Here is a 144,179-nt window from a genome sequence, read left to right as displayed (position 1 = left end):
GGGCGCAGTGGCTCAGTGGTAGTGGGCTTCCTCTGGTCACTGGGATCCTTACTTTTTCGATTTCCTCCCTGATAAATTTGTGGTGGACAATATTGTATTCGTTGGTTTTGTCAAGGTACTCCCGCTTCTTCCACAGTTCATTCCACCAATTCTTCTATTATCATTGACTTGCTTCTATTATTGGGCGCAGTGAGTGAGTGGTAAAGCATTTCATTTGGGGGCAAGTAAGTTTATGATGGACAGGATCGTATCCGTGGGTTTTCTGAGGGTAATCCCGCTTCTTCCCACTTATCATTGCACCAATTCCACTATTAACAGTTACTTACATTAAACATTGGGCGCGGTGGCTCACTAGTAGAGCACTTCCTCTGGTGGGCTAATTAACTTTGTGGTGGACAAGATCGTATCCGTGGGTTTACTCAGGGTTCTTCCGGTTCTTCCCATTTAAATTCCACCAATTACTCTATTATCATTGCCTTGGTTTAATAATTGGATGCGGTGGCTCTGTGGTAAAGCGCCTCCTCTGGTGAGCCAAGTAAATTTGTGGTTTACAAGAATGTATCCGTGGATTTTATCAGGGTACTCCCGCGTCCTTCCACATTTGATTCCACCAATTCTTCTATTATCATTGACTTGGTTCAATCTTTGGGCGCAGTGGGTGAGTGCTGAAGCGCTTCCTTCATTGGGCCAATAAGTTTATGATGGACAAGATCGTACCCGTGGGTTTTCTAAGGTACTCCCAGTTCTTCCCACTTTTCATTCCACCAATTTTCTCTTAACATTGATTTGCATTAATCATTGGCTGCGGTGGCTCACTGGCAGAGCGCTTCCTCTACTGGGCTAATTAAGTTTGTGATGGACAGAATCGTATCCGTGGGTTTACTCAGGGTACTCCCGATTCTTCCCATTTTCATTCCACCAATTACTCTATTATCATTGACTTCGTTTAATCATTAGGAGCGGTGGCTCAGTGGAGAGTGCTTCCCCTGTTGGGCCAAATAAATTTGTGGTTTACAAGAGTGTATCCGTGGGTTTTATCAGGGTTCTTCCGCGTCCTTCCACATTTCATTGCACCAATTCTTCTATTATCATTGACTTGCTTCAATCATTAGGCGAAGTGGGTGAGTGGTAAAGCCCTTCCTCTGGTGAGCCAATAAGTTTATGATGGACAAGATCGTATCCGTGGGTTTTCTGAGGGTACTCCCGCTTCTTCCCAATTTTCATTTCACCAATTTTTCTCTTATCATTGATTTAGATAAATCATTGGCTGCGGTGGCTCACTGGTAGAGCGCTTCCTCTGGTGGGCCATTTAAGTTTGTAGTGGATAAGATCGTATCCATGTTTTTTTCAAGGTGCTCCCGCTTCCTTCCACATTTCATTCCACTAATTCCTTTATTATCATTGACTTGCTTCAATCTTTGGGTGCGGTGGCTCAGTGCTAGAGCTCTTCCTCTGGTGGACTAATTAAGTTTGTGGTGGACAAGATCGTATCCCTCTTTTTACTTAGGGTGCTTCCGTTTCTTTCCACTTTTCTTTCCACCAATTCTCTTTTATCATTGACTAGTTTTAATCATTGGGCGCGGTGGCTCAGTGGTAGAGCGCTTCCTCTGGTGGGCCAAGTAAGTGTATTTTACAAGATTGTATCCGTGGGTTTTGTGAGGGACTCTCGCTTCCTCCCTCATTTCATTCCACCAATTCTTCTATTCATTGACCCTCTTCAATCATTGGAAGCTGTGGGTGTGGTAAAGCACTTCCTCTGGGGGACAAAGTAAGTTTGTAATTGACTAGATCGTATCCGTGGGTTTTTTTTAAGGTAGTTCCGATTTCCCCCCTTTTCATTCCACCAATTTCTCTATTATCAATGACCTACCTTACACATTAGCCACGGTGGCTCACTGGTAGAGCGCTACACCTGTTGGGAAAATTAAGTTTGTAGTGGATAAGATCGTATCCGTGGTTTTTTACAGAGGACTCCCGCTTCTTCCCACAATTCATTCCACCAATTCCTATATTACCATTTTCTTGCTTCAATCATTGGCCGCAGGAGCTCAGTGGTAGAGCGCTTCCTCTGGTGCGTGGGGTCCTTACTTTTTCGATCCCTTGCATGTTAGATTTGTGTTGGACAATATCGTATCCGTGGGATATGTCAGAGTACTCCAGCTTCCTCCCACATTTCATTCCACCAATTTTTTTATTATCATTGACTGGCTTCAATCATTGGGCGCAGTGGGTAAGAGGTAAAGCGTGTCCTCTGGTGGGCCAAATAAGTTTGTGGTGGACAAGATCGTATCCGTGGATTTTCTGTGGGTACTCCCGTTTCTTCCCACATTCCATTCTAAAAATTCCTCTCTTATAATTGTCTTGGTTTAATCATTGGACGCGGTGGCTCAGTGGTACAGTGCTTTCTCTAGTGGGCCAAGTGCGTTTGTGTTGGAGAAGATCGTATCCGTAGGTTTTTTCATGGTACTCCCGCTTCCTCACACTTTTCATTACACCAATTTTTCTGTTATCTTTCACTTAATGTAATCATTGGGCGCGGTGTCTCAGTGGTAGAGCGCTTCGTCTCCTGCGAGGGGTCCTTATTGTTTCGATTCGCAGCCAAGTAAATAGTGTGGTGGACAGGATCGTATCCGTGGGTTTTCTCAGGGTACTTGCGCTTTCTCTCACATTTCATTCTACCAATCCCTCTATTATCACTGACTTACTCTAATCACTGGGCATGGTGGCTCAGTGGTAGAGCGCTTTCTCTTGTGCGTGGAGTCCTTATTGTTTCGGTTCCTGGCCAAGTACGTTTCTGGTGGACAAGATCGTATTAGTGGCTTTTCTCCGGGTACTCCCGCTTCTTTCCAATTTTCATTCCACTAATTCCTCTATTATCATTAACTTGATTTAATCATTGGGCGCGGTCGCTCAGTAGTAGAGCGCTTTCTGTGGTGGGTCAAGTAAATTTGTTGTGGACAAGACCGTATCCGTGGGTTTTCTCAGGGTACTCCCGCTTTTTCCTACTTCTTATTGCATCAATGTCTGTATTATCGTTGACGCTTTAATCATTGCGCTTGGTAGCTCAGCGGTAGAAGCCTTTCTTGGGAGCATGAGGTCCTTATTGTTCCGATTCCCGGCCTAGTAAGTTTCTGGTGGGCAATGCCGTTTCTGTGGGTTTTCTCAGGGTACTCCCGCTTCCTCCCACATTTCATTCATCCAATTCTTCTATCATCCTTACTTGCTTTAATCATTGGAGAGATCTTGGTTACTTGAGCATTTCGGTGATGTCAGAAATCAGATTCAGTCCTTAGCATTTGGGTTGTGATGTTAACCTTTGCTGTGGTTCAATCTCAGTATTTTATTACGCCAGATATACCCATCCATACAGCTATAAATCTATCTTGCGCAAGCAGGTGTTGCGATGGAGCGAATTCTTAACCTCATTTCTGTTGCTTTGAGACCAGGAACTGATTTCGGATATTACGCTGTCCTCAGACGACTAGGATCTTTCCAATGTTACCATCCGCGTCCAACAACCCTGTTACTTTATAAAAATGTAAAAGGAGAATTTGGCTAGTGTTAGTAGATTCAATTACTCCTATCGTAAACTATCTGAAATAGTATATCTCAAGTAATTAAAACTTCTGTGCTCACTACATATAAATCAACAAAGAATTATCTTACTTGGAATCGTACTTTTATTCTGAATACTTCTTAGCAGTTTCTCTCTGAATCTTACTTATTCATATACTTAATTATTCCTTCTATTCTTGTCTTCACGACATACAGTCTGAATCTTCATTATATCTTGTTTATCTTGGTCTTCTCTAGTCTCTCTTGACAATCACAGATTACTAACCTTACGCTACACAGCATGTGTACTCTACCATAACATTTCTTACCAACAAACCCCATGTTTAAAAGGGGAATAGAAAGTACCAGCGTCTAAAACTTCGGGACCCAGTTTCTTGAGGTTCAAGTCTAGGAATCTATTTCTGACATTATAATTGTGCTCAACGGATCAAAACCTTTCAAATGCCGCCAGCAGTCCAACAACTTCATGTTTAATAGGTGAATAGAAGGGACCAGAGCCCATAACGTCAGGACCCCATTCCTTGAGCGTCGTGGCCTGGGCGTGATTTCTGGCATTACTACTGAACTCAGGGGCAGTGATAATGTCAGAAATCATTAATCTAACTATGTGGCCGAGTGGGTGTCCTCCCCGCTGGTCAAGACGCTAGCACGTGACCCTTCGGTACCCCAGAGTTTTTCAATAAAGCATTTTTAGTAATTATACTAATTTTTCTTTTTAAAAGGTGCAATCAATACGTTTGTTTATTTAATACGTAGTCACTGTTGAACAAAGTTCTCATTTTTATATCTGGCAATAAGATCCCCTCTCTTCTGTCTCTAGACCCAGTCATATTGCACTTAATAAATGCGAAATTACGATTTTTATCAACAAAGAGAAGTTGGTAAATATTATTATTATTATTAATAATAATAATAATAATAATAATAATAATAATAATAATAATAATAATAATTATTATTATTATGCATCTAAATAATAAAGATATCTGGATATGTTGTTTTATAGTGTATAATGCAAAAGGTCTTCAAACAGCAATCTGGCAAAAAGTATTTGTGTAAAAGACACAAACGTCTACAAACAACTAAACAATTGACCTTGTTTCTGTTTGCCTTTAAACACAATGTTACGATTTACAAGACACACACAAAAGTAGAGAGCAATGTGAATTTTCGCCTAAGGGCAGCTGCGTTGCTAAACTAAACTAGCACTCTGTCAATATATTGCATAGCTATCAATAAGTCACACTCACAGGTTCTTTCCAAAAGTTTTGTATAACAGGTTAATCAAACTAGGGCTACGTTGTTGTAGGTCAGGGATGAGGATCTGAAAGACCGATGTGTTGGAGCTCAGAGCCGTAGCTAGAAATTTCGTTGCCCGGGGCGAAATAGAACTCGGCGTCCCTCGACACTCACTTAGCAAGCTTTGACTTTTCCTTTCTGTGCTTTTATTTTTAACATATAAGAGAAACACCTTTTTGTTATCACGCTACGCTGAATTTTTTTTACCAAGCCGCTTGAACAGACCTTGCAACAGCCAAAAGCGATCGTTATGTATTCTTTAACAAATAAGAGCCGCTCTGAAGAGGCTTATTTTAGACCTGCTGCTAAACTTGACAAAACTACCTTGTATACAAATCCATTTGGAGAATAATTATGAAAACAACATGCAGTCGATTCTCCTACGTCAGGGGGACCATGTTACACATGGAACTGGTGGGAGCGAGTGGTAGCGCTAGAAAGGTCCGGATCCCCTGAGTACAGTAGTAATGCCAGAAATCAGGCACAGGCCACAAAGCTCAAGGAATGGGGTCCTGATGTTATGGGTTCGGGTCCCTTCTACTCACCTATTAAACATGAAGTTGTTGGACGACGTTGGCGGCATTTGAAAGGTTTTGATCCATTGAGCACAACTGCAATGTCAGAAATCGATTCCTAGCCTTGAGCCTCAAGAATCTGGCGCCCGAAGTATTAGACTCGGGTCCTTTGTATTCCCCTTTTAAACATGGGATTGTTGGATGCAGATGATAACATGGAAAGATCCTAGTCGTATGAGGACAGCCTAATGTCCGAAATCAGTTCCTGGCCTCAAAGTAACAGAAATGAGTTTCCGAATTGGCTCCATCTGAATATCAATAGAGGTTGCGATAGATAGAACATTTATAACTGTATGGATGGTTTATCTTCAGTAATAAAATACTAAGATTGAACCACAGCAAAGGTTTACATCACAACCCAAATGCTTGGAACCGAATCTGATTGCTGACATCACCGCAATGCCCAAGGGGCCAAAACCTCTCCAAAGATTAAAGCAAGGCAATGATAATAGAGGAATTGGTTGAATAAAATGTGGGAGGAAGCGAGAGTACCATGAGAAAACCCAAGGATACGACCTTATCCACCACAAACTTACTAGGTCGGGAATCGAAACAATAAGGACACCACGCACCAGTGGATGCGCTCTGCCACCGAACCACCGCGCCCTATGATTACAGCAAGTCAACGATAATAGAAGAATTGGTGGAATGAAAAGTGGGAAAAGCGGGAGTACCCTGACAAAACCCACGGATACGGTTTTGTCCACCACAAGCATACTTGGTCCACCAGAGGAAAATCTTTACCACTGAATCACCGCGCCCAATGATTAAGCCAAGTCAACGATAATAGAGGAATTGGTGGAATGAAAACTGGGAACAAGCGGGAGTACGCAGAGAAAACCCACAGATACGATTCTGTCCACCACACAACTTACTAACCCGGGGATCGAAACAGTAAGGATCCCACGCACCAGATGAAGCGTTCTACCACTGAGCCACCGTGCCCAACGATTGAAGCAAGTCAATGATAATAGAGGAATTGGTGGAATGAAAAATGGGAAGAAGCGGGAGTACCATGAGAAAAGGTACGGATACGATATTGTCCACCACAAACTTACTTGGCCCACCAAAGGAAGCGCTCTATCACTGAGAAACTGCGCCCAATGATTGAAAAAATTAAATAATATTAGAATTGGAGAAATGAAATGGGGGCGGAATCGAAAGTACCCTGACAAAACCCACGGATACGATCTTCTCCACTACAAACTTACTCGGCCCACCAGAGGAAACGCGGTACCACTGAGCCACTGTGTCCAATGATTGAAGCAAGTCAATGATAATAGAAGAATTGGTGAAGTGAAATGTGAGAGGAAGCGGGAGTACCCTGACAAAACCCATTGATACGATCTTCTCCACTACAAACTTACTCGGCCCACCAGAGGAAGCGCTCTACTACTGAGTCACTGGGCCCAATCATTGAAGAAACACAATAATATAAGAAGAATTTTAGTAATGAAATGTGGGGGGAATCGAAAGTACCCTGAAAAAACCCACGGATACGATCTTGTCCACTACAAACTTACTAAGCCCATCAGAGGAAAAGTTTTACTACTGAGCCACCGCGTCCAATGATTAATGTAAGTCAATGATAATAGTGCAACTGGTGGAATGAAAACTGGGGAAAAGCGGGAGTACACTGACAAAACACACGGATACGATCTTGCTCACCACAAACTTACTTGGCTCACTAGAAGAAACGCTTTACTACCGAGCCTCCGCGCTCAATGATTAATGTAAGTAAATGATAATAGTGGAATCGGTGGAATGAGAAGTGGGAAGAAGCGGGAGTACACTGAGAAAACACAGGGATACGATCTTGCCACCACAAACTTACATCGCCCACCAGAAGAAGCGCTCTACCACTGAGCCACTGCTCCCAATGATTGAAGCAAGTCAATAATAATAGAAGAATTGGTAGAATGAAATGTGGGAGGAAGCGGGAGTATCCTGACAAACCCCGCGAATACGATCTTGTCCACCACAAACTTACTTTGCCCACCAGAGGACGTGCTCTACCGCTGAGCCACTGCGCAAAATGATTCAAGCAAGCCAATGATAATAGAAGGACTGGTGGAGTCAAATGTGGGAGGAAGCGGGAGTACCCTGACAAAACCCACGGATACGATCTTGTCCACCCCAAACTTAATTGGCCCACTAGAAGAATCGCCGTACCACTGAGCCACTGCGCCCAATGATTGAACGAAATCCATGATAGCAGAAGAACTGGTGGAATGAAAAGTGGGACAAGCGGGACTACCTTGAGAAAACCCAAGGATACGATCTTGTCCACCACAACCTTACTTGGTCCACCAGAAAAAGATTTTTACCACTGAGCCACCGCGCCCAATGATTAAACCAAGTCAATGATAATAGAGGAATTGGTAGAATGAAGAGAGGGAAGAAGCGGGAACACCCTGAGAAAACCCACGGATACAATCTTGTCCACCACAAACTTACTTGGACGGGGATGGAAACAATAAGGACCCCACGCACCACAAAAAAATCGTTTTTTACTGAGCCACCCCTCCCAATGATTAAAGCAAGTCAATGATAATAGAGGAATTGGTGGAATGAAAAGTGTTAAGAAGCGGAAGTACCCTGAGAAAATCCAAGGGTACGATCTTGTCCACCACAAATTTACTTGGCCGGAGATGGAAACAATAAGGGCTCCACGCACCAGAGGAAGCGCTCTGCCACTGAACCTCCGCGCCCAATGATTACAGCAAGTCAACGATAACAGAGGAATTGATGAAATGAAAATGGCAAGAAGCGAGATTACCCTGAGAGAACCTACGGATATGATCTTTTCCACCACAAACTTACTTGGCCCACTAGAAGAAACGCTTTACTACTGAGCCTCCGCGCACAATGATTAATGTAAGTAAACGATAATAGTGGAATTGGTGGAATGAGAAGTGGGAACAAGCAAAAGTACCCTCAAAAACCCCCGGATACGATGATTATAGAAGAATTGGTGGAATGAAATGTGCGAGAAAGCGGGAGTACCCTGAAAAAAATCAGGGATACTTTCTTATCCACCACAAATTTATCAGGCAGGGGATCGAAACAATAAGGACCCCACGCACCAGAGGAAAAGTTCTACCACTGAGCCACTGCGCCCAATGATTGAATCAAATCCATAATAGCAGAAGAATTGGTGGAATGAAAAGTGGGACAAGCGGGACTACCCTGAGAAAACCCAAGGATACGATCTTGTCCACCACAAGCATACTTGGTTCACCAGAAAAAGATCTTTAAAACTGAGCCACCGCGCCCAATGATTAAACCAAGCCAATGATAATAGAGGAATTGGTGGAATGAAAAGTGGGAACAAGCGGGAATACCCTCAGGAAACCCACAGATACGATCCTGTCCACCACACAACCTACTTGGCTGGGAAACGAAACAATAAGGACCCCACGCAGAAGAGGAAACGCTCGAACACTGAGCCACCGTGCCCAATGATTAAACCAAGTCAATGATAATACAGGAATTGGTGGAATGAAAAGTGGGAACAAGCGGGAGTACCCTGAAAATCCCACAGATACAATCCTGTGCACCACACAACTTACTTGGCTGGGGAACGAAACAATAAGGACCCCACGCAGAAGAAGCGCTCGACCACTGAGCCACCGTGCCCAATGATTAAAGCATATCAATGATCAGAGAGGAATTGGTGGAATGAAAAGTGTTAAGAAACGGGAGTACCCTGAGAAAACCCACGGGTACAATCTTGTCCACCACAAACTTACTTGGCCGGAGATGGAAACAATAAGTGCTCCACGCACCAGAGGAAGCGCTCTGCACTGAACTGCCGCGCCCAATGATTACAGCAAGTCAACGATAATAGAGGAATTGATGAAATGAAAATGGCAAGAAGCGGGAATGCCCTGAGAGACCCTCGGATACTATCTTGTCCACCGCAAACTTATTTGGCCGGGGATGAAAACAACAAGGACCCCACGCACCAGAGTTAGCGGTCTACCATTGAGCCACCGCGCCCCACAACAAGAACAAGATAATTGGAAGTTACTAGGAAACATTTTAAGAAGCAATATCTTTCAATGGTAAAGACCAGTGCAGGTTGACCGCCTTTTAATAAATCCATGAGGAGAAAAGACTGATACATTCCTCTCCTATATTTTCTTTTTAAAACCATATACGTTTTCCGGATATTACCCTCTATTAGTCATCCGGAAATAATCAGTTATCCGAAAGTTTTATTATCCAGATATCCGTTATCTTAATTTAGAAATTATCCGGATAAATCCATTATCCGGATATTATCCGACATCCGGATATTATCCGACATCCGTTATCTGGATATCATGCATTATCCGGATCTTATCCGTTATCTGTTATCCGGATATTATCCGTTATCCGTCATGCGGATAATATCTGTTATCCGTCATGCGGACAGTATACGTTATCCGGATATTATCCGTCAATTGTTTTCCGGATATTATCCGTCAGCCGTTATCCGGATATTATCCGTTATCCGTCATCCGTTTTGTTATCCGTAAACTGGATATTGCAAATCCTGATAAGTTTCTATCCGATATCAGAATGAAAAATATTCAGATATGGCCATCCCTAATCAGCATCGTCAGGAGCATACACGAACTAAATGTCTTCAAAGTACACTAGAGCAGGGGCGGATCCAGGGTGTGATCATGGCGATTGTCCCCCAGAAAGGGAATCTTTCTTATTTTATATATAAATAAAACCCATTCCAGAGTTTGGAGCTCTTAAAAGGACCTCTAATTAGGAGTATTATCAACCACCGAGCCCCCAGAAGTCCATCGTAGATCCGCCTCTGGAGAAGAAAATAGGAAACACTAATTATGAACATTCAGTTTGCACATCTCAACAAATAAACATAATTTTCATTCACTTCCATCTGCAGCAAAAAGAGAACATATGAACAATGGTATTTCGCAGGTCAAAATGTAGTTCCGGAGGTAAAATATCCCCCCATTCGGATCTCCGGGAGGGGGATAGCTTGGGAAGGACTATTGGACGAGAAAGTAATAATGGGGGGAAGACAGACAGAGAAAGAAATACAAGGAAGGGCAAAAGGTTTAGGATAGGGACATGGAAGGTACGTACTATGTTACAGGGAGGAAAATTAGAAAATGTTAAAGAAGAAATGAAACAAAATAATTTAGATTTAGTAGACGTTTGTGAAGTTAGATGGGAAGGTAATGGGGTATTGAATAGAGAAGGATATAGAATGTTTTACTCAGGTAATGAAAAGGGCGGTCATAGTGGCGTAAGAATAATTCTTGGTAAGCGCTTAAAGGAGAAGGTAGTGAAAGTAGAATTTATTGATGATAGAGTTATGATGTTAAGACTTAAAGGGAAAACGAAGGATCTACTGGTGATACAGACATATGCATCGACGACTTCGGATGCAAATGAAGAAGTAGAGGAAAATTATGAGAAAATAGAATAAATTATAGATAGGGAAAAGAGGGGTGCATGCGTAATTCTAATGGGAGATTTCAATACAGTTGTGGGAGAAAAACAGGAAGGTAGTATCATAAGCAAATATGGTTTAGGCGAAAGAAATGAAAAGGGAGACGGACAGGTGAATTTCTGTAGACAGAACTCACTAGTAATTGGGAACACTTGGTTCAATCAGCACAAAAGAAGAAGATATACATGGAAATCACCAATAGACGGCGGAAGATATCAGGTAGACTATGTTATGATTCAGGACAGGTATCGGAATAACTTAAAGAACGCGAAGACCCTTCCCGGGGCTATTTTCTCTGATCATAATCTTGTGCTGGCCGAAGTAGATATTCAACTGAAAAATGTAGGCAGAAGAAAAGTAGGTAACAAAGTGTTGAATACTGAAAAGTTGAAAAACGAGGAAATAAGAAATCTTTTCGTTGAAAAATTCGAAGAAAAATGTTCAAACGAGGAAAGAATAGATGCAGGTAGTAACGCACGGTGGGAACATATTAAACGTTGCTTACAGCAAGCTGAAGAAGAATCAGTAGGTTACCGTGAACACAAAACTGCTAAAAAAAACATGGGCTACAGAGCACATGTTGCAGAAAATGAGGGAGAGGAAGATGTGGAAACAGGTTGATACAGAAGAGGGCAGAAAGATGTACAGAAAGTTAAATAATGAATTACGAAGAGAAACAGACAGAGCGAGGAAAGAGTTTTACAACAAAATGCGAGGACATAGAAGAATTAGAAAGAGTTGGGAAATATGAGGAAATGTACAAGGAGGTGAAATCTATGGAATTTCGGAGGAAACAAGGGGGTATTACGATGGCAGTAGAAAATAAGAATGGGAAGGTAGTCAGCGAGAGAAATGAGGTCATAGAAAGGTGGAAAGAATACGTTGAAGACTTATATGAGAGTAGGGATAGACCGTGTAGCCTAAATGTTGAAGTAGAAAATGAAGTAGGCGAGGATGATAAAGGATTTACTATTCTTCGGGATGAGTTTGAAAAGGCTATATCCGAGATTAGGAATGGAAAGGCAACCGGAATATATAATATACCAATCGAATTCATTAAAAATATAGGAGACAAGGGAAAGAAAGAATTGTTGCGACTATGCAATGAAATATACAGGAGAATGGCCAAAAGACTTTCTGAAAACGATCATGATACCGATGGCTAAGAAATCGAACCCAAAGAGATGTGAGGATTATAGAACTATTAGTCTCATATCTCATGCAGCTAAAATTCAGCTCCGAATACTGAATAGAAGGTTATATGGAAGAACAAATAAAGATATTGAGGAGGAGCAGTTCGGATTCAGAAGAGGCAAGGGCACAAGAGATGCAATTGGATTATTAAGGGCGATCGGTGAAAGATTTGTAGAAAAAGGGAAAGAGGTGTATGTTGTATTTATTGATCTAGAAAAGGCTTTTGACCGCGTGAATTGGGAATTGTTGTTGGGAGTTCTAACAAAGATACGGTTGAAATGAAAAGATAGAAGACTCATAAGAAACTTATACATGAGCCATCAAGTAAGTGTTAGGATAGGAGAAGAACTGACGGAAGAGATTGCAATTGGAAGGGGAGTTCGACAAGGATGCTGCCTCTCGCCAACACTATTTAATGTCTATCTAGAAGAGATAGTGAAAAAGAGCCTGCATGATAATGATGGCATTTCGGTAGGAGGTAGAGTGATTAGATGCATAAGATTTGCAGACGATATGGAGCTTCTTGCAGAATCTGAAAAGAAAATCAATAAAATGTTAGAAAAAATGAGAAAGGGCTTTGAAGAATATGGGATGAAAATAAATTTTAGAAAGACAAAAGCCATGGTGATTGGAACGAAGGGGTCTGTGTCAAATATAAAAGTAGGAGGGGAGAAAATAGAACAAGTGAATAGTTTTCGATACTTGGGTAGTATTCTTAGTAATGACATGAAGTGGGAACGTGAAATAAAAGCGAGGATAGGAACGGCGAAAGAAGCCTTTAGGAGGAAGAAAAGTCTGTTTTGTGGAACCTTGAATAAAGAGTTGAGAAAAAGACTAATAAAATGCTTCGTGTGGAGTGTTGTACTGTATGGGGCGGAAACTTGGACATTACGTAAAGGTTGACAAACTCGACTGGAAGCCTTCGAAATGTGGATGTGGAGAAGAATGGAAAAAATTAGTTGGGTAGAGCGGAAAACGAATGAGAGTGTTAGAAATGGTGGGTGAGAAAAGAACACTTCTAGATATTATTAGGAAGAGGAAGAGAAACTGGTTGGGACATTGCCTAAGAAGAGATTGTATCATGACGGACGTCGTAGAGGGTATGGTGGCGGGAAAGAGAGGGAGGGGGCGAAGGAGATTACAATTAATGGATGATATTAAAACAGAAAGATCATACGCGAAGACGAAAAGGTTAGCGGAGGATGTGGAGCATGGAAGCTTCTCAACTGCGGCAAGTGACCTGCCAATAAAGGCAGAATACCTATGATGATGACGATGATGATGACCATCTACTACTGTATTCTACTGAACTGTAACGACTTTTTATGTTTAAAAATAATTATTCATTTTTCAATAATTGTAAATGTTTATAAGTTCAGTAATTCACCATGAGTAGAGTCAACTAGAAGTGTTTTTGTAACGAAGAAATAACAACATGAACTGTGAAATATCTTCTCACAAACTGTCGAGAGTTGAGAGTCGACAAACTTTACCCTTTCGTTTACCGATTACCTCGAAACCTAGGTAGGCAATATTAACCCAGAATAGAGGACTTATATTAAGAAAATGAAAATCTCAGAAAAATACAGAAGTCTTTTAGTCTGAGAGAAAAAAGGAATGAAATCTCTAATTTCTAGTTCTGATAGTCTTGTAGCTCTTAGCTCGTACCAAAGTACTGATAGAAATATGTCCAATGAATTACGACTATCTTGTAGAACATTCCACTTTAATATCACAGGAATTTCATCTTCCTGCTTGGTTGTGAAAAGTTATAGAGTGTATTGGTATACATTGTAAAGTATGTGTACTGTCGCTGGTTTGTGATAACAATCAGAAACAGAAGTAGAAGTTAAGTTACAGTAATACTATTCTGTTAATTTTTGTATTCAAGGGGAGACGGAAAACCTACTTTTATCTTAACATTTGTTTTTCTTAAAATTTCTATTCGGGTTCACACCCTTCCCCCTCATCATTGAATACGGAAATGGAGAACTTATTTAGAATTTGATTGTTGATTCCAGTATATTTCAAGCATCACTTCTCGGACCTGGGCCTGTGATATGTCGATACATTGCTATCGTCGATGTCTATATTATCATATATCAACATTCGATATCGCGAATATATGGACATGAATGTATCATTCTAAATTTTCGATATCGATATTCGGGGGGTGGCGATGTATAAGGGCCCCTAAGACTTGCGATGGATGAAGAAATTATACTTACTTTTTACAGTGTTGTTTTCTAATCATAATATCTTTATTACCACAAATTGCAATGTAAATACATCCACTTATAAATTTGCAATATTATATGGTATCATTTCTTAGGCGCCGGAAATTTTCTGTTCTCTGAAAAAAGAAACAAAAAATCACGTGCAAAAGCAAGTGCTTGGAACTTTGAACTAGAATTTACCATAAGAAAGTTTTTATTTCTCTCTCTTGGAGATTTCCACCCCTTTTGGCCTTGGGGATCGCTCATTGATAAAACGTGCACACGTGATCGCTATATGCATTCATGCTCTTAGGCAGAGTCAGAGATTTTGAAAAGGAAACGACTTTTTAATAATAATAATAATAATAATAATAATAATAATAATAATAATAATAATAATAATAATAATAATAATAATAATAATATAACAATGGGGTTTACAACTAAAGTCACATTTCTTTATCTTGCATGGGAGGGCCGCAAGTCTGCTACGCCACTGGTGTCCCCTATTCTGTGTTTGTCTCTTTTTCGTTTCATTTAGCTATTTGTTTTTGTGCTGTTAGGCTTTTATATGAAACCTTTATATTATATAACTTTTTTATGAGTTCCTTTTTTTGGGTAGGGGAAAAAGAGGCATGCTTTCTTCTTGTATCTGTTTCTTACCATTCATCTTGGTTGAACTGCTTAAGTAAGTCATTTTGTAACTTTTGATGTCATTCAACTCCGTCACAATAATAAAATTGTCATTCTTAACAATTTGTCTTATTCTCTTATTTGCAGTTGTGACAAAATTGAGGTTTAGTCCAACGCCTTTCGAATTTGCAACCAACCCAACCGCCGAGCTTTTGGGGTTGCCTGCTATTGCAGGAAAAGGAGAATTGCAGGTCGTAATGCACTTTTGGAGTTGTCTATACATATCTATTAGTGTCATTTGAATCTTCTTGCCCCCTTCCCCGAGTGAGGTAGATAAGATTTATTTAGAGGACACTCGTGTTTGACACTGTTAGAGTAAAAATGGAAAATAACGTGACACGAAAACACTTAGTGGACTATTTATCTTTACACTCTTGTAACTTTTAAAATAATATAAAAAAGGCTGAAATTTTGTTACAAACTAAGGATGCTACAGTATCACGAACATCAAAAAGATCCAAATGTTTTAGGCTTCTATAATAGTAATAAATAATAACATGGACGGGACATGCACATCCTCAGTACAATAGTGTTACATACTATGATCATGATATGATTTATTTCAAATAAATAGGTACAAAGTTGTCATCATAGGTATTCTACCATTATTGGCAAGTCACTTGCCGCAACTGAGAAGCTTCCATGCTCCTTAGTCTTCACGTGAGGGATTGAAATTTTGACTTTTTTCCCGAAAGATTTTATTTCGATAACTGCTGGATGAGTATCATATCCAACAACATAAAAGGTTTTCAACGGACGTAAAGATCATAATGCAGTTTACAGCAATTTGATATCTCAAACTGATTTGGAGATATGATACACATTGGTGAAGTTTGCAACACTGGTTAAAATTATGTAATTGCAAGAATTTCTTGTAATTATAAGTACCAAAATCTGTTTCTGTAATGTTATAAAAGCAAAGAGAATCAATATACATTACGAACAATCCCCAAATATGTCATTTTTAGGAGTATCACTATCAGTATTCACGTTTTTCATATCTCCTGAACGATTTGAGATATCAAATTGCTGTAACGGCTCCGAGAAGTTTACGTCTTTTGAGAATCACCTACGTGATTAGACGTTCTGTTTATGTAAGAAATTTTTCGAAAAAAGTCTAATTTTCAATTTCTTGTATGTTCATTCGAAATAAGCCATAGTCATAGTATTCGACACTAAGGTATTTCGGGTTTGCGTTTCACTGTCCGTCTCACTTCTATTCATAGACAATTCCAGGGAGGAAAGGTTATTCACCTCCCTGAGTTTCACAACCACCAGTGCTGCAAAAGTCGGGGAGAAAACAGAATCTTTCACTACCTTCTTTCCTCTCCGTTGAGTTCGTCCTGAATCCGCCTCTGATTTTATTAATACTATTATCAGGTTTCTGAAGCTTAGATGCGTGTCATATTGCAGCGTCCTTAATTTGCAACACTGAATAACAAATTTGTGTTGTAAGTTTTCGTTTAATATTTAGATTTGAGATATGTAATAACATGACATAGTGGCGTTAAAAATATAACTTTATATTATGCTGGCAACACTATTAATTTGTTGGTACTGCAGAGTTTATTAGACAGAGTTCCCTTGTCGATATTTGCATCTTACAAAATTCCAGCAATTTTTATCAATTAGTTTCAAAATTACATGGGCGTATCAAGATAAATGGTCCATCTCAAATTTTTATGCTATACTCAAATTTTTCCATACTCAAATTGCTATAGGGTACCTTTATGGAAAGTTTCACGTTTCTATCTCATTGGGAAGTACCTAATCAATTTGATGAGAGAGTCAGTGGATCGATTTCTTGCTTGGCTAAGGATATTTTTGCCTATAAAAACTTTCCAGTAGAACATTCCTCAAATTTCGGACTTTTTCCATACTCAAGTCATTACAAGGTACCTTTGTGCAGAGTTTCACATCTCTGTCTCATTTAAAAGTACCTAATCAATTTGATGAGTGAGTGAGTGAAACGATTTTTTCCTGGCTAAGGACAGTTTTTTGCCCATAAAAGATTTCCCATAGCACATTCCTCATATTTCTGACTTTTTCCATACTCAAGTTATTGTAGGGTACTTTTATGCAAAGTTTCAACTTTCTATCTCATTGGGAAGTATCTAATCAATTTGTTGAGTGAGTGAGTAAAACGATTTTTTTCCTGGCTAAGGACAGTTTTTGCCCATAAAAGATTTCCCATAGTACATTCCTCAGATTTCGAACTTTTTCCATACTCAAGTTATTGCAGGGTACCTTTATGCAAAGTTACACGTTTCTATCTCATTGGGAAGTACCTAATCAATTTGATGAGTGAGTGAGTGAAACGATTTTTTTTTTGGCTAAGGACAGTTTTTTGCCCATAAAAAAATCCCATAGCACATTCCTCATATTTCTGACTTTTTCCATAGGGTACCTCAAATTGTTATAGGGTACCTTTATGCAAAGTTTCACGTTTCTATCTCATTGGGAAGTACCTAATCAATTTGATGAGTGAGTCAGTGAGCCTGAAAACTGCATACTTTGGGGGTCCAGTACTCGAATATGGTTGAAGGTAGGAATGTGAGATTTGGCATATGAGTACATCTGTGGGATATCTCCTTACATTCTAAAGTTCATGTTTCTACCCTTAATAGAATCGTTTTTACAAAGCCTCGAAATCGGCAATTTTACCCAAAACTTTTGTTCGTGTATAATATGCTTACGGCAGTGCAGGCCAGTTTTCATTTTCTTCGCGGAACTTGGCTGCCATGCACTGACGTGCATGTTGATTTCCCATTGCATATTGAAGGATTGACTTGACTTATCAACTTGGTTGTTCCCAGGTCGGTTACGCCCGGTCCGTTTAGAGCCCGGCTCGTTCGTGTCCGCCAGTTTAGTGTCCGGCCCGTTTGTGCCCGGCTCGAAATTCGGGGCGGGCCGGATCGGGTCGAGCCGGGCACTGAATACAGATACATCCAGGCCGGTCTTTGGGCCTGGGTTTGCAGGGCTCTGGAACTTTTCCTACTTTTATGCACAGCATAGTTTGGAAGTTTAAAACCTGTCCTTGGTCCCATAAATATTATTAACACTAACATATCAATGATACTCTTGTGTATAATTCAAAAAGTTAGCCGTGAATTTTAATCCAGATTGGAAGTAGTTGTAGAAAGGCCTCTTGCTATAATAGATTTGTGGGTGTTCAGATAAAACCAACATAATCTTTCTATTTCACAAGGGGTGAGTAATGCATAGGTCATTTCTACTGTATATCAACTTTACGGACCAAAGCGACTTGTGACTTCATGAAAAACCATTTGTTGGTTCTTCAAGGTCAATAACAACAAAATAGCTAATACTAAGAGTACACGCAACCCATTACTTCGATAGAAGAGACAAATTCAACAGACGTGTTTACGTATAAAAGACTGATGCCCTCCGGCACTTAGTAGAAGGCTTAACTAGGTGGAAGCAACATAGCAACGTTCTATGCGAAAGAACGCTGCTTGTTCTATCTGTTGTGTGTATGAAGCACGAGTTTGCTTGTGTGTCTGTCTGTGTGCGTCCTGGGGATCAGACTAGTTGACATAAAGTTACTAAATTTTGATCACGGATACTTTTGTCCAGGCCCCAGACTGGGACGAAGCGTTTTTTTTTTAAAATTCGAACCAGGGTTCTCAGGGGAGGGGTGCAATTACCGGGACATGTAATGATATTAGAAAATGGCCGATATTTGTGTCAAATCCATAGTTTTCACGGTCGCTGAAATCCATGGTGACACTTCCATTACCAATGACTCAAAATCGGCTACCATTGTATGCGGGCCGGGGTCACCGGGGGGTGGGGGTACCGAAACACGTAAAAATAATCCAAAATAACCCATATTTGTGTCAAATCCCTAGTTTTCACGGTCGCTGAGATGAATGGTGATTCTTTCAAAGGCGTTAGCTTCTAAATAAAGCTGGAGCCGCGGTGGCTCAGTGGTAGAGCGTTCACCTCTGGTGCTTGGGATCCCGGGTTCCATCTCAGCCTCCTCGAAGTGAACTTTGTGATTGACAAACAGCGTGTGTCATAGCTCACCAACTCACTGACAATGACTGATTTAACACGTTTGATAACAGCGCGTGTAATAGCTTATTTATAAACGCAGCTGATATAGCGTGTATACCTGTAGAAAAGTGGGTAGCGTGTGTAACAGTTGTTCTAAAAATTCTGTGTTCGAGTCGCACCCTAGACTGAATTACATTTTCTTTCAAGGAATTAAACACTCTAAATGATGTTCGCGTTCGATGCTGAAAGAGTTTTATCCTATGAAGGAAGAAAAACCAAGACAGGTACAGGGGGCAGGGGGAAAGACGCAGACTGCGTGTTAAAATTTAATTTATTCTAGGGATAGCCAAAATTTGCCGGAATCCGGAAATTTTGTTTTCCGGAATCGGAAAATTTACTTTCCGAAATTCGGAGAAATTCCGAAATTCGGAAAATTTCCGGATTTTGGAAAAATTCCGGAATTCAGAAAAATGTGGAATTCGGAAAAAATTCCGGATTTCGGAAAAATCCCGACATTCGGAAAAATCCAGAATTTAGAAAAAATCGGAATTTTTCCGATTTTACTTTCCGGATTCCGGAAAATAAAAATTCTGGAATTGGCCATCCCTAGCTAGTAGCTGTTAAAAGAAAAACAATAATGAATATATGTACTGTATTAGCTTCTTGTAGTTGGATATGTCTTTATCACTTACGTAGACAAATTGCTACTGCTCTTATTTACTGCTTTATGAGGAAGATCTTATTTTCACACACAAAAAAGTCACCGGTATGTCAAACATTATCACTTTCCCACCTGCAGCTGCTCCAAAGCACTGCAAACTACTTTTTAACCAGACGAAATGCAGTGAAGGAAAATAAATCTCAACAAATATTCTAATAACATTCGCTTATTGTCAACATACCTATGTACAGTAAATACCAATTTATAAATTTTGACTTTACGGAGTATACAATGTAATTGTTCAATAATTAACATAAGCAGGCATTCATTAATTTATATTAATATAATAATTAATAAAACTAATAAGCGGGTGATCGATGACTCAGTGGTAGAGTTTTCATCGATGGTATTCTAACCCAGGACATGTGGGTTTTCGATGGCTAATTTTGTGTTCGAAAATTTTCCCGGTGGTACTCTTGGTTCCCTTTCTTATATTTGTTCCATCAACACTCATTAACGAATTTAGTTTATCAAAACTCTATAGCCATATATTGATTCTGTCCGTCAGTGAAACAAACAGTCTCAAGAACTATCTGATGGATTACCATCAATTTTGGCCATGATGTACAGAGTCAATAGTAAAGAATCGTGTTCCCTGATGAATGTAATATTCAAACCGGTAGCGGTACAAATCAACCATTTCCGGTTTTAACGTTAATCATTATATAGTAAATATGGTAATAGATAGCGAGAAGCGGTTTCCAATAATCGACATATTTAACATTCATGTAGATAGAATGTTACCCAATTTGTGCATCTGCTGAAAATAATGAGCTTAGGTATTTAGAGAGCATTTTTCGCTTTAGAAAATATGTGCTTGGTAAAGAATGTAGAGAATTAGCTGAGTCAGGCACGTAGCTAAAATATGGTAAAAGGAAGGAGGGGTCTGTCACGAAATACTGTGGTTATTTACCAGGAGCTCAATCATTCTAAGCTATTTTATTGGCAACATATATTGGTTCGTTTAGCCAAGATTTCTAATGGGAGGGATGCTATGAAATACTGTGGTTACACACCAGGGGCTCGATCAATCTAAATATTTTACTGACAAAATACCCATATTGATTGGTTAGGACAATAAAATGACGATATGTTAGTATTTTAATAAGAAGCTATGAAGAAATCTCGAGTAAAAGAATATAAAAAAGTATTCAAAAAGATATAGTCTTCCGAGGTCATTGGAACGCTGTCGAGAATTTTGCGCCTGGGAAATTTGCGCCCTACCTCAAGAACAGGGGAAATTGCACCTGCGGTGTACCTCCACCGGGAAGTTTCAGCCCTGCGAAATAAAAAACCTATTCGAGCTTACGCATTTGCTCGGAGGGGCTGACATTACAGCATAAACAATCCTCCCCCCACAACCATGCATTTGTGATTTATTTTCATTGTGACTATATAAGGGGAGAATAAACTTCAATATAAGCCAAAAGAACACAACGGATCAACGCAATCACTGCTTCTTCCAGAGATGATTTTGGGGAAACACTGGCCTCCCCAGAGCTCTCAGAGTGCCCCCTCGGAGGAGACCAAAATAATACGTCTATAATATAATAATAAATAGAATAGTACCAGCAGTGACCCCCCTCCGGAATACTAAGTGTGCCCCCCGGAACATTTTTTTCTGAAAGAACGACTGAGCGCAATTGTGTGTTTGAAGTGTAATTCCAGCAAGTAAACACACTGTACATAGTTTTCTTGATAATATTACTGACCTGATTTTACATTCACTTTACATTTTCTTTTCTATATTTTGTGTCCTGAAAAGCCAAACAACTCCCAAGGATTGCGAACAGAGATACCTGGGTAGACCTAAACAGCCTTTTGTAGATTAAATTATACTCTTTGATTATATTAATAAATAATTATATATCAGTCATTTATACTTTTATTGTAAATTTTGTAGTATAATGAAAAATTGTTTTTGTATGGATTTCCCTTTAGTGAACTAAAATTGTATTTTTTTCATTTGTTCGAAATATTATAACGGATGGAGTAACTCACTGAGACGATGAGAGACAAGCCTAGTTCAAGTGTGAGCGGAAGTTACTTTACACAATACAAAAATAAGTTGAATTGTAGGGCGCTAACATCCCAGTGCAAATATATAGCCGGCGCATTTTCCCCTCTTTTTGGGGTAGGGCGCAAACATTCCAGTGCAAATATATTGCGAGCGCATTTTTCCCTACTTTTGTGGTAGGGCGCAAATTTTCCGGGCGCAAAATTCTCGCATTCAAGGAAAATATAATGTTCGTGAAGTTGACAAGCCACTTATTTCAGACCCCAATTTCGACTTTAAACGTCGCTAGTGCTACGTTAGTGTTCGATAGTGACGCAAATCGTTAGTACTCCACAGATAACGTGTGCTTTTTAAATAATGGATATAAGTCTTCTAACTGCATGCCAACACACCCACTTCTAAGAATCATCTCAAAAATGAGGTTAACCGTTAGACAAGTAAGTATTCATTAGTGCCATTAACATTAACGTTAATGCCTCCATCGTACGGCCCTTTGAGTAATAATAACACCACGCTCTTTGCTAGAGTCTCAGTGCGTCCCTATATTCTCGCGAACATAATGCGCAATGTGGATGTCCCCTGACGTGCCCAAGTTAGTTACTTTTTTTTGCAACTATTGATTATCTGTTATTGTTTATTGTTTATTACTAGTCTGCAGAGTAGACCTTACATTAATATGCAATTGTCCTTGATAATCATTGCGTATTTACAAGCAATTTGTTATTACTGTTAGAAGATATCAAAAAACAACAGATAAAATCTACTACTTAACGGTTCATATTTTTCTTTTACAGTACATAAACGATTAATAATAATAATAATAATAATAATAATAATAATAATAATAATAATAATAATAATAATAATAATAATAATAATAATAAGACTATTCCAGCATGAAAGTTATCAATTGCATCACACTGGCAACAAGCGACGCATATTTTAACTTCATAAAAATTAGTTTCTCACGATTTTCTGGAAAACTACGTATGATAACATCTTCATTATGTCAAGTTGTTTATCTCAGTGTGATATATGTCTTACCTCTGAACAATATCACAGTAAAACAAAAATTAAATATTAGGAGTACATCGTACTTTTGGGCTACATCTCATTAACCATGGGAAGATTGAGTAGCGTATACTTTAGGATGTAAGTTTCAGCTTAACTTGCATCATACATTCTTTGGATTACAAAAAGGAAATTTGTTCGTTTGCATCTGAAAAAAATTCTTAGGATTACAAAAAGAAAAATATTTTTTCCGAATTCCGGAATTTTTCCGAAATCCGGAATTTTTCCGAATTCCGGAATTTTCTCGAAATCTGGAATTTTTCTGAATTCCGAAATTTTTCCGAAATCCGGATTTTTTTGCAAATTCCGGATTTTTCCCGAATTCCGGAATTTTTCTGAATTCCGCAATTTTTCCGAAATCCGGAATTTTTCCGAATTCCGGAATTTTCCGATTTTACTTTCCGGATTCCGGAAAGTAAAAATTCCGGAATTGGCCATCCCTAATTCATTCCCATGTCTTTTGCTCTTTCCTTTTTTCCCATTTTGTTTAGCTTTCTATACTTTTTCGGTCTCTTCATGATGCGTACTATTATTTTCGTTTTCTTTGCATTAATTTCTCTCTCTCTTAGGACTTAACGTGAATGGAATTTCTGCAGATTTATCTCGTGGGTGTTTCTCTAAGTGATGCTCTCAGATAGCAATACTTTTCCCTCCAAATGGAAGAATATGTAAGGCTACTGTACCATACGCGCACAACCCCTATGGGACTATGGTAGTGAGTTGCGCAGTTCGAGCAATACGCACGGATAAACCAGGCTTACATTTATATTTATTAAAATCTCATATTAGAACTTACTCCGCAATACAAACTTTTAACAAATGCGCCTTTTAAAATTCTGTACTTCTTCTTCTAAATATTATTATTATTATTATTATTATTATTATTATTATTATTATTATTATTATTATAGCAATAGCTATATGGAGCAATTATCTCGGCCAACTTGGTCGGGCCGCGGTGGCTCAGTGGTAGAGCGTTCACCTCTGGTGCTTGGGGTCCCGGGTTCGATCCCAGCCCCCGCCAAGTGAACTTTGTGGTGGACAAACACCGTGTGCGTGAGTTTTCTCGGGGTTCTCCAGTTTCCTCCGACTTTCTTCATTTCACCATTTCATTCATTACTCATCACCGTCTCCTTTAGCCTAACCGGCATAACCGCGGGACGTAAAACTCAAAGATTTTATTTCGGCCAACTTGGTTAATACACACCATTCATCAACGGGTACTTGTAGAAACGAGTCTTTTACAACAGTTGTTAGCTCAATCGGTAGAGCGCTGACTCATGGATTCAAGGGTTATGAGTTCGAAACTAGTCCGAGTCAAAAGATTTTTTTTCTGATTTAATCCTTCAGATGGAGACGTTATTCTATTCACTTTTATCTCGTAATTCTGGATAGAGATGTTTGGATGTGAAAAAAGATACTAGAATATAAGAAAAGAAAGATAAATTACGTGATATCTTTTGCAATTTTTAACTATATTTTCACCTATCTAGGACGTTTCTGAAAGTTCAAACTTCTATATTTCCTTTTCGCTCTCTTACGTGTACTTTAACAACGTAATTTCTACACTTATTTCATAAATCACATATACATATATTGCAGATGTATCTCTTTCTCTTCTCTCTACATCATGTCTGGAGATAAATGTTTTGACAACACGTTACAGACACGATTTAGAAAAAAACAATACAATCTACGATGCCAGTGTTTGGTGTTGTGGTGTTTAACTTAACATATGAAACAATAAATAGAAAAGCTGAGAATACGAATCTTTACAGAGGTGACAGTGCACTGATGCTTCAAATCTGTGTATTTACTCCCTATACCTATGTTAATTCTCTAGTCAAAATAAAAGCTCTTCAAAATTAATCACAAATTCTTATACAACTATCCCTTCCTTGGAGTACCGCGCGGTCACATACCCGTCACGGCGATGTAACGGTACTTTTGGTGACGAGGATAAAATACGCATACGTCAGAAGTCCCTAAAAATATGGAAAATTGCAACGAAACTTCGTATTGGGATTATTTGCAAAACAATAAATGAATCGTGTTTTAATTTTTGCGGAAAAACAGTGTTGGGGCCTAGGCCCAATCCGAAAAAAGAAATAATAATACCGTAATAGCGAAGGAAGGAGTGGACCGAAGGAAATGATTTTGTGTAGATATTATATAGACCCTATGTAACATAAGCCCTTTCGTCTTTCTGAAGTAACCCTATCAGTTTTGCTCCAAATTTGGCAGACAAGAGCAAACTGGAAATAAATCGACACGTCTTTTTGTTTATGCGTATAAACATTCTAAGGGTTAAACGTGCCTCTTGAAATACTATAAAATACACTATAATGTTTGTGAATTTTATTCACTTCGGTTTACTTCATTTTGCCTTTCGGGCGTCAATTTTCAAAATTTTGGGTAGGAGCTTTTGCCCCTAAACCGTTTTTTCCACAGAAAGTAAAAAAAATATTTTTTTTTTTTTGCGTATTGTCCATACACAAAGTATCGTTGCAATTCTTCATGTCCTTTACACAAATGTGACATACTGTTACCAGCACTTTTGATTTTTCGTAATCAAAGGTTTTGAGGAGTCGGTGCACCACCTAACCGTTTTTTCATTAAAATACCAAACCCGCATTCCCCCATTTTATGTCTACAGTATCTGTGCACAATTTCATTCACTTCGGTTCATTTCTTTTTGCCTTTCGGTCACCAATTTTCAAAATTTTGGGAGTGGGATTTTGCCCCATAAAACAGTTTTTCCGCAGAACATAAAAACCAGTATTCGTTTATTTTTTGGCGTATTGTCCATACACAAAGCTATGTTGCAACTCTTCATGTCCTTTACACACATGACATAATGTTACTAGCACTTTTGATATTCCTTGATCAAGAGTTTGGAGGGGTTCGTGCCCCACCCAACCCTTTTTTCAGGAAAATACGAAACCCGTATCCTCATTTTATGTCTACAATATCTGTGCACAATTTCATTACTTCGGTTCATTTCTTGACTTTCGATCGTCAACTTTCAAAACTTTGGGTTGGGGCTTTTGCCCCCTAAAACAGTTTTTCCGAGAACATAAGAAACCCGTTTTCTTTTATTTTTTGCGTATTGTCCATACACAGTCATGTTGCAATCTTTATGTCCTGTACACGCATCTGTTATACTGTTACTAGCACTTTTGATATTTCGTGATCCAAGTTTTGGACAGGTCCTTTCCCCATCCAACCGGTTTTTTCAGGAATATACGAAACCCGTATTGCCTCATTTTACGTCGACAATATCTGTGCACAATTTCATTGACTTTGATTCACTTGTATTCGCCTTTCGGGCGTTAACTTTCAAAATTTTTGGTTGGTCCTTTTGCCCCTAAAACTTTTCCGGAGAAAATAAAAAAAAAACGTATTCGTTTATTTTTTGCGTATTGTCCATACATAAAGTTTCGTTGCAATTCTTCATGTCCTTTACACACATCTGACATACTGTTACTAGCACGTTTGATATTTCGTGATCAAATGTTTGGAGGGGTCCGTGCCCCACCCAACCGTTTTCTCCGTTAAAATTCGAAACCCGGATTCCCTCATTTTACGTCTGCAATATCTCTGCACAGTTTCATTCACTTTGGTTCAGTTGTTCTTGCCTTTCGGGTGTCAACTTTGAAAATTTTGGGATTGGCTTTTATATTAAACCTTTACATAATGTATTTTTTTCTTTTTTATGAAATTATTCTTCCGGGATGGAAGGAGAGAAATGGTTTCCTCTGATATCTGTTTCTTGCCATTCATCTTGTTTGAACTGCTTAAGTAAGATCATTTTGTAACTTTTGATGTCATCCAACTCCGTCACAATAATAAAGTTGTCATTTTTAACAATTTGTTTTATTCTCTTATTTGCAGTTTGCCACACTGATATATTTGTTACAAAATTGAGGTTTGGTCCAACGCCTTTCGAATTCGCAACCAACCGAAGCGCTGAGCTTTTTGGGCTGCCTGCTATTGCAGGAAAAGGAGAATTGCAGGTGGTAATGCACTTTTGGAGTCGGGCATACAACAATTAATAAATATTGCATTATAAGCACAAAATAGGAAATACACTAGTATTATAAGCGTATCCCATGTTTCAAGCTCAAGAGTCCTATGAAATTAGTCCGGCTATCCACTGACAGTGAGTATTGACTCAACGAATACGCTGATCTGCACTTTATTTGCAGCACTATTGATCTGCAACACTATTTTCAACTCATAAGCACTTCCGAAATAAACTTCTCTGCGAATTAAAATACATTACACTGAAAACACAGAAGCTCAAATATGAGTAATCGTATTCCTAAATATTTTCAATTGTGTGATAAGCTAACCCTCACTTAATGCACAACAGGAAACTCGTGATAAAATCGAAACTAATAAGAACAAAAAAGAAAAAGGTTGGAATTTTGGGTGTATCAAAAGCGAATTTATCATTGAATCGTTGATCCGGAACTGCATTTCGTGGATGATTCACTACTATGATATTCTACTGAACAAGTAAAAATAAAAGATACTGCATACAACTTCAGAACATAATATGTTACACATCATTAGTGGAAAACAGATATATTTCTGAGAAGATGCCAACTGAAAAACAAACACACATCTTAAAATTTTCATTTCAGATGCTTTTAAAATTTCATTCTTAGCAAATCGAAATTCCCCGATTCTCAGCAGAATATCCTGTCTTCTCAAATTCACTGACATTTTTCGGTCTGTCTCAATCCTGGGCTTCAATTACCGTCAGCTGGGGTGGCTTTGGCATCTGGAGTGACTTACTCCCAAACACAGTATAAATTTTGCACTTGCTGAGTCTAAGTGGTGTGTGAAACAGATATTCTAACAAACCATCTACATTTAAACGAACCAAGATGCTTTTTTCCAGTTCCACACACTATTTAAAAACATCTAAGGAAAACGTAATTTTTCAATAGCTACAAAACTTCAAAGCCACACCTCACACAACAAAAAATATCGGTTCCAATTTTGCATGGTTATTTATTCAGTTGTTCCTTTCACAATCCCAAAAGTACGAAATTGTTGCACAGAAGAGTGAGTATGTACATTGTACTTTTTGAACTGGAGTGACTTTGGCATCCTTGGAACTTTACATAACCTTTTTCTCTAATATTGCTTGTTTGTAGCACTTTCAGCTACCCAGGTCGGGAACAAATTCAAGAGCAAGTAGAGTCTACATTAAAGTTTTTACGAGAAAGATGATTTGGAAACTCAAATGGTGTCAGAACTTCACGAAAAAAGAAACGATTCACTGTTGATCCAGGCAAAAGTGTGACTGCTGCAAGTTCTTCAGGCACAGACGAAGATGAAAATTTAAACTTACCTTCAGATGATCAGTCAAATGATGATACTGCTGAAAATGAAGCCACTACCAGCATGGACATCCATCAGTATGAAGCTCCAACATAATTTAATCTTCTTGAGAAATGAGTTCGAGTGTCATTCAAAAGGGGTAAAAGAAATGCACATGAAATATGATTGATTCATCAGAGAGGTCCTTGATAACAAAGAATTCATTGTTACAGGACTCCATTCCAGCAATACAAAGTGTGTTCAGTGTTGTTGAATCAATTTAGTCTACAGTTGGACTACATGACATACTGGCAGTATTACCTGATCCAGTTCTCCGAGATTGGCACGGGAAAGATATGAATTTCCAATGGACATTGATATAGCAGAAAAGTGACTGTTTTTGTATTCCAGGTTCTATTTTCATAATATTTTAAGGAGAGATTATGAGTACACTCCTGTAGCCACGCGCTAGAATCATTGCTTTGTTTTTTCTTTCTTAGTTCAAGGCCCACATCTCTCTACTTATTTTATGTATGGGAATTTTCTTTCCTATCAATGTATCTTTATTTGTAACATTTCTACATTTTTCTAGAAGCACAATACAGCACTCAATGCAGTACATTGTATTTTAATTGTCATACGTCATATGAAATTAAATTAAAGGTGCCAAAGTCACCCTAAATTCAAACTTTGCAGTAAGCTATCTGACTTACATGGGAGTTTTGATTTTGGCACCCTTATGATCAGGGCTGGATTAACTCATCTGGAGACCCGGGGTTAGAAAAAATACGTGCCTCCTGCTGGCTTCACCTAATACATTCTGAGAAAGTACAATAGGAAAGTTAAGGGAATATGTTTAATATTTTTGGTCACATTTTATTTTATGATGATTGTATTTTTATGATTTCAGATAGCCAATTGAGATTTTGATCAGAGTGGAGGCCCGGAGTTATAGCCCCCCCCCTTTAATCCGGCCCTGCTTATGGTATATTCTGTTCATTTCTGCAAAGAAAAGAGGGGTGCTAAAGTCACCCTAATACTGTTGTAAGATTGGTGTAACACGGAGTCTTTATTATTTTTTATTAATAAATTTTATATAGTAGTATATTTAGGTTTTTTCATTAATTTGCATATCAAAATGGAAATGGTTTTCTTTATTTCATATATTATTTATATTATTAATTAACTTAGAATCGTATCTACTTTTATTTCCTAAGTATTGGTAATATTCAAGTTTATATCAAGAATGTAACGATAGATATTGGATTTCGTATATAGAAAGATAGACTCTATTGAGTTAGATTTTTTTTTTTTTTTTTTTTTTTTTTTTTTTTTTTTTTGCTTGTTTGTTTAAGGCAGACTTGTAGAAGACATCTACGCTCAAAAGGTCACCTATGCTTGGTCAGCCTTGCCAACTATATTATGATTTGAAACTAAAAATTACTGTTTTATTTCTGTTAAGCTCTGAGTTGTAACACTGCCGTAAAGGCGACAGAAAGACGGATATTTGTCTATTATCAAAATTTAACACATAGATATAAAAACAGAAGGACAAAGACGTGTTAAAATCAAGAGAGAGCTACCGATTTCACAAGAATTCTAGCTGGCGCAGCGAATCTATCAAAACAGGCTGTGAATTCGTTCCAGGTTTACCAGATGAAGCAGTTTGTAATATCAAATAATTAAAATATGTAAGAATTATTGTGTTTAAGAGTCAATTATGTCTTGGAAAGCTACGCGTACCCTTATTGTTTGTTTACCTTTGCCGTCCTTCCGTATATCGTATCATAAAACTTTTTCAGCAGCGAGAAAAAAAAATAGTCTGGTATTGGAGGGGTGGAGTTTGGCTTTCTGCTGGGGACAAACGGAGACTGGTAATCCTTACCCTAGGAAATTGATTCAAATAAAGTTAATAGAGGATGACAACTTCATACCACATATATATGGTAGCAAAGATATGTATATATTTGTAAGTAAAGTAGATGTGTGTTTAATTTCATTCTATAATTAATAATTTGTAAAATTGTCACCCGGAAGCAGAAAACTCCTAAGTGTTACGGTTGTCAGCGACATTTTGAATTCTTTCCGCTAGATATGGTTGTCAGCGACATTTTGAATTCTTTCCGCTAGAGGGCACCAGTTACTAGACAAATATAAGAAAAGAAAATGTCAGGTGGTGAAAAACATATTAACCGACCTATTTTTAATGTAAAATTTGAAGGTTATATCAGATGGGAACTATAATATATTTGGTATCTAATGAAAGGCCAAAGTATGCAGATTTTAGTGCTTGGTTCGAAACGAGGTTACAATCTATAAGAAGTGGATTATTTGAGTATAAAGTCAATGTAAATAAAAATAAGCATAGTTCCTCTCAAAGTTCCGTTAGCAGGTAGAATAGAAAAGGTTATCTCTATTGAAAAGCCAGTAGCATTGATGCGAGACACGACTCTTGTGCGGCAGACCCCTTTTACAAAACCGAAAATCTGAAGAACGAGGCAGTTAGCGGTTATATCGAGTCTGTGCCGTTGCTGCTCGTGTGATAATAATTGTTTCAGCATGAACACTATAGATTCACCAGAGTTAGTTGTAATTCAAGATAGGTTATTATATCTATATTCAAGTTGAGGTTAATTAAGTGCGATAAGTTGCATCATTGGTATTCAAAATAAGTTGGATGAACTGTTTCAATGTTCTAGACCTATGGATTTTCAGATCCAAACTGAGAATACAATAAACAAAATAACGCATCAGCGCATGCAGCAACAAACAACTTTAAAAAAAAAAAAGTGCAAATAAAACAAAGTTTCAAGTGGTTAAAAGGTAGTGGCATTAAAGTTATAATCAGGCACCAAGGACTTAAACTACGCCTGGATGCAACAGAAACCATTCTAAGAAGAAAATTATCACCAAGGAAGAAGACACTAGAATCAGGATTAACGCTGTGAAGTAATGGACATACCTACCTGGGAATTAAAGAAGATGAACTGTGCATTGGATATAAATATATGTTACTAACTGTGAACTAGTGAAAAAAAAATCATAAGATAGTTCTTTCGGTTCAACTGTGTGCATATAGTATATAGATATAAATTAAGTGCTTTGGTTTAAGTGATTAAGTGTTGTGTTAAAATAAAAGTTTATTAAACCACATGGAGTTATCACCTTTCCTAACAGAATTTTGGCTGGTATGGTAAGTACCAGAATAATTTGTTTATTTCTTGCAGGCTTGCTGGATTCCATGTTCTTTAATATTAGATGTTCGAAACTAGTAAAGTAATCACACACCTATTCTTTGATAAACCAAGGTGGCAGATAATTCATGCATAAGTCCACATATCAAAGTCCGCAAGGACAGGACTTTACATAAGGAACTCTCACTTACAGGAATGGCGTTATAGAAATTATATATAAGTTATATTTTTTTTTAATCTTGGCTCTACCGACTTTTACCTAAATTTCAGTAATTTCTATTATTTTATTTGGTATATCATTAGATTTTCTTTAAATTTGCATGATACAACATTCCTGTAGGTAAAGGGGTAGTAAGAGAGAGATTTACATATGTGTTCAATACGTAGATTTCTCTTTTCTTCCCCTGCACTCCACATTGACATGGTGTAGTTGTTTCTTTTCCTGAGTAATAAGAAATCCTACTTTTAAGACTCGAATATCCAATTGGGGGCGCGGTGGCTCAGTGGTAGAGTGTTCACCTCCGGTTTTTGGGGTCCCTGGTTCGATCCCAGCTCGTGCCGTGTTAACTTTGTGGTGGACAAACACCATGCTCGTGGATTTTTTCGGGGTTCTCCCACTTTCTTCATTCCACCATTTGACTCATCTCTCATCCTTACCGTCTCCTTTAGCTTAACTGGCATAACCGTGGGACGTAAAACTTAAAGATTTCATTTCATTTTTTCGAATATTCAATGATACAATAACTTTCCATCAGTATTTATGTATCACAATGTAATTGCTTTATCACAACCGACAGTATCTTCTCAATCAATATTTCAAATTTTACTATTGTACATATTTTAGATATTTCAAGAAATAGTTGTTACCAATATTGCATTCACCATTAAGAAAATAAACATGGTCCACGGGTCACATGGTCTCAATGTTGAAAAGGGAAGGTAAACTTCATTCAATAAATAATAACTGTATCGTAAATGTTAATATTACCAAATTCCTTTTCCCTGGCTTTATCAAACATATTTAAAGAATATATTTGAATTGAAAATTTTAATTAATACGTTCAAAGCAATAAATTACCCAGAAGATGTCACTGAATTTCCATTACTTCGCTTCGATTCCTGGGTCTTTTGAGGAGTGTAAAAATAAAATAAAATATAATAATAATAATAATAATAATAATAATAATAATAATAATAAAAACTTTCCTTGTTTATCCCATTGATCACCATAAAGCGCATCTTCTGTTCAACATATATAAAATCTTGTAATTTAGTTTTCCATAGGCTAAAAAAGACAATGACTACTATATTAAGTGAATTATGTCGGAATAATCCTGGAATGATGGCGAAACAGGACGGAACAAAAGTGCCTGAAACATTCCAAGAACAGGGTTAGTTACCACAAAATTTATATGGTCTGAGATCAAACATGCACTCAACAACTGATATTGCTTGGATATTTCTGAACTGAGACTATATAAAGCACATAACTCAACCTTAATGGATTGGAACCACATGAACTTCCTCCCACCAGAAAGTGAACCCCGGTTTAAAATACCAAAAGAATGGATTTAAAAAACAACTTAGCCAAAAGGGAGGGTACGTATGACACAAAATTAAGAGCATTAACAAAAACTGGCGTATTCTTCGAGATTTATTAGAATCTGTATGATCGACAATAATATAATTTACATTCATTTCATACAAAGTTCATTTTTAAAAAATTATGCAATTCAAGAAATGCATTATGCATTACTATACAGGGTGGCCGAAAAGTAGGTATACACCCCTGTATTGATCAAGTATAACATTCTATTTATGGGTTTATTTGCTTCGGCTGTTCCGAGCTTAAGGTGTAAGACAAATAGCATTAAGAACTAAGTTTACCTGATGGATAACAATACTGTGTACCAAGTTTTGGGCCACCCTGTACAATACATACTGTATAGTACATATCTCCTTTGCTCTTGATTTTATGAGAGCATTTCAGTTTTAAGAAAGAAAAAAAAAAAAGTATTCCACTAAATCTTATGTTCACTGTCACACAAATGTAACTGCATAAAGAAATTACATTAACAGTGATATCTTCTTTCGTTTGGAAAGCCTGTAGAATGGATTGATTACACCAGAAACTGGTGATGGTTTCAAAACCCCTTGCGCCGGCATCTTTGAAGCATCAAAAGGTATGGATGGACTTTTACTCACAGACTCACTATAGGCTCTTGGATCTGAAATTTAAAGGATACAAATAATGTTTACTGTAATAGATTCCAAAATAAATAAATAGTATTTCTACATATCATATACAAAGAAAAGAAAACATATGAACAGGCTTAAAACCAAGTTCAAATTTCTTGGTATAAAGTGAATATATTTTTTCCTAGCCTTTAATTTATTAAAACTAATTATGCATGAAAAGATCTCCCATCATACAAATGTACTACGAATCAAATTTTACGAGAAGCAAATCAAACATGTGAAAGATTCATCGGCAGTTTTCCATAATGTAATAAGTATTTCTTAATTTGTTATTTCTGTAAGTTCCTTCAGGAAACTGTAAATGATTCCGAGAAGTGAATATATCAAAGGTGAGTGGTGGTACAAAAAACATAAGTATTAACTAATCTTCAAGAATGTAATTAGACCAATGTAATGCATAATACAGATATTGCTCAATAGCTTGCAGCAATGCAAGTCGTGGGGTGTAGGATTAAAATATGAATTATGTACTCAGAATGTTCTTTGCGCAATACTATCTTTTGAACATATTACAGAACTGATTGTTAAATGACACGCTTTCTTTAGGAGAAATCTAAAATTATTATAAAGGTAACCAAGAAAGTTCTCCCGCTTTTTCAACCACCACCTTCGAACATCGATACGTCACCTAAGACTTACATGGAAGATCAAAAACTGTCCCCATCAGCATCGATGACCTCCTACCAACGTTGTGGAAGGCAATAGATACCATCGCGTAAAACTTGGTGCGCCGTGAAGCGAAGAAAGTATCAAGTGCATTTTGCACAACGATTTAAACTGCCTCCTTTAAGGTGATTGTCCAAGGAATGGAACAAGTGATAATCGGACGGCGAAATGTCCGAGGAGTATGGCGGATACAATAGTGTTTCCCATCCAAGGCGTAGAATGGTGTTCTGAGTCATCCTAGCCACGTGACGCTTAGCGTTGTCCTGTAACAGCAGGACCCCTTTGCGATACAGAAGTACTGGCTCCAGGGTTTTAGTTTTTCTTGAACACGGCACAACTGCTGACATCACACAGCTGCATTGATGCTCTGACCAGCTGGTAGCAGTTCCCGATGCACGATGCCGCGAGCAGTCCACCAAACCCACATGAGGACCTCCTCCTGGTGCAGTGCTGGTTTCGGCTGATTTGGAACCGGTTCATGGGATGCTAACCAATGACGGCGCCCTGAAGCTTCGTACATTATTTACTTCTCATTAGTCAACATCTATCCAGAAATGGCTCCTTCCTCAGTCGAGACAGCAAAGAAACACAGGTCTCTGCTCGTGTTGCCTTATGGCTCGGAGTCAAATCATGTGGGACCCATCGACCCAACTTGTAGTCTTCCCAAATTAATGGAGGTGCTGCCGAATGGTTTCTCCATTCACACAGAATTGTAGCCCCAGTTCCTCATTTGTCTGACCACTGTTCGCCTCAATTGTTGCCTGAAGATCATTTTGTACATGGTCTTCCAGCACGTGGTGTGTCTTCGAGTGTTTCGTCACCGTCCTTAAACTTGTTAAATCACTGTTGCTCTGTCCGCGTAGTCACGACACCCTCATGAAAGGCTTGGCATATATTCTGCCCCGCTGTAGTGGCGTTTGATCCCAGTTTGAACTCGTACAGCACACACGCCCTTATGACGCTCTATGGAGGTCCTATGCTCACTCTATCCTCACGCAAGTTCACAGTGTAACTGAACTGCTACAACCAGATAGTATGTTGGTCATACCAACACCAACAACTGACCTTTGCCTTATCTCCATTTGCATTCAACTCACGGTGTGAGATCCAATTGAACACAGACCTCCACAAAAAGCGACGGAACTTTCTTGGTTAACTTTATAGTTATTTCTTATCCTCGTTTCTGAAACATAACACCGTCAGCAATTCAAGCCATACCTGTTTTGGGCACACGCGCGAGATTATGAAAAAATATTAAATCTTTGAGTTTTACGTCCTATGGTTATGCCGGTCAGGCTAAAGAATTCCTGATGAGAAACGAATGAAATAGTGGAACGAAAAAAGAGGAGGAAACGGGAGATCCCTAAGGAAAACCACGTATACGGTGTTTGTTCACCAGAAAGTTCACTTGGCGTGAGCTGGGGTCGAACCAGAGATCCCGTGCATCATAGGTGAACGCTCTACGACTGAGCCACCGCGGCCCTGTGCACGAGATTATGTTGATATATCAGGTGTCCCACGAGTAGTGACCCATGTGGTGCAATGGTGTTTTTCCTTTTTTCAGCTGGCAACACTACAAGATGGCGGCTCTCCTGACGCTTGAGAAATGTGTCCAATGCTTTCGCCTATGTTCTGAGGTACACAACGTTTGGAAGTTCAGCGATGAATGAAGGAGCTGTACGGTGATCCTGTGCTAGTGGAAGACAAGGGTAAACACAGTGTAATTGACGCCGAGGCCGGATAGGTCCGTCAACAATCCTGCAAAAATGCGACTCGGATACAGGCGGAACTTTCGAGGTTACCGCAGAAGTCGAAATCGATTCGACGGTTGTACCGCACTCTGAATATCCCGAAATCATTGGTTGCAAGGATTCTCAAGGATCTAAAACTGCGTACATATCATCCTCGTCTGCTGCACGCACTCAATAAGGACGATCCCGATCGCCGTATCGAATTTGCTTAGTGGTACCTGTGGACGGTGAAGGAAAATCTCGACTTCGAGAACCACATAACCTGGATGGACGAGGCAAAGTTCCATTTGTCAAGCCCAGTGACAACTGACGGCGCAAATTACCAAGGAATTCAACATCATTCCCGTTCAGTACCGAGATGCGTGCAGAAATGTGCGTCTCCGGATGCAGGTATGCATCGATTTAATGGCCGCCAGGTGGATCTCCAAATGGAGAATAGGGATTAAATACTGCAAAGCATTTGATTTTTACATCATTCCTCTGTACCTACAATTTTGTTTCAAGCCATTCTTGTTTATAATAAAAATGTACTGATCACTCAAAAGGTGGGTCATTACTTCTGGTACATTTTATAATGACACATCTAAAACTGCAAATAAAATAACATTAGCATGGTTTATTTTCATGTTTTGTAAATATCTACAAGTTATCACAAAATCAATGTACCCTGTTGATTTTGGAAAATCGTACTTAACTTCTCGCGATAGTTGGCAAAAGGGCATTTTTTAAGCTACCTTTTTGTATCCAAATGGATACCTAGGCCCGGCACTTGGATACCCAGGCCCAGGAGTTTGGATACCCAGTGAACTTCATAAATATTTAAATTACTGGAAGAGTACTTAACAATAAATTACTTGAATTACTGTAAATTTAAAATTACTTCAATATACTTTGGTTTTGTGACTATATGTATTAGCTTGTATTCTGTGGATAGGTTAAAATTTGAGAGCTTCATTCTTGAAATTTCTCCTTCCTTCGTTTCGCGTAGTCATTTATCTATCTCGAGATACTAGCACTTTCATTCTACTCTAATACAGAGGAAGTTAATAGATAGATTAAAGAGGTAGAAAGGTTGAAGCCAAACTCTCACATGAGTATCGGTCCAAATATATATACCTTTCAAATAGTCTCTGAGAGAAAATAACAGAAGAAAACAACTTTCCTGTTTGGATATTTAATTTTTATGAAATGGAATTTTTACTTATCCTTAGCTTACAATACTGTTTTGCTTTGTTACAATTGCTTTGTTACTGTTTTGCTTTGTGAGCTAATTAAGGCTCACTATTTCTGATAAAATATTGAGAAAAGAACATATACAACACTTTTGGGGAACACTGTGTGTTAGGACAATAGCCACTTACATAAAAAAAAAAAAAAAAGCGATATGTAGATTAACAAGGAGCTGCTGATTCAGAGTGTCGGTGCCGATGGTTTTTAGTGAAAATCTCTCATGCCGAATGATTAATGTAGCTACGTAAAGTCAAAGCCAGGATTGTCGTCTGTCGTCTAAAAGGTAGGCCCGCGTATTAGAACATATTTGAGGCTAAGCTAACCTGTCTATTAAAGAGGAGGTTATTGTAAATAGGAAGGAACTAGAGCGACAGAATTAGGATTGTATGTTTTCTGGCGACAATTGAATATCGAGTTTCCTAGAATACATTTCCGTTTTATTGAGAAGAAGCGATCACGGACGACTTTTCCTTTAAAGTCAGATTGTATTTTATTCTTTACCATAACGTGATATTTTCATACATCCTACCATCACACCGATCTACTACGCACTATATTGTTGATATTCATTTGATGTGACGCATATTAAGTTATAAACTTTCATAAAACAACTTTTGATTTTTTGCTTAGGTTGGCTTATATTGAGTACATTGACTATGCATACATAATTTTGAAGTTGTTATTTTAGAGGCCTGTTGAGACTAGCTTTCAGCTATTCCTGAGCTACGCTTGTGCATTCGTAATATGGTTCTTTTTCCAGAGATTCCCAATTCTCATTATCGCCCAATTCCAGTCTGCTCAAAGATTGTTCAGCAGACCTAACCTGTTTTATCCTGGCCTAACATTTCCTGGCAACCAAACATTTCATGTCTTTTATGCGCAATATCGGTAATTGAGATTTGTTCAGGAAAATTTTATGACATAATAAATAGTGGCACAAACTTGTAAGACAGTGGGATTGTCTATTAAGTATAAAGCGCTACTTTTAATGATTTTTGAACCAATTTGTTGCAGTTAGCTTCAGTGGCGGATTTACGCCGGCGGGGAAGGGGCTGACCTCCTCCAAAATTTTGGGATTTCTATAGAAAACGAATTGTTACTTATTACCTTTGTTACTTATTACCTTCAAGTACCTCTCTTAAAATTTTAGGATTCCTAAACACGAAGTATTCCAAAGAGAAGCCCCTACTAAAATATTTTTCTCAATTTGTCGCTGATTACCTTTGTGCACCTCCCTTTTTTCCTTATTTCCAGATATTAGAACCTCTAATACTCAGATTATAATCACTGGGTATTTTTCCGTTTTTTCTTCAGCGCAAGTTTTCTTAAATATTGCCAGAAATGTTTCTTTTTCTTTGGTAATTTTACGATCAGTGAGATGCTACAAAATGGCGACAGTTAAATTGTTAAAAAGAATCCCTTATGTCACAAAGCATAACAAATTGTAAACCTTTTTCATGCTCTGTAGCGTTACATAATGAACAGTCCTAATAGTATCTAATGCTGAAATCTCTAATACACCGCATGCATTCTATTTTTATAGGAAAAGTTTGGCTACATGCAATGCTCCTGCATTGATGGCGATGTGTTGAATTGGAAATGAAACGGTTAGCAGAAGTCTGACGAATACGTCATTTTATATGTCATTATTTCAAACGTGTACATTATACAAAAATGTGCTTTAAAAACTCTGTACGGTTGAATTTTATTATTATTGTCAAGGGCCCTTTTGTGCCTGGATACCCAGTAGTGATTTCTTAAAAAATGCACTGGTTGGCAATCGCATGGAGGTGAATTCAACCAACAGCATTCTAGCCGGAGACCAATTCGCATACCAGCGTGGGAAGGCTGATCGCAAAGTTCGAGGAGATAGATAGGCACTGCAGTAGATAAGAGGCACGCAGAGTGATGAAAAAGTGCTATAGAAGACTAAGCTAATAATGACCCTAAGTTGCGTCGAGGCCTCTAAAATTAAGAATTAGGCATTATTCTGCTGAGAACGGTCTACGGTATTATAAGACTAACAAGCACTATCACATTCTCATTGTGAAAAAGTGTCACCTATCCTAACAGAGTTCATTGTATTAACTGAATGAGAACAATTCGAACCGCTGCATGCACTATATTGAAAAGGCTTGTTTGAATGGATCACTAATGCATCAAATTTTTTCGAAGGTATCTTATTCATTGATGAGGTATGCTTCACTGTAGTAGGTAAGGTAAACCCAACTGACAGAGTTCACGCGTAAAATAAGGAAATCCGCTCTGTATTTGAGTGTCAGGATTCTTAAGGCACGTCGTAGTCACGCCGAATATCTGGGCACCAGTGCGGGAGACTGGATGTCGTCTGAGATTCTAATATGCAACAAACATGAACACGCAACACGTGGTTGGAGGAATCCTCTTCCCAGATGCAGTGAGACTTTTGAGACATCCTGTATTACACTAAAACTCCATTTACATATATGCTCAAACTTTTCTTAATATGGTAAACGTAAACTCAATTTTCATTACTCCACTGGGGATAACTTACAATATTTTGACTGAATAATGAGAACTTCCCTTTAAGCAACAGAGACAATATTTAAGGAAATTTTTCTCTTCTGTTTCGATGAAATTGAGTTAATACAAATAATGCGACTGTTTTAGATTTTCTTAATGCCAAAGGAGATTACATTTTCTTAAAAAAAGTAAATCATTCGTATCTACATCGTCGAAAAACAGCACGTGCTTTACAGATATTTTAATATATACTTACCTTAAGTCTTACGGACCTTCCTTTAACATATATTAGAAGTTACGGACAAATTCTGGAGCACCCGATTGTTTGAAGGCCCTGATTTTAAGTTAACAGTCTTACTATAGTATATGTTTGCAGTGTTGGATAGTTTACAGTCAGATTGGATAGTTTGCTTGATTGAAAATACAATACTATATTATTCCTCTTCCTTTCGTCATGCCATTGTGGATATTAGCCACTACAAACTTAGTGTTACAACTTACGGACAATCGGCTCCATCAGGCCGATATTCCCCCATTTTATCCGTTCACACGAGGGACGAGTGTACTTATTTACCATAATGAATGCCCTTTAGATCTTGTACGAACTATACTTATCAAAAACATGTAATGTCAATGTCATTTATCTAATTTACATTTAAAGTAAATTATTCTTTTTATCAGAGTATATCAATAATAATTATGAGAAAATAAATGAAGTCACCAGTCACCTTCATTTCAAGAAAACAAATCAGTTAACTGATTACATTACCTGAATATTTTTTCTAGTGTACAACTCGAAACAAACTAAAAATTAATTCAAGGTATTTTCTGCTTGTAAAGTGTTTACTTCACAAGAAATAGAACATTAATCTACTACTACTACTGCCAACCTCGAAAAACCACGTACACGAAAAATAAGCTACACATTTTAACAGAAAAAGAAATAAACTGAAAATAAATGGACTACCTTGAAATGAGTTTCTCGACAAGGCAAAATTTACTTTCTTCACCTGTGGAGCCGAAAGAGATCCTAAATTATTTACTAAGGCCTGAAATAACAAACAAACAAACATAAAAAGTATGAGAGAGAGAGAAAAAAAAATGAAATTCGATAAACATTTTCGACGACATCCAATTAGTGTTAATGTTTCTACTGTGAATACATTTTCAAACGACATATTTAGTAATAATATGCATGCCATCTTCAATCTGATTCACCAACGTCAGATATGACTGAAGAAACTATGACGAACTGAACACCCTTCCCAAGCATATTAATAAAAATATAATATAATTTCTCAACCCCAATTTCATAATGACTTATAGAATCCTGGGAAAGCTACACATATTTATTACTATTTTTAACACCGCAACTGTTCATTGACCATTGGTAAGACAATTACGATTTTCAATGATAATTCAAATAATAAACAAAAATAAGTTTCCAGTATAATTTTAAAAAAAAAATACCTCACCAGAATAATTATATGGCTGCACTAAACGCCAGACCATTGTAAAAAACTCCGGATTTATTTTTAACCCATTCTATTCAGATTAGAATAATAAAAGGGAAACTACGGTCGGCAATGGAAACCAGATCCATATATTTTCTTTCCTAATTAAATTAGCTGCTACGATTAGAATATATTTTTTTCTGTCGCTCGCTCCATTGGCATGTACATGGATGGCAAAAAAACGTAATTCCTTGATATTCTATTGGTATCCTACAAACTAACTAACTAACTAACTCTATGGCCTATGGAACCCGGAGGTTCAGTGCCGCGTTCACAAAAGCTCTCCACTGACTTCTATCCTTAGCTAATTGGATCCAGTTTCTACTTTGTATTCCTATCTCTGCGAGATCCATCTTAATATTATCCTCCCATCTGCGCCTAGGTCTTCCTAATGGTCGTTTTCCTATGGGTCTACCAGTCAAGACTTTGAAAGCGTTTCTACTTTCTTCCATTCTAGCTACATGACCTGCCCACCTAAGCCTCCTAGACTTGACGACCCTAACAATGTTGGGTAAACCGTATAAACTATGTAGTTCCTCGTTATGAAGCTTCCGCCATTCCCCATTCTCGTTCCTCTTGGGTCCGAATATTCTTCTCAGGATCCTGTTCTCAAATACTTTCAGTCTATGTTCTTCCCTCAGAGTAAGCGACCATGTTTCGCAACCATACAGAACAACAGGCATGATTATCGTTTTATATATTTTAAGCTTCAAATTCCTCGACAGAATTCGCGACGACAAGAGATTTTGAACCGAATAGTAACACGAATTCCCTGCTTTTAGTCGACATTTAATTTCTTCGTGGATATGATTTTCGTCTGTTAATATTGATCCTAAATATTTGAAAGTATCCACTTTATCAAAAGTATTATTTAATATTTTAACGCCTCCACAATTTGCCGTATTACGGTCCCGACGCACTTCCATGTATTTAGTTTTCTCTGCATTTACTTCTAAACCCATGTCCCTGCAAGCGTTTAATAATATCTCTGCATTTATTTCTACTGTTCTCCTATCATCCCCTATCAAATTTACATCATCAGCATATGCCATAACCTGGTGAATGCCGTTCAACTCTAGGCCCTGGTTGCTATCTTTGATTTTCCTTATGGCGTATTCCAGCACAAAGTTAAATAATAATGGCGACAACGCATCTCCTTGTTTCAGGCCATTTTCGACGTGAAAGCTCGTGGACAAAAATTTTCCTACCCGGACTTTACTTTGGGATTCACTTAAACATATCTTAATTAATCTAATTAGCTTTCTCGGTATTCCAAGCTCTGTAAGAACGTTGTATAATGTTTCTCTCCTAACCGAGTCGTACGCCTTTCTAAAATCAATAAATAGTTGATGTACCGGGGTATTGTATTCCCACTTCTTTTCCTACAAAAGTACTACTTGTATTGGTATCCTACAAAAGTACTATTAAACATAATTTTACGTATCAGCTTGTCTAAAAAGTATTGAGCTTTTTGCACACGAGATGGCGTTAATGTATCAAATCTCATGGTATATAAGTCGTAGCAGGTTAGTCCTAACGTTATTTGACAGGTGAAAATTGAAGGTAGTAAATGCACAAAAAGTGTTGGGATTGTTATAAACAAAAGGTATTCCGCCGTGAAGATGAACGAATTTTCCGCAAAAGTGTGCTACATTTTACACTTTTATTTCGATAAAGGCGCAAATATTGCGCAGATCCATGAAGAAATTTGTACTGTCAATGGGCAAGATACATAATCAAAAGTAACAGCCAAAAGTTGGTTCTTGTTCTGGAAATTTTGATGTTCAAGATGTTTCTTGAAGTGGGCGCCCAATCACTGAAAACGTTTATGATATTTGGCAAAACTCGAGCAAGACCGGTATGTAAGCAGCCATGACATTATCAATGGCCTCAACATGTACCGGCATCACCAAATAGTGTTAAAACGCTTGGTAAAATGGCTACAATAAGAAATTCCAAATTTAGGTAACAGATAATCTGAATCAAAAAAAAATTTACTCAATCGAATTTCTACTGAAACGCACGAATTCGAGCTATTCCTGAAGGGTTGATAATCTACAACAATGTGTGAGAAAGATCATGGTCGAAGGGTCGAAAGATCATGGACAATGCGCAAGAAGCTTCACAGCCTTTCGCAATTTCCACACTGACGTCCAGGAAGGTTATGCTGTGCATTAGATGATTGCAACGGAATCGAACAACATAAGCTGTTGCCGCCGGGCAGAACGATTGACTCGGATTTGTATTGTCGAGTGCACCTAGTGCACCTAGCAATTCAACAGAAGCGGCTGGAACTGGTCAACAGAAATGTCGTATACTACGCTGACAATGCCATCTTTAACGACCCTTTAAAAATTGAGAAAATTCGACTGAGAAGTTTTAATACATCCATTACATAGCCTTGGCCTTGCACCATCAGGCTATCACTTGTTTGGTCTCTGCAGAACTCCATGAATTGTATTGTTAGTTTCAAAAGAGGCTTGTGAAAACCATGTGCAGCTATTTTTCATCAAAAACCATGGAAGTTCTGTAGTGACGGATTATAGGTTGTCGGAAAAATGGCAGGTGATCAAACAAAACAGTGTATATGTGGTTTCATACTGTTATTTTAAAATATCAATAAATGTATTCTCAATTTTGAATTCCAAAGCCTCAATACTTTTTAAACAACCTGATATCTCCAATATTTATTTTCCTTAAATAATCTAGCTACAAGGATTATCATAATTCGGATGTCTGTGCGCATTTCTATATTTTGTGCACCACCTTTTTTTTAAAAAAAAAATCTAATGACAACAATTAGCCGCTGGAGTTGACGGAAGGAATTCCATATATCAAAGTATCAAAAATAGAATTTAAAAAAACACGCACAGGCTAAAAAAATAACCAGAAAACAAATAATAAGCTAACTAAAAGTAGTAATAAAAAGCAAATACGAAACAAAAGCCTCATAGAACGTTGTCTATTTTACTGCCACAAATAAAAGCAAGAATACTACTACTAAAGACTTGTTAGTCCTGGATGTCTGACTAAGGTTTTAGGCAGTCCTACACGTTCTCGGAAGCTTCTGCAAGTATGTCCCGAATATTCAGCAGGACGACCCAATATTCACAATAGGAATGGCTATTATCACGCACTAAATAGAAATGTATGTGATAAATGTCCGATACAGCAAGTGCATCAGGATCACTTCATCTCGGCGACCAGTACGAGATGACGTTTGCCAGTTGCCCAAAATAGACTTTATGCAATGGATCTTATTTTCGTTGGCCTAGTTCCAATCTCCTTGCCAGTAAGAGAGCACTAGTTAGACAAAATAGCCACAGAAACCGGAAAATGGAAGAGAGTGCTTCAGTGCAACATCTACCAATGCGGCGATCCTGACTACTGTGACACCACGCTCATTTGCTCGAATGTCGACATGCCCCGTACCCGGCAGGCAACAACCAAAAACTCTGTTGCTGTAAATGATGGCATCTCACAAGAATGTATTGCACAAAGGTGTATTTATTTAAGATATTTGCAAACTTCTACTATTGTTATGCGAGTCATATCAGATAAGCATACGATATAAATAAGCTGAAGCGCATGGTCGAGGGTAAGCTTAACTACTGATATACAGCAATGAATACGGAACAAAGACAATGAAAACTCAATTATGGCCTGTCCTCGTACATGACGAAAGCACAGCCAACATAATTCTGATTTTCTGAACAGCCTATATACATTAAAATCGTGGTATTGACATAGCAACGTTACAAACTTTTTCAAGGATTCTTGAGTAGTTGTGTGTTGTTGATCTCCGGCAGTAACCGGAGATTAGCATTGGATGAGCCAACAACCATGGTGAAACAGCACTTATATGTAGCACACAAAGAGAGGGCCAGAAAAATTCGTTGTCCGTGATGGGCCTCTCTTAAGTAGAAGCATTTCGTGTAGGCCGAGAACAAGCTACATAAAGGTCGTAAATTTGACTACGGCAGAGAGAAAAGTTGCAAGGGGGTTAGAAATACAACGCACACGGACTGCAAAATTTTGAAGAGGTCTATCACGACGGTAGGCCAATTATGATTCGTTACTTCAACATGAAGGCTTGTACCGGGGTTAATACGGAAAGCACTAATAGCTAGCCGAATGCTTAGGTAAACACAGAATCAAGTTGCTTCAGCAAAGAAGAATGAGCACAAGATAAGCAATGCAACTATAGTCTAACCTGGACCGGATTATACTGAAGCTCCTCAGTGGCTAAGCGGTTAGCGTACGCGCCTTTGGCGTGGGAGACCCGGGTTCGATTCCCGGCGGGAGCTCATGTGGTTCGGATTCCACGTTAATCAGTAGGTCCACGTCTCATATAGCCTCGCTGCTGAAAGGGACGCTAAACTAAAATCAACTCAACTAAACTCACCGGATTATACTGATATAATCTCAGCAGAATATGAGCACCCCGGGTGCAGTGAAGAGAACACAAAGTAAATTCAGAGTTCGGAGACAAGAATACTTAAGATCATGAATATGTCATACCCACGTTAAGCAGCGATCAAAAGTCAACGTCAGAAATCGGGCTCTACGAACAAATGAAAAACGAACGTTACCTGCCTACACATCTGGATCAAAAAGACAAGTTCCTTGATAGCAGAGGTACATATTTAGCTTTCTCAGCAGAAAACCGAAAGTTTGTCTCCAAAACCCAACTAGCTGATAGAGGTTACCAAGGACAATCCACCGCCAAACTGTAAAGAGTTCGACTACCGGGACGTCACGTAATCTTACCAAATTCAGCGCTTCGAAAATTTAATTACATATCTAGCCCGGGCACGAAGAATGTGAAACTGCTGAAGATTCTCGGCACTTGATGCTGATTAAGAGTGGCGAAAGCGGGTTGACGAGCCAGAATAATTTCACAAATTTCCGAAGATGATCATGTAACTTGTGAACTGTCGCCTCCACATCCTGAAATGGAACTATGAGAATCGTCGATTGTTGTCCTCTTACAGATCTACGGCAGGACATATGGACAAACTTTCAGAAGGATTAAAAAAGCTGAACTCACGAAATCTGGCCAATCAGATGCTTCAAATTGAAGCACGAAAGATGAGATAGAGTAGTAACACGCAGACATCTAGTTATTGCAGGAAAATAACCACTATTACAGAGATATGTATGCACTCTCTATGTCAAGGAAAATGCAAAAGAAGCACTGTACAGAATGAGGTCAACACAATAGGTTCTGACTCCAGTACAAAAATGAGTAGGACTACTACTATTAAGGACAATCATCCCACTCTCTCAAAATATTCAGGTACTTAATGCCACGGAAGTAATTTCGAATGGAGCCTCATAAACAACGGTACGCATGTTAATCAATCAAAAAATGAAAGGCTCTCAGTACACCGATATCTACACCGCCTGCAACGCGATCATTACAGTGTTTAATCACACCAATATACTGTGTAAGATAAAACTAAACTGCCTGTAAGTCGTCAGACCAGTTATTTTGATTGCTGAAGCTGTTAATGATCCATTGAATAAGCGCCATATTTTGAAAGATAACATGTAACCAAAATCTTGTCTCGTGAGCCAATTATCGACCACTTCCATCAGTTCATTCGCCCTTCACCAAATCAGATTTCAGTGAAATCGATGGTGGCTTGCAAACTGACAGCTCTCAGCTTCCTCTGGGAGAAGATACGGTCGTTAAGTTTCATTCCAACAATGTATGGCAGGTGACGATGAGCTAGTGTTACCTTATGACCACCAATACAAACACATGGAGTTTTGAGCTGTGTGCTGAACGAGGTAATGACGGGTTTTGGTTCTATGGTTTTGAATTCTGTTTGGGTGGAAACGTTAGCAGACTGGATTGGAACACATTTCCAGGAAGTAGTTACCTGTAATACAGAGTGAGATGGGAACGTTATCCTTATTACGACGTTTCGCATCACTAGCGGGTATGTTATCAACAGCTTAGTAAAAATAAAAACTTTAATTATTTAGGCACCTGTTAGGACAATGGATCTTCCGAATTGCAGATAACTAGAGACACGATTTTTTGGTGACACGCGAAAACGCAAAATGTATCAGTTTTGTATGAAAATGTTGTGTACCTAAAATAGATATTTTTTTCACTATTTGTTAGGCCATATAACGCTCGCGATTAAACGCGAAATTTGCAACAAGTCTCGATATTCCACGAAATTTACGAAAAGGTGACATTTTTCGACGCTTTTGCGATTTATTCATTATTATTTGGCAATTACTAGCAACGTGATGAAAAATCCCATTTTTGAGAAAATAGACCACTATGAAGTTTTGAAATTTTACATGCAGTTGCAAAATGAATTTCAAACGGTATCTACTGGTGAAGTAAATAGTGTGGAAGGAATGTTGCGAGGTATGTTTGATGAGCATTCAGAAATCGCTAGAAAGTGTCTTCAACTAATGTACATATCAGTTTCGAATGTTGATGTGGCTCTTCTTACAATGACTACTTACCGACAAAAGAACAAATTTAACACTAGAAAATGTTGAAACAATGCTTACGTGCTATTTGCATATGTAAACTGTGAACCTTAAAGTTATTTTTTTCTATTAATGTTCTCTCTGGGTGTTTTTTTTTCTTCCCCTAAATGATACTTTTATTCAATGAGGATGCTCAGTGTTCTTTTTTAAAAACTCAAATATTGTTTAATATAGTCATGCATGAGCTCATGTCATGATGACTGATGAGTGAAATTAAGGTGAAATAAAAGGTACCTAATTGTGATTGCTAAGGAAAATAGTGTTCTTACATTGAATTTTTATTCACCGATTTTACCCCACTTGACACATATTTTTTTAACGAAATTACGAATTTTTATTTACCACAAAGTCGTGTCTCTACAGATAAGGAATTTAAATAAATGTGGGTTGGACTTAAGAAGCATGTTTCGGCGCCATCTTGTTGAAAGGGTTCTTGTGGGCAGAAAGGGTTATTTATTCTGGTTGAGACGATTGTCCACCTCTTAAACTATATTCGTTGATGAATTGAATTTATTGTTAGTTATAGAATTAAATGTTATAATGTTTACGTATATTTCAATTTCGTCACGTCACACACATTCTAGACATATCATGGGAGGAAACATGTCTCAACTTGCTTATCCATGCAATAAGCCTATTGCTGTGATTATCCTGAGTATAATGATAATACATTATCAATATGATCCTAAGTAATGTATTGTTAATATAGTCATAAGAATTGAATCAGAATTAGGGAAATGATGATTACAAATAATTGGTGCGAATCGATTACAAAATCCTTTACTTAATATTATCAATAACTGATTAGCATTGAGTAAAAAATTCGAATTGGCTACCTTTAAAAAAAAATCGATCAATCAATAAAATGGTATAAACACGATCTCACTTGCTATCCATAATTCGTGTTGAAATTTTGATTGGGTACATGTCAGGAACTTATACTTTATATGAATGAAATATAGTTATTACTATTGTTTCCTTGAAGGATGCCCGATTCTAGGTACCATACATAATATATATAAAGATGGTCCCCGTTGTTGGTCAGTGCATATATTTATTTCTTTTATTTTATTTTCATATATCATCATGTTAGATAGATTCTCATCTTCATTAGATTAGATAGCTATGATGTGTAGGCTAAGTTGAATATTTTGTTATTAGGTTAACTTAGGTGTAATATGCTTATAATATATGATCCAATGTATTCATAAAAATATTAACTATAGACTCGATGTTAAAACATGGGTCCATAAAAGAAAAATGTTCAAATAGGAAGGAATAAGCCTTCATTATCGAAATAGATAATTTCATTATTTGAGAGAAAATGTAAATGTTTCTGTTTTGACAAAATAATGATCTGAATATATGTCTGTTTAGATTTAATAAATTCAGGAAAAAAATGGAACAACAAATGATAATAATTCAGATAGCATTCGCTTTGATGTTATGAGTCTAAATACTGAATAAAATGAAAATATATCAACGAATTGAGATGATAATATATATATGAACGAAAAGTACGAAGACCTGACATGTCATCCCATGCTTAACTTGTGAGTGCATACAAATCAGAGATCGTGTTAAATACGATCAGGGTCGAATCCAGGATTGTCTGAAGAGGGGTACACCAATGACTACCAAAATTACCAATCATACTGACTCTTCAAAGTGACACGTGACAATATTCTTTGCCCCTGATAACACTGATGCATAGAACGGAGGAGAGTATTTCAAAGAGGGTCGCAAGTGGAATGCAGGACAAAAATGTCCTTTTCTCCTTCTGCTTTCTGTTTTCTTCTCTACTTGACAAATGTTATATTACTTTGCTTCGTAAATCCTTTTCCTTCAACCTTCAGAAAATCAACTTAACCTTATCACTATGACCTGGGGTCCACGCGGAACCCAGGCACTCTTAATTAACTGCCATTTTGTAAATATCGTAGTTCGGGTGCTCATGCCCAGTGACATCTCATATCAAAATGTTTCTAATACGCTGCAAGCTTTCACAGCATACATGACAACGAATATTTTGCTTTTTCACCTTATGTCATATGTCTGTGACCTAAGGTCCGAGCGGACCCCAGATATATTCAATGTAATATTCGCTTTGTAAATATTGATTTGTGTACGTGCTGCATGTTTGAAAGCTTCTTTATTTATCAACATATAGCAGCACATACTGCTTTTACATAATTCAACAATGCCGCTAGCTTCTCTGTTTCATCAATAGGTCTCACTGCAATCTAGACTCATATAATTTCAACATTTGACACCACTTGTTTGTTGAGTTTGTGGCTGTTCGCCACGCAGAAATCTCTCTCCTACAGTGCTCTTGAAATGATTTCATTGTTGTCTTGACTACACGTAAATGCAAAGATAGAAAAAGAATAGCCTGACTGTGTGTTGTGTTCTTTGGTTGCAAAATGTCACGACAAAAGGCTGTATCAATAGAAGAAGCTAAACGTAGACGATGTAGAATTTGGTAGCTGCGACGAATCCACCGAATATGAAGAGAGTGTAAGGGATGGATCAGAAGATTTGAACTATGAATATGATGAAGAATCTGACAGTGGTAGTGAAACTAGTGACTCGTCTCTCGACCAACCATCTACTAGTCATAAACGGGATAGACATGATAACGTTTTGAATCAAGATCATATATTTGAATCTCGGTCAGGGCGTAAGTGGACTACTAAGGAACCTAAATCAACACAAACTGTAGCCCATAATATTTTTAGACAAAAAAGAGGATTAGTAGGTGATGCGAAGAATGTTTCTAATAAACGTAGTGCTCTGAAACTGCTCATAACACCTGAAATTGTTAATCTCATTGTTTGGGAGGCAAATCGAAGAGCTAAACAAGTAATTACAAACTGGAATAAATCGAATCCTGCAAATGAAAAGAAATGGATGGAAACAGATGAAACAGAAATGTATGCTTTTATTGGAATATTGTTACTTGGTGGAGTTTACAAATTGGCTAATGAAAGTGTTGAAGAAACGTGGTCAATGGACAGTGGAAGGCCAATATTTCGTGGTACAATGTCAATGGAACGGTTCTATCATTTGCTTCGTTTCTGTCGTTTCGACAATGAAGCGACAAGAAAACAGAGACTAGAGGCTGCAGCGATGTTTGGAAAATGCTTCTGGATAACCTATCGAAGTTCAACAAGACTGGGAGTGACCTGACCGTTGATGAACAGTTGGTAACATTTCGCGGACGATGTGGGTTTAAACAATACATATCTACCAAGCCAGGAAAATACGGAATAAAAATATTCTGGTGCTGTGACGCAGAAAAATTATTTCCTTTGTCTGCAGAAGTGTGTCGGGCGACAACCTGGTGCTATAGTTGGAAGAAACAACACTTTGGATCTTGTAAAGCGATTGGTTGATTCTTGGAAAAACAAAGGACGCAACGTCACCATGGATAACTTCTTCACTAGTGCTGAGCTAGCTGAAGATCTACTAGCTGTAAATACAATGTAGTTGGAACAATTCGGCATCATCGAAAAGAAGTACCAAAAGAGCTTTTAAGAGATCCTAAACGTGAAGAGAAGTCTTCAATCTTTTGTTTCAATCGTGAACTGACCCTGGTTAGTTATGTTCCTAAGAAAGGAAAGGCAGTTGTTTTGCTCTCTTCCATGCATCACGACAAAGCGATAAATGAAGAGAAAGACAAGAAACCAGAGATTGTTATTCATTACAATGCCAAAAAATTTGGTGTAGACAACCTTGACCATTTATGTAGGTTTATTCATGTAAACGAAGATTCACCGCTGGCCTATGATATTATGGTTCAACATGCTGGACTGTGCTACGGTAGCAGCATACATAATTTGGATTTTGAAATTTCCAGATTGGGTACTTGGAAAGCGACACACGCGTCGCCTATTTCTGAAAGAACTTGGAAGGGAGTTGGTCAATGACCAGGTTCAACGGACTTCAGAACCCACAAGCCTTGCAGTCTGGAGTTCGTCTATCACTTAAATCTCTGGGAGTGGAAATTCCAAAATCACAACCTGCATCTGCTGAAACTGGGAGACAAGAGAAGTCAAAAAAGATGCGTTACCAACTGTGTCCACGTTCCTTGGATAGGAAGGTGAAAACAAAATGCAAGTGTTGCCTCATTCTTTGCTGTCCGGAACACCACCACACAGTATGTGAAAATTGCGCAGGGAACATTTAAACATGTACAATAAATGATGTCGAACTTAGTAAATACTAATAGTAAGTAGGTTAAATTAACGTATGGCACATTTAGTACATGCTGAAACCTATTGTAATAATGTTAATTAGAAAATACTGATAGTCAGTAGGTAAGGTTAACATGCGGACATTTTGAACATGCAGAATAGTATATGGTAAAATTATATGTAGGTGAATACTAGTAGTTTCCGGCTTAGGCTAGGTTATGGCACATTAATAACATTTTGAAAACAATTTGATAATAACGTTATGTATCAGTTTATTTTGATTTATTACACTTGTATGAGTATTTTGTAATCTCAATAAAAATAAAAATAAATTTTAATAATAAAATACATACTAAGAATTGTGTACTAGATCAACGAACATACTAAAAGCATAACGTATCAAACATATAATAGGGTTAAACTATTACTTTTGCAAAGCTCTGCAATCTTTTAAGCTCCAAACGGAAACATGGCGACAGAAAGTTTCGAAAGTATTGCTATTTTCACTGCCAGATTCTCATTTTAAATAGTGTATATTTACAACGAAGGACGTGCACCTTTGCACCCCCCTAAATCCGGACCTGAATACAATTTATTTTTGCTATCAAACTGAACACCAGGTAAACATGATTATAATACTGATTTATTGTAAAATGATTTTAAATTACAAAATTTTGAATTATTGAAAGTTGGGAAGAAACTGTATAATTTAACATTAAAAGATTCTCTCTGTATCTTGTTATTTAATTGATTTTTTTCTTTTCTTTGTCTTCATTGTATTTATTAAAAACACAGACATGCTTATAAAGGATAAAATTTTCATCTACGGACTGTTGATGTTACGGTTTCTCGCTGTAAATGGAACACAATATATAAAATCAATAGCACAGTGCGTCAATTCGGATATTTATTTTTTACATCTGAAATAATGAATAAGTTAATGATAGGTTAGAATTAAGTAGTACAGTTCCGTTTTCGTTAAGCAATATAACCATGATCTCATGACTGGACTGCCATCACTGCAAGTTCTTGGGATATTTATTGTTCAACTCAAATTGGAAACCGTCAGATAGTGTTGCGCAAATTTCTTTTTCTTTTACTAGGATAAATTTGGCATTAATATAACTATGATAGTACAGAATGGTGACATCCAGACAGTGGATTTTTTTAAAAAATTTAATCCAAAACTATTTATATCTTTACTTATTTAGTTAATAGTATTATAAAATGGCAAACCAATTAAGAATTTGTATTCATGGTGATGAAAGGCAAAAATTTAGTTTATTACAGAATAAAAAGTTAGTGTAGTACAACGCTATTTATTCCGCTCCCTGAACAACTGCATACCCTTTACTCTTGAAGTCAGTGTTCATATTTTCATATTATATGAACCAGGTAGCGCACCGACATGATATTCCCGTGACTTAGGTTTGATTTTCGCACTTTCTCATCGCTCTTGAAATTTAAAAATTGACTGATTCCTATCATTTTTTAATATATAAAAATGAAATCTTTCAGTTTTACGTCCCATGAATATATCCTGTACGATATAGAAAACAGATGATTATTGAAAGTGAACTATTATGAAAAGAACTGATGAAAGAATGCAGGAAAATCCAGAGAAAACCCACAATATTGTCCACCACACTTGATTTGGGATCGAACCAGAGACCCTAATACAAAGGTGAGTGTTCTACCACTTAGCCATTGTGACTTCTGCTTCGTTAATATTGACACTAAGATGTCTAAGCACAAGATACACTTCACGTGGACTGGAAGCATCAACACTTACATCAGGAGTGAAGGTTGCGCAGCTATTCTGAAAGAGGACTGGGCAGCGCAACGGCACTATTGCCGGAGATTATTTTCTTCTTTGAATTTTCATTTATATGTACTGGTCACTCCAATAAACTTCTTCGCTGTGAGGTGGTCACTGAAATCAAACACAATGCCTAATATGTCTATCACTAATCAATAATTATGAAAAAGAGTAAATCCACTGATTCACTCATCAATATATCCCCGAAATTACTGGACATAGAATCTTGGATTTTTTTTAATCTATGTTCTTCTTCCACTCTTCTTCTTCCACGGATGTTTGAGAAATTCGACCCCTAAGGAGAAATTGAGAGGTGGAGGGATCTTGAATAATATTTAGCCGTTCGCCAAAACTACGATACTGTCAAATGAAGTACACTGAACTTGCATGTTTTATTTGCATCCTAGTCTCTAAATTACAAATACATAGAATTTTGTGAAATGTGACTCATATGTTTTTTCCCTCAAGTCTCTTAACATGCTGAGTGCAGAATCATAGAATTGTGTTATTCACTTGCACGCATTTAAGATCAAAGATGAAGAGGAATTGGATGCACGGAGAAGGGACGAAAAATATAGACCGCAGTAATACACCGGGGTATATGCTAGTATGCGTACAAAACACTATACCATTTCTTTTGTTGACGACTACAATGTCTTTTTTATTTAATTTTAAATTTTTCTCTCCTCATAATCTTAATAAGTAGTCGCTCAAACATAAATACTTATAAAAATCATCATATAAACACCAAATATCTCGGTAAGTACTTGACCCATCAAGCTTATATAAACGTGACAATGCTCCTTATCACACACCGACTTGTTCCATAAATTTTCAACTATAATATACTAGCGACATTTTCCAAGTTATTGCACTATTTCCGAACTCAACTTTTTTCTCTTCGGTAGTGGCAACACTGTTTTCTGCCCTTTCTAAACTTGGAGTCAACTTTAACAGTTTTTCCTAGTATTTAATTTAATGTGCACAAATAATTAGTACGTCACTTCGTGTGGGTAAAAGTCGTTTCAATCTGACACATATATAACGTTACTTCTCGAAAAGTTTGCAACACTGAACTGCGAGTGGCACAACTTTTGTCTTTGTTTTCATTGCTGATTCCAATTATAAAATCAAATTTAGGTCATTCCATTTTAAAAAAAAAAAAGCTACATTGGGCTGACAATACTGTTCATTTGATGTTACCCAATACGTGGGAAGATGTTCCTCTTCCTATAGCTGCTTCGTGCAAAGTTTCGATTCTTTCCTTCTTTCGGTTTCTTCGTTATCATGGTTGGGCATTATATATACTTTTTAAGGACCGTACAAAAAGCACTGCATTTCCTCGTCTGTCCCATTTGGGTGATTTTTGGATATGTTGTAGCTGAGGACTCTCCGGACAATTGTTTATATGGGGCCAACTCCCTATGATCAACCCTGTGACCTACAGAGGTTACCAAAGGTCACAGCTTACAAAAAGCATTGCATTTCCTTGTCTGTCCGATTTGGGTGATTTTTGGATATGTTGTAGCTGAGGACATCCCGGTCAATTGTTTTTATGTGGTCAACTCTCTATGGTTAACCCTGTGACCTCCAGGTCACCAAAGGTCACACCGTACAAAAGCATTGCATTTTCTCGTCTGTCCGATTTGGGCGATTTTTGGCCCCATATAACAATTGATCAGGGGGTCCTCAGCTACAACATATCCAAAAATCACCCAAATCGGACAGACGAGGAAATGCAGTGCTTTTAGTGCGGTGTCCATTTATTTATTTGCAAGCACCGGACAAACCGTTACAAGTCACAACTGAACACAGAACTACTGGATAAAGATTTTATTTTCTTCGTTCAGATTTTAAGTTAGATTTCTTCCTACAGTTAGACACAACTGATAGTTCTTTCATTTTGACCATTCAGAATTTTAAAATGTAGTAACTCAACTAAGAGTCATAGAATAGGTCTGGTGAACAACGAATAATACTGTTCACAAAAGTATGAGATGAGTTATTCGTAAAGATGTTACTGGAACTTAAATCCCTATTAGGCAAAATACAAATACAGAAGCTGAAGATCTTCGAACTCATTGTAGAATCAATTCTATCTTTGTCATTTCGAAAAGTATCGAAATCAGAAGAATCAGCACTATCAACGAAACAAGCATTTTAAGAGAACATTAAGATTAGAAATGAAATGTTATAAATAATACCAACCTTAGATTTTGCAGTTGTTGGAGGAGTCAGAGTTCTCAATGATTCGATTACTTTCTTCATCCTGGGGTTTTCATTAATCGGTGGAGACAGCTGCTTCTTTCCTTTACCTAATCGATTTATCTTCTTGCTGCTACTATCTGATGCTGCAATGTTTATCACCACGTCGTGATCCGGATCACCGACACCTCTGCTTTGAGAAGACAATGTTTTATTATTGACACCTATAGTTGGGTCACATTTTACACCTTTCTGTTGTTCCTCTGTACACAACAATGATGTTTCATCGCGGTTATGTTTCGTTTCTTTTTGTTTCACTTGATCCTTTTCTAATTCACTCACTTCCCACAGTCCAATTCTGCTGTCTCTTCTACACCCGTTTTTCATGTGAGACACGTCCAACGTAGTCACTTCAAATGAATTTGACAGTAATGATAATCGAGGTTTCTTGGCAACAAACAAGGATTCGCTTTCCGTAGATTTACGACTGGATACTTCATGGTGTTTTTGTTTATCGTTTGGAATTTCAAACGTACCTTCATTATTTTCTTTAATTAGACTCGAATGCACGTCACTGGTAGTATCATCACTCGAACGCACGTCACTAGTAGTATCATCAGACTGAATTTTTCTTTTTCGCCTTTTCTTTGTCCGTTTTGTTGACACTATATTTTCATCTACACCACCTGATAGCTTTATTTCGGACTCATTATTTTCTTCATTTTGTTGCCTCTGTATTTGTTTTGTTGACTCTATATTTTCACTCCCATCATTTGATGGCTTTATTTCCACCTCTTTTTCTTTATTTTGTCGATTTCGTCGCTTCTTCATTTTAATCTTCTTTTTCTTATTCCTGGGTACAAAATCTTCCAGATCTTCCTCTTCCTGTTTTCGAAGTTTCTTCTCATATCTTTCCAACATAGAAGCAGCGTATTTGCTTTTCGGTAGCTTGAAATCTTTCTCTCGAGGAAGTTCCCAAGGTTTTAAACCCAAAGGGTAAAAGCCTGAAGCCAGCTGACGAAATCTGAAATGATAACACAACACTTACGGATTTGCTAATATGCTGCAAAGGATTTGCAATAAAAATCACAGTAACTAACAAAATGATAATGCTAGATCTAAAGCATCAGGATTATCAAAAATTACATAAGAAATCTTGAGTAAATTGTTTCTTTTTTTTCCCTTACCAAGATTGTTTTTCTTTTTGAAAATAATTTGTATGTATAAAGTCGGTTCAAAAATGTTGCTTAACATACATGAAACTTCATTTTATTTGAATAAACTACAAACGTTACACTTTCATCAATTTTTTTCCAACACGGCTTCGACTTATTACAAGTCTGTAATTATTGTTAACAGTAAATCCAGCGTAACTCTAATGAGTTTTGGAAATGATTTGGAGAAAACAGGATAATTGGTGTTAATCATCAAAGAATCAGATTCTGAGATAAAATATTCTCTGTGAAACATGATATACAGGAAGTCCATAAAGTCCTGCAGGAAAGTAAAACTCTATAACTTGGAAACCGTTACGTTTAAGTGTATAAATTTTTGGGGTTGGAAGAAGGGAAGTTTAAAGTTTTGTTCTGGCCACAATGCTCGATGACGTTTGCGCTGGTAATCACGCGACTTAAGGTTATTCAGAACGTCCAAACAGTTTGTGTCTAAAACGATAGATGGCGCCACCGTCACCAATGTTAACATATACAACTAATAAAATTAAAACAATCAAATATAAAATAAACAGTTCAAAAATTAAGCAAAAACGGATATAATCTGGTTAATGGACGTTACAAAATCTAGGGAATGGTACGTGTCGATTTCACATATTGTTATTAGTTTCATTGTTAGAGGCCACCATTGTTAAGTAAACAATCAACTTTATCTGCCGTACTTTCTACCAGAAACTGACCAAACTTTGCACACCCATTTAAGATTGAAATATCTAGGGAATGGTACGTGTGGATTCCACATATTGTTGTTAGTTTCATTGTTAGAGGTCACCATTGTTAAATAAACAATCAACTTTATCTGCCACAATTTCTACCACAAACTGACCAAACTTGGCACACCTATCGGATTAGCACAGAGATATCTACTGAATGGTACCAGTCGATTTTACATATTGTTGTTAGTTTCATTGTTCGAGGCCACCATTGTTTAAAAAACAATCGTTGGATTTCTCCATTGTTAGATAAACAATCAACTTTATCTGCCATACTTTCTATCACAAACTAACCAAGCTTGGCACACTCATTTACGATTGAGATATCAATGGAATGGTACGTGTCGATTTCACCTATTGTTGTTACTTTCATTGTTAGAGGCCGCCATTGTTAAATGAACAATCAACTTTATCTGCCATACTTCCTACCAGAAACTGGCCAAACCTTGCACACACATTTAAGATTAAAATATCTAGGGAAAGATATGTGTCGTTTTCTCATATTGTTGTTCTTTCATTGTTGAAGATCACCATTGTTAAATAAACATTCGTTGGATTTCTCTATTGTTAAATAAACGATTAACTTTATCTGTCATACTTTCTACCACAAACTAAGCAAACTTTTCACACTCATGAACGATTGAGATATCTATGGAATGGTATGTGTCGATTTCACATATTGTTGTTCTTTCATTGTTGAAGGCCATCATTGTTAAATAAACAATCGTTTGATTTCTAAATTGTTACATAAACAATCAACTTTATCTTACACTCTTTCTACCACAAACTAAGCAAACTTTCCACACTCATTTACGATTGAGATATCTATGGAATGGTATGTGTCGATTTCACATATTGTTGTTCTTTCATTGTTGAAGGCCACCATTGTTAAATAAACAATCTTTGGATTTCTAAATTGTTACATAAACAATCAACTTTATCTTACACTCTTTCTACCACAAGCTAATTAAATTTGGCGCACTCATTTACGATTGAGATATCTATGGAACGGTACGTGTCGATTTCACTTATTTTTGTTAGTTTCATTGTTAGAGGCCACCATTGTTAAATAAAAAATCAACTTTATGTGCCACACTTTTTAACAGAAACTGACCAAACTTTGCACACCCATTTAAGATTGAAATATCTAGGGAATGGTATGTGTCGATTTCACATATTGTTGTTAGTTTCATTGTTGAAGGCCACCATTGTTAAACAATCAAGTTTTTCTGCCACACTTTCTACAACAACCTAACCTAAATTTGCAGATTCATTTAAGATTAAGATATCTATGGAACGATATGGGTCGATTTCACATATTGTTGATAGTTTCATTGTTATAGGCTACCATTGTTAAATAAACAATCAACTTTGCCATACGTTCTACCAGAAACTGACCAAATTTAAGTTTTAAATATCTAGGGAATGCTACGTGTCGATTTCATGTATTGTTGTTAGTTTTGTTGCTGAAGACCACCATTGTTAAATACACAATCGATGGATTTCTAAATTGTTAAATAAACAAACAACTTTACCTGCCATACTTTCTACCACAAACTAACCAAACGTGGCACACTCATTTGCGATTAAGATGTCTATGGAATGGTACGTGTCGATTTCACATATTGTTGTTAGTTTTCTTGTTAGAGGAAACCATTATTATATAAACAATCATCTTTATCAGCCATACTTTTTAGCAGAAACTGGCCAAACTTTGCATACCCATTTAACATTGAAATATCTATTGAATGGTATGTGTCGATTTCACATATTGTTTTTGTTTCATTGTTGAAGATCGCCATTGTTAAATAAACAATCATTGGATTTCTTCTTTGTTAAATAAACAATCAACTTTATCTTACATACTTTCTACCACAAACTAACCAAACTTTGCACACCCATTTAAGATTGAAATATCTAGGAAATAGTACGTATTGATTCCACATATTGTTGTTAATTTCATTGTTGAAGGCTACCATCGTTAAACAAAGAATCAACTTTGCTATATTTTGTACCAGAAACTGACCAAACTTGGCACACCCATCGGATTACCACTGAGTTATCTATGAAATGGTACTTGTCGATTTCAGTTGTTGTTGTTAGTTTCATTGTTAGAGGCCACCATTGTTAAATAAACAATCAACTTTATCTGTCATACTTTCTACCAGAAACTAACGAAACTTTGCTTACCTATTTACGATTGAAATGTCTATGGAATGGTAAATGTCGATTATCAAGGGCTAACAAGCCCTAGCCAAATTGTGTGTAATACGTCATTATGCGTTGGGATCAAACGATAATTATTCGTGATCAAATGAGCTGGCCAAATTCCGATTGAATTTGTTTTCATGGTGGCTGTGGTGGAGGGGCTAACAAGTCATCGGTAAATGTTATTGTTCGGAAAATGGAATAGTGCAAAAAAAAAAAAAAAAAAAAAAAAAAATCATTCTGAACTTTGTTGTGCCTGCTTTGTAACCAGTGTGAATTAGTTGTGTGCCGCCAGATTTCTTTTCATTCTTTTTTTTTTTTTTTTTTTTTTTTGTCTCAGGTGGAGCGGGATGGCCCCCTACAGCGTTCCTAGAATTACACTCTAAAAGCCCACAGTGTTCCTAGAGCTGCACTCTAAAAGCCCCTCCCATATTACTGACCTGTGTTTCACAGCAGACACCTCACATTTGAACTCTGTTGAGATTCTGTGTAAGTTTGTCGGTTGTACGCACAAATTGAGGGTATAAACAGGGACGTACGCAGGGGATGGGTCATGGGGGTCCGGACCCCTCCCCGAAATTTCGAGTTTTATGTAAATTTAGCCTAATTTTAGGGGCAATTTTAGGAATTTTGGTATAAAATACCCTCATATTGAGTTTGGACACTCCCCGAAATAAATTCCTACGTACGCTACTGGGTATAAACATGTATTAGGGAATGAGAAGTTCTCGAAATAAATTTGCAAGCTGAATATTTTTTCGCGACATAAGTGAAGAGTAATTGTATATCCTTGAAGAGTACCCTGGAGAGTAAGAAAACTCTAAGCAAAATAATCATTGAATAAATAGCAATGTAATCACAGTAATGTACATATGGCATGTTGTATTTCTACCAGATTGTCAGAGCACTAATTCTCTCATTTTTTGATGTGAGCGGTCTCGCTATCGAATCTCCAGAAGAACATTTAAAAAAAAAGATGTATTTAGGTCTATTCCATTTTAAACAAACGAAATACGTTGCGTAAAAGAACTTTCCATGTTAAAATATTAGATCGGTAGAGTAGTTTGTGTGAGATTTGATTGTTATTGCATGTATCTATTGCATGCTGATTGGGTAGCTGGGAAGGCAGCCAAGGAAGATTCATTCTGACGGTTGCAAGCCCGTGAAAATACAGAGCAACAGTTACTCCAAGGGAGTAGATAATAGATAAAAAAAAAAAAAAAAAAAAAAAACTACCATGGGGGAGAGAGCCGAAAAGAGTTTATAGTATGAAATTTTGTCCGCAACTAGGAAAGTTCCGCCAGGAACGCAGATCACCTGTATATGGCTCTCATTGTTGAGACACTAAATTTTTTTAATTAATCGTATACGGAATATAAACATTAATAAACTATTTTTATTTATTTACTTATTCCTCGGGGGGTAGTCTATCTCAGAAGATTACGATTAGCATAATTCTATGTTTCAGGGGTGCGCTTCCAATCCACCTCCCAGAGGCGGTTTTTGGGTGGGCGAACCGGACCTTGTCCTTAGGTCCACACATTAATTAAAGTATATGTAACACACATGTACGTATGTGTGTGTGTGTGCGTATGTGTGTATATGTATGTATGCTAAATGTAAAATATTTTTGAACCAATGTTTCCAATCTAAATAGTAGAGCCCCACGGCTCCAACTCGCCAAAAACAAATTCCGCCTGTGTCACCTTCTACACATCAGCGGCTATGCCCATAGTATATTCTATGATAACAATTGACTGAATGTGCTTTTCAAGTTTCTAGCTCATTTTCTTGGAAAGATAATGCGTAAGACTCTCTTAGTGTTGCAACGAGACGAGACAGGACTCTTTGAAGCGAGACACGATACAATACGAAACGTTTCGTAAAACGTCTTGTCTCGTGTCTCGAAAAATACAAACACAGTTTCTGAATTTGCTTAAAAATTTATTAACTCGGAATAAATTATTTGCCTTCGAAATGTATACCATCTTTTATTATTTCAAATGATCCAAATGATTCAACGTTTCAAACCCTACAAAGAACAGGGAATACCTAAAGCACTTTTTAAAAATGATTCTTACAAACAGTTTTCACTTCCATTTTTCAATCGATTCAAGTTTAATTATTTTGTGATAGTGCTCCAGATTCAAATACAATGTAAAGCGTTCATTGAGATCAGTGTTTCAGAAGATTTTATTCCGGGGGCTGGTGGAGATATCTACGTATAAAAATCCTTTAATAGAAGTACAAGTATGCGTAGAAGTGGCAATTTTATCAGTAACTAACTATTGTTTCATGGTCTTTCTCGTTCCAAACCAAGACAGAAACGTGTCAGCCTTTCTCGATACTGAGTTTTGAAAAAGATTCTGATTTGACAATAAAATTTATCTTTTTTATCCTTTTATGATGTTATTCGAAGATAAACCATTTTTTAAATGGGAAAGTTACATAGGCCTCCTTATTTGTTGAAGTGGCGCCAGGGGTTCTGAAAAAAGGATATCAGAATAAATGGGGAAATCTTGCCTTTCGTCTGTACTGACGGTATTGACAAATGTTCCTATCGAAGTAATTACGGGTTCAGTCGAAACTAACCAGTCGTTGCTGGAAGATTGCAGTCGTGTTGTGTGTTGTGCTCTGTTAACCAAACTTGGTTAAAAGTTATAATTTTAACCACTTGGTTTAACAGCTCTTTTGCGGGCCTCAGCCTTTCTGGTGTTGCCACGAGACGAGACAGAACCATTCGATACGAGACGAGACGGACACATCTTTTCTAGACGAGACGACACAGCCAGAAGTCTCGTCTTGTCTCGTTTCGTCTCGTGGCAACACTAGACTCTCTAGATATATCAGTGCAAGGTATGACAACGTTCCTCACGGAGCACATGTTAGCTCTCAGCCGCTTTCTTTCACTGATGTTTGTTTACGTAGTAGATGAATATATAGAGAGTAACAAAAGGATGAGATATGCAGATTCTCCTGAAACCACATTAAAATTGTAGCAGTATTTGGAGCTTGTTATAAATGGATTTACCGGGGAACTAAAATAATTCTGGGAACTGGTCATACAGCATTGATATAAATAAACATGGAAACAAGTAAATACAAAGAACTGAAATCGTGAATTGTTTTCAAAATACAGAAATCTCGAAGGAATATCTGTTTAGGCGGCTTTAATTGTAAAGGAATTCTGAATAAATTTGCATCCCCTGAATCCTTATACATAAAAAATAGAAATCTTTCTTTTAGCGTACGAATGAGATGCTTTAGGAAATTAGGTTAAGATAATTAAAATGATACTGTCCTTTACAAAATTTAAGGGGAATACCATGAGTCAAACTATAAAAGTCAGTGGTAGTTTTTGTCATTTCTTACGACCACTATACGCACCTTATTGTGAAAAATTTATTCGTATTATAAAACCGATATCATTCAATAAATGTCAAATTTAACAGATCTTGAGAGATGAAATGACAAAAATTGTCATTCCTCTGTCGCATAAGATATTCTAGCTTTGGGACCCATGTTATTATATGACTTTCACGATAAGTGACAAGGAGAATATAAATCCCAAGTTCAAAACGTAAGGAAAGAAACCGGCTGTTCGCGCTTCAAATTATGAAAAATGTACCAAAATGGTTGAAATTATGATTTTGTATTTCTTTACGAGAAAGAAGAATAAAAATAAAAATTGAAGCAATTCTAATCATGTATGTATAAGTCCACTATCTTCTTCAAGTTACTAAACTAACTTCAAGTGTTTCAACCATTTTTGACACATAACTCGAAAACTTTTAGAGATATTAGAGGCAAGAATACGTGGCTGATAATGAGCTTTTTAATTATGTCACAATACTTTTGAACTTTACCTTATGAGAAATGGCATATTCCAAAATTAATTCAGTACCACCCTAACCTGAATTTTACCAAATGATTAGCGAAAGTGATACGGTGTGCATCGTCCAGGGATTAATTCCCGGTGTGGCACTCAAACATTTCTGTGTTGACCAAATATCGAGAGAAAAGTTGGGAAACTAAAAGATAGCGGACTTCAATCTAGACAGCCGGCGACGTTGGGTGTGGTTGTGCTTACTACTAACATAAGCCCGCTGCAGGCTCAGATCACAAGGGACTGTTGCGCCAGGATTATATATATATATATATATATATATATATATATTGGTGTTATTATTTTACCTTACATTCTCTCAGTAGCGTAAGTAAGGACGAATGGGCCTCCCCGCAAAAATGTTAAACGGACCCCCTCTTTCCACATTCATGAGTCACGTAAAATTTACAGAGAACAGTTTTGACTTTCTATGTTCTATCTAGTGAGTCACAACTTACTCATATGCAAAAAAATGCACATTATTATTATTATTATTATTATTATTATTATTATATTGTGCTATAGTTTTGGTCTATTCTGCTATACCAAATTCGAGAGTCTACGACATCCGACATTTTTAATGAGGTGTGGTCGTCCCACTTTTTGTTGTTTGGTTCGATGCTGGTTTCACTGTTCTTTTCCCATCTTTGAAATACATAAGCACGGCAGATCGCGAAAACTCGACAAGTCGCGTTGTTTCCGAAATGAAGCTCCCAGCCACTTAGTCACCCTGATATATCGTCGTCCTTCCCCATTCAACGCACAAGCATCACACTGACTAATCGAGTGAGATTCTTGTCGTGTTTGGCGCGCGGTTGTGTTATGCTTTGTAGCTCTTATCTCAGCCCGATGATTTCGTTCAAAAAGTAGCGAGTGGTCATAATGTTTTCGCTGGTCAGTAAAAGTTTTGTTGGCATTTAATTTACTAAATAATCGCTCAGGTGTTACCGTCTTCATAGGTAAAAATGAGATATAGTTGGAACATCACATAATTTTTAACATCTTAACATTATAAAGTTTAACTTCGAAACTGAAATGGGCCTCTTTCTGTTCTGAGCCTCTCAATTTTGCGGGCCCTGCAGGCTCTTTAGTTGCGCGACATCATTCTCTCTACTCAGAAGGATAGGGACAAATAGAAAAGTCAAAATTCATTTTGTCCATTTTTTATGCATCATACACTTCAGAAAAAAAATCATATAATACTGATATGTAAGAAAATATTAGTATTGTTTGTCTGTTTTCTGTATACAAAGAACCATTTAGGTTCTTTTTATTTCATATTCTGGTAATAATCAAAAAAGAAAAGAGTTTCATGTAATAAACGTACGAAAGATAATTTGTCAACGCGATGCGAATATTCTCTGCAACCTAATTCCCGTTTTTCGTACAAAAACTCTATTCCTACCTGCAAAAAGAAAAGATTTATGTTACTCATCAATGGTTGAGGTTTTGCCCTGCGGCTGAACAACACGGCTTGTATAAATAGACTCTGACTGACTGCAGGTGCACGAAAAAAAAAAAAAAAAACTGTTGGATTCCTCTCCCCGCCCACTTCAAGTGTGGATATCCTGGACACATTCAAACTGAGCGGTACGATCTTTCAGTTCTTCCCAGTAGAGGTGCCAGCAGTGATTGCTAAATGAAAAAGTGAGCATCTGGTGGCGAAAAGGCGAAGTGCTCGGACAAGGGGGAGTTCACAGGAACCTTAAGATGGCGGCTATTAAAGAATGGGCACAATGTGTTTTGTGGTTTACGGAATTAAAATCTTGAGTTTCATTGCGGAGAAAGTTCCAAACAACGTATGGGCAAACACCCCCAGCAGAAAGAAGTATCAAGAGGTGGTACGAGAAGTTCAAAGAAACGGGAAGTGCGCCAGATTTACCAAGCAATGGAAGGCCAGGAACGAGTGACGATATGACACACGTTGCAGGACAGCGTAGCCAGGAGTCCAATGAAGTCGCTTAAACTTAGGTCATTGGAAATGGGAATACCGAAATCAACGTTACACAAGACCGTACGCAAGAATTTGAAGGTCCGGCCCTATAACTTAAAATTTGTGCACGAGCTGATACAGGAAGATCGTGACATGAAAATGGAATTCTGTGAGTCAATGCTTACCGGCTTACAAGATGATGGTGATCTTCTGTCTCGATTTCTGTTTTCAGATGAAGCCACATTTCATGTGTCGGGAAAAGTAAACAGGCACAACTGCCGAATTTGGGGGGTGGAAAATTCACGTGAATTCGAGGGCCACAAGCGGGGTAATCCCAAAGTCAATGTGTGGTGTGCTGTTTCAATGGACCACATTATCGGCCCTTTTTTCTTTGAGAAAGAGACGGTAAATGGTAACAATTATCTGAACATGCTACAGACATTCCTTTTGTCAGAACTTACTAGGTTGGGCATTCTTAATGAGGTCCACATGCAACAGGATGGGGCACCGCCGCACTATGCCTTTCAAGTTCGACAGTTTCTTAACGAAGAATTTAAGGAGATGGATTGGCGGAAGAGGATCCACACCTTGGCCTGCAAGATCACCAGATTTGTCGTCTTGTGATTACTGGCAGTGAGGACACGTGAGGACCAAGGTGTATTCGCAGAAGCCAGCTAATCTGCACGATCTCAAGAACAAAATAACTGATGTGATTTTGAACATTCCAGACGAGCACCGCCAACACGCAATTCTTGGTCTCCCAAAAAGACTGCAACAGTGTTTGGACGTGAATGGTGCACAATTGGAGGTTTGGCGATGAACCTTAACTAGCTGAAACAAAACTTTGAACCTTTCTGTAGGTACACCAAAATGTATTTGTTAATACATTACGTAGTTACCAAGCTTTAGAGTTTTACTTTCCTGCATGACTTTATGGACTCCCTGTATATACTGAAGTATTCACCTATTTTGAACTTCTCACAGAATCAACTTCCAATATTTCGGATAAATACTCGGGTATCCATTGACGAGGATATTGTAATGCTTAATTTGTATTATATATTGACAACATGGTTACTGCTTTTGTACCAGTGAATGTTTCAAATTATAAAGCAAATAACGTATTTTCCTTTCTATGTAAATTGTAATCCAAACACTTGCCCCTTTCCCTATGTTGATGACGTATGTAGAGTGCACTTCACATGTATAACCTATTGAAGTTGTTCTTTTTATTTTATAGGCCTATACAGAAACATTATTTCCTCCACTAATTTTGATGTAACTACACGTCTCCTTAAAACCACCAATATGAATTCCGACTGCAGTTCATTGCTTCCAAACCTGTAGTAATCCGTGATTTTGGAGTTAATTATACGAAACATTTAGACGGAAATTTTGGAGTACAAATTTTCTAATGGTATACTGAGATTACGATGTAATATAATTGGGATAATATTGACCTTGTAAAACTGTATACAGGGTGTCCATAAAGTCCGTTGCCACCCCGTGTATCATCGAAACGACTGCGAATATCAGAAAACACAAAAACACGTCCATCATTTTTGAGGGGCGTGAGTTTTGAGCTATAAAAGGTCCACCCCATACAGGGGTACGTGGGGTAAACTTGAAAATTTTAAATAGCAAAGGGGGTCGAGTAATATATCTTTGGTAAGGTTTCGACAAGAGAAATATTTTACCGAAAGTTTCAAGTCCCTATGTTGATCCCATCGAAAATGGCGGGGTTTACATTTCGTGTCCATAAAGTCCGTTGCCACCCCGTGTATCTGAGAAACGACTGCGAATATGAAAAAACGCAAAACGTCCATCACTTGAATTTTGAGCTATAAAAGGTCCACTCCAGACATCCCATATAGGAGTACGTGGGGTCATTTTGGTAATTTTAACCCTTTTCGTCCCTATGTGCACATTTGTGCACACAAATTGATATATTTTTCCTGGTCGTTTCGTTAAATCTGCTCGATTAATTCCTGGTGTACACACGCGTGGACGTCTGAACACCACATAGATTTTTTCCGGTAAGTTCGAGTGCAAGTGGCAACTGCCTTTCAATTGTTTTTAGATGGCAGGTGTTAGTGGAACACAGACTTATGTAAGTTGGAAAAGCAAGTATCATTTTCGCCCAAATATATTATTGCTACAATCACGGTATTTTTTTAATAAGCAATTAAAGTTTCAGAGACTTGTTGGTGATTATTAGCTTCGCTTTATCTGGAGAAAAAAAATAATGAGAACTTATTTTGTAATGTCCACAATTGTGTACACTACTTTTATATTAGATAATTGTTTCTCTATATTCTTTCGTATACTTTTTTTTAGGTTTGTTTTGCTACAAAATTGTACATGTTAGAAACGAAACACGATATAAATGCATTGAAAGAACTAAATATCTATTTTTAACAATAGCATTATTTCATTTTCATTATTAGAAAGTATAGGAGAATTTGTAACTATAATAATTTCCACTATTTGTGCTAATCATTGATGTAACAAATATTGCAAGCATATAGTCAATGGTTTTGTTCTTTTCATTCTTAGGAGAGCTAACCACAGAAGATATTCTAGATTTGCTTTAGGATTTAGATATCGACGATCTAGATAAGTATCCAGATTTTATAGATAATGACTCCAGTAACTCTAGCAGTGAAGATAGCGATGGCGGTGTTGCAACAGACAAAAATGGCAAACAATAAATTGTTGTACTCGTTATCTGTTCTAAAGAACTGAATTACATACACGAGGTTATTTGCCAATCAGAGGCGGGTTCATTAAGTTGTAGTGCGACACGTTCAAATTTGAATTTTAACTACATCAGAATTTTGTCCAATTTTTGTTCAATCCAAATAAACGACGGAGGGCAATTTCAAAATGTGGCCACTTCAGTTATCTACTGTACGACATCTTCTAAATAAACAAACTTGTGATTGGCCAAATAACTTTGCGTAGATAATTCAATTCTTTGGAATAGATAACGAGTACGATTTATTGTTTGCCATTTTCGTCTCTTACATCACCGCCATCGCTTTCTTCACTGTTAGAGTTATTGGAGTCATCATCCATAAAATCTGGATTATTATCTGAATCGTCGATATCTGAACCCTAAAGCAAATTTAAAACATCTTCTGTGATTAGCTCTCCTAAGAATGAAAAGAACGAGAACATTGACTATATGCTTGTTTTTGAAAAGTAGAGATGAAAATTGCTTTTGTTCCACAAAAATAAGAAAATGGATATTCAGAAACACAACAAACAATTTGATATCCTGTTATGTTCTCAAGAAAGGAGAAAAATGTAAAGAAAACATTACTAAATAAAATAGTGCAGTATTCCGTTCATGCTATTTTGAGTATATAAATGTAGCTGTTGTTTTATTGTGTCACAACAACGTAATAATGTGTCAGAAGAAAGGTGTAGTATAGCAAGAAACGGAATAAAATGTATCATAATTGTTCACAATATTTAGATATGCAATTGCTTGTTACTGAAACAATGTGCACAAACTTGGACATAGTATTTTCTTCTAAAACAATAAACAAATTGAAATTCTGAAAAATAAATTGAAAAATATTATTTCAAATGATGCAGCATACAAACAATTGAAAGATGGCTTTAAAAGGTTGGTAGTCTGGGACCGAAGGAGTTTAAATGGCAAAATGGATCGAGTAATATATCGTTGGAAAGGTCTTGGCAAGAGAAATATTTTCCTGATAGTTTCAAGTCCCTATGTTGACCCCATCCAAAATGGTGGGGGGTTCACATTTTGTGTCTATGAAGTCTGTTGCCACCTCGTGTATCTTCGAAACGACTAAGAATATGATAAAGAGCAAAAACATGTCCATCATTATTTTAAGGGGCTTGAATTTTGAGTTATAAAACATCCACCCCAGACACCCCCAGATAGGGGTACGAGAGGCAGTGTTTTTGCATTTTATCATATTCTCAGTTGTTTAGAAGATACACGGGGTGGCAACGGACTTTATGGACACGAAATGTGAACTCCCGTAATTCTGAATGAAGTGAACATAGGAACCTGAAACTTTCGGGAAAATATTTTTCTTGTCAAGTCCTTTCCAACGATATATTACTCGACCCCCTTTGCCATTCAAAATTTTCAAGTTTCCCCCACGTACCCCTATATGGGGGTGTCTGGGGTGGACCTTTCATAGCTCAAAATTCAAATCCCTTAACATGATGGGCGTGTTTTTGCGTTTTCTGATATTCGCAGTCGTTTCGAAGATACACGGGATGGCAACGGACTTTATGGACACCCTGTATATATACAGTTGGATTTTGCATCAAACAGGAAATCTCGGAGAAATAAAGAAATTATATACTACTTAATTTTCGTTTATGGAATTTATAAAGACGGTATCACTTTCCCGTTCCAAGTTCCTGTTTCTTCAGTATTAAGTTTTGGTTTTCTCATTCTAATGAAATAGGCCTCAGAAACGTTCTTTCTATTCTTGACGTTATGCGGTGTAAAACTTCTATATCCTCCACACTATGTTTAGTTTTTTTAAAATGTTTAGACAATCCGTAAAACATTTTCCAATTTTCTCTCGACTCCCTTAAATATTCCTTCAGCCTTGTATTACTATTTTTTTTGGTCATTTCAACGTTAAGTATCTTGGTCCGAGCAGAAAAATTTCGTAAGTGCCGCTTAAAGAGTTTCCATCAGTGAAATAACTTTTATATGATACTGTCCTGAGAACTGGCCTTGAATCAATTCTGAACTGGTCCTTAAATGACGACTCTTGTATGCAAGCATGTTTACATGGCTTGGGCGGTCTTGGTATTCGATGAGCTGTGGATATGACGATTCCTACATTCTTAGCGTCATACCATGGATCTCTGCGTTTAATCGAAGCTCTCCTTCCACAGGGTTACTGTTTGGACCGAGATGGTTCAGTTCAGGAAGGCTCTAATAAGTGGGCAAGCTAAGCAGATACAAACCTTTCAGAAATTAGCAAAAAGTGCTATCAGTCATCTTGGTATACACCAATTGCATCTCAATTACATAATCATCTCTTACAATCTGTTGTGATTCCGGAAGATAAAGCCAGGATCCTTGCTGCCTCATCTCCCGAAGCGGGTGCATGATTGATGGCGATACCTTCTCCGCCTTTAGGCCTTCATTTGTCAAATGAAAGCTTTCGAATTGCTGTTGCCTTACGTTTAGGTTTAGCTGTTTGTGAGCCTCATCGCTGTCCAGCTTGTGGAGATGAGGTTAACCAACGTGGCCTGCACCGCCTTTCATGTATGAAAAGTGCTGGTAGATTCGCCCGACACTCCGTTAATGATGTAATACTACGAGCCCTTAATACAGCTGGAATTCCTTCAATACGGGAACCTTCTGGTTGCTGTCATTCTGATGGGAAGCGACCGGATGGGATGACACTGGTTCCATGGATGAGAGATAAATGCTTATTATGGGACTTCACATGCGCTGATACATACGCTCATTCAAGTCTCCCTGTCAGTAATGAACGCTGGAGCAGTTGCTAATCGAGAGAAGTTGAAAAGCAAAGAAAACACAACAACCTACTCGAAAGTTTTGTTTTCACCCCAATCGCTATTGAAACCAGTGGTGCTTGGGATGCAAGAAGTCTTGAATTCATTAGGGAGGTTGGAAGACGCATTTCTTGTGTTTCCGGCCAAGTTCGCTCCACATCTTAACTAATACAACGCATATCTGTTTCTATCCAACGTGGTAACGTCTCGTCGGTCCTTGGCACTTTACCTCCTGGAAGGGAACTGGATGGGGTGTTTATACTCTGAGAAGAATTGTTTTATATATATTAATCCCTAAACAATAGTTTTTGTTTGACCTTATAATTATATATTTAAACTGTAATTTATATGAATGCAGTGTAATTATGTCATTTCGGTTAATAAGTTTTAGTCATCATATCATTATTTCTATTATTGATGTAGGATAACAAAATGTTAAATATGTATGTTAATTTAGTTATATTTTGATGATTACTTCCATGATTAATCTGGTATGAAAAAGATAGTTAAATATGTAAAATGCAATGTAATAATATTACTTCCATGATTGATGTATGACAAAAAAGATGATGTTAAGTACAAAATAAAATCATTTTACTTTCCTATTGGCTCAAGGATCTTTCCAAGTTTCTATGTGACTTCAGGCTTAATTTTAAACTGTAAATTATTGCTATTTTATGGGTTAGTCGAAACAAGCAGCTTAGGAAAAGTGTGAAGGAAACTCACTACGCAATTTTACATCCTATTCTTTAATTTTTCCATTATCCAAACTCTTCATAATGTTGAACACCTTTAACTTCCACCCTTCCATAATGCGACCATTATAACCGTTAATAAGACCTATCTCAATGACGTGTTCAATTTCTTCATTTGGATTCTCTAAGGTACCAATCTGTATGCTCTAATAAAGAAAAGTTTGCTTTAACCTCCTATGGATATCCCGATTTCTTAGGTGCACAACAATTAATAGGGGTAGGTTTTCTAAATTGGAAAGAAAGAAAGAAAAACTGCGTGAAATTTCTTAGGAAGCTTGTAGTAAGATACAAGAAGTTCAGTGTTGTTTCCTTTCTTTTCCACTTAAAATTTAATTTTACCGTTTATTTGTTCTAGTTGGCCTAAAAGTGTATTTAATTGTTCCTTGCCTTATAAACTACAAGAATGATCTGCAAAACAAAAATATTTAATACAGCCTACTTAAGTTCAGTTTTTCAAGATATCTGTTTCAAATTTGTTTATACTGTACTGACTAATAAAGGGAAAAGAGAACTTTCCATAGCTATCCCCTCCCCCCTCCTTTTTTTCCAATGGCATTTATTTTCAAATTTGCAATAGTTGTTAAACAAAATGAGAAAACTGTTTCGGAATTGCCTAAATATTTACAATAAATAAATAAATAAAATAAAAATAGTGTGTAGTTCATCGAAATTTGTACATTGCGCAACGTCAACAATAAAAAGGAACATTTCTGAATCCTATTTCATGAAGAAAACTAAACTACAACTTAATATTGAAAAATGGAACTTGGACCGCGATTGGGACATCATTATTACAAACTTCATCGACAAAAATTAAATAGTATATAATTGTACGTATTTTCTTTATTTCTCCGAGATTTCTTATTTGAAGCAAAATCTAATTGTATAAATACAACAGTTTTGTAAGGTCAATATAAACAGTTATATTACATCTTAATCTCAGTATACCATTAAAAAGAATACTCCGAAATATCCGTCTAAATGTTTAATATAATATAATTAACTCAAAATCACGGATTACCACGGGTTTGGAAGTTGGCAAGAATGAACTACAGTCAGAATTTATATTGCTGGTTTTAAAAAGGCGTGTAGTTACATCAAGATTAGCGGAGAAAAGTATAATTATTTCATATACTCCTGTCAAATAAAAATAATAGCTTCCTCGTTAATTGGTTAAAAGTAGGTGGGAGTGTACCCTACACATCACATAGGGAGGAACGGATTTGGAGCATATTTTTTTTTTTTTTTTTTTAAAGCGTTATTTGGTTTACTATTTGAATGCCCACTGATACAAAAACAATAAGTCATGTTAAGTTCTCAATATACAACATATATTAGATCTTATTTATCTTAGTCAAAAGGATACCAGAGTATGTATCCGAAATATTGCAAGTTGACTCTGTTTTAAGGGATATATATAGGTGAGTACTTTAGCTACAATGGAACATGTATTCCATACGTTCTATCAGTCAATATGTCATATAGCTTTAAAACCATCCTGAGGATAAGCATTGGAAAACATACTCGAAATATTGTTCATCATTTGAAGAACTTTGGTCGCTACAGGAATACTTTCAGGTTAGTATTGTAACATTGATAAATTTTAACGTTGATTTAAATAGGAATTCAAAAATTACATTTTTACGAACAAATACACAGAATTCCCATTTCAGTAAGATTTTGTTTCCTAAAATTCAATTTATTTTTATTTCCTGATACAATTTGGATATTTGGAGATCTGGTAATTGAGGTTCGAACAATCGGACTCATACTGTAATTTGAAAATGCATTTTTCTTGTTTAAAAGAAACATCACTCAGCAAGTAGTAGTATCACGTGTACATCACGTGAATAAGTTTGGTTTGTATGGCGTGATATTTTCTCAATATTGAAATCGAAAGTGGTAGCAGTTTCCTGCAACTTAGTAGAGAGATTAGAGCTAAGATGGACTATACTCTTAACACATTTAATTGATTGTAGAAAACCATTCTCGCTATCTATTACCGTTTTTACTCAGAAGTGGTTGATTTTTCGACACTTGAAGTTTTAATAAGGAGATTAGAGTGGAGATTGAATATATTCGTGGGACGCTTAACTAATTGCAATAAACCGCATCTTACTATATGTTACCATTTTTACTCTATATAGATCAACATTAAAATCGGTAGTTGTCGATTTCTACCATTTCCATTTTAATAGAAAGATTTAGAGCAAATATAGGTAATACTGTGTCATGGGATGCTTAACTGATGACAGAAAACTGTTTCTCGCTACTTATTACGATTATTATTCTATAACAATCATTGCTGAAAACCGGGAAGTGATTGATGTCTGCTACTTCTGGTTTTAGTAAAGAGATTAGAGTGAATAATGTATATATTCTTGTAACGTTTAATTGATTACAGAAAACAGTTTTTTACTTTTATTACCGTTTGTTTCTATTCTTTGACGTCCACAGTTAAACACGGGAATTGCTTTCACCACTTCCAGTTTTAATAGGGATTAGAATGGAGATTAAATATATTCTAATAAACAGCAGAAAACCGCTTCTTACTATCTGTTATCATTTTTGCTCTATAACGATCAACATTAAGATCGGAAGTGGCTACTTCTGCCACTTCCGACTTTTAATATAGATTTAAGGAAGGATATGATTAATGGTGAGAAATGAAGATGGAGTTAAGAATTGAAAGGCTTAATCGATCGTACAAAACCGACTCTTGATAACTATATACAGTATTAACGTTTTTGTGCTATAGTGATCAACGTAAAATGATTGATTTTTAACACTTGCAGTTTGAAAATCGCCTCCATAAACGAACTCCATATCTAACTTCTAACCCTCTACATCTCGACCAAATTTGGTGATGATTCATCAAGTAGTTCTTGATACATTGTTTCCCATACGGACAGGGTAAATATATAAGGGAATATTGGGAAACCGAACTCCTTAAAAATAGAGTGCAATTTGGTTTCTTTTTCATAATGTTTCATTTCATTAAATATTTGAGTTTTCCCTAAGTTATAATTTCGTCTTCAAGGAATTATTTACATCATGACAAAATAAACAGCAACATTCCCTTAACTAAGTTATTCTGAATCCAACGTACTTAGATCATATAAGCAGGCCTTTACTCCGATTATTTTAAGCTATATGGTTTATCAAAAAGAACGTATCAGAAATAAATAAATAAATAAATAAATAAATAAATAAATAAATAAAAACTACAAGTGACAACGGAATATTTTAAAAGAACCTGATTGACCCAAACTCAACTGTCCATGTGTTCGTCCATCCAGGAGACAAAACATCTCAACAACTACTTGATGGATTACCACTAGTTTTGGTGAGCGATGTTGAAATCAACCAGGAGGTAGAGGGTTAAGATGGACGTGATACTCAAACCGGAATTGGTAAAAAAAAATCAATCATTTTCCGTTTTAACGTTGATCATTATAGCAAAAGCGGTAATAGATAGCAAGCAAGAAGTGATTTGCTGCAATCGAATAAGCGCCAAAAATCTCCATCCTTAACTCTCTACTAAAACCCCAAGTGATATCTGATTAGAGCAAAAATGATAAGAAGTTTTTTTAATGAATCCATTTATCGTTTTAAAGAATAGGCCATCTTCTCTATCAACGCTATATTAAAACCGAAAGTGGCAAGAATCAACCACTTCTTGTTTTAACGTTGATCCGTATAGAGTAATAACGGTAGTAGATAACAAGAAGGGGTTTTCTGTAACCAATTAAGGATCCCATAAACATATTCAATCTCCATTTTAATCTTTATACTAAAACCGGAAGTGATAGAAACCTAATACCACTTCTAGTTTCAATATTAATTCGTGAAATATCTTCTCGCCATACAAAGCTAACTCCTTCACGTGGTATATACGTAACACTGCTATTTCTTTTAAAAAAATTATTATTACCAAAAGCAAGCAACGGCATTATATTTTGAAAGTAATGTCGTTCAAATCTTCTCTGCTTCGGTGATGGAATTGATCACTTTTGCGCAAATATCGCATGGTAAATTCGCAACGGTGCGTTGAATGTTCATTTCCAGCTCATGAATTGTTCTTAGTTTATTGTTATAGACCTGAGGTAACCTAATAAAAAAATAATGCAGGGGGAAGAGATCACAGGATTGGGCGGCCAGTTCACATCACCACTTCTCGACAGAACACGTCTGAGGAACGTTTCGTGCAATAAGTCAAGAGTATGGCAAGCTGTGTGACACATTGCATCGTCTTGTAGAAAAAAAAATGTTTATGTCATGCTTTGCCAGTTAAAGCAAAAAAAAAAAAAAAAAAAAAAAAAAAAAAAAAACACTATCATATCCTTATACCGCTTGCATTTGACAGTAATTATTGCCATTATTCGTCCTTAAAAATATAAAATAAAATAAAATAAAATGACTTTCTGAGGATTGACAGACACTTCGTGAATTGCATGGGTACCTTCATCTGATCAAATCGGTAAACGAGTGTTCAATAGGTCGATTTATTGACCATACATTCTTCGTATTGTATGAACTATCTGTCGAACTGAACACTAATTTTGATGAGAAACTAGAATAATTTCTATACATTGTTGAATTGTGTATCTTGACCATGCTAGCTTGTCACACACTATACTGCTGAAAGCTGTCACAGTTTAATCTCGCCATTCAGTTGGTGTTGCCAGAACACAATTTCAAAATTCTGACGTTCTTTTTGGTAAACCCTTTATAACAATGAAGTACGGAACTTTTCTACTACCTGTTATCTTCATGTTTCTTTAATATTGATTCTTTCACAGACTATTAAAAGTACATTTTATAAGGAATTAAAACTACACGGTGAAGTACTTCATACATTCAATTTAACAAAACTTCATTCCATGAAATATTTTGTCACTTTCGCTGAAAGTATAACATTTGCACATACAAAGTAATAATATAATTCTTTTCATCACAGAGGGCGGGTTACAAAAACATCCGAAGTTAGTCAATGTCCAAACTTATCACATGTTTGTTCTAAGCTTGTTTCAACTGAAGCGAATAATTTAGACACTAAGTTTAAGTACTACTTCTCCAACCTATCCATGATGATTTGCAAAAGCGAACTAGATTACGAATGAAACTTAGTGTAAGAGTATATAATTTGTATCTATGCTACAATTAGAAAAAGAAGTAAAGGAATAATCATGAAATATCGTTAAAACACTGTTTAGTTAAAGAATAAAATCTATGAACGCTAGAATTCAAGAAAAAATACAAGCTCAGTAAAAGTTCAAATTTGAAATATAGGTAATTTAATTCTATGCTCTTTAATCAGGAATAAATTTGTTATAACAAAATAATAATGATATATATTTGAAGTACAAAATATACAAGAAATGAAAAACTTACTTGGTCACTAAATTGTATATAATTTTCCTATTTTTGGGATGTGTTTTGGACTTCTTGCCCACTTTGAAAAGTACATCGGCCAAGCTACTCGGGTCTACAACGATCTGAGGAAGGATTACGTCTACGTGGCCTGCTCGTGGATCTTTTGGTCCATGCTCTAGCATATACTCCAACTCTTTGTCATCGTCATCTCGCTTCTCTTCAGGATCTTCATCATCATTTTCATCACTCTCGATTTCATTTGTTTCATCCAAATTTTCTTCATCTTCTGATTCCTCCTCCCAGCCTTTTACGGGGGCCCCTTTCTAAAAATGAGAATTATATGTTATCATAGATGTTTTTAACGTCAGTATTACACTTCATGATTTGTTGAATTGGAGTTTTAGCGTTTGTTTTCAGCAACGAAGCTATATAAGACGTGGACCAACATAGCTTAAGTATACGGAATATTCAAATGAAAAGACAAAAAAAAAAGTCGTACAAACCGAACTGGTTGAAATAGGAATATACTGCTTTGGGAAAACGTAGTGCGACATCTAGGGAAGAGAATGTAATGTTTAGCACACAGTTGTGCGCATGTGCGGGAATCTCTCACATGACGCAAGAAAGAATCAGGTAGTTGTATGTTCCATCCAATTGACGCGGCAGTGTGTGTGAGGAAATCATGGCGTTTACATTGAAACAATTCAATGATTGAGGAGCAGCAAGATGTTATGAGATTTCTGACTATGGAAGGGGTTAAACTGGCCGATATTCATTGCCGGATGGTCGCCATATTCGGCGAAGACTGTGTCCGCCAAGTCAGTGAGAAAGTGGAGTGCCGGTCTTCATGAAGGCCGGGAGAGTTTAAGTGATGACCAGAGACCAGACCAAGCAAACACGGTAATCACGGCCGAACTCATCGACAAAGTAAACGATCAGGTAAGAAGTGATTGGCGTATCAGAATGCCAATGTTGGCAATGATGAAGGGGTCCGCGTTCGAAAAGTATGGACAACTGTGCAAAACAGGTTGGGTTACTAGAAGGTGTGCGCGCAGCGGTTCCGAAGATGCTAAGGGAACCACCAAAGGAACTTCGTATGGGACTAGCACTACAACATGTTTCGGTATTATAAAGAACCCCCGTTTCTAGATCGTATCGTCGCCGGTGACGAAAGCTGGTGTCGTAACTTAGAGCCAGAGACAAAGCGACATAGCATTAAATGAAAGCATACATCGTCACCTCTCCCGAAAAATTCAAAGCTATGCCCTCAACAGGCAAGGTGATGCTCACCGTCTTTTCGACTCATCTCATCGAATTCCTCGAGCACGTAAAAACCATTAACCGTGACGTGTACTGGAGACACACTGTAGCCTACGCAAGTCTATCAAGAGCAAACGGCTTTGTCCACATGTCTCCCAGGTCACACAAAGCATATTGGACAAGTTGAAGTGGGTGCAGCTTGAGTACTCACCCTACAGCCCGGACATGTCGCCCTGCGACTTCCATCTGTTTGGTCCACTATATATATATATATATATATATATATAAAATCTTAAAGGGAAGTGTTTCAACTCAGACGACGAACTGAAGGACACAGTGGAGAACTGGCTACTGTCATAGCCACAGGAATTCTGGGAACAAGGAATCCTTCGTTTCGTGAAACAGTGGGATTGTTGTGCTCAGGCCTTTGGTGATTAGTTTTGAATACAGACTTCAATTATACCCACAGCTGTCGTTTCGTACCTTTTTGAACACCCCTAGCAGAATCCAAACCACATGAACTCCAACTAGAAATAAATTTTCACGGAAAAATGCTTAGTATGTACACTCATGTCCAAAATTATTGTCGCATGTCTATAAATATGTTTTTGTAGGAATATAATTTGATAACGAATTCGTCCGGTATTTCTTATAATGTTAATATATGTATAATCGGCAAAGACATGTATGTGGCAAATTTCATGTCAAAAGAGCAGTAAATAAGAACAATAAAACGAAAATAAAACTTTCTTCTCCATTTAGCAACATTTTGTTTTATTCATTTTAATTTTCGTATTTATAATTCTTTTCCTATGAAACTTACCACAAATATACATTTCCCGATTATACACATAGTATCAGTATTAAAAGTACTCTGCAAAATCATTATCAACTTATATTCTTAAAAGGAGACAGTTATAGATATGCGACAATCATTTTGGACATGAGTGTACATCTCAGCTCTCCAAATATAAAACATATTCGAAAAAATGAAATTACGACCTACGCCACACTACTGACCTTTTTTTTTTTTTTTTTTTTAAATCAAAATACGAAAGTAAACAAACAAAATGAAATCTTTTAGCTTTCTAACTTTCTTTCAATACATAGCTTTACCAAATATTTTTATTGGTATCAGGAAATTACAGATTTTCGGTCCAATTACAATTCCCAAGAATAGTACAAAAAAAAAAAAAAAAAAGTTGGGAAAATTTAGTAAATTTTTGTGCAAGTCGGTCGAGAAGTAGAAGAAAGAATGCCTAAATGTTTTTGAAATGGACATCAATGATGGTATGACAAAGAACGCACATGACAGGAGATTTATCTTATCCAGTAGATGGCTTTTGCATAAATACGTTTTTGGACAAATTTAAAACATTTGGTATCGCAAGGCGGTATTTCTATTTCATCCTACATTTATCATTCTGAGAAAGAACCATAAAAGCACGCGAAGAGGTCAGTACATGTAATTTCTAATATTTTATTCTGCGAACACTGCTTACATAATTCGATCATTACTAGGGTTAGGATTTTTGGTGGAATGAAAACTCTAAATTAATAATTATACATCACAAACAAAAGTTTACTATTTCTACAAAAAATTCTATACGTCTACATATTTGGTGACGTGAAAAATATGACTTTCATTGAACATCGGTAAATCCAAATGAACATCAGAATATGATGTTCGACTTGTTAACATTTCAAGGCGTAAAATAGAAATTAATTTGACAACATTTATCATCTCAATGCTGGGAAACATCAGACTTTCTCGGTTTCGCAGGTGTATTGTATAATGCGAGAAGGAGCGTCCAATGTTTACAGACACCAAGAAAGCACGTTGTTTTCACGGCAAACTCCGAGTCCGGCACATTAGTTGGGTCTCTAACTTATAAGAGGTTGGGCTTTTTCGCCAAACTACACTCAAGTCTGAGTGTTACTAATCTCTAACTTCGTTGTGTAGTCGACAAGCATTTTGTAATCATGAAGTTCATGCAGTTCCTTAATTATATTTTTTTCAGTAATAAGTTTTTAAGGATTCTTCACAGATTTTGCCTCTGACGGATCTAAGGAATCCTTTACTTTATCAAAATTTACACAATAGAAAACTACGACATATATCCAATCTTGTGACAAGTGATGTGAAGGAATTGGTAGTCCCGTTTGCCTCCTTACAATACCTGAATAAGGTCACTTAAGTATTTTTTTCATTTCAGCAACGAAACGATTAGCTTTACGAGATTTCGATCGCACGAACTCACACAACGGTGCAATGCGTGTGCTATGCATGTAACAAAACGCATTTTATAGCAATTTCAGCGACCTGAATACTGACAACATACGTATATCTATCTTGTTGGTTAGGACCAACCACACTTTTTTTTATACTTAATACCATATGGACATAAAAAAGACGTACAAGTATCATTGAAAGTCTGCATTATAGTAGTTTATCTAAGCGATATATCTTTAAAAACACTGGTTTCTCCGGGAGAAGCCAGAATACTTAGTACGTATGTATTCGTAGAGCCTTTAATCTCATCCAGAATAAAACATAATAGATGATCAACAAAAACTGATCTGACATATTCAATACTTACCTAGTAAACAGGACGCAGGTTTTTTTTTTTTTTTTCTTTTTCTTTTCCCCTTTCTAAGTGTGCTTTCATCTGGGACTGACAACTTAATGTATTTCTCGAGAAACATTTCACAGCACGGTGATTCGCATTATTTATTGGTTTACCAGCTTGCAGAAATGCGGAAGCTATATCTGTAGCAAATTTATATTTTCCACTTTGAATACTCTCAGAAATCAAACATTCTGATATGAAGACTAGTTTTCTACCTGTCGTATCAGGCAGTTTTTCCTTCAAGCATGTTTCATGCTATATATATATGACTAGTAAATTTTGAGGACTGGTAGTTTTCGTCCACATGTATCACAGCATTATATGGTTCACTTCATATAATCTCGGCATCTGTAATAATTTCTTAATTTTTATGCCCTTTAACAATCCATCTTAGTTTAGTGGCCGAAAATTCAGTCATTTTAGAAAGATAAAAATGTACAACAATCGACACAAAGCACTCACTACCCTTAAATAAAGATTTTGTTTGAAATTCAGCAGAGATGTCAGTTACAAACAAGCAAATTTCCCAATCAATAAACGATTATACCATCTCTAAAAATAAATTTAGTTCTACAATAAATGTAAATAATTCTGGTTTCCCTATCCATTCTTTATCTATGTGCATAAAAATTGCCACGGTAGCTTTATATGTATATATGAATGTGCATGTGTGAGAGACAAGAGGAATAAGCTTCAACAGTTCTTTCAGGGGATATAAAAATGAAACTTTGTATATCTATATTCTCTGAATCTTTCTCTCTTTTTATGTTAATACATTCATTATACTGAGTCTAGAACGGTAAATGCGAGAATGTAAGAAATATTAAATAACAGGCGTGTGGATAACTTACAGGTAAAAAAACAAAAAATAAAATTTGAAATGACGGTTTCCGCCAGTTTTTACGCTATGAAGTTCTCTGCTCCCCATCACTACGTTTGCTATGGATATTTTTTTCCAATACTGACTCGAGTTCTTTTTTTTACCAAAGACAATTTGTTATCGTTAGTGGCAGGTTTTTTTCGCAAGTTGCGAAATCGCGAGTTTTCCGACAAAGCCGAGAGTTGGTTTTTCAACGAAACTGCGTCAGACTGAGTAGGGAAATAGGTATTACGAAGTCGCGACAAAATGCGATAACTGACATTTTGGGCGAAACATGCCTCAAAACGCGACATATTGCGAATTTTTTTAACACGTCAATTTCAATTTGTAACAGCCCGATTATCGGGTGTTTACATTCTGTTCAAGTTGGCTCCCGTATCGTAATGTTTACCGGTTGAAGTTGGTTCTCGTATAGTATTACTGTGCCCAGTTTTGTTATGTGTAGGTTTATATTAATTTTAATGTTAATTCGTTTTTCTTTATTGTTAGTACAAGGAATGGCACAGAATAATACATGTACTCAATCTTGATATGAGATATGCACGTAAACACATCCGGAAATTTAATCCAAAATTTCGAACATTTTCCTTTAAACCCAGTTATTACCGATTCACTTCAAACCATGCAACAGTTTCTTTATAGTCTGTACAGCATTCTCAGAACAACTAGCATAAATAAAACTAAATAATACTAGATGTTAGTTTAAAAATTTTACCTCATATACTGCGTGTGATCAGGCTGCTATCTTGTTTACATAATATCAACTGTCATGGCGATTTTTCTGGTTATTACCGCAAGAGGGCATTCGAATCGCTATACGTGAAGCTAACATCTCTAAGATGGCGACGATGTAACAAAATTGGAGGCAATCGTTGCTATAGCAACATCAAAGATTGCAAGAAGTGATTAGGTGAGTTTAAAAATTTTAGTTATGTGATCATTTCCAATAAGTTGAAAATGTCATTCAATGGATAAAAAGACTGTTTACGTGACTAGATTCTTGTATTGTAGCATAACGGATATAAATTCGTTTTAGTTCGTAGTCGACGATGTAATATTAAAACCGCGTTTATCAAGGCCTGGTTACGAGTGTAAGATGACGCAGTGAATCGCCATAATTGATACGTATAAGACGATGGCCTAGGTCGCTCCTTTAAATGTAGAAATTATGTAACCAAAAGTGAAGATCCGGAAGTTAACCTAGTCTAAATTAATAATTGGAATACCTAAACTATTATTTGGACTAAAGAGAAACGGAGGAGTCTGACTGACGAGAAATTTTTTTTTTAACCTTCCTTTTTGGATGAAGGCCATCGAGTGTTACCTCCGCCATCATTAGGAACCTAAAGTGATGGGCCAGGAGGTATAAATGGTTGAAATTAATCTCGTCGATTTGTGGAGCGACATCCTACTATGGTAGTATGTGGATCTAACAATCCGGGGATATTGGTGTCGACCCTTCACAGACAGGTTGGATAGCCTAGCTTAACTTGTGGACTATTCTGTGGGACCTTCGCCGCAACGGGTAACATCCATTTCTTATTTTTCATAAACAATATAACAGTTTGCTAAATGGATTTCTTAAGAATCAGTATGGGTAACTAAACCGAAGGGCGTTACGCGTCTACATACTCATCATCGTCCTCCACTCATATACATATAATTGCATGCCACAAGCATGTATGATTGAAGTATTAAATCTGATGTGTTGATATGTGAACTTGAAAATTTGTATGTTGATATGGTGAAACTTTACTTTGGACGCAACTCTCAATAGTAATGTACTCTGAGATTTTGAATGTTTAGGTTAGGTAGGGTTAATTTAAACACATTGCTAAATTATGTCTCATAGTGTTGTTTTGTTTTGTGAAATATTTGTTGTAGGTTAGGTTAGGAAATTTGATTTTATCCATACTTCTAAATTTAATACGTGCCTTTTATATTGTAGTGTGATATATGTTGTTGTGTTAGGAAACCTTTACTGTGAACGCACTTATGAATATTCCATATCTAAATGATACGGTAAATATTATTCGAAACGAATCTCTATTGTGCATTCAGCGTATCATGGCAGAAGATAGTTTGATGGCTAGGTTAGAATTTTAAGTGCTTCGTGACCCATTTCATTTAATTTAATATTGCTCCGTAATGTATGTCATTTGTATGTGTTATGATGAAATTTCTTTGAGAGTGCCTCTATATCTATATATATCAATGTGTCCTTCTGAAATCATATTTATAATACATTTGTATAGGTTAGGGAAAATTATGTAGTATGTGTAGAGCCGGTAAAAATTGTATTTTGAACGTGTTTTCCCATATTTTGTCGTGTGCCCCTCTGATATTATTTTGTGATATATTTTTGTATACGTGCTTTCCATGTTTTATCGTGTGCTCTTTGATACTATTTCGTGATACATTTCTATATGCTTAATACGTGTAAAGTGGGGAAAATTGTACTTTGAACGTGTTTCTACTATTTAGTTATGTGCCCTTTCGTAGTGTCTCGTAATATATTAGTAATTTGAAATCTTCTTTCGTGTGTATTGTCACACTGTTTTGCACCATATATTTAGCCTTGTAGGTTAGGGAAAAATCAAAAATAACGTGTTCTTTGATATTGATATCGTATCATGATATAAGTGCGAATAATCGGTCTGTGCTGATCCGGTGAAACTTTATTTTGGACATACCTTCGGATTTTAATATCATTATTTCTAAAAATTACCACTTCGTGCAAAGTTTTTTTTTTTTTTTTTTTTTTTTTTTTTTTTTTTTTTTTTTTTTTTTTTTTTGCTTAGGTAGATGTTTACTGTGGACGTGCCATGATTATACTATGAAATCAAATCTTCGTGCCTAATTATAAAACATATATTTGCCTCATCGGAAACCGATGAAGTTAGAAACTTGCTTCGCTCAAGTAGAATATGATTTCTTATGCGTATCCATCCCTCTTTAAGTTTAACTAGTTGTGAACAAATAATAATAAGTTAAAGCGATAATAGTTCTTAAAAAAAGGCCTTCTAATATTTGGACCCTGTCGAGTAGATGTAGAATTTTTTTTTTTTTTTTTTTTTTTTTTTTTTTTTTTTTTTGCTCGCTAGCCATTTGTAAATATATCATTTTTCATTAATAGTAGTGCTTTTCACATTAGATGTATTATGCGAATGATGCATAGGCTAACGTAAAGTAATACATGATGCTACTTATTTACTTTTAAATTAAAATGAAATTGTAGTAGCGATGATACGGCCTATGTTTGCATTTCTTTGATAAATGACAGGGATATGATAAGTAACGAACGCCCAATTAAAATTCTTTTGCGAACATATAAGTAGAGAGGATGGATTGACATTTTTTTTTTTTTTTTTTTTTTTTGAGTCGTAATGAGTTTCTATATGTATTAACGAAATATGTTTGAGAATCTAGATATGTTAAACCACTGTAATAACATAATTTCATACAATGTCGATAAAGTGCCTTTGAGATACCACGATGGAGGCAAATGTTTAATGACATTTTTTTTTTTTTAAAATCTGTTATAATGTAATTGTTAACAAATGGCACGAATAAAATAGTCATGAAAATTTAACTCTATGATTTCGAATACAATCTATACACTTAAACTTATACAGTTCTAGCTGTTCGTTTTTTTTTTTTTTTTTTTTTTTTTTTTTTAAATACTATTTAAGTTGAACAATGGTGATTCTTCTTTCATTCTTGGTTGGCCACAAAACAAGAATTTTGAAATCTTCTGATAATAGGTAATAATTTCATTTTTTTCTTTCTTTTCTTTTCTAAAGCTAACACAACCTAAAAAATTAAGTTTAAGTAACTGTACAAACTATTGGTTTGTTATAAGTGGCTTATCTCAGCCAGGATTCTATTTACTTTAGTGTTAAAACATAATGACTTAAAACCGATTATTTTTTTTAAGTGGCGATCCAATCCAGGATTTGCCTGATATGTATTCATTAATTTTCAATACCCTAAAAACGAATTGTTTTAAATTTTCCAAGCAATATTTTATTTTTGCAACTGGCAACACTGATTACTACTAACTTAAGTTCATAGCTGGTAGTTGTGGAATGTGGAACATTCAGCGTCGTGTTGAAACAACAGAAATCCTCACTTCAATGTTTTTGTGGAATACGTACGCTAAAATAGTTTATAATTTTAAAAATGGTGAATAAAAAGGGGGCGATACAAGATCGCGCAAGTGAATTTGCCAGTGAAAGCTTGTACGTAGTGATATCCAAACATTAATGTGTAAATTTTGTAATTCACACATTGAATGGAAAAAGTCGTTTGGTTCTCGCACAGATACTTGACTCACGAAGCTGTCAGAGGATGATAAGAAGAAAATGATGGTACTGTTTAAAAGATGCGGGAAAAAGTACCTTTTAAAGTTAAAGTTACATACCTTGAGGAAAGAAAAGCAGGAATTGAATGAAATGTACAAAAGCCTTGGAAAATAATTTGATCCCTCATTTGTTGGGTGCCTCTCGAATCCTGATATAAAGTCTTTGTGCAAGCTTTTTGTTCACATACCAGGATTTTCAAAAGAAACTGGTATGCTGATCTTTCTATGCTGATTTCCATGAGAGTTTGAAGGAAGATGTGATGCAGTCAAGACGGCAATGTCAGTGTGATGGATATTTTACTTGCACAGAGAACCAAAGAGGAAAAAATTTAAATTTCAGTTACTTGTGCCTGTCTACAATATGTCTTCCAATAACGAATACTGCTTGTGAAAGTTTTTTTTTTTTTTTTCTTTTTGAAATACACTTTGGTAATCAATGATAGAAGGCATCAAATGAAAGAAGAAAATGTGCAAACGTGCAACATGCTGCACTTCTTGTTAGAATAATAATTTGCAGACGACATATACAAGAAGATGCTGCGCTATTGTCCTTGTATGTATGCTTTTCCTTTTTTGCATATGTACGTGCTTTGGCGATCTAGAAAAGGCTTTTGACCGCGTGAATTAGGAATTCTTGTTGGAAGTTCTAAAGAAGATAGGATTGGAATAGAAAGATCGAAGGCTCATAAGATACTTATATATGAACCAACAAGTAAGTGTTAGGATAGGGGAAGAACTGACAGAAGAGAGTGCAATTGGAAGGGGAGTTCGACAAGGATGCTGCCTCTCGCCAACACTATTTAATGTCTATCTAGAAGAGATAGTGAAAAAGAGTCTACATGATGATGATGGCATTTCGGTAAGAGGTAGAATGATTAGATGTGTAAGATTTGCAGACGATATGGCGCTTGTTGCAGAATCTGAAAAGGAAATTAATAAAATGTTAGAAAACCTGAAGATGGGCTTTGAAGAATATGTGATTAAAATAAATGTTACAAAGACAAAAGCCATGGTGATTGGAACGAAGAGGTCTGTGTCAAATATAAAAGTGGAAGGGGACAAAATAGAACAAATGAATAGTTTTCGATATCTGGGTAGTAGTAAGTGCGAACGTGCAATAAAAGCAAGGATAGGACTGGCGAAAGAAGCCTTTAAGAGGAAGAAAAGTCTGTTTTGTAGGATTCTGGACAAGGAATTAAGAAAAAACTTATAAAAATGCTTCGTGTGGAGTGTTGTACTGTATGGGGCGGAAACGTAGACATTACGTAAAAGTGATGAAAAACGACTGGAAGATTTCGAAATGTGGGTGTGGAGAAGAATGGAAAGAATTAGTTGGGTCGAGTGGAAAACGAATGAGAGTTTGTTAGAAATGGTAAGGGAGAAAAGAACACTTTTAGATATTGTTAAGAAGATGAAGAGAAACTGGTTGGGACATTGCCTAAGAAGAAATTGCATCATAAGGGACGTCCTAGAGGGTATGGTGGCGGGAAAGAGAGGGAGGAGACGAAGGAGACTACAACTAATTGATGATATAAAAAAGAAAGATTATACGTCATGACGAAGAGGTTAGCGGAGGACCGCGGAGCATGGAAGCTTCTCAGCTGCTGCAAGTTACCTGCCAGTAAGGGCAGAATCTATGATTATGATGTGTTTTTTGTGTATAACTAATAAATTGACGGCAATACTGTGCTAGTGTATTTTACGTTTTTGGACTTGTGAACGAAGGAAGAAGTAATTTGTTGTTAGTAACTACATAAAGAATAACTTCATTGTCCTAAGTAGTATTATTGTCTATTATTTATATTGGGCCTATATTAGAGTTTGTATATTAGAGCTTGTAAAATAATTTACTTAGCGACAAAATGAGAAATTTTATATCTCAAATTGCGACAAAATACGAAATTTTTAATTTCACATGTGAAATGTTTAATTTCAAATTGCGAAAAACTCCTGCCCCTAGTTATGGTGATTCATGTGCCATAGTATTATGGACGGAAAGTGTATTTATTTCAACTTTTTTTTTTACTCTTTTTCAAAATTAAGAACTCTGAAAATGAGAACCACGATACTTGAAAGTATTTGTAGTTCTTGAGATTTTTGCGGTGAGTATGAAGCTTTTAATTTTATTTGCAACTGGCCACACCCACACCTCTTTTAAAAGTCATCTTCTCGCAACCGTACGGGATTGGTTTAATACATTGCTTGAAACAAAATCCTCAAAAATTTATAGTTCATTGTGCAATAAAACAAACACACACACACTGGATAGGTTACCTTGAGCAAGACTAAATATGAGAAATACAAAAATAGCCATTATCTTTTAAGATTCACTTTTAATGAATGAAACAAATTAATTTCATTACTTAGATCTAGTTACTGTGTTTAGCTTTTTCATGTAGCTAAACATTTCTCGTCAAGAAAAATTTCGCCTGATAACATACTCAGATATAATATTTGTGGAAAAACACTCTCCAAGACTTTTTTTTTTAATTTTTATTTTTATTTTTATTATTATTTATTTATTTATTTATTTATTTTTTTTTTAAGTTTTAGCTTTAGTTTTAGTTTTCAGGACTTCTTTAAATGAATTTCGTATGTACTAAGTTTAATAATTTCGTTTCAATATATTTTCAACCTAATACCCTGTACATGCAGATTATATACCCTACAAGAATAAATGGGGACGAAATGTCTTTATGCTGCCAGTATTTTCCTTTTCTTTTTCGATCTTCTAACTGCTAATAATATGCAAAACACATACCCCCCCCCACACACACACACCCTCATATATGATACCAACAATTTTATTCATAAAATCGCCTTTTCCAAACAAACAAACAAACCTCACCGAATTGAATTGAACAATAGAATACATTAAAAAAAGTTTCTGTAAACTGCTCTTAAAATCGATACAAAAATATGTTGATTGAGTTAAAGTCGGTTCTTGTTCTCTACAACTACTGATATGAATTCTGAATGAACGATACTCACCTTCCTCCAATTTCTAATCTTCTCTTCATAATCTTGACCAATATCTGACTGTCTAATAAGATAATGGAAGATCTTTTTTACAATAAGAAGACGATACCTGGTTTCCTTTTCAACTCTTAGTTGATTAATATACGGTTGTATAAAAGTCATTACTGTATCTTCCGAGAGTTTTCCACGTCCAACTTTCGCCAATTCCTCCAGATAGATATCAACGAAATGCATTTGTACACCAAGAGGTGGTGGTTCATTTGCAATTATACGGGGCGATATTACAGACTCTTTAAAAACATCCGCCAGTTTTTGCACTGTTTCCTCATCCCAATTGCGTCTGTGCACAAACTCCAAGGATTGCCGCAAAAATCTTCTTATAAGCTGAAACACAAGCAAATGCGCAAAATTAAAGAGTGCATTGACGTACTTGAGTAATTTTAAATTCATCAGAAATATATCCTTTACTATCACAATACTGCGAGCGGTGATTATACTCAATGAGAAAAAGCGGAAAGGCTGTTACTCACCGCAAAAAATATGTAGCAGAATTTGTAGCAGGATTTTTCTATCCAATAGATTTTTTTGCGGTGAGTAATAGCTTTTCCGCTTTTTCTCATACCCTTTACTTTTTATTCTATTGGATAGTGCATTAATCAAAACAATAATAATAATAATAATAATAATAATAATAATAATAATAATAATAATAATAATACGATAAATCTCTTAAAAACTATTTGATCCGACTTTCCACATAGGAACTAACGGATCTTTAAAATTCACTTTTTACCGGTAGGCTACACAACGACTAATCTTTCCTTCTTTTTTTCTAAAATTAAAATTGCAACTGAATTAAGATTTTTTCTGTACATTACAATAACTGTACAAAAAAAAAAAAAAAAAAAAAAAAAAAGACAAATAACTTTAGACTTAGAATTAGGCTTATTATCGAATACGTGGCCTGGTCTTGGTGGAAGCATGATAGCTAACGCACCAACACAGTAATCTGGTGACCTGGGTTCGAAATCCAGCTGACGCACATTTTCAATTATGAAGACAAGCACAGGAAAGTAATAAATTTGTACCTTACATCATTCATTCACGAGTTCTCTAAACTCCCTTTTCAATATGGATTTTCAATTTCTATCGGATGTTTTATTCACATAGATGAAACAGATTGCTATTCACTGATTAGGCTTGCATATGTTTTGTAGTATTACACGTAGAATATTCTACTTGGCCGAGACGAAGTTCAGATCTTGGACTGCTTTGTGCCAGCAGAATCAAGTTTCAATGCTTCACACGTCATAAATAAGCCTACATAGGTATACAAAATTGTTAGTATGCTTTTTCTCTGTGGAAACTAGAAGAGGTGCAATCTGCTATTCGGTTTTTGTGGGCAAAAAGGAGAGAACCTGTTCAAATTCGTAAGGAATTGCAACAAATGTATGACGCAAATGTGATGACAGTATAGCATTTGCGTAAATAGTGTCAGGGATTCAGTGGTAGTAGCGTGAGTATCAAAGATGAAAATGGAATGGGTGTTCTCGCATGACAGAAGAATTCCTTCCTACAACTGAAGAGACTGTACACTGAGTCACTGACAAAGTTAAAAGTACAGTTTAATCTATCACATGGCACAATATGGGACATTGTCCAGGGAGGTTTAGAATACAGAAAATTACAATGTCCACGAATATTTAGGATACAGAAAAGTGCAGCAGGTGGGTTCTGCAACAAGTGACAAGCGATTACAAGACGGATGCATCCCGCTCACATCTCCTCCACTTTAATGAGCATTTGAACGATTTTCAGAGCCAAATCATTACTGGGGGCAAAACCAGTACTACCCGAAGTCAAAAGCACAATCAATGGCATGGAAGCATAAAGGATCTACAACAGTCAAACAGTTCAAGACATCGCCAAACACTGGTAAACTGATAGCAACAGTCTTTCGGGATATCTATGATGTGCTCCTGGTGGATTTTTGTGTCTTTAATCACCCTAATCACACAATGAATGCTGTGGCATATCAGGCAACAATCCGGAAACTGATGAGATTTGTTCTACGCAAAAGGCCTCAATAGTTAGGCGAGATGGTTCACTTGCTCCACCACAATGCGCGCCCACATACTACTCATGAGACAGTGAATATTTTGCAATAATGGGGCTGGGAATCTTTTTCGCACCCACCACACAGTCCGGATCTGGCCCCATCCAATTTTCATCTCTTCTCCAATATGAAAGAACCGATTCACACCACAATATTACGTCAAGCATGCGTTCCAAACATGGCTTCGTATTCAGGTCCTATCTTCTACCCCTACGATTTAGACAAATGGATTATCCGTCTAGACAAGTGCCTCAGCAGAGATGATTACGTCAAAAAATAGTTGAAGGCTGTATTTTCATTCTACACGTAAGCATTTCTCTTTATATCTAGTATCAATAATGTACCCAAGGTGGGAACTTAGTTCCCCTCGTACTTCTGAAGAAAGAAAGAAATAGAACGTTTACAGTTTGAATGTGGGTCACTTTTCCCTCAGTTACATGGTATAATAAAAGGATATTTAGTCCTTGGCTTTTCTGTAAAAACATACTTTCTCCTCGGCATTTTGAAGGCACAGAAAATAATAAAAACCAGATCAGCGTCATACAGAATAAGACGCACTTAATTATTTTTACCCTGTCTGCTAGTGGCAAAACTCTCGCAAAACAACTGCCAAGCCAATTAGTACATTTTCATGACGGCAATTACATGATTAAATTTTAAACATTCATCCACAAATTGCACGACAATTCTGCGTTTCGAAAAATTTTGTCGAGACGCCAGGGTACAACCTCATAATAAGGGACAATGTCTTAAAATACAGGGCATAAACGAACCCTATTCTTAGTTAACTTTCTTTTTCTTTTTTCTTTTTCTTTTTTTTAAACCTCCGTTATTAACCTGCTTTGCCTATACGAGTACGATTTCCGACTAGAATAAAAAGAGATGTCTGTAAGTTCTAAATCTCTGAAAGTAATGACTTAAAATGATAATGTATGTAGTAGACTATTATCGAGTTACTGAAAGGTGGCCTCTGACAGATTGCTCACATGTTGTAAACAAAACGAGAGGGAGAATTGTTCGTCAATCACAGCGGTATTCTTTCACGCTGTTTCTAGGCAACGAAGGTCGTTGACCGCGCTGTTGTCAGTAGTTGAGACGATTTGTTAAACGTCTCAAGTTTGTCACCAGAGCTGCTGTCTCTGTTGCAGAGCCTCTGGTAACAGCGCCTCCAATACTCCACGTGCTCTATCCAACTGTCAGAAGCCACCTTTCCTTGCGCACACAGTAATATGGAATAATAAGGAAGCTTATAGAATGTAAATGTGCTTTATTTTTATGAAGATTTGGCTTCCAATTGCCATAAACTATATGGAGTTGTCGATTCAGAAAACCTCCTATGACAGATTAAAATAGACGAAACAGAAACGAATGAAGCTTGCACTACATCTTGTACAATATGAAGGAAAACCATCATCCTGTACATGGCTTCTTCGTCCACGGGTATAGATGTAATCATGTAATTGTCCTTTGGGTGAATCAAAATTCTCTTTGACAGAAAAAACTCAACAGTTATAGCCAATTTCGCGTTTCCAAAAGTCATGATTTCTTCCCAAAGTGCAAAGAAACCAGATGGAACTTTAACATACACCAAAACAATCAATCCTTCTTTGAAATGGATTGAAAGGAACCAATTATGAAAAATGAACTAAACAACCCAACATTAATGGTAAATGACACACTGCAAAAACTATGAAGACTGATTCTAACTTCGCACTTTAGCTCTAACGAAAAAAGTAAACAGCAAAAAGAAATGCACGTATCCATAATCTGACATGAAAAGGGAAAGAGAAACGCTTCATAATACTGAAACATCATTAAAACACACAATTCTTAATTGTAAGCAATGTCCGTTTGAGAGGGAGTAGGGGAGGAGTCGCTAGCCTCCATCATCCATGATGCACGCTACTATTCTTCGAAGAACGCGAAAAATAATACGGCTTTCAACAAACCGGTTACTCGTGTTTGTCTTCTTTTGTATATTGCTGCTCAATTTTTTTTTTTTTTTTTTTTTTGAGATATTATAGAGATAGAAAGTGGAAATGATTTTTTTTTTAACCGATAAAAACGAATTTAAGAGTAAACTGTATGCCGCCCAATTTGAACGAAATTCGCACCACATAATGTGTACCTGTAAAGATGGTAATATCTGTAGCTGCATACTACTAGTAGTTCGAACACGATGAGTGTAATCGTTTAGATAAATCAGTTACGCACGGATCACAGTCTATGTCTACAACGTCATCGAATGCATATTATGCAATTAATTACAACAAACGTATCCATGTAGTGGTCATTAAGCAAAACTGCTGTTTGCATTCGTTCTGTGTAAATGGCTTATCGATGGTGAAGGATCTCATAGCAGGCGTGTCTCCAAAGTACTAATCCGATGCATCGAGGAAAACCTGAACACAGAAGAATAATTCAGGCCGCTCTAACAGACACGATGATCATCAGCATAATCAGAGCCACCATGGTTCCACATGTGACCGCACGGACAAAACAATAAGCCAATGAACACAAACTTGTTCCTTTCGAAAAATACCGCTGACACATGATCAAAGCTGAGTTAATTTTCGATCGTGATAGCCGAGACTGTACTGATAACGCGAATGGAGGGCGGTAGTTTTCAACGATGAAAACTGTTTCAGTTTCAGAATGTGTGTATATCCGTAGACATCCAGATGAAAAGAAAAATTCAGCGTGTGTTAGAACTCGCAATATAACATCCAAATCTAGCACTCTGATGTGGAGGGCAATAAGCTATATATTTCCGCTCACCTATGGTTTTCGTTCAGAGGAGTGGATCGTACATTCGTGAACCCGATTCTCCGACCTTTTTGTGGGTAATCTAAGGGAACTTACCTTCCAGTAAAATAAAGCACGTCCCTCTACCTCCAGAGCAACTCAGTCTTACTCTTGTCTGCTGTCTCCGAATCTAAGCCCTGTTGAGAATGTGTGGGGCATGGCTGGATGACGCCTGACCACTTGCTGGGCTCCAGCTACGGCCATCGCCCAACTACGCTATGATTGACAGCACATGTGGGTTACCATGCCCCGGACAGACATCCAGCGTCACAATTGGTAACCTGCCCGAGCAGCTTTTTGTGTGGCCGGTTGCAGGTGATATGTGAGTACCAATACTTTTGAACATACAAACAACGCCCTTTTGGAATCATTACCACCTCCTATCAACTTCTTGTGAATTAAATACACTATCCTTAACCCTTTACGGTATCAGTGTGATGTCGAGTCACGCTTGACATGCTGTCTGTGGTTGTTTTCGCCAACGTTGAGTATTAGTCGTTTAATTTTTTGTTACTAAATCTAATGGGCAATCTTTAAACTATGATATTCACCCTGTTCTCATAGATGGCATTTATGTAGTAGTTACAACTTTGAAACCTATCATTATATACGAAACGCTGTGATTTGGCAAAATATGAGGAACACTCAAATGAAACCTGATCAGTGCATCTAACTTTAACTAACATGTAAGATGGCAGCATCGACTGGTAGAAAGACTGACGTGTGCGCACCGTTTGACGTTGCATAGAGCCAGTGTGGTCTCACGCCGAAGAGAAGGCGGTCACGCAAGTTATCGTCCACTACCGAATATGCAGGTGAGTAAGCAGGAACAACGAGGAGTGATTCGATTTTTGCCGGCGGAGGGAGTTGGAGGCCGTGAAATGTATCGACGGATGAATGCTGTGTACGGTGAGTACAGTCTGAGTCGTGCAAGTGTTGTTGAATGGCGTAAAAGATTCCTTGAGGGGCGCGAGTCACTATAAGACGATGCTCGTCCTGGACAGGCTTATCGTGTCATCACACCAGAAATGATTGCAGAAGTGAATGCTTTAGTCTTGGACAACCGCAGAATTACCGTGGACGAGATCCATGGTTACTGGGTATTAGCGTGGGCACCGCCACCATAATGCATCAACACTTGAACTTTCGAAAAATTTGCACGCAGTGGGTTCTCCACCAACTGACCACCGAACAGCGCAATACTCGAATGGCGCTGTCTTTGAGTCATCTGCAACGTTATCATGAGGAGGAATACGGCTTTCTGTCGCGTACTGTCACAGGGGACGAAACTGGTGTCACTATTTTGAACCGGAAAGCAAGCAGTGGAAACATGCGACTTCACCACCTCCAAAGAAATCAAAGGCCGTGCACACCAGTTCTGGTAAGGTCATGATGTCCTTTTTTGACCACAAGGGCCCACTGCTAGTTAAGTTTCTGGAACAAGGTACCACCACCACTGCCCAGCGTTTCAAGCTACTTTACAGAACCTTAGACGTGCCATCAAGTCGAAACGCCCAGGCATGTTGTCTAATGGCGTTATCCTCCTGCATGATAACGCTCGCCAACGCACGGCCAATGCGGTGAAGACGACATTGCAGCAGTTTCGGTGGGAAACGCTGGAACATCCACCGTACAGTCCCGACCTTTCACCGTGTGATTTTCATGTGTTTGAACCTCCAAAACAAGCTATTCGCGGACATCGATTCGCAACGGACGACGAAGTGTGTGACTGGGTCCAGGCTTGGATCCAACAGCAGCCTGCCAGTTTCTTCAAGGATGGAATCGACCGGCTAGTGTCGAAATGGGATAAATGTGCCAACAGTTTTGGCGACAATTTTTGAGTATGTGTAAAATGAAATGAAATGAAATTTTTGAGTTTTACGTCCCACGGTTATGCCGGTTAGGCTAAAGGAGACGGTGATGATGACTAATGAATGAAATGGTGGAATGAAGAAAGTGGGAGGAAAACGGGAGAACCCCGAGAAAACCCACGCACACGGTGTTTGTCCACCACCAAAGTTCACTTGGCGGGAGCAGGGTTTGAACCCGAGACCCCTAGCACCAGAGGTGAACGCTCTACCACTGAGCCACCGCGGCCCTCTTTGAGTATGTGTAGTGTGTATCACTACATGTGTGAGTATGTGTACCGTGTATAACTACATTTTTGATTTAACACAATCGTAACCGTTAATTTAAACTAGTAACCGGGTTTCATTTGAATGCCCTTTATAATTCAACAAACTCAGGAAATATAAAAGGACCGCAAAGGATTAAACATGGCACCAACATATTGTATTTAAGAACACAATTCTAGAAATCGACTAATGAAAGACCACGGAAAAAATCAACATCAATCCAGGAACTTACGTTACGAAATAAGAGAACTACACGTTCATCTACGCTTTCGCTCAGTAATCTTCGCACTACGTTTTCTTTAGTATAGTAAAAAATTAGTTACGATAATAATTTATTTTTTTCTTTAACTCGTTCTTAAATTTCATCAAGTTATCCTCAGTCAAAAACATAATTTTCAAATGATGTGAAACTTTTCGAATCGAAGGTTATGATCAATGGTAATTACTTTATGTATTATGTGTCTCTCTTTCTTTCTTTTTAAACTTTTATATTCCCATCTCATCTCGAATGAAAAATTAAGGATTACAGACCTCATCAGTCTTGTCCTCATTTTAAAACTTTTTTCGCACGTAATGTTCTGTGTGACATACTGTATTGTAGGGGACAGAAATGTGGACATTACGAACAAAGATGAAAACTGACTGAGTTTCCGAAGAGTGGGTATAGATAAGAATGAAGAAAACCAGCTGGGTGAAACGAAATACAATATATTAGCAATGGTTAGAGAGAATACGCAGTGAACCCATTAAAATACCTTAAAATGTCATAAAACTATCTCGCAAACAAACGAAACTACTGAATTTACAAATACATATTTATTTTTCTGCTAAAAAATCACTCAGTAAAGAAAAACACTTATTTAACTAACGTAAATGAAAGAAGAAAAAACTCTTACCATCAAAAATTTGTCTAATCTGAGCTGATCGATTCCAAACCATTCTAATATAAGTGTTCGGAAGAAACATTTGATGAAGAGCAACGCGTTGTCCACATCTTCAATGCTATGAATCAAACTGCTTATTCTCTCAGCACAATCTTCCTGTAAAACACCACGAAAAAGTTACAATTTTGACATTTAAAACTCACTACGATATTACAAAATATATATATATATAAAAAAAAAAAGTTTTAAAACACATATAGAAGCGCAGTTAAATAACATAAGATATCTTACATAGTCTGGATTCAATGTGTCACAACAGGCATATTCAAGTTTTTGTTCTTGTTTACGTTCCGTAACCATATCAGCTGAAAAATGAAACTGTAGCTATAAAAAGGACTGACTATCCATTCCATTCCCAGAAAAGTAAGAAGAATTAAAATAGCAAAAAATGGTCCGAGACAGTAAGAACCAGTTAATATAAATGAAAACTACATGAGAAGAAAGATGGTTTAATAATTACAATTCACAGAAAATACAGACTTTTGACTCCATCCATGACTCTCTTGCTTACATCTAACAGATTCACAATACCAATGCTTCTGAATCATCACATCAATTCTAGATGTGAAAAACAATTGTGTGTTTTACTATTCAATTTCTTTCTTTTTTTAAAAAAAAAATTCAAGATTTCGAATCGTGAAAAGCTCTCATCCTTGGTCTAGTGACTAGTAAGTATGCCTTTGGTGCACGGGGTCCCGCTTTCGATTCCCGATGGGAGACCACTGAGCACACTATAATGGTTCAGACTTCACTTTAAACTATAGGTCCCATCCTATATTATAGCCTCGGTGCCGACCAAGGGCCTAAGTAGCAATCAATCAATCGATTTGATTTTTAGTGTAGCGTCCGTTTCAGCAGCAACGAGGCTATATGAAACTGGACCTACATCCTAACATGGAATCCGAACCACATGAGCTCCCGCCGGGTCTCCCACGCCAAAAGTGTGTACGCTAACCCCTTAGCCACGAGGGAGCTCAATCGAGTTACCAAAAATATACGTATTACTCAAATCATCAGAAGATAACCGGCTTGCACATTCACGCAAATGGAGTTACTAGTCTACATAAATTCTAAGCCTAACCAAGAAATATTAGAACTAGAGATGTAATATTTTCAGGTCGTATTTATTGAACCTTCCTAATTCACACCAAATTACAGTCGACATGTGGAATTGATCTCCAGCCGGTTGCTTCTGTTCTCAAGCGAAATATTTTCCGATGCCTTAACATTCATAAAAACATAATTGACGCGTGTCTGGCGATCTGGCAACGTTGTTGCCTTCATTTACGGCAGTTTGAAAATACAGATATTTTACTATTATTTCTTGGTGAATGTATGTGAATTGTTGGAGTTCCAGCTCAGGTCCCTAACGAACTTAAGATGAGACAACTAGGCCAGTAAATAAGGTGGACTATTCTTTTTCCACAAGTGTGACTATACGAAAACATGAAATCAGAAAAGTGAAGAGATCAATTGCGAATTAGAGTTCGAAATACTACATACACAAGAACTGAACAATAACATTACCCAGGTATTAAATCGATTATCATTGGCTGATGTAAGCTCTATGTTCATATAATCAACTGGTAAGTTTCCCCAATTACGGATAAAAATGTCTTTCACTAATTTTTTAAAGCAAATCCTTACAGAAGTATGGTCCAGCACAGCTGTGGTATGAAGTATTACCACCTTGTCTCAACGCTTAATACCAGGTTTCTTGTATTTTTATTCTAAAAATAATTTATCTTTTTTACAAGAAGTTGACGAAGTTGATGGCCCATTAACTCAGAAACAAAAGACATACACACCATACTTCATACGCGTACTAAATTCGTCAACGTCTACTCCCACGCAAAGTTTGATCCAGACTGGATAAGTTCGGCTTTACTCGTATAATATATATTTAAATTAGTGATTTTTTTAAAGAAAAAAGTCACAATGATAATTACTCCTAAATAGTGTCATAATTGGACACATCTATACAATTTTCTTCATTTCTTTCTTCTCCACATTCGTACAAATTGTTTATTCCTTTTCCGAGGCTCCAGAATTGTAGCCTGAAGTTATTTTTGAGATCTGAACGTTCATTCGTTTCATATTTACTGGGAATAATTACTTGGTTTGCATCTTGAGACATCTACCTGTTGATCCTTTAGAAGTATTTTCTAATGGTAGGCCAAGTAATTCAACATGATATAAACATAAATTATAAAAATGAAAGTAACACAAGGATACCAAACGGTCTTTACCGGGGCGTCTCTTTTATTTTAAAAATAAAATAAGCGTACACGTGGATTTTCTTCTACAATGATATCGTCCAGGTTTTCTAATAATTCGAGAAAAATGGAAAGTTGAAATAAACAGATAGTAGCCATGCAAACTAGATCAAGTATGTATGAACAGCAGAGTAGACCAGTATTATTGACTGATAAAATGTATGGAATACAAGCTTAAACATAACTTAAGTATTCACCTATTTGTATTTCTTAAGCAGAATAAATTTCCGATATTTTGGATAAACACCCTAGTATCCTTTGATTGGGATAAATAAAGCTCAATACGTCTTGTATCTTGAGATTTTCACATCCTTGTGCATCGGTGAACATTTGGAAGCTATAAACCCAGTAATGTATTTTTAGGTACAGTATAATCGAAATACAGATGTATCAAGCCTTATTTAACCTAGTCAAAGGATACTCGTATGTATACAAATTATTGGAAGTTTATTCTGCTTAAGAAAAACAAATAGGAGAGTACTTTAGTTATAAAGATAGAAAAATAAATTTGGCCGACTAAGTTACATCCAATTATGTCAATTAAATTAACAAGACAGTTGGTCTACTTTGGCAGTTGGACATTCACGCTATCACCAGTAATATCATATACCTAATTCAATTTCGTAAAAACTGGTACTTGGTCTAATCTGCCTTGCTACTATCCTAATAGCTCCATATCGCGTCTTGCAAATATCTGCATATAGCGACAACACACGAAGTGTGTGATAGTAGAAGGCAGCTCGGAAGGCGCACGTCTGCTAACATTGTGCAGGAGACAGAACTGTATGTTATTGCTGAGCAAATTATAGCTCTATAATTCGTTCAGCAATTACATCACTGAATAAAGGAATCTATACTTGATCACATTGAATAAGTAAATGATTTTGCCACATATCCTCTCTTCCGCTTCATTTAATTTGGTAATCCTGCAAAAACAAGAAAACAAACTGCAACATGTCTCTTTATTCAGTATTGTAGTCACCGGAGCTTTCTGTCGGGAATATTCCTTTATGCAGCGGAAAATTTTCAGTCATTTGAATAGAATACCGTTTCCTTTGACACCCCTGAAGATAACTGGACCCGTCTCACGCGCACCTATCGTAACCTTCTTCGCTCACCCGCTTCATCGTCTTGTTCCACATTAAATCTTTTCGTAGAACTGTGTGTTCAAAAGTCTACATTATGACTAATACTATTAAATACCTGCACAAGTGGTTTATCTGACATCCACATGCAATAGAACAATCCTTTCCAAATCCGCATGAAGTCATTCTCTGTAAATTCTGAAAAAGAAAACAGAGTAGATATTAAAGTTATTAAAGATTTTGATTACATATGAATATACATTACTTGATTGATTGATTTTTAGTTTAGCGTCCCTTTCAGCAGCGAGGCTATATGAGACGTAGACCTACTGATTAACGTGGAATCCGAACCACATAAGTTCCCGCCGGGAATCGAACCCGGGTCTCCCACGCCAAAGGCGCGTACGCTAACCGCTTAGCCACGGAGGAGCTCAAGAATATACATTACACAGAATCAAGTACGGTTAATACTATTTGAAATATTATTCATAGAACATGGTTTGGAAATGTAGAAATACTTACTATGTCCTTAAAATCAGATAAATATTACTATCTGCCGATATTTCATAATCTTCAAGAAGCTTTGAACTACCCTTGCTAGCAACATATTTCTGCAAACTATGGAAGTAAATTAAATGTTGCAATCACAAAAACAATGACTTTTCATTACTTAACAATACAGCAGGGTGCAAAGTTTAATTATGAAAAAAATTAATTTTTCCTACCTGAAGCATCCACTGAAATGTACTGTTTCAATGCACCTACTCACTCCTTTACGCAATAGGAAACTTAAATTTTTAGGGCTTCTTGATTTCAAGCATATTTCAATAGCACATATCAGTGAGTGTTCTGTTTTTACGGTACATAATAATATGAATTATTTCACATATATTTATTCCTGGATCTTAAATAATTACCTTAATTGGATATACAAGGTAAATTATCGAGGTGTGAGTTGCTTTTGTGCAATGACTTTTGGCGCGGGTTAATAGTGATTTGAATCACTGGATGGAATTGAACTTTATTGTTCTTTTGTGCGATGCGATATTGTGTGGGTTTTGGTGCTTTTGATTTTTGCCACTAGATGTCTCCCTAGTACAATGCTAGTGTATCAAGCGGGCAGTTCGTAGCTGTTTGAGGCTGTGTTAGTGTGGTATGCCCGCTTCGTGATGGTCTAATTGGAGTTTGTTTTCTTCTGTTTTTCCGTTCTTTTAAAAATTTTCTTCTTTTTTGTGCATGGCGACTCAGCAGTTAGTTCTAGAACTTCAAAGGCCGTTCGATGAATTTAATGCGGATCGTGTTAACTCGTCTTTCTTAAATAATTGCGTTTTGAATTTGGACGTCAATTGTTTTCGCTTTGTGACTTTGTGCAGTTTAATTGAGTTTGACAAAAAATGTAATGGATGTGATCGTAGAATGAACCTAAATCTGAAATATGGTGTGAGTGGCAGATTAATAGTCTCTCACGTATGGGTCATTCCATATCAACTCAACACACCGTTTTATACTGACCCTTCCAGATTTTGATGATTTTTACGTCACATGAAGGTATCATAGCAAGATTGAAAAATACCAAATTTCAACCTTCTAAGTTGATTAGTTTTCGAAATTTTACGGTTCGAAATTTTCAATTTTGGTTTAAAAAAAATGCATAAATTAGCTTCTTTAATTTGATGTATCTCGGCTCCTAATTAACGTATCGAACTAAGACTTAAGTCATTGCAGAGCCATTGTTTTAAGCTTATTTAGATATATAAATCAATGAGGGTGTACTAAAAACAGTTTTCGAAACTTCGAATTCGAATTTCTCGAAAAAGGGCAATTTTAAATTAAAAAAAAAACGCAGGTTAGGCCTTCATAGAGATATAATCAAAATATAATTTTGAGATCGTTATGGAATCGAGAGATACAGGCTTCGAAGGAAATTGAAACTACTGAACTGTAGCGCATCTATAAACAGAGACTAACATCTAGCTAAAGTCTTTTGAAGAGATGTATTTCTGGAAGCCTCTGGTAGTTCTTTTGATGTCATCTTCAGGAATACGGTAAACACGACCAGTAGGTATCACGGCTCATTTTACATAGAATGTCTCGTGATTGAACCCAGAACACGTCCACCTTATTTGGAAAAAATGAAATGAAGGTGATGGTCCAGCAGGGTGCAAAAATGTTATCTTCACCTGTCCATTTTCTTGATCAGTAGTGACATGTTCGAGCATCGAGTCATCAATTTCCTTCGTAAACTATAGTCACATATCCATGAATTTCACTTAATGGAAGCGTCCTGGATGTTGAAGAGGAGAAGGGCTTTGTTACTACACACGTTCAACCACGGGGAACAAAGGCATGAAGTTTTCGTGTCCCTGCAATTTCGTAAATACCTTCGAAACACTTTTTAAGAAATTCATCAGTTGCAGCTTATTCTGAGTGAGTAACAAATATGAACTCAATCCCTGAGATACTCTTCTTTGACCAATCATAAAGGTGTAATGGTTCCAAGATTTGATCTGAGAATGAGCGTGAAGGCTTGCTCTTTTTTTTGCCAGTCTCTTCACATGCCTCCTATACCATCGTATGTTCCTTTGCCATAGGCTGTGGCAAAAAAGTGCCACTCAGCCTGTATTCCGAAGTCTTGTTGGTGTGAGTTTAGAAAGTTCTTACTGCTTTTATACTGTGCAGCTGAACCATCCGAAAAGTAGAACATTTTTGCAGGGGCATCACTGTTTGCTTTGAAGGAATTTCATAAGCTTCCTCTGAAATGAGTAGAATGCCACAATATTGTGCTAAAGGTAGTCGGATATTATAACCAAGTTATAGTGGTCAGTTTTGTTATCTTTTCGGTGCTGAATTACGAAGGGGTGGACTGTAGCTTGGTTGGTATTCAAGTTGAATGATTGTGCCTCATCTTGTATAATAACGTCATAATTTTCCGCGAAGTCACAAACAATAAATTCACTTTCAGAAATTTTTCCTTTAACGTGGTTGAAAAATAATCGTTGTTGCTTTTCTATGAAGTCACGGTAAAGATCATTTAATTTTTGACAAAATAGCTCAATAAGTTCTGATGATGGTTTCTGAAGAGTTTCTAATGTACATCTATCAACAGACAACCATTGACGGAAAGTCACAGTTCCTATTAAGTTTCCTCTAGGACGTCCTCCAGCAAAGTTTGAATGACGTCAGTTTCTGAACAAGAGAAACAACTTCCATAGAACAGACCTCAGACACAGGTTCACACGCCATGAGGTGTAGGCAGTCCTTGTAAATTGTATGGAACCATTGGTGAGAGTTAGTAACTTGGCATTTTCTCTCATTAACTTCACGTTTTAGTGTGTGGTACAAATGCACACAGTGTGCGTTTCATTAGCTGCAGCTAACACAACATTTTCTGGGCGAAGCTCTGAAAATTTGGAAAATCCTGTGTTTATATAAGGAAACTGTTTTTTAAACAACTGATATACTTCCCGCAAACTACATAAAAGAAATGTTTACAATTTTAATTTTCTTCCCACTACTGTCTCCTACTGAAGGGTAGTCTTTTATACTTGGCATAATCCTAGAAATGTCATCACTTTGGTAGAATTCCTTGACGTTTTCTGATGGAAGAACTTTACCCGGTTTGTTCCAATTATTTGTATCTCGCGATCCCAAAATTATATTTTGACCTATCTTTAAAGGCCTAACTAGGGTTCATACAGAAATATTGAACTCAATTTCCTTGAATTTTCCAGGTATTAATTTTGCAATTTCCAGCTCTAGTGGAAGAAACTAACAGTAAGAGAATACATAAATTTTAATAATAATATATATTTAAGAATGGTCACCTTTCTCCCCGATGAACGATTGCAATTAAATATTGTCACAAGAAAATAAATAATTAAAATAAATAAAATAAGCCTACTAAGGGAATTAATAAGTAAATATTTTTGTTCCATACTTGAATACATTTAAAATATACAGAAATATTGAACTCAATTTCCCTAATATTTCCAGGTTTCTTACTAGATATGATCGATTTCCCTGAATTATCCAGGATATTTTCTGCCAAAACTAATTTCCCTGAGATTTTCACGTTTTCCAGGTTTTCCAGGTAGTGTATGAACCCTGCTAACCTACACATAAGATATTTTTTTATAAATTTAAAATTGACCTCTTTCGAGAAATTCGAATTCGAAAATTATTTTAAGTACGCCCTTATCGATTTATATATCTAAAAAAAAGCTTAAAACAATGGCTTTGCAATGACGTAAGTCCTAGTTCGGTACGTTAATTAGGAGCCGAGATATATCAAATTACGGAAGATAATATATGCAATTTTTTGATCAAAATTGAAAATTTGGAACCGTAGAATTTCGAAAACTAATCAACCTAGAAGGTTGAAATTTGGTATTTTTCAATCTTGCTATGATATCTTCATGTGACATAAAAATCATCAAAATCCGAAAATGTGAAGGAAAAAAGTGCTTTTTTTGTGTTGGTTTCATATGGAATGACCCGTATGATTTAATCATAATTGTGGTCGTTTTAGAAAATACATTTCTTTGCGCAATGAAACATTTTCGGTCATACAAATCTAAGTATTGGGCTAGTGCTTCATTTGTAGAGATGCAAAAAAGCCGGCTTTTTTGAATCAATGGTTTTTTGCACATAAAAAGCCGGCTTTTTGGGGGGAAAAAAACGAGAATTTTGGCTTTATTTCATCATTTTTCTATCTAAATAGCTTTCTTATAGTATACTGTATAGTTTAATAATATTTCATGACCTAAATGCCATATTTCGCTCTGGGATTCACCATTATGATGAATGGAGCACATGTTTTATGAATTAAAGTAAACAAAGTGTGCAGTATTTGAGGGCAATTTTAGAGGCTATTAAACTTTAACTTCTGATTTACCGACATCTTTTTTCTTCTCTAGATCATATCATTTTTAGTCATCCGTGTTTTATTTCTTCGAGCTTAGTACTCTACCTTCTAGCACATAGTTAAACTTACGTTTTTCAATATATCCGTCAGAGCGTAGTTGCACATTTCTTTTATTCTGTAGCTGTGCAATGATTTAGCAATAATCTTCCGGATATAACTCTGAATACAAATTTATACAAATAATCAGGAGCGGATTTAGAAACGTATTTTGGGAGGTATTTCTCTGATTAATGTTTAGTTTTTCTAAAAATTCCTAATTTTTATTTGGGAGGAGCTTGAAGTTTGTGAGTACAGGCATAACAAATATTTCGTTTCGTTTATATATTCAGCAATAATCTTCCGGATACAACCTTGAAGACCACTTTATACTGATAATCAGTGGCGGATTTAGAAAAGTATTTTGGGATGTTTTTTCTTATTAATGTTTAATTTTCCAAAAATTCCTAATTTTTTATTTGAGGAGAGCTTGAAGTTTATGAGTAAAGGCATAACTAATAATTCGTTTGTTTTAGAAATTCCGTAATTTCGAGCTACAGGCTTCAATCCGAAAGACATCCCCACCCTAACCCCTTCGAAATCCGTCACTGCTGGTAATTAGTAATAACAACGATTTTAAAACGATAAGAAAGGAAGTCGCCCAGGACTCACAGTACACGCACTATCTCTACATTCACAGATGGAATTAAGAAATTTTTTTGTCAAAATCGTCGGTCGAATGACGGGTTGAATCCCGGACTTCCCGATAGAAGCGCAAAAGCTAGCCACTCACTCATGTTTGTTGTACAGTTGTGTTTAACCCTATGGCCTATGGAAACCGAAGGTTCAACACCACGTTCACAAAAGCTCTCCATTGACTTCTTTCTATCCTTACCCAATTCGATCCAGTTTCTACACTGTATTCCTATTTCTGCGAGATCCATCTTAATATTGTCCTCCCATCTCCGCCTAAGTTTTCTTAATGGACGTTTTCCGATCGGTCTTCCAGTTAAGACTTTGAAAGCGTTCCTACCTTCTTCCCTTCTGGCTACATGACCTGCGCATCTGAGCCTCCTAGACTAGATGACCCTAACGATGTTTGGTATACCGTATAAATTATGTAGTTCCTCGTTATGAAGTCCACCATTTCCCATTCCCGTTCCTCTTGGGTCCGAATATTCGTCTCAGGATTTTATTGTCGAATATTTTCAGTCTGCGTTCTTCCCTCAGCGTAAGCGACCATGTTTCACAACCATAAAGCACAACAGGCATGATTATCATTTTATATATTTTAAGCTTTAAATTCCTCAACAGAATTCGCGACGACAAAATATTTTTGAACTGAATAATAACACGAATTTTCTGATTTCAATCGACATTTAATTTCTTCGTGGATATGATATTGGTCTGGTAATATTGATCCCAGATATTTGAAGGTATCCACTTTGTCGAAATTATTATTTGATGTTTTAACGCATTCATTATTTGCCGTATTACGGTTCTGGTGAACTTCCATGTATTGAAATTTCTCTGCATTTACTTCTAAATCAGTGTCGGTGCAAGCGTTTTATAAGGCTTCCGCATTTCTTCCTATTGTTCTCCTATCATCTCCTATTAGATTTACATCAGCATACACCACAACCTAGTGAATACCATTCAGCTCTAGGCCCTGGTTATTATCTTTAATTTTCCTTATAGCGTACTCCGGAACAAAGCTGAATTATAATGGCGATAATGCATCCGCTTGCTTCAGAGAATTCTCGATGTGGAAGCTCGCATTTTTCTACTCGGATTTTACACTCTCGCATTTTTCTACTCGGATTTTACACTGGGATTCATTTAAACACATTTTAATTATGAAACTAGCTTTTTCGATATTCCAAATTCTGTAAGAATATTGTACAATGTTTCCCTCCTAACCGAGTCGTAAGCCTTTATAAATCAATAAACAGTTGATGTACTGGGTAATATATTCTGATTTCTTTTCGAGTATTTGTCGAATGGTAAATATCTGGTCGATATTTGATCGATTTCGCCTAAATCTACACTGATAATCACCAATAATTTCATCTGCGTACGGGATCAATCTTGTTAATAGAATGTTAAGAGAAATTATCCTAATCGATAATTATCACAATCAATTTTGTATCCTTTCTTGTGAATTGGATTGGTTCTTTCCACTCTTCTTAAATGTATTTCATAGTTTTTCTTTTTTGTTAAAAAAAAAAAAAAAAAACTTTCGTAACGATATGTTGAATTCCTCTTGTTAAAAATTCAGAAACCTTCAGGACTGGGTAAACAGTGATAGTGACTATATATTCTAGAGCCTAGGAAACCACAAGCTCAGATGAACAGTCTATTACGCATATGATTCATGGACAGAAAATTCGGTACATTCCCGATTCTGAACAAGTTAAAGGAACAGTCAGTGCATTACAGAATTCGGAAGTTTACCGATTTTGTGAATTCGAAGCACCTTATGGGTGGTAACAGTTTATTACGTATGTGATCAATCAATGAAAAATTTGTTCGAAATATTTATACAATGTATATGACAATTAAAACTTTACTGAAAAATTTCCAGGATGTACAGAACCACCCGAAACGAATCTCTTGGTGTGAAGCCTTTAAGACTATCATACAAATGTATTTCTATTTTGTTTCAAAAAGAGGGTGTGTGATGTTTCGAAGTAAAAATACAACATACAATTTTGCTAGTTATTTGTGTATATATTTTTTTTTAAAAAAAGTACTCACTTTTGTATATAATAGGTTAAAAAATTATTATAAAGGGTGTTTCAAAACAACACTGACAACGTTTGGGAGGTGATTCCTGACACCAAGATAAGACGAAAAGTATAGACCAACCTGGGTGCACAAATGCTTCCTTTCGAAAAAAAAAAAAAAAAAAAAAAATGAAATCTTTGAGTTTTACGTCCCACGTTTATGTCGGTTAGGCTAAAGGAGACGGTGATGATGAGTAATGAATGAAATGGTGGAATGAAGAAAGTGGGAGGAAACGGGAGAACCCCGAGGAAACCCACGCACACGGTGTTTGTTCACCACAAAGTTCACTTGGCGGGGGCTGGGATCGAACCCGGGTCCCCAGCTTCCTTTCGGAAAACATGAAAAAATTAATTTTAAACGTCCATAACTCTAATACTATGGGACCTACCGTAGTCGGGTCAAGACTTCACTTAGGTACTAATATGTCCCCTATCCAAATATCCATGTTTCAGAATCCTGCAGTACTTCCGCAACGATTTTTATAAAGGTAGTTAGTGAATACTTCAAATTATATGCCCGTAGCCAAATTTACTCTATAAAAATTGTTGCGTGAATACCTTAGGATTCTCAAACATGTACCTTTGGATAGTGCACATACTAGTTTCTAAGTGAAGTCTTGACCCGACTATGGTAGGTCCCATAGTTTTCGACTTTAAATTTCATTTTTTCAAGTTTTCTGCACATAGCTATTCATTTGTGTTTAGCACAAATCCAAAAGGAAGCATTTGTGCACCCAGGTTTGTCTATACTTTTTGTCTTATCTTGGTGTCAGTAATCACCTCCCAAACGTTGTCGGTGTTGTTTTGAAACACCCTGTATATATTGGTTAATCCTTTGGAATTCATAATGTAAATATGTTAATTAAAAAAAACTTTTCGAAATTCATGGTTTATTTTTAGAGGTTTTATATTATTATCTGCATCAACCACTAATTAAATAAGCTGTGTGTTGTAGAAAAACGAAACAAAGTCTGCGTTATCAATTTAAAGCACAATTTTGAAAAAAGACCAAAATTTCCCAAGCAAAAAAGCGAAGCAGAAAAAACAGTTTTTTTTTTTCAAAAAAAAAGCCGGTTTTTTTTTCGAGCCTTTGCAACTCTATTCATTTGTGTTATTTTTTTGTTGCTAGTGTTACAAATTTACAATTTCTTATTCACGAATGTTTTTCTAATGTGGGTTCCTTAAGTAGAAAAACTGTGTCCGATTGGCTTACCTTTTGCTGGGAGGTGTGTCTGGAAACTGTTGTGCGGTCGCCAAGTAGCTTAATAGGTGGACCCGGTTGTCATGTGGAGGTAGACGAATCTTTGTTCGGTCGAAAGAAATATAACCGTAGAAGAGTGAGACGTCAGCAAAGGTGGATTGTTGGGAGTGTGTGTAGGGAAATGGAGATTTTTTTAAAGCGAATGTGAATGTAATAATCGATCTGCCGAAAGTTTATTTGATATTATTTCTCGTCATATGCATCCAGGATCCGTCGTACTCTCCGATTGTTGGAAGGGTTATTCTTTGGATAAACAAAAATGGTACATTTAACAGTAAAATCATTCTCTGAATTTTGTAGATCCGAGTACTGGAGCTAATACACAAACAGATGAAAATATGTGGTTGCATTTAAAGCGTAATCTTGTATCTACTTATGGTTCAGAAAACTTAATGTTACACTTCGCATAATATTTATGACGTCGGAAATTTTGTGATAGTTTGTCGATTGGAGAGCAATATTTTTTATTTCTTCGACATGCTAGTTTGCTGTATCATTAACTGAAAGTAATATTTGAATTTTTTTTAATATTCTGGAAAGTTTTTAATTATTCCTCTTTTTTCCAGTGAAGTTTCTATTAGCGAAGGTTTTTGGAGGCGGTAGCCTTCCCATATAGATCAGAAAATAATCGCAGAACATGTATTACGAGTTATTAATTTAATTATTATTAATTTATTCTACAGACGTTTTTTTGTGGGGCGGGGGTAGACATGAAAATAATCGTCGTGCTTATTCTGTCTTTTTGTTTAATTTTCTTAGTTGATAAATTAGATGTTATTGTGTAATATTGATGTTAATTTCGTGTAGTTAGGTTAGGATTAGTTAGGTTATGTTTAACTAGTTTAGAAGCTGCTCATTATTTTAACTGATACGCGCGGGTTATAATTGATTCATCTGATATGGTTTCCGGATTAGTTCAGGAAGCGGTTCTTAAATAGGTCTTGATTCTTCGGAGTAGTCTGGCAGTACGTTCCTTGTAACAGGTTTTCTGTTTCGAGGAACTGGTTGCGAGAGTGCTCCGATGAATCGGTTCCAGTCACTGGTTGGCACAAAGTAAACTTTTGTGAGAATCGAAATTGAAAATATACATTTCATACAGAGTTCACAGTATATAGAGGGAATTCAGAACATCTTATATTTCATGTAACGGAGTCGTTTTGCACAATTTTTCATAATTAAACCTTGCATCCTATTGCTTCGTTAACTAACCAGTCATAGCTTTATAATCTTGTCAGAGCTAGTAAAACTGACTGCTTACACACTTCTATTTCCTTCCAACTCCATTTTACCCGGAACAATTTCATTTCGCTGTCTCCATATTCTTATTTGGCACAGTTTTCACTACGAAACTATATTGTATCTCATTTTGCTCTATGCTTTTTGTAACTTCTATCTCATTTCGCTTTATGGAGGGTAATTATGAGACGTATGCTAGAAAATGTTTTCATTTAATTTATTCTAGATAAGCTGCTAAATCATCAATAATTTACACCTACATTATTTTGTTGAAAATAGCCTAGGCTGTATATCAATACACTAAAAAACAAAGAAATAAAAGAAGCCTAAGTTGTTTTTTTTTATGTGAACAGCCTAGAACTTGGTCTAAATGTTTCATAAGCCTCATTTGTAACCTGAAACTAGGCCTATCTATTAGCCCATAGGCCTATTATAGTCAAACTCTTTCCACTTTCTTTCTTAGTTATTTTTTTGTACATCTCAGCCAAATATTTGTACATCTTTATGTAATAAACACAAAATAACGAAGACTTTCTCGCCTTAAAAGTGGACTGCTTCATACCTCAATATCACCTACAGAAAGCTGGGGACAAGAAGCGTCTCATAATTCCCTTTTGGAGGGAAATTATGACAACTCAAATTTGACATTTACTCATCAACTTATGAGATGACGGGAAATTTCTTGGCAGCAAATTGATAATTCATTGGCACCACTGTCTCCTTTAGCCTAACCGGCATGAACGTGGGACGTAAAACTCTAAGATTTCATTTCATTTTTCCATTGGCACCATAAACTGCTGCCTAGGTTAACTGCTTTAAAAACTAATATAAGCTGAGTAACCTGGAAAAATTGTGAAATCTGTCTCATAATTACCCTCAATATCACCTTTATCTTATGTGTGAAACTTTTTTCTTAAGAAACAACAAAAATTAATTCAGGCAACACAGCATATATTAATTCCAACAAAACAAGTGCTAACCTACTACTCTACTTATCTCTCTCTCTCTGTATATATATATATACTATGTGATCAAAAGTATCCGGGCACCTGGCTGAAAATGACTTACTAGTTCGTGGCGCCCTCCATCGGTACTGCTGGAATTCAATATGGTGTTGGCCCACCCTTAGCCTTGATGACAACTTCCACTCTCGCAGGCATACTTTCAATCAGGTGCTAGAAGGTTTCTTGTCTAATAGGACCTCAATCTTCACGGAGTGCTGAACTGAGGAGAGGTATCGATGTAGGTCAGTGAGGCCTGGCACGAAGTCGGCGTTCCAAAACATCCTAAAGGTGTTCTACAGGATTCAAGCCAGGACTCTGTGCAGGCCAGTCCATTACAGGGATGTTATAGTCATGTAACTACTCCGCCACAAGCAGTGCAGTATGAACAGGTGCTCGATCGTGTTGAAAGATGCAATCGCCATCCCCGAATTGCTCAACAGTGGGATGCAAGAATGTGCTTAAAACATCAATGTATGACTGCGCTGTGAGAGTGCCACACAAAACAAGGGGTGCAAGCCGCCTCCACGAAAAGCACAACAACACCGTAACACCACCACCTCCGAATTTTACTGTTGGCACTACACACGTTGACAGATGACGTTCACTGGGCATTCGCCATACCCACACCCTGCCATCGGATCGCGGCAATGTGTACCGTGATTCGTCACTCCACACAACGTTTTTCCACTGTTCAATCGTCCAAAGTTTACGCTCCTTACACAAAGCGAGGCGCCGTTTGGCTTTACCTGCATGATGTGTGACTTATAAACAGCCGCTCGACCATGAAATCCAAGTTTTCTCACCTCACGCCTAACTATCATAGTACTTGGAGTGGATCCTGATACAGTTTGGAATTCCTGTGTGATGGACTGGATAGATGTCTGTCTATTCCACTTTATACGATCCTCTTAAACTGTCGGCAGTCTTTGTCAGTGAACAGACGAGGTCGAGCCTGTACGCTTTTGTGCTGTACGTGTCCCCTCATGTTTCCACTTCAATATCACATCAGACACAGTGCACCTAGGGATGTTCAGGAGTGTGGAAAATCTCGCGTACAGACTTCTGACGCAACTGACACCCAATCATCTGACCAGGTTCGAAGACCATGAGTTCCGCGGAGCGCCCCATTCTGCTTTCCCACGATGTCTAATGACTACTGAGGTCGCTCATAATGAGTACCTGGCAATAGGTGGCAGCACAATGCACCTAATATGAAAAACGTATGTTTTGGGGGTGTCCGGATACTTTTGATCACATAGTATATATATATATATATATATATATATATATATATATATATATATATATATATATATATATATATATATATATATATATGTGTGTGTGTGTGTGTGTGTGTGTGTGTGTGTGTGTGTGTGTGTGTGTGTGTTTTTCTACAAGTATGTCATTCAGGCTAAAGGGGACGAATGATTAAGGCAAATAAATGATGAAATAATTCAAGGAATGAGAACGTGGGAGGAAACAAAAAATCCAGACATGACGTTGTCAATCACGAACTTACTAGGTCGGGAATTGAACAGGGACTTCACACATCAGACGTAAGCGCTCTAGTACTGAGCGATCGCGCGCCCATATAAGCACTTGTACCTATAATACCAAGGCAGCTTACGGGTCCATAGATTATTTAATAATTGGCAAAATGTACTATTACGTTACGATAGGTTGAATTACAAGTCAGTTACCTTAAAAAAGAAAGCGTGTTAAGTTTTACAATTTGGAATAGCAGGCGCTACAGAAGCAGCTAGCATTTGTCATAGTTTCATACTAGTAACGTTACACTTGTAACGATAAAATACTGCTTCTGTAGACAGTGCAGAAATTCACCGCCATAGTGACCGCCTAACATGTTAGGTTGCATACTCGTTATTTTTGCATCATTCTATAAATATCAAACAGGGTATGTCACAACGTTGACATAAATGCGCCATGTTCACACTGTCTTTCCCGCCACTAAATCATAACAAGTGTTATGATTCCGCCACCAAATACTCCCTTCCACCTCCGCATATAGCGCGACTTACATCAAAAACACACAACAACCACCACCTTCTTAACATAAACCATTCCCCTCACCTGACTTTCACTTACTCTTACTTACAAACCGAAATAAATTCTCCAATCCATCCAGTAAATTTCCTAAAATTGACTCGGCAATACAGCATTTACAATAATAATTTACGGAAGAAACATGTAATGTTTTTCAAAAGAACACTGTGCAAGTTATCAAAATACATAGGAATCTTGCCTTTGACTTGACGCAGAGGAATCTCTTAACGGGAAGCGCAGATCCATTTTTAAATTGCTGCTATGCGCATGACGTCACGATAGGAGCATGTGAGTATTCTATAACAAGAATTAAAAGAACGCTGTGTCGTGAAAAGGCGCAGCGCATACAAAATAGCTGAACTGATTGTAATGAATTTTTGAACATATTTTTCACGTGACTCGAGCCAGGTTTATGTCATGTCATTTATTCAAATGTGATCCTAAGATGGGACAAAGAGGGTTCAAATTGTATCCCAAGAATAAAGTACCTCACTAGCACTCCAATTTAGGCAGTTGAAACTCAGTACACAAACTCTTAGAAATAAGCGTCTCAGTGTTTGGAAAAATACCACTTCGAAAGGGTGAATGGAATAATTTCTATATAATTTTGTTATAAGATGATGTGGAAACAGCTGAACTGTTTGAAATGAAATTTTGATACTGGGTTGACTTGTGTATTTATCATTTCTCTTTGTTTAAGATACATAACAAAAGGGCTTCCAAATACTTTTTCTAAACATTGTTCTTCCCTCAGGAAGAATAAATGGATTGATAAAAGAACTTTTAAGTACAAGCAGGAAAATTAGTTTTCTGATTGGTGTCCTATTGTCTATGCGTGCGTATGTGCAATGTGGGTGTTGCAATCTGTGTTTAGATCGAATTTAGGTAGAAGTACTTCTATTCCATTTTTTGTCCTGTAAGTGTGCACTGTTTACAGAAGTCAACATGAAAAAGAAGGTTTCACTGCGCGGTTCCCAGTGTGCAGATATAGCAGAAAATACTATTGAGATATAGTAGAAAAATTAAAATTGTAAACGTTATAGTTGTTATTGTATGAGAATTTAGCGTCCTTTTCAGCACCAGGGCCATATGAGACGTGAACACTGCTTAGTATGGAATCCGAACCACATAATCTCGAAGGGAATCAAATCCTGATCTCTCGCGCCGAATGCATACCTAACCGTATAGCTGTCAGTGGTAGAGCATTCATCTCTGGTGCGTCGGGTCTCTGGTTCGATTCCACCTCGCACCAAGTGAACTTTGTGGTGAATAGACATCGTATGCGTGGGTTTTCTCGGGATTCTCTCGATTCCTTCCACTTTATTCATTCAACCATTGCGTTTATGTCTCATCATCACCGTCTCCTTTAGTCTAGTCGGTATAATCATGGGACATAAAACTGAAAGAATTCATATAATTTTACTACATATATAGCTGTGAAAGAACTCCGGGATAGGGTTTTTTTCCCCCTTTTTTTAGACCCATTTTTAGAAACAGAAAGTAAAATCATTCAGGTTCACGCTCCACTACTATGACCTATAGGCTTAAGGAGACTGATAATCAATGAAAGGGAATCGTTATGAAAGGGTTGTGTAATATGGGTGTGGGAAGAAACAGGAGAGTCCCAGGGAAAACCCACAGATACATTCTTGTCTATCACAAGCTTACATGGCCTAGGGTCGAACCAGGTATCCCTTGCACTAGTGAGAACTATTTACAAAACGTGAATTCTCTAGTGCAGAAAGAATGACCACGTCAATGTTTCACCTTCTATTGTGTGGTTCCAATGTAGCAAACCAGTGAAAAAGTTTGCATGTCTTACTGTATACATCGCTCATTAAGGAAGAAAATATGGCACGCTAATGGGTATTACCTTGAAATGTATTTCCTACCATTTAGGTAAGGTATCTGAGATTTGAGCAGAGGTTTTGTGCCACGTAGTGGTCTCCATGGGTGCCGAACCTGAGGCCTGCAGATTCCCGCACAGCCAAAGTTTGATTGAAGTCCTCAGAATTTGGATATTCTGTATTTGTTTGAATTTTCGCTTGGTTACATGACAATGATACACATATACTTTAACTCCCCTACCCCGAGTTATACGGAAATCAGCACCGCTGGTGACCACGTTCGATTAGAGAAATGAGTGATAAAACCAAATAGATTCGAGCTGATTTTCAATTATATAAATGGCAGCATAATTGAAAAAAAAATGTAAAAAAAAAAGTTTTTAAAAATCGAGAAAAAAAAAGCGAAAAATATTCTAATGTGGCAAATCATCGTTGTGAGAACTAAATCCTGTTTGGCTTAAGCTCTAAACTGCAATAAACAAAGCCACGTGAAACTAAATGTCGCTGATTTGCTGTTGTCCTACCGACGCTTGTACTCCTTCGCAAAATAGTTCGTATGATTGGATTATTACTTTTACTATGAAGCTCCATATAAAACTGCTACATTTTTATAAATGACAAAAATATAATACGGATTATCTAATAATACTGCAATCGAGTGTGGTTAATGAAACAATAGAAATAAACACTAAGCATGCGCAGTAATTATGGCGCCAATTCAACTATGGATGCGTGTTCTGCTTTTAAAGTCTGAAAGATGGCTGGTAAGAAACCGGTTCGGGAATCCCGAATCGAGTGATGGATGAAACACCAACAAGGTAACCCTTTCTCACTAAGCAACAATTTTTACCAGCGAAATTCAAATACTTGTTTTTAATCTTTTGTGTTTCTTTCTTTCTTTTCTGCTGCTGTAAGTATCTGGACAACACGAGACAATATTTTCAAAGTGCACATGTATAGTTTGCTCCTTCCCGTGGGAAGTGGGAGTGATAGATTACTAGCCAATCGTATTTGTGACAAGCGGAAGGATACAAACATTTTGTTTCTCGTAGTTTAGAGCTTACGCTGAACAGTGTATAGGATATTTATTCAAATAAAGTACATGAACAGGAAGAACATTCAAAAAGCAACTTCATCCTAAAGAAGAAAATGACAATTAAAATGAAACCCAAAACAATCAATCAGAAAAAAAGGGTACGCAACGATTAATATTATTTCCTCAACAAACACCAAGCATCGTCTGTTTGTGGCTGTGTACTTCTCTCGCTGTGCGCATATAGTGATGTAATATTACCAGCCAATCAGCGTCTATTTTCTGATATGTCCCAACCTTAGTACTCTATGAACCTCAGACGTGACGTAGAAATACATCAACACAACTGCAATGTTTTAAGCACGCATTTACGTTAAGAAGTCATAACGTAATGAAATCAGGGCAGTGCGTTAACTCATGATGAGCAATGGAGAGGAGGATGTGAGGAAAAAGTAGTAGTGAATGTCCAAATACAGGCGTAGGCTACAAGATAAGCATTTTTTAAGGACTACGAGACCATAATTTATTAAATTTACATAAAGAAATAGTAATATAAATTTTGCACAATTTCACCCGAATACCTATCATCGCTAACGCGTCTGCTTCATATGGACGAATCCCTGCCACTTTCGCCTCCCCCTTACTCGGATTAGATACACTTCTATCTCGTAGTGGCCACGTAACACGGGTTGGTTTATTTCGAAGTGCCGTTAACGAAAAAGCGCCGTGTTTGTACCAATAATGTTAAGCCTTACTAAACTGACTCTGGACTCCGGAATGCACCTCCTCTCATAATATATAATGTTCAAAGGTACTAAGAGTACAATTTCTGAAGAAAGAAGGGGTTCACTTGAGCAGACGGCTCTACCAAAAACAAAATTTATAGGTAAAATACGATGTCAAACACTTTTCGTAAAAGAAGTAGAGTGTGAATAGGTCTATAAGTAATTTCTGTCATTAGATATATTGAAATATATTTTGACTGGGAGTGAACGTGAAGCGGAAGGGGGAAGAATACACGAATGCGGAAAAGGTGGAAATAAATGGCGGGAATGTTCTGTTCGTGTTAGCAATGGGCATTTGCGATGGATACAATGCAAACATACGATCTTATTAAAAGGAATTGTGTGATAAAGAGCTTCATATTAGAAAGTCTTTGCAGCGTCATGGTATGCTGAAACGTAAAATCAACTATGCGAAGTGTGGAAAAGAAGTAAAAATTCAAAACAGACGAATTTCTCATCGCAGCGGGTCATTTGTAGCTGGGAAACCAGCGAAAGTAAGAGTTATTACGATTATTTAAGTGTTCTTGAAGGTGAAAATTATTGCAGATATTTTATGTATTCTTCCAAAATCCTTGTTTATGCGTATGACCCCGTCGCTGACGCGCCTGCTAACTACGGACGCACCCCCTCGCTCCGCTCGGGCTCTACTGCTGCGCTTCTGCAATGACTCGGTTAGATAGCATTCGTGCTTTTAGTGGCCATCTAGCACAAGTTCGTTCGTGGTTTATACATTAGCTCCTCATTTAGTGCATGCTCTGCAAGAAGAAATCGGAAAATGCAATAAATGTGTGAAAATTTGGTAGAGCCGTCTGCTCGAGTAAGAAGTAAACACATCATTAACTTACGTGGATATTTCTGAACATACATAGTGTACTACTCAAGAAATAAGTACAAGGATAATTCGAATCCCAATAATGCATAGATCCAAACAAATTATTCTCAACTTAATGTACGAGCCTAACAAAATTCTTTCAAACACTAAATTACACAAAGCTGAATTAGCATGTGACTTCATTATTTAACACCAAGACTAGATACTACGGAAATATTTTAACGGCACATTTACTGATATACTTGTACAAATCAGGTTCATTTGCGAAACTTACTATAGTTAACAGTAGATTTGGCAGCTAGCCATTTTCTGAGTCGCTTAATTCCCTTGTCTCTAATTTTCTTCTCATTTCCAGCCAACTGCTTAGCAATATTAATTTCTTGAAGTGCAACTACAGGATCCACATGTTCCTCTCCACTAGACACCATATTGAATAGCCAAACTAAATGTTTTGCTCATAGTTGCCATAACATACAATAAGCTCCGGCATTTGTATTAAGCTACTTAGCTTATCCTGAAACTTAGAAACTTCACTAGTTCGAGATTCCGTACTAATCTCCTCCAAATTCTGCTTACAGCAATACAACACAACGCGAAAAGCTCTTATAACTGTTATATCGATTATCAGAGATTTAATCATAAATTTTGAGTTGCGTTGACGCGTACCGTAACAGAATGGAGCCCAAAATGCTGTTCAATACGATGATTGACTTTTTTATGATACACTGATGGCAACAGTGTATACTCCAAAACTTAACGTTTTTCATCTGTCTATTTAAAAAAAAAAAGTGCTGATAAACAATTACATAACATATTTATGTAAGAAACCGCAAGTGTGCCATGTGCAGTGTTGCCAACGGCAGCGGTTTCCCGCTAAATCTGGTGGTTTTACGATCGTGTCTAGCGGTGAAAATTGGCTGGCAGCGGGGCAGCGGGAAATCTAGCTTTTTTAAAAAAAAAAAAATATTTGCAACGTATTTCAAAACATGTTACTTTTTTTATAAAATGTGTTACTGTTGTATTTCTTCTTATCTAGGTATTGGACAAGTGTATTACCGATGCTTGCGAGTTACCTGTGTACTATAGAAGTGGTATGTGACAATATTGCTCTCGGGGCGTGGTATGTTAGCAACGTCCTCTTTTTTCGAAATCAACGGGACAATCCCGTTTAATCGAGACGTATGCTCGTCCCTTTCGTTCCTTCACTGGATGTGATCGTTCGGAATTTAGCATCCGAGACGGCCTAATTTTGTTCGAAAAATGAAATGAAATGAAATTTTTCAGTTTCACGTCCCACAATTATGCCGGTTAGGCTAAAAGGAGAAGGTGATGAAAGATGAATGAAATGGTGGAATGAAGAAAGTGGGAGGAAACGAGAGAACCCCGAGAAGACCTACGCACACGGTGTTTGTCCACCACAAAGTTCACTTGGTGGGAGCAGGGTTTGAACCCGAGACCCTAGCACCAGAGGTGAACGCTCTACCACTGAGCCACCGCGGCCCTCCTAATTTTGTTCGAATGAGGACTCTATTCCCGCTACCACTTCCTATCAATTAATTTGTTAGTTGACAGTTCTGTGGTAGGTCGTTTCTTTTTCCGATTTATGCGGACTTGTGCTACTTTAAGTGTTTCTTGACTACAATAATCATTGTGTGGTGTAATAATGGGACGAACAAAAGCAAGTTATTCTAAAAAATTTAGAAAATACTGGCAAAATGATCCAAATTTGAAAGACTGGGTATTGGAAGTTGAGGAAGATCGTACGGTAGCTCGGTGCAAATACTGCAAGTGCAATTTGAAAGCAAAATTTTGTGATCTTATAGCACATAGCAAAACTAAAAAAGGTAAGTGCAGCTGAACCTTTTAGTTCAAATAGACAAAAGAAAATAGAATTCCCGGTGACAAATGTTTCTTTTGACACTGCTCGAGTCGAGGCAGGGTTGGCTTTATTTACCGCGTGTCATTGTTCTATTAGAAGCATTGACCATCTTAGTGAATTGTGCAAACGCTATTTCCAAATGAAAGAGGTACACTTACACCGTAGTAAGTGTAGTGCTATGACCAAGAATATTTTGTCTCCATACTTTAAGGAGAGCCTTCGGAAAGACATTGGTGAGTGACTATAGCATTCTTCTTGATGAATCAACAGATGTTGGTGTAGTCAAACAGCTAAGTTATGTATCATTTACTATTCTGATGCACGTTCTACTGTCGTGTCTACTTTAATTAGGAATGTACGAGTTACAATCGGCTGATGCTAATTCAATTGTGAAGGTACTAAAACTAGCTTTGAAAGATTTCGGACTTGATTTGAAGAAACTACGCGGTTTAGGGACTGATAACGCTAATGTCATGGTGGGAGTTAATAATGGTGTGTACCAAATTTTAAAAAAAGAAATCAATCATCTCGTGTTAGTTCGTTGTGTTTGTCATTCTGTGCAAATGGGAAGAGAGATGGTTGACGCTATTCTTACTACTTGTGCATTGTTGAGACGATTCGGGAAGTGCTGCCATGATTTCGATTTACCATTTACATATTACAAAACATTCATACAATGACAAGAGCAACGTACTCCAACGTACAAGTTGGAGACGACGAATTGGAGGATGAATTAGCTCCATTACTGAATTAGTGGTAAGTACTTCTGTGCTTTAATTTTTTAGTGCATAGATTGGAATTAATTAAAATATGCAGCTTTTTCAGGTGTAGCGGGATTTTTAGCTATATTTGTAGATCGCGATATTTTTTGGTGGAATTCTGGCGGTTTTGGTTTTCAATTTAGCGGGATTTTGTGCAAACTCGTTGGCAACACTGGCCATGTGCGTTAAGTTAGATTGCTGTACATGTGTACTGTGAGTATATCGTGTATCAGCATCAGTGTGTAATTAGTTTTGATTGAAAAAACTAACGTAATTCAATCTTCATGAAAGATACCGGGAGTAATGTTGAATCCCACGTGGAGTCCGCTGAATTATCTGACGTTGACGTATGGAATTTACAGCATATATTGAACATGAATTTAGGAAGATATGGTTTTGAAGTTGCACCATTTAAAATAGGCTGGTACAATGAAGTTGTTGGCAGGTCATTTCAGCTTGAACTTCACCCAGATACATTGGCTTTTGTTGTAATCAGTACTCCGTGTATGTTTGAAAAGGCTTTTCTCCCTTTTGTTGCTAAGAAAAAATATACATGTACTCGAGATCCAGTAGACGAGTGTGTGGCATATTATCTCAATGAGATTAAGAAATGCATCCCAGAACATCCTGTAGATATTTTCTATGATTATGAGTTGCATTCTAATCGAAGGCCCAAAATATTAGTTCAAACCGCAGGACATTTATCGGGCGCTGTTTACTTTTATCAGCAAAATTATCTCCAGCGCCCCACACAGGCAAATCGAAAGCTTTATGGTGTGTGTATTCATCCCCTCTATGGTGGTTGGTTTGCCTTACGTGGTGTCCTTATTTTCCGAAGAGCATTGGTACCGCAAATGAAGAAAAGGGAACCAATCGATGTTTTGCAAAGTGAAGGAAAATGTAGGGAACTGCTTGAACTGTTCAATTTTCATTGGAAGGATAACTCTTTTCGAGACATAATCCCAGTCAAAGATAAATATTCAAGTTTACAGACAACCTATTTTAGTACACCACCATCTGACAGACTGAAATTACTTGAGTCTATTCTAGGAGGTTTCAATTAAAGTTATACCATAATTATATTTAAGTATTTAGTCACAACGAATACATACATATTCTTTGAAATAACGGTGAGATTGCAGAACATTCATAGGAGCCGATTCACAATAAATAGCAATATGAGAAATTACACACTATAACTAACAAAATGCGTCCAGACTGAGCTAACCCGACCGTACCCGTGCCTTACGTGAACAATGCCACATCCTGTGACAAAATTATTTGTTTTGCTCAAAGTGCACTCTTAACCATATTCTGTAAAGCAGTGATGACAGAGACAACAGTTTACAGCTCTATATAGCCTCCGCAAAACGTCATAAATTTAGAAAGTAAATTAGCTTTTCTGAATTAAGGGGCCGAGGGTCACTTTCTCTGCAGTTAATTGAACAGAAGTTAAAATTCATCCTTTTGCAACGGGCGTAATGATATTCCCATTTGGTATAAATTTGACATACTTTTGTTTTTTATTGTCACCTAATGCTGTACAAACTGTAAACTCCTGTATTATTTACGCATATTTCAAAATGTACGGGTGTACTAGGTATGCTTCCACGAGGGAATTTGTTTCCTAACCCACCAGATAGCGTAGAGACTGAGGACAGAGCGTTGAATACATCGTATAATCTTGAAATTTCTTAACTTTATTCCCGGTGACAGCAAATCTGGTTCCGTTTCTACGTTAAGCTTAGGTCCAAATCTATATATCGTCAGTGAACGGAACGCTAAACTTCAAATCTCTCTGGGAAGTCGCTTATAGAATATGAATTTGTAAGCTAATAATTTTAATTTTATTGAGCATCTGTTGCAATGGTACTGCTTTTTTCTCTATAAAATATCAATTAAGATTGTATCACATTTTCTCTCTGTTATGTTATGTTTGTTTCTGCTCCCTAAGAAATACAGTATCTGTGTATTTAATTTTTACGTAAATTTTCCAAATTCTAGTGTGTTTTATCCTTGCACAGATTTTGCGGCAAGTGAATGTTAACCAGTAGCACAGTTAAGAGTTCTAAGGAGATTAAAGATCTAATTTCATCCTTGGGGAATCCCCTTCCCACCGAGAAAAATATACTGAAGACATGTAAGAATTCTGTGAACAGCTAACCTTATTCCACGTCAAACCACTCAGAAAAATCTGAAATGTCGCCCATCGAGTCAGATTTAATGGAAGTTCTTGTACTTGTTACATTGCTGAGGTACGAAGATCTGAAAAATTTTTCTTCCATATTCCTAATAGTTTGCAAGAGACCTAAGTTTCAAAATTGCAGTCATACCGGTCATTCTCGAAGCTATCTAATGTTGTGTAGAACGCAATAAAAAAAAAAAAAAAAAAAGTAATCAATGTATCACTGAATATGCCATCAATATTACTGTACATTAGGGAGAAAAATTCATCCTTGCCCTTCAAGATAGTTAATTTTGGGGTAAATTTTTCACTTTAATGCACGTATTGCGTATTATCGCTGTGAAATTTTTCTTCTTTTAAGGAAAGCTAAGAGATTGCGAAATATAACTTCTTTTTGAGTGCTCTGGTTGGAAATTTATGTTAACCCATATGGCCGACGCGGCAACTTTGCATGTTTGTGAAATGTTACTTGTACTAAAACTATTTTGTGTTGTTCACGCAACGCTGAATTTGTTGTATTTTGTTCAATCTCGCCCTTCTATCGCCTGGATTTCCGGGGAGAAACTGAAATTAAGTTAGCCCAGACGTAAGGTCACCACCGCGGCAATCGCCGCGGAAATGATGATGTTAACACAATCCAAATTCGTAATTGCGGCGGTAAATGCATCACGTGAATTCATTAGTCCGCATTGCAATAGATTGGAATTTTCAATGTTAGCTTATATTAAAGTCGAGTATGTTACTGGAACAACAAAACTTTCGCTTCCTAAAAATGATTTTGACAACGAAATTTCAGGTTAAATTATATTATAGGTTAAACAGGAACACCAGACAGAAGATATACAATTAATACATGCAAAGAAAATAACAGAAAGTTAAGTAACATACCAAATCACCATTCACAATTATTTAGTTAAATGGAAAGAAATTCTGATTCGTAAATTCCATAAGTTATATCAATTTAATTGTGTTAGTAGGATAGTAAGAATGTTATTAGATGCTACTTTTGTTGTACATAGTAGTAACCTACGCATGGAGGTTACTTGTTAATAAGCTTTTTTTTTATATTTTAGCTGATATGTATAGTAGAAAATTAAGCATGCATGCGAGAAATAATTATGTTAGAGCTATTTTAGATATGTTAGATATACAGTAATAGTTATTAGTGTTAGCCTCTGACTTCACGTTTCTCATATTTGCTTGTTTCAGTATAGGTTTGTATTCGTATTTATTTGGTAACGTCTTCTAATAAAATTTGATATACTCTTCCTTTAAGGTATCCGGCGTTAGACTCAAGTCCATCTGCAACTACTCATATGTAAATATTATATTTTTATTTTTGCTTCTCTGTATACGCACATTAATATTAATTTATGTAATTCTTATTTTACTTCACTATTCATATTAATTTATTATTATTACTATTATTTATATTCTACTTCATTTCAAGGTATTCATATTATCTATATTTTATATTCCTTTACTCATTTCATGTTAATCTTCCAGTCTATACACGAAACATAGCAACATGAAATAATTACTCCATATCCTTCACAGACCACTACCAGATTAGACATTAACCTTAGGACCAGGGTTGCTACACTCGAGACTCGCGATGATGCCAAACACGAGTCTGAATTATGCTAGATTTTTGTAAATTATGCCAGATTTTCAAATTACCTTTCCTAACTAATTTTAAAGACCCACCCCTATTTATCTTCATTATTTTAATGAAGTGTATTAACTGTATTCATGTACAGCTAACACGATGCTGTCAGGAATAATAGTAGATGGCACGTTATTGGGGAGGATGGTCGAATTTATATTTTATGAATGGATAACATTTTAAGAAATATATACACAGCATGCTGCTTCCGACATAGCCCTGAAGCATTTCTTTTAGTGTATTACTAACTGTCCCCTGATGGTCATATCCCTCCCCTCTCAAGTTGTAAATTGAAATGGACAGAAACATCCCAGCTAACCACACATTCAGGTTTCAGTTGACAGTAATAAAGCTATGGGTAACTAAATGTGTTTTGCTATTTTTAAACATTTGCGTTTGCTCTGAATTCAACAAAAAATTAGAACCGCAGAAATACTGACAGGTTTCATTGCTCCAACCATCGCTTCACCTAAAAGAAATAATTCCCGGCAGTCCTTGAACCATCTAAATTTTCGTTCTTTTTCTGTTCACCAGAGAGAAGAATGAAATTAAGCTAGATTTGGCCAGGATGCTAAAGTCAAGATGCTAGATGCTAAATGCATGTGGATTATGCTAGATCTAGCACCAAGATGCTAGATATGGCTTCACTGCTTAGGACAGCAAATGTCCATCAGACATAAGGAAGCAGGAACAGATAGAAGACAGTAAGCACTGTATGTTACGAGAATATCGTCGTACCAACATCTTCCACACGCATAAATATACATAGGTCGTAACCTGTATGATAACAGATGTATACTTTAAACTGTAACAGCTCCTTGAATTTATTTAAATTTAACCGTACTACCGTTCAACAACAACAGAAAGGCCGAAATATGAAGTAGAGACTATACAAGAATTTTTTTGATAGATAATTGTGCCAACTATTCATCTTCCATTTTGGGTCGCTAACGAATTATGAGGGGGAAAGGTTTTCCACCCTCCGAACCTGCTTTTCTAGAAGACTTGCATTTTAATTGTCATCATCTTTCCACTAAAATCTAGACCGAAATGTATTTATAAAATTCACATGTTGGTTCTACTTCTTATATTATGTAATTGAATTACTCCCTGGATAGTATTGTGTCTTCTAATTGCCTCACAGGTAGTTTAAAATCCTTCACTTTGATGAAGTCAACAAAATAATAGTTTTATCAGATTTTATACAAGGGATGCTGCCCGTTTGATGATTGTAAAGATGTCCGAAACGTTCCTGAGATTATGAAGGTTGTCGTGAATTATTTTTTGATATTCAGACCAATTAATATTTTGTGAAACACGTTGTAATTTAGATCGGAAGGTTGGATTATTACTTTGGTTCGTACTGGTAGTTAGTTGTGATGTATGAGTTCTGAAGATTGTGGGAAAATGATCGCTATGACACGTGTAAAAGTATGTAGTCCATTCAGTTTCTATATAGCAGGGTTGGCAAAAACCATGGTTTTTATTTAAAAAACAAAAAAAACTGTTTTTTTTTGTTTTGTTTTGTTTAAACCAGGTTTTTATGGTTTAAATGATTTGCTCTATATATTCATATCATATATGGACAGAAATAAGTTTGTTTCGCCTTAATGTTATTATGCAACAACCGGGTTATGCTGGAAGGGGTCACATAAGCTTAAAGCGGAATAAAAACCGCTTCTCGAGTTACATCCGAGAGCAATTGTCCTCCATTTGAACTCAGAACCAGGACTAATTGGCGACAAATGCGATACGTCTGCCGACTCACTCACGAAGGAATCCTGATAAAAAAAAATACGTTGTACTGATCTTTACATGCTTCTTAATATAACTGTCAAGAGTCATTTCAGAAGGACAAAAATATAAACAGTTGCACAAGTGAAACCATTACACAGAATTACATATAAACAATTTCAAAGTACTACGGAGTACAGAAGAACTAATTTAGTTCAAGTTAGTTAACAACGACTTTTATTGGGCCAAATTAAAGAAATACACCGACGTAATCTGCATATCAATAAGAAAAGTGAATAAAGATACGAATTATTTGAGTCCACTTTAGCTCAGACTCATTTATACATAAATAGATACCAAAGATACTTATTTCACTAAATGCCTCTCGTGGGGTCTGTATGACCTCTCCCCCCCCCCCCGCACACACACACACACACACAAAGTACGGCATTTTCGATGTATTTTATCAATAGTAAACATTGAAACGAAACAATATTTAGAATTTTTCTTCGATTGCAATTACATAACAATAATAACAACTACAAAAAAATCACAAAATAAACATTTATAAACTTGTAAAAAAAAAAGTTGCTTTTGTAGTATAATCTTTTTGTGTAATGAATGGGGAATTTAGGTCTGAATATAATACGAATAATATACGGGAGTGAAATGTGATAACACACAAATGTGTGTTCATCAAGATTTTACAAACACTTACACTTTTACGAACATTTTTTGTTTTTTGGTTTAAACCAGTTGGTTTTTTTTTTGAAAAAACCAGCTGGTTTAAACCAGCCAACCCTGCTATATAGTGAGCGTGATAGGCGAGGGTTAAGTCTGCGGCACTGAAAGATTCTTTCTGAACTCTGGTAGGAGCACCATTGTTTAGAAAAAGAAAAGGAGAGTCATTGAGGATGTTGAGAAATTTCCGACTAGCAGAGTCCGTTCTGTTCGCTCCCCAGATTTTATGAGAGACATTAAGATCACCACATATGTAATCAATTTTTAGATTATTGATTAGTAAAGCTTTCCAAAAAGCAATATCAACCTTAATTTTGGGTGGAATATATAAATTTACTATTCATATATCTTGAATTTGGATACCCATATATTGAATAAAGTTATGAGATGTGGTAATTGTAGATTAAAAGTTTGAAATTTTAAATTATTCTTGATGCGAATAGCGATCCCTCCGTGTGAATCATGTCTAATTTGGTTTAAACAATTATAGCCTTTGAGTTTTAGAGGTATTCTTGGAGTACACCACGTTTCTTGAAGGAGTATCAGATCTGGAGAAAATACATTTATTAAAAATTTTAAATAACAGATTATCCCATAAATGCTCTGAGCATTCCATTGTGATATGGTTAACTTCCTATTTATAATATGTTCCATCAGATTAATTTGAAAAATAACACTGAAACAGAAGAATTTTTTTTTTTTTTTTTTGAAAAATCAAAAATGAATTAAAAGTAAAGAAACCACAAATACTTTTTTTTTTTTTTTTTTATGGATTGATGATTGATAACATATCTTGTAATAAAGATAGTAGCGTTTCTTTCTCTGTCTTTTGATCCATGTTGGTTTGAACTAACAACGTGCATCGTTGTATTAGTTGATTTAGTTTGTCAGAATTATAGTTATTTAATTCCTGAAGTGTGCTTCCATGCTCTGAATCTGAAGTAAGTCTTTTTTAGTGTATGGGTTTAGACTTAAGGGGTAAGTTTCTGTTATCGATTGACGAGTGAGGGAGGGCTTTATAGTCTTGAGTTTTGTTAATTGTTTCCCTCTGTTGTTGTTTGAATCTCGGAGAGGATCTTCGTGGTACTGTGTAAACTTCCTCCTTATGAAGAGAAGAAGAGTTAGGTATGGGGAGGGTTTCTTTCATCCAATTTGTAGATGAAGAAGCTTGATCTAATTGTATGCTAGGTTCCGTTCTGATTGCAAATTAAAGCCTAAAGGCTTTTTAAACAGTGACGAATTGATTTTACTTGTAGTTCGGTTTTCGTTAATATTTTTCTGCTTTTTCTCAGGTGGACTTCGTGGGAGATCTTCCCGCGGATTTGCAAAATGGTTCACTGGTTTATTGGAGATAATATCAGAGTACGTATATATTTTGCCTCCAGAATTTATGCCTCCAGTGGAGGGCATGGATGACGAATGATCATAGGGAGTGTGAAACGTACATGTTCTGATTTTGATTTGTTCCAAAAATGGCGGCCTTTTAATTTTGGAATTGGCTTCATTAAATGAAATTTTTTCTTTGGCCATAAGAATCATGATTTGATCTTGTCTTATTCGTTCTGGGCATTGTTTGAAGTCCGCCCTGTGATCTCCACCACAGTTGAGACATTTGACTGGGTTGTTACAAGAGTCAACTGTATAGGATTGACCACATTTAACACAAGCAGACTTCTTCGAATTACAGTTATTTTTCCGGTGTCCGTACTTGTAACAACCCATAATGCACTGCTTTGTTGTTGGTATGTACAAATGCACATCCCGTTTCATGTAGTATAACTTTATATCACTTGGTAAGTACTGGGAATCAATGGTGAGGATAATTGTGAAAGTTGGTTGGAGAACATTATTATTGTCTCTTCTGTAGATTCTACGGGCTGATGTAATTTGTATGTCGCTTTGGATATCTGGCAATAGGTCGTTCATTGGAATGTCTGTATCCACTCCATATATAACTCCCATTGAATAAAGTAAGTGGTTGGGAACGAAAGCTTCCCATTTATTTTCTTCCAGAATGGGATGATTCAGGAAACTATTAGCTTCAGTTCCTGAACGGAATTTTACTTTGATAAGGTTACGACCTATCTTATCTATGAGCTCCACACCAGGAATATCCGCGTAAAAAATCTTCCTGCTAATCGCCATGATATGTTTTTTTCCCCAAGTCTTCTGAATTGGATCGTAAAAATACAAAATATGGTGCAAGGTGGTGAGCTTGGTATTTATTTTTCCCCAGTTGAGTGGCATGCGTTTGAGGATTATGAACAGTATTGTCATCTTTAACAGATGCATGATTAACATTCTTAGTAATCGTATTTATATTAAGATTCGCAGTAATAGTAGAAGGGGTTGTACTTGCATTTGATGATTCAATGTCCATAGCAGAATCTTCAGTAGAATTAACAACTAAAAAATTGTTGTCTAAGGTATCCATCTTATCACTTGTGGGCCTGGTATACCATTACGAATATATAGTTAGGCTTATTTTCACTCGACAAAAATGTATATAACACTTAGAGAAATAAATATTTACAGGATTGATTATATACAAATAACGGTAATAGAGTTGACTTATTAGGTTGATAGAGAAAACAAATAATTGACGTTGATCTCACCTAGAAGATGAAGTTACAGATTTGCCCTATTCCTAAGGAACCTGTCGATGAATCCTTCCCGTTATTACCAATGTTATTTACCATTTACGATATATCCATTTGTTTGTTTATTTTATATTACAACTTCCTCTTCTTTTTTCTGAGGTGCAAATTTATTCCATTTCGCTATTTACTTTTGCCCAGAAGATATATGAATAATAATATAGTAAATTTGAATACTACACAAGTAACAGCAAGAACAAAATGATCTGTAAGGAGGTCGTGAAATGACCGGAGCATTACATACTGTCATTGATGCGAGCAAGGTATTTCCTTAATACGTTAATTGGCATACTATATTCTCGATGCTGAAATCAGTTGTTTCGTTGTGGGCCTGATTCTCTAACTAACACAAACTCCTCCATCCTTTTCTTCCGTCTGCGCTTTTCTCTCTCTCGTTTTTCCCAGCTATGCCACAACGAAAACCGACCCAACCATACTTATATCCAATTTCAACCGAAGCTGGGGACGGCAGATATGAATATAAGTACCGTAAGATATGCAAATGTGTATATAGAATAATTGGACATGAACAGTAAGCTAAAGATGACCTTGCGAGCAAATAAAATTATTTTTAATTTACACGACTTTTCAATGAGCTCAATCCTTAGGTCTTGTTTACGATTGTTAGGTGGCTTAATTGAGTGAAATATATTTATGATACTCACTATAATCTTCGACCGGTTATTTCACTTCGTGGTCGCCGTTGTCTTAGCATCAAGTCACGAATAATCACAAAGGTCCGCAGCTAGTTCCGTGAGTGATGGTCCACGTCCGTCTACACCAATGCGAGATGTCCTCTCACGTTTAACCCTCTGAAACTTTTCCTTGAATGTCTCAAGGGGCACACTTTAACTTTTATAAAATAATAATAATAAATGTATGTGAAAATGTTCACTTTCTTTCGGACCATAGACTGTGTAAATGTATCACTGACTGGTGGTCGCGAACCTACTGGGCCCGGTGCAGGTATGCCACCAACAATCACCGATCCATTCACCAAAACGTGGTCACTGGAAAATGGAACTCAAATTTGCCCAAAGAAGATAATTCCCGAGCCTCTTCAATCACAACTCACAGCTTGGCATCCAGGCCTGCAGTCCGTCATTCGAAACCCCTCGTGAAAAAGGTTGGAAACCACAAACTACCGACACAGGATGTCAACCTCTAAGTTATGCTGACAATGAGGACTACGGAAAACCTGATGTTTGTGTTTGAATACTCTACCAGGAAAAAAAAAATCCACAATGTCCAAAACAGAATTTCTTTTAGCGCAACGGAAAGAAAAAATATCCAAACTGAGAATTTTGGGGGAAAAAAAGAGGACTGAAGTTTAAAAAAATCACAGTATGCAGTCGTCTCTTATGTCGGTCACACCAAGAACTCTTTTACTCGAAACTTGTGAAATCTCACCTTCCACTGGAAGTTTAAAATACCTCTAATACTGCTAATGCATTTAGTACCTTGACTATATATCTAATTTTACTATAGATGTTATTCGAGATTACTACATTTTTTAAATTCCCAATTCTACTCGAAAGAAAACGTTCAGATTACAATTTCTGCATTTTATTAAAGAAAACCTATTGTTTTGCTTACGCACGTGCTACAGCTCCATCTTGAGCAATATGAAGATTTTAAAAAAGAAAAAAGTCATTTCTTTCAATGTTTCTACAATATTCGATTCTTCAGTTAAACAGGAAAAGAATCTGACAACATAGACATAATGTTTCATTTCATACTGAATTTCTTACTGAATAAATTTTCCATTACTAGTACTAATGATAAGACTAATGACATCTGTTGACATCTGAGAGTCTTATGATTCTTGGTATCTCGACTTCAAGTTGACATCAATACACTTAATCAGTTCAATTTATACTAAAGTTTTATACAGTGGTTAGTGGGCTAGAACTTCTCATATTTGATATATCTTATTTTGTTTCTTTTGTGCCTCTGAAAACAAACAGTGACTCCGGCGACAGGATTTATACGCATTTGGTCACCTGCCCTCTGTGCACGGAAAACATTGTCATGATGAGCCGTTTGTACGTAAAGCCTTGAACTTGAATCGGATATGTCAGCTGGGGATGTTGAAAATCCAGTTGTTGTATCTCTTGCGAAAGTAAGTGTTTATGAAATCTTACTGCTATGCCTCCGTATCCATCTGGTCTGCGTTGTGAATACATCCGGTATGCCGGCATCTTTATTGGAAAGTTGGGAGTGGACCAAGTTTCTTGTAAGAGGAGGATGGATGGTGCGTAAAACCTACATAAATGCCATAGAAAAGGTTCTTTTCCCTTCAGTTGGCGACAGTTCCATTGAAGTATTTTGAACGTTGGTTTACTGGCCATTTGTTAATGATTTGAAATAGTCGTGTAAGTGCTGATATATCGTGGAATCTTCCGCGTTATGTGTTTCGGGCTGCAAACCGTAATTTATGGCAGCATATTTTTCTATGCTATGTAATAGATTCTGTAGAAAGTTTTTTAGTGAATCTTCCTTTGATTCTGTTATCGTGGATGACATTTTTTGGGACATCATCCTGCGTCTAGAGATGGACGAGGGTTCCCTCTGGGAGTGTCCTGTATCTTCTTGTGTTCTGCGTAGTTTGCTTGTGGATAATCCTGTATTAATCGGTGAGTGAATATTCTCAAAAAGTCTCCTTTCTTCTTCTATGCGTGCGGCTCTGCGTTTTTTTAATGTGTTCCTGTGTCCCTCCTCCCGAACTCGGGGACATGTTGTGGGATGTTGAGGGTTTCGGTAAGGTGTGGTGGGGAGTCTTAGGCTGGCTGCTTGAAGTTAACGTTGAGGGTTTTTGGAAGGAGAAAGGTGAAGTAGGCATGGTATTGAGAGAGGTGCGGTTATTAGGGAAGATACCCGGACTTTGTACTAAAGATTGTTTTGTCGTCGGTATTCTTTTCTGCGCTTCATTATATGTTATTTTTTCCGTTGCCATGAGCTGGTTGATTCTTTGGTGGCGTTTTCTTTCTGGACATTATAAATCCAACGCCGAGTGTCCTCTGCCACAATTTATGCATTTGAGTGCATTTGTGCATGATTGAGCGTCGTGTGGGGCTCCACAGCGGTAGCAGAGTTTTTGCTTCCACCGGCACGCTTTCTGTAAATGGCCTAGACGATGGCATCCATCTTTACATTGTTTTAGTGCAGGAACATATGTGTGAATTGTATGACTCGCGTGATATAGCGCACAGAAATCCGGTAATCTTTGTGTGTCGAATGTTATTACAACGGAATGTGTGGGACGTATTTCGGAGTCTATCCTTTTATTGATTCTTCTTACGTGTAATACATTTGCTCGACATTCTAGATTTTCTAATATTTCTCCTTCGGTAAATTCCGAGTATATCCCATGAATAATTCCTACAGATCTTGTGGTGTAATATGACACAAAGGCCTTCCAGCCATGTATTTGGAGTAATTCGTGGTTGAGAAAGTCATTGGCCTGTTGACCTGTGTAGAATTCTATTTTTACCAGGTTCCTACCGGTGGGGGTAAATGTTTTAACTCCAGCCACTTTGTTTTGGAACAGAATTTTCTCTAACACTTGAGGAGGTTTCCGAACCGTTATTGTGTTGCTCTCCGGTTGAACCCCCGGTACAACGTGCACGATGTATGGAGGAGCATGATGCGGTAAGTATAAATTTGTGGTCGGAGTAGAGTTTATTATAACCTCTTTCGCCATGGGAATAGTTTCGTCCATGTGCACTTCATTATATGTGTGTGCTATTGGAACCGTGATTATCGGGGAGGGGGAATATCACCTCCTGATACCTCCGCCCTTCGGCGGGTTATTGTTTAACCCTGTTTTCACTATCTGCTATTTGTCACTTGTCACTGCACTAGAAATAAAGCACTAAGTACTGATTGTCAATTCTTAAAGCATTACACTAGCACTTTGCACTGAAACAAGACCACTTCTCTTCGTCTGTGTGTAAGTCTGGGCAAAACAAACACATTGTGTAGACACCATATTGAATAGCCAAACTAAATGTTTTGCTCATAGTTGCCATAACATACAATAAGCTCCGGCATTTGTATTAAGCTACTTAGCTTATCCTGAAACTTAGAATCTTCACTAGTTCGAGATTCCGTATTAGTCTCCTCCAAATTCTGCTTACAGCAATACAACACAACACAATGCAAAAAACACTTATAACTGTTATATAGATTATCAGAGATTTAATCATAAATTTTGAGTTGCGTTGACGCATACCGTAACAGAATGGAGCCCAAAATGTTGTTCAGAAGGACATGAGATTATCTCATCATATCTGCTGGCAACAGTGTATACTCCGAAACTTACGTTTTTCATCTGTCTATTGAAAAAAAGTGCTGATGCTCGTGTTTTTTAATTTTATCAGCAAGATCAACACCTACATTTCTCAAAGCTTTAGTAATTGGTCATTCGTGGCATTTAAAAGGGTCAAAACAAGTATGTCTGATAATGTTCATACTTGTTTAAGTAATATGCCATGTGATGCTAATAAATCAAAATTGATTCCACTCCTTTTGGATGACACTTATTTTTCGGATGCACTTATAGCAGTAATACAGTGTAATTTTACAACCCATGTATAGCTGTTTTTGTAGCATTCACTTTGTTTCCTTCTTTACATTACACTCCAAAACTAATTTCATGGCATCGTTGTAGACTCACTTTTCACTTTATAAAGTGTACTCTACTGCCATCACTCCAATAGGTACTCAAATATCTGCACAGAAACACAGCTGAAACCGAAATTAACATTACTACATAGCCACAGTGCAAGTTGAGGCAAGGTTATAGCTCTTTTCAGATGAGAAGTAACACGAGTAGTAGCCAATGGTACGCGATATTTAGTGCAGACTTGCCGGATTGCTGACTCTTTTTTTTTTTTTTTTCCTTCTCTCTCTCTAGAAATACTACAAATTAACTGACAAGATTATTTACATCTTGAAAAAAAATAAATAAAATAAAATAGAATATCCACTGTCCATGCTGGAAATATAAATATGAACTAAATTAATTGTCTTTTAATTTACACCATTAGGACTGTTAAAAGCTGGTCGTCTTGCTATAATCATCGTCTATGATAGTTTGTATTTTGTTGCTGTATTAGCTTGAGTTTTAAATTTATTATAATATGTTACAAATGTTATTCAGTATCTCATGAATTCTCTTCTAATTTTTCTGTGTGTTGTGCAAAGGATCATTACCAGTGCTTTTGTTACTTGGTTAGTTTCATTGTTGGTTTAGGGAGGAAAGAGAGGCCTTTCTCCCTGAGGATTTCCTTGCTTTAGCACAGAAGAATCACACAAAAAAATGAATTGTAAAGCCTCTAACTGTATACCATCTCTCTCTCTCTGTATCTATCTATCTATCTATCTATATCTATATATATATATATATATATATATATATAACTAAAAGAAAAAGATCAGTTATACGAGTAAAAACAAGAAGCCTTCTTTCTCACTAATTGCATATCAGCTTTCCTCGTTTCGAAGAAGTCAAGTTTCTTCTGGGTGGAATAATTTATGGAACCATTTAGATACTTTCGCGTTTGTTCAACAGCCATGAGTTCATATACTAAATAAAAGGGAAAGGAAAGAGTGAGATGATGAAATAGTCAAACATAGTGAAACAAAAAAAAATAAATAAAATAAAATCTATACAGGGTAAAGAAACGTTCGTTTTGAATTTGTATTTCAAAGGAAATAGAATATTCTACTTTCTTTATTGTATACTTCTTGTATTATACATACGTATAAAAATGTTTGTTTAAAAATACATATTTATATATCCATCGTCAAGCAAAGAAAGCCCAAGTAGTGTTAGTAAGATATTTTGGTATCACAAGTAATCCAGTGGTAGATTACTAGTTCGATTTCATATAGAAGAGAAGTTAACAAAAGTTAAATCAAAATCTACTAGCAGTTATGCGAGACAATGAATTCTAAAAATTTTCACGATTTTCTTATATGGGAGCGTTTAAAAGTCTGTATCATGACAACCGACTGACACAGAAACACGGTTTGCACGTGTGTTCAAAATTTATTTTCCTACTAGCTAAAAAGACACCGGTTAATGTAGTAATATAATATTTATAGGTACCGTGTCTAGTATTGACAACTTTCACAGTGCTGCGAAAAGTTAGTACATACCATCACCTGCCATAATTGACAACACCGCTTAACTGCGATTGGAGAAAGCAACAGCCCGCTCAAGGCCATGTAACTTATCATTTGAAAAGCGCTGTAGACATGTTCTTACTGCCATTGCTCAGACTAGATTTTTCATGTCAACTTCGTAGTTCAGGACATAACATACATGAAATAATTAAACGATTGTCCATTTGTAACTAGTCCTGTATTAGATTTAATTGTGCATAATGTATATTCACAAGTAAAAGTTTGTTACGGTGACTGAATGAAATTTACTCCCATTCCACAGTTGCAATTAGGTAAGTTGTCGATCTAGTTCGTCTGAAACACTGAAAACAACAGAGTAATTCAAAAAATAACATTGAGTTTAATATTTCAGACGAAGAAAAAATTCTGTTCATGTGTTCATCAAGCGAACATTTGTCTGTGTATGTATATTTAACAAAACTTTAGATATATACATTATAGACACATAACGTCAACAAATATATTAAGGTGGATCACCACCCGAATCAGTACATATTTTTGCTCATCCCCTTAACTAATGCATAATGAAACATTGCATATTATAAATATTGTACTATAAGATAGAGTTATGTTTAATCTACAACACAAGACACTGATTCATTTGGTTGCATCTTCTGATATCGAAAAAGGTAACATTTTGTTTGTTTTACAATGAGTACACAAGATGGCACTTGCTAATAGATCTTATAGAAGTGCTGTTTTATGAAATATTTATTTGTATGTATAAAGTATTTTAAAGTAATGATCTTATTACGAGATAGATATATTGTTTGACTGTTTTTCATGTTACGTTTCAGATTTTATTTAAATATTAATTTACATTTGAGGAAATAGATTTTGAGAAAAAACTTGCGCAGAACGCCATTATGCGTTATTGCCAAATGTTTACGTTTACTATGGTAGCCACAATAAGAAAATTCCTGGATTCTAGCATTGCAGTTCGAGAAGCGGAAGTTAGCTGTGGACTGCGGTAAAAGTCGAAAATTAATATCTCCTGTAAGTATCGAAGGAGAATTCCAAGATTATTTCCTTTATTATCTGGCATCAGTAAATACTCGACACTATCTGGCAACGCAGAACTATTCAAGCAGCGTTTAGCATAGCACCGTAAACACCTAGTGGTCCACCTTAAATAGATGTACGCCCTTCAAGTAATAAAATTTTTTACATTATGATCGCGAGCTTGTACTTCAGTTTGTGAGGTAACGATAAGTTAGCGAGTTTTATCTGGCACTAGCTCTCCCTAATTGTCATATAACCTTCATTTCTATGTTATTTGATCGGTAATGGATTGTAGGTTTAGAATAATAATTCAGTTGTAAGATCAAATTCACTTTGTTATATGTATAATACTAGCTGAAATGCCTCTTCTTCGCATGGAGAGAATCAAGAGTTCATGAAAAATATTTAAAAGTGAATAAATAAGTGAAATAAATAACAAAGACCCAGGCCAGCTTATATACAGGGAAAATATAAGGTTTATGAAGGTTGAAAAATAAGGAAGACCAATATTTCGGAATTGGACCTGTCGATTCTTATAGGTCCGTTCTTGCCTGAACTTGGACTTAAATGTCATCGGTCTGTCGTGTAAATTACAGACAAATGCAAAGCTAGTGCTTGGGGATTTAATTATTTTTAACCAAAGCACTTAAAACACCAGTAGTTTTATTTCACAATCTCTTAGAACGTACAGTTAGCTTTAGTTGAAGAAGATGAGCGACAACGAAATTGTTCTGCCTCAGTGATAAAGCGCATGATATATATATATATATATATATATATATATATATATATATATATATATATATATATATATATATATATATATTGAAGTGAGAGCATGCATTTTTACCCTTAACGTACAGTAATCTTGATGGCGTATTTTTTATTAGCTCTTCAGACTTCTATGAACTTCAGCCAGAAAATTCAAAGTGATACATTGCTTACGTACTGAGATATGACTTTTTGTACTACGCTCTACGCAATATTAAATGATCTCAAGAACGACCGGGATGTCTGAAATTCTGAAACTTTGGTTTCTTATTAAGACTGCACAAGAAAAAAATAAGTTTTCATTTCATACCTTGACGGTATTAACAAGCACACAAAGTTTCATTAAAATATAAATTGGTGGGTGACATGGCGCGGGTGATGAGCCATTAGCAAGTTAATTGTACCTAAAAATTATTATAGAGACGCCCAATTAGGAGTATTAAGTAAGTCACACTGATTAAATGTTAATGCAGTTTTATGTAGTACAATCGCAGTTTGTTAGCGATGTAGTTAGTACACTTAATATGGCACGGTGTTAGCAAACAGTGCTAGAAATAATCACTTGATAAAATGGACTTGATTTATTTATCTGCGCACTTGTATACTACTACAAATACTACAATTCCTACAGACGCTGGGAGCTGAATAATATTACCTTTCGTCATTATTTTACCACTTTTCGGAAAAAGTGCATATTTTTGTAGCCAGCATTTCTCAGATCACCGTAAAGCTAGGAAGTGTATAACAGTGATTTTGTGCCCCATATACATGAATTTTAGTCGATGTAACATGGCTAAAAGGAGCTACTATATTTCACTGTGCTCTTTTTTTTAACTAAGAAATACTAGAAAATTACCGTGCAATGACTTAACCGAGTTTCAACATTTCCACTGTTTCCAACATATAAATATCAAAGAGTTGCAATTATCTTGTACTCCATAAGGGAATTGTAATTATAAGGATAGCTATGGCTGTGCTGAATTAACTGCATTAAATATAAGATATGCGTCACAAGAATTCATGAGATAGGGTAGCGATTCGTAGATAAATAGTAAGCACAAAACGTTAATGGTTGTTAGTATACTTAGGAATTTAATTATTGCACTCTGTGTTTATTGAAGTAAATCTACAGAGACCAAAGTAACACATTAATTAGTTTGAAAGATAGAAGGTAACCTTTGTTGGAATTTGTATTTACTAGAGTCCAAGGGAGGAAAATCTTCAGCAGAGTTTACCTAATCCTTTAGAAATTCCATTGGAAGAACTAGAAAATTGTTTCTTATTTACTAATCAGGTCTTATATTTTCTGAGTTATTAATGTTTTGTAAACAGCTTATAATGTAGGAAAAAATATCTAGTGTTGTGCAAAAGTGATGTCCTTTTTCGAAGTGACAATAGAATGTTTGTTAATTGCGCTACTGTTTATCCTAATATACGTGGACATCCTTACATTACTTAGTTGCTTCTTCTTCTACTGGAGTTGTAGAAATGTATTATATAATATACTAGTGCATAAATATGCATTGTGTCTTTCGTAGCATGTGTTCCAGAACATAACTTTAAAATATCCGGATTGATTTAATTGATTACGAAGTAAATGAAAAAAAAACGTCAATTTCTGTATATTTATTGTATGTGGTCACATTTTTAGGTATTTGTTTTGTCACTTAGGTGTAGAAAAGTATCATCAGATAGTCTTAATGAATTAAATAATAATTGATTATATAAGGAAGAAAGACAACACCCAATTTTCATCATAGCTGAATTTGAAAATGTGCAACTGGCCCGATGATCTTTCTCGGAGTAGTGTTTTACGTATTGATAATCATTGTAAGCCAGAATCCCAAATTCAATCTGCGGCCCAGTTGCACATTTTGTATCTTTTAAGTTCAATGATCATATGAAGAGTTTAAATAAAACTGTCTATTGGAAGATGTAAATAAATCTGGAATCTAAAGATTGCAGTCATTATTTTCAGTTGTTTTGATAAACTTCGCACTTTTGTTTTATATTAAAATATATATTGTGTGTTATCCTTAGTAACTATTACATGAATCAAGGGTCAGAAAATTGCAATATTTATTTCATTTGTTTTGATGAACTTCATACTTTTGTTTGTTTGTATGTTAAAATATGTTTCCTGTTTATCTTACCTGACCGTTTCACTTGTCTGATTTCCAATAGAAAATTTGTGCAGAAATTTGCAGATACTGTTGCCTGGTAATTATGTTTCGGAGCAGAAATACACAAACTATAGTACAAAGTAAGTAGCATTAATTTACAGAGCACATTAGTAATAGTTGTTTAGGTTAGATATGTTGGGAAAGTGGAACCTAGAAATGCATCTAATAACAACCTAAAATAGTCAGTAAATAATGTGCACTGAGATGGATCTGAACTGTTGTGATAAATTTGTTAACCAAAAAATGTTGATTGTATTTTATATATATTTATATATTTTTGAAGATTTTTTCGTTGTACATGATTTTATGTATATATATTGTGAACTTATGGGCCAGATTTATAAATATATGTTATAATTAATGTTTTTCAGTTATGTTATTATTATTCAGTGCAAAAGGAGTATCTGAATACTTTGTATCCTACTATTTCACTTAAACCTCGGACGATTCGGGTGGGATCCAGTTCCATAATCTCCCAGATCATATCATATATAGGGCAGAAAAGTAAATAAATAAAATTGCATTTCCGAAGTTCGATACAAAATGACATCTGGGAGGCCCGGGTTCGATTCCCGGCGGGAGCTCATGTGGTTCGGATTCCACACTAATCAGTAGGTCCACGTCTCGTATAGCCTCGCTGCTGAAAAGGGACGTTAAACTCAAAATCAAGTCAACAAAATGACGTCCTCTGTGACACACCTAGTTTGAAATCGTTGAAGAAAGAAGAAAAAAATATTCTCCGTTTTTATTCGTTACGTGCTACATTCAGTTTCTAACTTCCACGTGGTCCATGTATAAACTCATACTAAGATCAGAAAAAAAAGTTAAAAAAGGTATTAGAACAGAAAACATTTATCACGTGAAATTTGTCTCTCCACGGGTTAAAATATTATTATTGAAGCGAGATTGACCCGGGATTGTGTGTCCATGTTTATCTGTTCGGCGGTAATTTGTAAAGTTAGCTTATTTTAATAAAACTTGACGTGTGATTTACTCCACTCTGAAGAATTAAGACTATTGTTTAAAGTTGAAATTCGCGAAATTAATGAAAATTAACTTCATGTTGCTAGTTTTACCCAATATGGTGAAGATTTTGTGTAGAGCTTCCTGATCACCCATCCTGATTATGGTTGAAATTGGTCAATATGTAGACGAATTCGAGCTATACTTCAGAATGTGTGTCTGTAGAGGATATGCTGACCTTAGTTTGAATATCATCGGACAACATGGGAAATAGGTAGGTGTGTATATATATATATATATATATAGATCGTAGTCTTTGTCTACAATGCCGGATAACACCTGAGAACGCCTATTGTGCAATCAGGTTTTAGAGCGTGTCCGCAGGTGAAGGAGACCGGATGATGATTAACCATAGGTCGTGACTTATCAATGATCTATAGGATTTATAGGATGGTACATAAAGACTTCCTACTACAGACTTGCTCCTCAATATCCCCATGACTCAATGTGGGAGCTCCTAGAGATGAATTGTTCTGGCCGATCTACTTGGCACTAATGCAATCACAGCTATCGTGGCCCTCCAATGACCATTACTGGCCATTAAACAATGAGTTGTTTTAGGCAGAGACGACGTTTCCTTGTCCCTCTTGCATTGGTAGATCATCTGTGATCTCGGGGGAGACAGCAACACTGAGGCTAAAGGAAAATGGTGATGGTTACAGAGAAGAGATAGGACATACTGACAGCTGTAGACGTGTAGGTAAGAGAGGAAACTCAGCATGTGTTCGCACTCGCCTTACAAGGTCCACACCTGGCATTCTGGTATGGGTATAATATACTACACTTCCTGCTTACCTCTGATCTTCGTCTAGAAGAGTGGGATTTGTACTTTCGTAACGTTGTCCACCGACCTTATCTGGACACTGCGGGACTCCATCTGCGAGCAAGATAACACGCGTTCCTACATTGCCAGGCCAACCCAACGTACTTTATTCAATATGTCTTCTATCATGTCCTTCAGAGTCTCAGGAACTAAGCTTTAGTGAGGACTAGGGCTGTGTGATATCGAAATTTCGATATTTTTCTGATATTGATATCGAATATCGACAACATTGAATATCGATATCGACATCATCAAATAAGGATGTCCAACCTATTGATTGGTCATAAATACACATGTTGATATAGACAATCTGGTCTCAAAACGTTTCAGTGGCGGATATCGCATAATACTTGTAAGTCACAGAAAACAGACTGTTCCTTCTAATTCACCAGTCTTTCCTCCGAAAAAAAAAAAAAAAACATTTAATTGTCTATCCCAGCTATCATTGCGGAAATAATGAGAGTGAAACATTGTGACATAGAATATGTGTGTGTTTTATTTGTGTAGGTATGTATTTCATGTGTGGGAATTTGTGAATGTGCGCGTGTGCTTTTGAGAGAAAATGAAAGAGAAACAGAGAGAGAGAGAGGAAGTTCTTTCTATAAGACGTGCGTTGTATTTTCAAGCTCACCCACATTCATCCAAATGTAGGAAAAATTCCATCCAAAAATATCTCCTATCACCTTGGCCCCCTCTGGAGTGGCCCTGGGTGAGCACACAATCCAAATGCATCTCGAAAAATACTACAGGATATAAGAAATGGGCGTACCAAGTTTTGTTTTGATAGACGGAATAGCTATGAGGAGAAAGGTTGTATACCAATACGCTCTGTACATTCAAAACCAAACCTATGACCTGACTTGCAAAAAGTGCATTATATATATATATATATATATATATATATATATATATATATATATATATATATATATATATATATATATAAACACAGTACTATTTATCCTGATATCAAGATTTGTACTCATTCCCTGTAGAATGAAACAAGCTTTTTAAACAGCAACTGTGCTTCAGTTGCATTGGAATAAGCCCACGTTATCCACCAACACCCCCACCCATGCACTTTTGTTCTCTATTCCGTTCTTACGGTGTCACATTATATCTTCTCGCTTGTTTTAAGAATATATGTCCTATCCATATACCTCATGCTATTTTTCAAGGTATATTTTAATTGTGTGCGACTTACCAGGTAAGATGAGGGGGAAATCCCCCTCTGAAGAAGTGGATGTCTCCAATAAGTTTTTAACTTCATGTTAAATTTCTCGGATTTGCACGTCATCCCCCCTTAAAATGTCATTTAATTAGCACACTTATTCCTAGCGGCTCTGGTGTCTTTTCAGGGCGCACAACTTCTGAATAGAGCTATTATAGAAGACACATTTGCGACTTATCTCCAAATTCCCTCTCCACATGTCACGGAACAATATGTGTGATAACTATTGAAACTCTTGCTTTATTTCAAAGAGAATGTACAATTCTTGATATCAGGATAAATAGTACTGTGTTTATGTGTTCTATATTATGTTCTATTTAGAAGTTAGGTCATAGGTTCAGTTTCGAACATACAGAACATATTTGTGTATAACCTTTCCCCTCATACAGTTCGTTCATTTCTTATTCCCTATATTTTTCGAGATA

The 144,179-nt window shown here is 36.6% G+C and overlaps 2 protein-coding genes across 3 annotated transcripts; one reads left to right on the top strand and one right to left on the bottom strand.

Annotated features, from left to right (window-relative positions):
* Positions 1-33,030: 33,030 nt before the first annotated feature.
* Positions 33,031-119,351, bottom strand: Nnp-1 (Ribosomal RNA processing protein 1 homolog Nnp-1). Of its 2 annotated transcripts, XM_081728254.1 has the most exons (8): positions 119,181-119,351; positions 101,274-101,353; positions 97,747-97,890; positions 89,807-90,178; positions 77,701-78,005; positions 56,054-57,074; positions 40,765-40,846; positions 33,031-33,617 (listed from the first exon to the last, which is right to left on the bottom strand). In XM_081728254.1, exons 1-8 carry the CDS (start codon positions 119,332-119,334, stop codon positions 33,457-33,459), a joined length of 2,319 nt encoding a protein of 772 aa, XP_081584380.1. In that variant the 5' UTR covers positions 119,335-119,351; the 3' UTR covers positions 33,031-33,456. The 2 variants fall into 2 exon arrangements, with proteins under 2 accessions (XP_081584380.1, XP_081584381.1); XM_081728255.1 differs by lacking the exon at positions 40,765-40,846 and having other exon boundaries at positions 33,391-33,617.
* A 2,479-nt stretch (positions 119,352-121,830) lies between these two features.
* On the top strand, positions 121,831-122,610 carry LOC145661544 (cyanocobalamin reductase / alkylcobalamin dealkylase-like). The gene has a single exon (XM_081726866.1). The coding sequence runs from the start codon at positions 121,831-121,833 to the stop codon at positions 122,608-122,610; it is 780 nt and encodes a 259-aa protein (XP_081582992.1).
* Positions 122,611-144,179: the final 21,569 nt, after the last annotated feature.

Source organism: Thermobia domestica, chromosome 10 (genome assembly GCF_964235325.1).
Source record: "Thermobia domestica chromosome 10, izTheDome1.hap1.1, whole genome shotgun sequence".
Taxonomy (NCBI): domain Eukaryota; kingdom Metazoa; phylum Arthropoda; class Insecta; order Zygentoma; family Lepismatidae; genus Thermobia; species Thermobia domestica.
This window is presented reverse-complemented; position numbering and strand designations above follow the sequence as displayed.

Coding starts and splice junctions, on each gene's coding strand:
- Nnp-1 (XM_081728254.1), bottom strand. CDS start 119,334: ATGGTGTCTAGTGGAGAGGAACATGTGGATCCTGTAGTTGCACTTCAA. Junction 97,891..101,273: donor CAGATAAACCACTTGTGCAG/GTATTTAATAGT, acceptor GGTGTTTTACAG/GAAGATTGTGCTGAGAGAAT. Junction 33,618..40,764: donor GTCGAGAAACTCATTTCAAG/GTAGTCCATTTA, acceptor TTTAAATTTCAG/ATCCAAGAGCCTATAGTGAG.
- LOC145661544 (XM_081726866.1), top strand. CDS start 121,831: ATGAAAGATACCGGGAGTAATGTTGAATCCCACGTGGAGTCCGCTGAA.